We start from the raw sequence: 144,179 nt of genomic DNA, 5'->3' as shown, positions 1-144,179 counted from the left end.
GCGCAATAACGATTGCAGAACGAAGCGATAGCAGAAAAGTAATAAAATCTTTCACAAACATCGTAATATGGAATTGTGACAAATCCAAACCGGCATTGATGTGCTTTAAATAACATTCTTTAAATTATGCGTGTGGCTGGTATCTGTTTTAAATAATAAACCGTATAATTAACAGAGGCATCCTCTAAGACTCGGTACCATAATGAGATCGTTTACATTTGATTATGCCACCCATCTTCAACTTAGGAGCATGGTGGAAACCTTCGCAAATAAAGCATCTACACAGCCCCACAGCGGTGATAGCTATATGGAAATCGCGAATCAACTTGTGTGTTTCCTTTTGTTTCTTTAAATACGACTGATATGTCATCAACAGTTGTTTCTAGTGAATGTAGTAAGGAATTTTGCGTCTTTCAGAATAATCCACTCAAGAAATTGACGTTGAATACTACTATAAATTCCGGGGTTTTTCATCTGCATGTTACGTAGGTTAAATGGAGAAAGTTAACAATAAGTATTTCTACAGATTTCCAAGACAAACTAAAGAGTTGCATCTGATGTGGAGTAGTCCTTGTAAGCTGTGAAGGCAGAGGGAGTTTTGGCTAGTGGAGTTTCAAAAGCACACTTAAGACTCAGATAATCGAAAAAGTCCAAGATTCATAGGAATGCTTTAACAGGGCTACCAGAACTTAAAACAAAGCTACATCATGGGAAAAATGAATGAAAACCGCTTAAAGCTTTGTACGATAGCAGCAACAAGAGCTAGGTAATGGACATACGAAGACAAGGTATTTGCTCTGTCCTTATACAAGCAAAACCCTTGCCCATACAGGTATTTGTTAGTTCATTTTTGCCTTCCTTCTGTGACTCATATGAAACCTATGTTGTGTGTTGCACCTTCCAAGCCAGGATTGAGTCCTGCAGTGATGAATGTAATAAAAGCAGAAGCCAAGGCCGTGCACAACAATGTTAAATATTTTGCTTTGTTCCTTGATGAAGTGTCTTTGGAGACAATTTTTTATTATGATGTGAATAAGCAGCAAATCAGTGGGTTTCACGATATAAGAAGGGCAAATATATGTGCAGACCATGATGTGTTGGTAGTCTGGTCAGAGGCATATGCAAAATTTGGAGGCAGGTAGCCGCATCTCTCTTCACTCAGAGCTCAGTTTCAGGTACTACTTTAAAAGTTCTTATTATCTATGTTATAAGCAACTGCAAATAGAGCTGATGGCAGTTAATACAATTTGTCATCAGAGTGCAGCCAACCGGGGAGCACTGAAGGGACTCTGCAGTCAGTAAACAAGTGAATCCAGTCCATTTCATTTTTTACCTATTGCAGTCATTTATGATGTCCCACACCTATTAAAGTATACTAGAAATACTCAACTAGAAATAAAATTCAGTTTGGGTTTAAAAAGGAGGCCAGTTTTGAATTTATTCAGAGGACTTTTCTTCTGCATCAGGATAAAATGTTTAAGACTTGCCAAAATTGCAGAGGAGTCATTTTGACTTTAAGGATTCTTTTACTAAAATGGAAGTTACGACACATGCAACCCAGCTTAGTTAGAATTGCTGCTGTTATTGAGACCTATGTAGCATTTAATATTTTACCTGCAGATGTTAATATACACTGCACAATTTGTTGAAAAGATAGATTGCCTGTTCAATTCACTAGACAGCTCCCATTATTATCCACAAGGTATTAAATTTTGTAAGCGTGCCCTCTCTCCAGGGGCACCACATACTGAAATGTGGTACAGTGTATTAAAGGAATTGGATAAATAGAAAGTGTTGCAGTTAGGAACAGGGAGAGGCAAGACAAAATGTCCAGTTTCATAAGTGGGTGGCAAACTACAATAATCACTGATGTTCATTTAGTGCAGATTTTTTTTTTAATGGCTTCAATTTTTTAAGCATGAGGACCTTTAATCAAGACCCACTGGAGAATGTTTTCTGTAGTATGAGGCAACACGGTGTTTCAAACACCAACCCAACCTGCCTTCAGTCCGTAGCAACACTGAAAACAGTTACAAACAATTACTTATCCTTACCTATAAATTCATTACATAATTGTGAATATGTTAGTTGTATGCCATTATGCAATTTAAGGCAATTACATGACAGCTTTCTTGACTCCACAAAAGATGTTTTCATAACTGATGAAAATGTTTTATATAGTGTCCTTGCTGATAATGCAGCAGTGGTGTCAGTGATGGTGAAGAGGCTGATGTAAGCAATGACAGACAAGCATTAACGTATGTAGCTGATTACATTTTGCAAAACATGGGAGGAATACCTGAAATCAACTGTGATGACTGTAAAACAACTGTTTTCATCAACAATCACAGAGGATCACGTATTTAAAAGTTTCTGGGCATCTGATACCTTAAACATAAAATTATTGTATGGAAGTGGCAGCCCGATATCCTTTTTAACAGATGTCCACAGTCACTTGTATGCATTTTTAGTGGACAACCAGAAAAATTGGAATACAAATTCTATTCACTGTCTTGATTTCCAGAAGGGATAACAATTTGTAAAGCCCACTTTTCTGAACAGTATATATTAAGTAAATTTGCACCAATTTTGATTTACATGTATCTCAAAAATTGAAAACAGACTATCTGTACTGAAAGAATAAATGTGGTTAAGGAGAAATTGAAGAACAAGTTTAAAGCTGTTTGACAGTTCAGAGATCAATTTTGCTGTGTACTTCGAAAACAAAAAATGTAGAAGTCAATGTTTGTCTTTATTAATTGCTGTTATCCCCATTTACTATCTGTGATACTTCTCTCTCAATCTTGATGTTGTATCTGCTATTGTGTTGAAGCATTTACTCTCCTTTTATGTAGGAACATTTTAGAGGAAGTCAGTGATTAAATAATGCAAGTTACCTGAAATAGGCCTACAGTTGTGAAAAATATTTGATAACACGTAGGTCTATATGCTTTGCCCACTTCTACTGGAAAGCTATAATAATCCTTGTGATTTTCCAGATGCAGTTCCCTCCGTGTCTAAGTATCTACATTACCTGGGAGAGAACATCCTGCAGACGTAGATTGTAGGGAATGCCTGAGTAGGCATACTCTGTTTAAAACAGCGATAACTTGAAGCATAAGTATTCAAAGTGATTGTGAGTATCTGAACTCGAGTTGCCAGTGTGATCTGAGAGGGATTATAGATAATGTTTTGCGTTACTTGTTCTGGTAATGAAAATTCTATTTGTCTTGTGAAACACATACAATCCCACAAAATCTTATGCCTTGTAGTAATTAGTAATGATTTCCTTATATGTGGTTGTAGATGTAGTAGATGCATTAAGACTGATTACATCCAGTCAGATGTATATCTAGATGTATTGAGGTTGATTAGGTGCAAGGAAGAGAGTGGGATTTACAGATATTCCAGTTAAAAATTTGACAATTTGTATATTATGTTAGCTGAAGTGTAGGCCTAATACTTGAGGATATATTTAAAAAGTTTAGCTGTACAACTGGTTGTAATATTGAAGAAAATATCTTTCTTGGAAGTACTTTAGTGCAATAAATTTCATTGCAACTGCAGGTAAATAAGTTTGGGTAAAACTTCTTGCAGGTAAGACTGGCGCACTGAACTGCTGCAAAAACAAAGCGATGTATAGATGTCAGATGATAATCTTGTGTTCATCATCAAAATGAAAGTTGTAACACACTCAGGAAATGAGCACAGAAGAGCAGATGTAGGAATCAAGTGTCACTGCACTCGGTGAGGTTGTAATGGAGTTGGTTTGCGGTAGGATGAAACCCAGTGCTGGTCCATGGGCCTACTGTTCTCAAAAAGTACGTTGCGGCTGCTGAGCTTAACTCTAAATCTGAAGAACAGAAAGTGTCACATGCCTTCACATCATGAGACAGTGAAAGAAGGTACAAATGTAATCCAGGACATTAGCGCAAAATGTGATCACGAACTTTACGCCATCACCTCTCATCCCTTTGTCACCCAAATACTGGCATTGAAAATTTTCCACCACCAGGATGACTTGCATCCAAGTTGAGAGCCACCACACAGAACTTTGTTAGCAACCTTGGTTATGGAGCTGGGGCCATCTCACCACAATCGTAGAAATTTCAAAGCAATAGGCCTACTGCTGTGTTAACATTGCCAAGTTCTGTAAACATTCTCCTGTTTGTTTTTACCCCAAATGTCATATAAGAGTGGGATCCAACACACTCTCTACATCATTTGTCCACTAAATTCAAATGGTCGGTAGAGGAAAGATGTTTGTTTATGTTCATCCATAAATAAACATTTATTTGCACTCAATGTCACCAAGATTAAAGCTGATAACTGAAGATCTAGCTGAAGCCTCTTCAGGCTTCTTATACTTAAATGCCAATACATATATTCCCTAACGGTATTTGTGGACAACAGAAACTTTAATGAACTCGGCAATTCACAACCACAGTACTACAGGTAGAAATAATTTACTTCTCCTGGTTTAAAAGGGAGTTTTATATTCTGGTGCAAAAGATTGTAACAGGTGGACTGTAGAAAAGAAACTAAACATTCTCACCCATCCATATAAACGGCAAGTTGACATATCCTGAGCATGTGAATTTGTTGAAAACAAGTGACCAGTCAGTGTGTAAAAAAGAGTCGAGCTAAGACACTAAAAGTAAGTTGTCAGTCAGTGTGTGAAAATAATCAAGCTGTATACGGAAAAAAAAAGAGGAAGTGTCCAGTCAATGTGTGAAAGCAAACAAGCTACTGCATGTTTGTTTTGCTTCACAATTGCTAAATATGTATGGGAATTGGACATACATCCTAATCTCCTTCTCCCCTACATCTCTGTTTCCTCCTGTCGCCTACCATCTCCTTCCCCCTCTCTCTGTCCATCTCCTCCTCTGCCCTCTCTATATCCATTTCTTCCCTCCCTGCCAATGGCCACCTCTTCTTTCCCCCTTCTCTCTCTGAGCTTGAGCCTTGCTTGTTATTACAATTTTAGTTTCCATAGTAGTATTCTAATCATAAACCATAAATACAATGTTCCTGTTTCCTGTGAAAACAGATTGCAAGGAATAAAACAAACAGTATAGTTTTGTGTTTACAGTTTGCATTTAAAATATATATAATGAGGTAGAACATATATGGAAGAAATAATTTGTCTAGCAGTTTAAGTGCCCAGCTATCATAATTGAAACTGATTGTGAGAAAGAAAACAAAACTATACATGTTCACAGCAGAGCATGGCAAACATTTTCGTTGGCACAGTCAGTTTTAACAGAAAACTGGTAGTTGGTCTTTAAAAGAATATATGGCCTGTGTCTCTCTGAATGTTTATAAGGGTATCATGTAAAAATTTGAAATAAATTGGTCAAGACCTTTTTGAGATTTCTGCTAACAATGTTTCCCATTACTATATACAATTAAAAAAATGTAGCCTATATCCATCTAAGCATTTATTAGGGTATTGTGCAAACATTTCAAGTAAATCAGTCAAGTACATTTCCAGATTTGTCTTTTTACAGTAATACAGATTAATGAACACTGGGCAAGCGAATATCAATTGCAGTTATAATTATGTACAACCAGTGTTTGACTTAATAATAGTTTACTGTAGATGGATACAAAACTGTGAAAATGGGGGGGGGGGGGGGGTGCTCAATGTATGTTAGTAGTGGCATAGACTTGCATTGCAGTGCCCTTGCTGTGTATGATTACTGTACAGAAAATTTACTGGAAACAGTAGTGTTGTTCTGTCAATGTAAAATCTTACAATTGTACGTGTATAACTGCACAACAGATAGTGATATTGGTATATCTGTGCAGGTTACAGAAACTGATTGTACACTTTGAGAAATGGCCTAAATATACGATTTTAATTTTTGGTGGCTTGAGTACTAATACAAGACCAAGGACACATACACATTAACCTACTCAGTATGCTATGATCACATGACCTGTTCTGTATTAACGATCACTTGACAAGACAAACTGCTTGCCTTGACAATGTAATTACTAATGTTGATACAAATCAGTTATCAAGTAGGGTTGTTCAATACACATTATGTCAGTGCATAAAGGTGTTCAGTTAAATTAAATACTAAAAAGTCTATATCTGATTCCAGTGAAATTAAGTCCAGAACCTGGCTAAAGACAACAAACTGGAATGGCATTCTGCTTGGAAGCAGGCCTACTCACATTGAAAATGCATTTACATTAACTGTCAGTGCACTGTCAGATACATTTAAAACTAATTGCCCTAAAGTAGTGAGAAAAAATAGGGAACTGACAGGATATATGGTCTCACATCTGTGCATTACCGGTTCACACACTATCTACGAAAGCTATTAACTTTGTTAATAATTTCCTATGACAAATCAAGGGATAGCGGAGCAGAAAGAGCAAGCCACATATAGTTAAAAAACAAATATAAGGCAGAAATCAGTCAGATTAAGCAAGTGCAATGTTAATGACGTTTATATTAATAAGTTGCAAAATAAATGTAAAGTAGCCTGAATTGTTGTCAGGACTTATGTGGGCAGAAGTAAAGATATTAGCAAAAATAATTCCTGTGATGCTGGTATCACACCAGATGATTTCAACACATTCTTTGTTCATGCTGGCAGTATGAATAACACTGCTGCAGCTGAACACAATCGTAAATATGACAACATCCATGACTCAAAACATGAAAACTCTTTTCCTACAAAATATTGAAGATTTACTTCCTGGCACTAAAAGATAAGAGGTAAAAGTAACCAATAATAAAAGTGCAATAGCAAAACTAAGTTACTCAAAATCAGAAGACATTTATGGACTCTCTATTTTCGAGAGAAAAAAACTGAGGATATAATAGCACATTCATTAAATTCTCTTATAAACTGGATGTTTGTTAGTGGTTGCTTCCCTATATCCTTAAAAATAACAGTCATTACTTTTCTGCTAAAAAATTTATCGTGTTTTGTTCTAATACTTACCGCCCAACCTGTGTTGCACCCATCCTTTTTTCCTTACTGCATGACCGTGTGTGTAAGCGTACTAATTACCAGATTTGCAGAAAACTATGACTTTTAATTTAAACCTTGTGTGTGTGTGAAACATTGTAATAAGATGAAATGTGATGTCAAGTTATGTTTGTGGTCCCAAAATTGGATCTATTGCAAATGTTTAAATACCTTAGAAGAGAGAAACATAATCCGTGACTGTGGAAATGTGCACTGCAATTTTCATGATATTCTATGTTTGCAACAGGAATACCGAGAGGAAAGTGTGACTGCCTTATTAAAATATGGTATATTAGTTATGCTGTATATAGAGAAGTCTGATAAAGTAACAGAAGACTATTCAAAGTGTAGTGAAATTGTCATAACCGAACAAAATGATAACTTCATTAGGCCCAAAAAGTTCCATCATGCTAATCGTAATGATAACAACACTAGTCTGCCAATAGCAAATAATTTTGCACTTTTAACGTGTTATGAATCAAAAGATGTGAAAATAGTCATATCAACTAAGTACTCTCGCCATACTTGCACTGTACATTCTTGAGCACTGTCCTGCAAAATGATGGTCAGGTCCTGCAGAAAGTGTCAATACTTCTGTCTGTAAGCTGGTCAAAGGTTGTGTTCCAAAAACGAACAGCACAGAGACAGAAGTGATGACACTTGATGCAGGACCTGACCATCATTTTGCAGGACAATGCTCAAGCACATACAGTTCAAGCTGTTATTGATTTCTTTGACTGATGGGGCTGCTAAGTGCTATACCACCTACTGCCCTCATAAGTTCAACTCAATTTCTAAACTGAAAACACTTCACAGCATTTGCTTCAGAACTGCTACAAATTCGTTGGGCAATAGACCGTGCCGCTCGAACGGTCAACACAACTGGCACTGCTAAGAGTATCCTACAACTTCCACATCATTGGCAATGGGTTATGCACAATGCTGTTGACGACTTTGAAGGCCAGTAAAACTTTGAAACACGTATCTATTTTGTACGAGCTGTAAATAAATAGTTGCCAGCATTAAAGTTCCAACCCTTGTATGTAGTTCTATAATGGAAAACGTTATAAGCCCATTCAACAATCTCTGGTGGCTTCTGATGTTTACCTGCTTAAGAGCTCTCGAAATCCCTAAATATATTTAAAACAGTTACTATACAGGACAAGATACCGAGCAGAAAGCTGGGCAGTTATAGGTGAGCTGGTGCATTACCAAACTCTTCCCTCTTGGGACTGAACTGTATCCCCCTGTTGACATTGCTGGACAGGAATTGTAATGTAGACACAATTGCCACATATGAAGACACATACTGGATGTGGGCACAGGAAACACAAGAGAAAAGCTGGAGGCAAAAACAACAAATGTTATTTTGCTGATTAATGCAGATTCTTAGGTATTCTTGTGGATAATGAACTGAAATGGAAAAAAAACATATTAATAATGTCTGTAAGAAACTGAGCTCTGTCATATTCTTAATGATGCAGCTATCACAGTATTCAGACAAGAACCTTCTGTGTACAGTGTATCATGGACTTTTCGAACCATACTTACAGTATGGAGTGACTGTGTGGGGAAACTCAAACAAACAAGAGACAAAGCGAGTGTTCACATTACAAAAAAAAGCAATTAGGACCACTTTAAGAAGAAAGACCTCTGAAACATGCAGAAACTGTTTCAAGAATTTAGGTATCTTAACTTTTTCATCGTTGTATATATACAAAACAATAATGTACATCACAAAAGGTAGTGAGGACTGGATTACAAATGCTAGTGTACACACCCACAATACAAGAAGGAAGAATGACGTACGGAGCATACCCCACTGACTGGCAATGCTAGAAAAAGGACCCCAGTACTCTGGTATCAGACTACTAAGAAGTCTGCCCAAAGACCTGCAAGATAGTGTACTTTATAATGACTGTCCAAAAAAATTTAAAGGCTATCTCATTGAAAAAGAGTTTTACAGTGTTGCAGAATACTTATGCCATTAAATTTGTATATATTGTTACTCATTATCAGTGATGTAAAAATGTAAGCTAAAGGTGTAGAAAAATAAGTGATAAAGAATGTTAATACTTTGACATGTCCTATACTACACGTACATTTACTGTACACAATGTAATCTTACAGGATCAAATAAAATTCAATTCAATTCAATTCAATTCAACAGAAGCTGTGCACAATATAACCTACTTACTACTGCTGGAGAGCTAGTCCCAAACAATAAATCCTACCACTAAAGTAGGAGGAATTTCAATTTGCTGGTGCCATGTGTGTTAATATTTTGGTCTTTCCTTTAACAAGAAAATTATTGTTTTATTATTCAAGTAAAGTAACTAAGAAAGCTTGCAAAACTGTGTATGAGGTAGCTCAGGCTGAAATTGACATGAACTATCAATTCCAGTGAAAAGATTATATAGTAGCGCCATTGCTGCATTTGCAGCAAACATGCGGGCCAAACAGTTGCACAGTGATCATGCAAAAGGACACCTTGGACATATGCAGAGAGATGTGCTTCTAAAACTAACTGTAGCATTGGAACTACATCAGCAAAAGCATTATTAGTAACTTATTGTTGTTTTCTTTATATGATAACTTTAGACAACAGAAATATACTACATTACTGGAACATCAAATATGAGGAAATTGAAGAGGTGGCATTTCACATGGACATCGTACTTTAATTCTATCAAATTCCACAAAAACAATGCATCATACAGATGATAAAACAAAAAAGAAAAGCAAGTTATGAACCACAAAGTATGTGCCAAGACTGTAGTTTTTCTGAGGCCAGCATAAAACCACAGGACACTAGTATTCAAGTTCATAGATGATGAAGGCTTGTACAAGGTGATTAGAAACAGTCTGAAAAGCTTGTAATGGTGTTTTAGTGCAGGTTGTGCTGAAAAATAATTGTTAAGAAAAAAATTCAATATGTTGTGCCACTTCAAAGTTAAATAGCACTGAGGTTAGCCAATCAAGGCATCATGCATGAAAATTCAAGCAGTCCACCAGTTACAATTAGTGTCAGTTGTTCCCAGAGTGCAGCTGATAGTGAATGTGACTGCTCAGCCTTTGGTTTGGGTTCGATCCTTACTACCATCCCATTTCCAATTTTTGTAAAGCTCTCTAGTTTGGTTTGGGGAAACCAAATGAAGAACATATTTTGTGACACCATCTCTGGTGGGCCACTTGAATTTGCACATGCAACAGCCTGATTGGCTAACTTCAATACTAATTAACTAGGAAGCAGTGCAACACACTGAATTTTTTCCTTAATAATTATTTCTCAGCACAACCTATCCTGGGACACCTGCAAGCTTTTCAGACTGTTTCTGACCATCCTCTGTATATTATATTTGAACATGTTTTTGTATTTTTAGAAATGTATTTACATTTTTATACTTTTATATTATGCTGAAAAAATTAGAAAAATTGTCAATGTAATATGGCGACTGTTATACAGAGTGATTATAATTAAACTTCCAAGTACAAAAAGTTGTAGAAAAAAAAGGACCAGTGCTTGGAAAGATGTCAAATTTGAACAGAATATTATTAAAGGAGGATGAAATGTTACGGAAAAAAAATCTCAACGAAAATTTTACCACTATGTGTCACAGTAAACAGCAGAATATGCAAAATAAAAGATGGGAGGTATACAGCTGTTCCCCAGTTCGTATCTGAGATGCTCTGCATGACTCTCAATGCAGGATCGTTTGCTGCTGGTAAAGCTCTTTTGTGACTGACCGTACACCAGTAGTTCTGCAGAACCTTCAGGCACTCAAGGGTATGAAAAAAAGGTGCAGGTCCAATGTCTGGCAAGGATGTGGAGAATATGATTGCCAAATTCATAAAGATAGGTTTGCTTGAACTGCAGTTTGCAACAGGGAGGAAAACAATTGATCCAACATCAGTAGAAGGTGTGGCCACAACATTGCAGGAGGGGTCGAGAAGTGGTGTGAAAATATGCAGTGCACAGGGAATTGCCCAAACTCTGGACATGCCTTTGAGCATGTTGTTGTTGTGGTGGTCTTCAGTCCTGAGACTGGTTTGATGCAGCTCTCCATGCTACTCTATCCTGTGCAAGCTTTTTCATCTCCCAGTACCTACTGCAACCTACATCCTTCTGAATCTGCTTAGTGTATTCATCTCTTGGTCTCCCTCTACGATTTTTACCCTCCACGCTGCCCTCCAATACTAAATTGGTGATCCCTTGATGCCTCAGAACATGTCCTACCAACCGATCCCTTCTTCTGGTCAAGTTGTGCCACAAACTTCTCTTCTCCCCAATCCTATTCAATACTTCCTCATTAGTTATGTGATCTACCCATCTAATCTTCAGCATTCTTCTGTAGCACCACATTTCGAAAGCTTCTATTCTCTTCTTGTCCAAACTATTTATCGTCCATGTTTCACTTCCATACATGGCTACACTCCATACGAATACTTTCAGAAATGACTTCCTGACACTTAAATCTATACTGGATGTTAAAAAATTTCTCTTCTTCAGAAACGCTTTCCTTGCCATTGCCAGTCTACATTTTATATCCTCTCTACTTCGACCATCATCAGTTATTTTGCTCCCCAAATAGCAAAACTCCTTTACTACTTTAAGTGCCTCATTTCCTAATCTAATTCCCTCAGCATCACCCGACTTAATTAGACTACATTCCATTATCCTTGTTTTGCTTTTGTTGATGTTCATCTTATATCCTCCTTTCAAGACACTGTCCATTCCATTCAACTGCTCTTCCAAGCCCTTTGCTGTCTCTGACAGAATTACAATGTCATCGGCGAACCTCAAAGTTTTTATTTCTTCTCCATGAATTTTAATACCTACTCCGAATTTTTCTTTTGTTTCCTTTACTGCTTGCTCAATATACAGATTGAACAACATCGGGGAGAGGCTACAACCCTGTCTTACTCCCTTCCCAACCACTGCTTCCCTTTCATGTCCCTCGACTCTTATAACTGCCATCTGGTTTCTGTACAAATTGTAAATAGCCTTTCGCTCCCTGTATTTTACACCTGCCACCTTTAGAATTTGAAAGAGAGTATTCCAGTCAACATTGTCAAAAGCTTTCTCTAAGTCTACAAATGCTAGAAACGTAGGTTTGCCTTTCCTTAATCTTTCTTCTAAGATAAGTCGTAAGGTCAGTATTGCCTCACGTGTTCCAGTGTTTCTACGGAATCCAAACTGATCTTCCCCGAGGTTGGCTTCTACTAGTTTTTCCATTCGTCTGTAAAGAATTCGTGTTAGTATTTTGCAGCTGTGACTTATTAAGCTGATAGTTCGGTAATTTTCACATCTGTCAACACCTGCTTTCTTTGGGATTGGAATTATTATATTCTTCTTGAAGTCTGAGGGTATTTCACCTGTTTCATACATCTTGCTCACCAGATGGTAGAGTTTTGTCAGGACTGGCTCTCCCACGGCCGTCAGTAGTTCCAATGGAATATTGTCTACTCCGGGGGCCTTGTTTCGACTTAGGTCTTTCAGTGCTCTGTCAAACTCTTCACGCAGTATCATATCTCCCATTTCATCTTCATCTACATCCTCTTCCATTTCCATAATATTGTCCTCAAGTACATCGCCCTTGTATAGACCCTCTATATACTCCTTCCACCTTTCTGCTTTCCCTTCTTTGCTTAGAACTGGGTTTCCATCTGAGCTCTTGATATTCATACAAGTCGTTCTCTTATCTCCAAAGGTCTCTTTAATTTTCCTGTAGGCGGTATCTATCTTACCCCTAGTGAGATAGGCCTCTACATCCTTACATTTGTCCTCTAGCCATCCCTGCTTAGCCATTTTGCACTTCCTGTCGATCTCATTTTTGAGACGTTTGTATTCCTTTTTGCCTGTTTCACTTACTGCATTTTTATATTTTCTCCTTTCATCAATTAAATTCAATATTTCTTCTGTTACCCAAGGATTTCTACTAGCCCTCGTCTTTTTACCTACTTGATCCTCTGCTGCCTTCACTACTTCATCCCTCAAAGCTACCCATTCTTCTTCTACTGTATTTATTTCCCCCATTCCTGTCAATTGCTCCCTTATGCTCTCCCTGAATCTCTGTACAACCTCTGCTTCTTTTAGTTTATCCAGGTCCCATCTCCTTAAATTCCCACCTTTTTGCAGTTTCTTCAGTTTTAATCTACAGGTCATAACCAATAGATTGTGGTCAGAGTCCACATCTGCCCCTGGAAATGTCTTACAATTTAAAACCTGGTTCCTAAATCTCTGTCTTACCATTATATAATCTATCTGATACCTTTTAGTATCGCCAGGGTTCTTCCATGTATACAACCTTCTTTATGATTCTTAAACCTTCCTCTTTCATTTCTGTCCCCCAATCCATATTCACCTACTATGTTTCCTTCTCTCCCTTTTCCTACACTCGAATTCCAGTCACCCATGACTATTAAATTTTCGTCTCCCTTCACAATCTGAATAATTGCTTTTATTTCATCATACATTTCTTAAATTTCTTCGTCATCTGCAGAGCTAGTTGGCATATAAACTTGTACTACTGTAGTAGGCGTGGGCTTCGTATCTATCTTGGCCACAATAATGCGTTCACTTTGCTGTTTGTAGTAGCTTACCCGCATTCCTATTTTCCTATTCATTATTAAACCTACTCCTGCATTACCCCTATTTGATTTTGTGTTTATAACCCTGTAGTCACCTGACCAGAAGTCTTGTTCCTCCTGCCACCGAACTTCACTAATTCCCACTATATCTAACTTCAACCTATCCATTTCCCTTTTTAAATTTTCTAACCTACCTGCCCGATTAAGGGATCTGACATTCCACGCTCCGATCCGTAGAACGCCAGTTTTCTTTCTCCTGATAACGACATCCTCTTGAGCATTCTGTGGACAGATGAAGCCCATTTCCACTTCTAAGGACGTGTCAGTACACAGAACTGCAGAATATGGTCAGTGGAAAATCTGCTCCCCTTTGAGCATGGTGCATGAAATTCTTCGATACTTCCTGCATTGCTATACAAAATTACTCATGTTCAGGAGTTGTTTCATACTGACCTGGCAGTAAGACAAATGTTTGTTCTAGAATTTCTTACTTGCATGGAAGTGGACAATGAATGACTATGGAACATTCTGTGGACAGATGAAGCCCATTTCCGCTTCTAAGGATGTGTCAGTACACAGAACTGCAGAATATGGTCAGTGGAAAATCTGCTCCCACATCAGCTGTCATCTCTTTATTCTGCAAAGTGAACAGTATGGTGCAGGTTGACAGCATTGTTTACATAGGACTGTATTTTTCTGAGGAGATGGGTTGTGGAGGTCCTGTTACCTCTACCATCACTGGCAAATTTCATTATGTCTCTAAGTTTGTCATCAAATGTGTGAAGTCCAGGAATCCTACTCAGTTCACTAGAAAAACAATTCAAACAAATCATATTAATGAGTTTTATTACAAAAAATTAAAAGACAATACTTAAATCTGACAATTACACAGATGTGTCACAAGCAAAGAGTGACATACAAAATAAGCAATTTCTTCAGTATAACAGTTCCCATGTCTGTGTTACATAGAGTGTACAAGCAAAGTAATGAGCACTGACGCTTTTATCCAGCCGCTGGTTGTGAAGTGGCTATTCAACTGGAGCATCACCAGTCAGTCATGGCACTTATGTCCTCTTGACATAGGGGCTGCTGTTGTCGTGTAGTCATCCTGGAGAGGGGTCAGTCAGCGTGCGACTGGCTGACGTCTTCTCACAGCCACCTCTTTTCTATCATTCCCAAATAGCATGCTGGTGCTTGACTTTATGCCGTTACATTGCTCCCCACCAAGGTGATGGACTGTCATTGTATATGGAGCACGAAAACAGTGGGGGAGGCAGCAGGGTGGACACACTAATGGACTGGAAGCTGTGGCTGCAGGGGACATGAGACTTCCAGTCATACCCCACTATCTGGCCTGTGCACTGGTGGAAATGTCCCCCGGAAGACATCCAGAAGGGTACGTGTCCACCTCCTGAGGCCCATACCACAACGTAGAAGGCGTTGGTTACTGCGGCATTTGTGGGTCCAGCTCCATTGGTAGGACGAGAGCAGGCAGAGGAGGCAAAGGCTCCATCTGGATGGGGTTGTCCTGTGGTGTTGTGATGACACCCTCTGGCAGCTGCTGTGGCCACACTGTCCTCGGGATCTGTGAATCTGGGGGAAGAGATACAGAAGGATAACCATGCACATGGCAGTGGTGAATTTTATTGTAATGTCGGTGCTGCAATCCATCTGGGCCTGAAATGAGATACATGCATAGGCCAATTCGACAAAGGATCTTGCCTTGCACCCACCATCTGCTGCTGCTAAAAACCCCATAAAACACAAAACCATGCAGTTCGAAGCGATACTTCCAGCCTTCTTTTGATTCTGATAAAATGTTCCACTTAACAGTTCGACTGTGGATGGAATGGTGCACTAGTTAGGTGCTGTATGCCATTGTGTTCACAGAATGATTCAAATTCATTTGATGTGAACTGAGAACCATTGTCCAACACTATGAATTTAGGCAAACCTTCAAAGGAAACAATTGAGGACAACACCTAAAAAGTGCTATGTGACGTTGTTGAGTTCACTGGCACAGCAAAAGGAAACTTGCTATAAAAGTCTACCCAATCAACCAACGAGTGTTCCAAAAAGATCCCGCAAAGTCTATGTGCACACATTGCCATGATGATTGTGACTTAGGCCAAGCAGAAAACATTTGTGGCTGAGCAAAATGATTTTCCACACATGCATGGCACTGTGACATAATCTGTTCTATTTGGGTGTCCATACCCAGCCAAGTGCAGTGTTGACATACTAACTGTTTCATACAAACAATCCCCCAGTGTCCTTGGTGAAGTAATTGCAATACTTCTTTTTGCAAAGCTTTGGGGATCAGCACATGTGACTGTCCACTGTCATTTTGGACAAGAATCACTCCTTTCTGTATAGCGAGGCTATGCCGACATGCAAAGTATCAGCGCGCTACTGCAATGAGTCAGGCAAAGATGTGCGAATATATTTTAGCAAAATGTTCAAATTTGAATGAGCTTCCATGGCCTGAGGAATTTTCCTATAATTCAGAGGAAAGGACTGAAGCAATTCAGAATTGTGAGCATTGATGTGACAACAAGATGCAGCAGAAGCATCAAAGTCTGTATCAGGGTCAATCGGAAGACGTGAAATTGCATTTGCATTACCATGTCGAGCTGTTGGACGATACACTCTCTCATATTGTTATTGAGACAACAACAAAGGCCATCTTTACAATTTTTGGACAGTTTGTACAGGAACCAGCTTCATAGGATAAAACGAGGACTGCAGTGGCTTGTGATCCATTTACTAAGTAGAATTTTCTGCCATACAAATAGTGGTGGAATTTGGTGACACCATACACAATAGCCAATCTTTCTCTATTTGTGAATAGTTACACTGAGATCTGGACAGCACTTTTGATGCAAAAGCAATATGCCTGTCTTTATCACCAAATCTGTGCAAAAGCACTGCACCGTTTCCATAGCACTGCACCATTTCCATAAGCGGAAGTGTCAACTTGCAACACAACAGGTAGGTCAAGATAAAAGTGTACCAAGCAGTGATCACTGAGAAATACATCTTTATATTTTTTAAAAGTTTCTTGGCGCTCATCTATCCAAACAAAGGGGATGTTCTTACGATGAAATTGATGCAATGGAGCTGCGATTTGCGTAGCATTTGATATGGACTGAACATAATAGTTCATTTTCCCTAAGACTGACTGCAATTCTGTGACATTGTGAGGAACTGGCAGGTCCTGTATGGCTAACAAATGTGACTAAAGAGGATGTACACCTTGACTGTTTATGACATGACCAAGATACTCCAACTCAGGTTTAAAACTGTCACACTTGTCCAGTGTACACTCTAGTCCTGCATCAGATAACACACGAAACAAACTACACAAATTTTCAGTGTGTTCTTCAGGTGTATGACCTGCTACAACAGTATCATCCAAATAGTTTGAACAGTTTGGTACTTGAGCAGTCAGCTGTTCGAAATACTGTTGGAAAATGGTGGGTGCAGAAGCACTGCCAAAAGGCAAATGCAAATATTTAAACAAGCCCAAATGAATGTTCACGACACATGTTTTGAGATGCTTCGTCTACTAGTATTTGAAGATAGGCATCGCGCAAATCAATTTTTGAAAAGTAATGACCAGTGCCTAATCCATTCGTGAGATCCTCTGGGGTGGCAATGGATAATTATCAATCATAGTTTGTAGGATGACTGTAGATTTAAAGTCAACACAGAGGCGAATGTGAGCTGAAGGTTTGGGGAGCAAAACCAGTGGACTTGCCCATTGACTAGCTTGTATGGGCGCAATAGCTCCACTATCTTGCAATTCTTTAAGTTCAGTGGACACTTTGTCCCATAATGCAATGGGAACAGTTCTGCCCAGCAAAATTTCGGCTGAGCATTGTCTTTCATAGCAATATGTGCAATAAAATAACAAAATTGTTAGCCTTGAATAAAGCTTCAGAAAAAGTTCAGGGAATTTTTTCAGCAAGCTACCTACACTGTCTTTGGCACTGAATGCAGTCATTGACAACAGTGTTTCCTGAATGTTAACACCAAAAAAATAAAATAAATCAAGGCCAAATATGTTCTCACAATCGCATGATTGTAGCACATGAAAGTCATAGTTCGCGTACACAAGTGATACATGGCAGGCAAAGTACATTTTCTGAGAACAGGGATGTCTTGTCTATTATAAGCTGTGAGGTGTGTGCTACTTTTAGAAAGGTGTGGGGAGTCTAACAGTTCATATGTGTCACGATTCAGCAATGTAACAGAGGCACTCATGTCCAACTGAAATTTCACGTGCTTCCCACTTATATGCAATTGAACAAAAAGTTTGTTGGACTGGCACAGCACTGAAGAAAGTGTTTGCTTGCTAGTTTTGCTAATGACTGCAGCAGGCTTTGAATACACTGCATTGATTACGTGAGTGGGCAGAATTCTTTTGTTTGTTCCATTGCAAACATACGGATTGTACGTGACCTTTCTCGCTCCAAGTGCAACACTGTGCTTGTCTGGGTGGGCAGTCTTGGCATTTGTGCCACGAATAGCACCGAAGGTATGACTTAATTCTATTTGCCAGGTTGGTTGGTTCGTTTAAAAGAGAGGGGAAGGACGAAACTGCTAGGTCATTGATCCCTTGTTCCAAATAAAACAATGCCACAGGAATGAGAATAAAACAAGCGAGACTGACAACACAAAACGAAGAGAAAGGAAAAACCACAAGGATGAACAAAGGGCGACAAACACTTAAATGGACAAAAGGGGACAAGAAAACCACAGAAACACAATAAATAGCTAGAAGATATTAAAACGACAAAGCAGATTATGAGATGCCAGCCACTCTGCAGCACATTAAAACCTCCACCCTAAGAGCACTAGGGTGGAGGACACGGAGGGACAAAGGACATGCGCTAAAACTTAGATCAAATGATAAAACCCACCCTCAGGTATAAAAAGTATAATTAAACCACCCGATAAGGCACTGTCAGATAAAATAAGTGGCAACGAGTCCAGTAACCGAAGATTTCGTCACAGGGCAGTCAAAGTGGAACAGTGCACCAGAATATGGGCCACTGTCAACCGGTTGCCGCACTGACACTGAGGCAGGTCTTCACGGTGCAGGAGGTAGTTGTGCCCAAGCATGGCCCATGTGGAGCCAGCATAGAACCACAGAGTCCCTGTGAGAGGCCCGCATGGAGGACTGCCACACATTCGTAGTCTCCTTAATGACACACAGTTTGATGTGGTTACTAAGACTATGCCATTCCGTCTCCCAAAGCCGGAAAACCTGGTGGCACAAAAACAAACGCAGGTCAGTAATTGGAATGCCAATCTCCATAAGTGGTTTCCGTGTAGCCTGTTTGGCCAGCCTGTTAGCAAGTTCATTGCCTGCGATTCCGACATGTCCTAGGGTCCACACAAACACCACTGAATGACCGGACTGTTCCAGGGCATAGATGGACTCCTGCATGGTTGCTGCCAGAGGATGATGAGGTTAGCACTGGTCGATAGCTTGTAGGCTGCTCAAGGGGTCAGTACACAGAAGAAATGACTCCCCAGGGCCTGAACAGATGTGCTCAGGAACACGAGATATAGCCATCAGCTCTGTAGTGAAAACACTGCAGCCATTGGGCAAGGAATGCTGTTGAATATGTCCTCCATGGACATATGCAAAGCCGACGTGACCATCAGCCATCAAGCCATCGGTGTAAACCCCTTCATGGCCTCGGTACATGTCAAGAATCGAGAGGAAGTGACAGCGGAGATATGCGGGGTGATCTGAGTCCTATGGGCCATGCGAAAGGTCCAGGCAAAGCTGCGGCCTGGGTGTAAACCATGGAGATGTATGTGAATGGACCTTGGGTATAGGTGGTAAAGGCAAGGACTCCAGTTCAGACAGAAGGGATTGGACGCGAACTGCAATTGTAAGCCCTAACCTGGGCTGCCGATGTGGGAGATGAAGCACCATTTGTGGGAAAAGGAGATGGTAATTTGGTTGAGCAGGAGAACTACAAACGTGTGCAACGTAACTGGTGAGCAGTTGCGCATGCCTGACGTGCAATAGAGGGACACCAGCCTCTGCCAGGACGCTGGTCACCAGACTCGTCCTAAAAGCTCCCACCACTAGTCGAACGCCACAGTGGTGCACTGGCTCGAGTATACACAATGCTGAGGGCGCCGCCAAACCATAAACCAGACTCCCATAGTCAAGGCAGAATTGAACAAGGGCTCTCAGAGCTGCAGCAGCATACAGTGATCTGCACCCCAGTTGGTGTTCCTCAGGCAGTGGAGGTGCTGCCAGCACTTCCGCTTAAGCTGGCGAAGGAGAGGAATCCAAGTTAATTAGGCGTCGAAAACCAGTCCTAAAAATTGATATGTCTCCACTACAGTGAGGGAATCATCAGTAAGGTAGAGTTCTGGTTCCGGATGAAAGGTACAACGTCGACAGAAGTGCATAAAACATGACTTTGTGGCTGAAAACTGGAAGCCATGGGCTAGAGTCCATGACTGTGCCTTGTAGATGGGTCCCTGTAGGCGCCTCTCAGCAACACCAGTACCGGATGGAGCAGTACGAAATGCAGAAGTCGTCTGCATACAGAGAGGGTGAGACAGACAGCCCTACAGCTGCTGCTAGACTGTTAATGGCCACTAAAAATAGAGATATACTCAATATAGAGACCTGCAGGACACCATTCTCCAGGATATGGGGGGAACTATGGGAGGCGCCAACTTGGACACGGGAAGTACGAAGCGACAGGAAATTCTGGATAAAAAACGGAAGCAGGCACCGGAGACACCACTCGCATAATGTGGCAAGGATATGATGTCGCCAGGTGGTGTCATATGCTTTTCGTAAATCAAAAAAGACGGTAACAAGGTACTGGCGTCTGGGGAAGGCTGTTCGGATGGCGGACTTGAGGGACACAAGATTATCAGTGGTACAGCGACCCAGGCGGAAACAGCCCTGGCACGAAGCCAGTAGGTCACGTGACTCCAGGACCCAAACCAAACATCGACACACCATACATTCCAACAGCTTACAAAGAACATTGGTGAGGCTGATGGGCTGATAGCAGTCCAAATCAAGCAGGTCTTGGCCGGGTTCGGGGACTGGTATTATGGTGCTCTCCCGTCAGTGCAAGGGAAAGATGCCATCGCACCAGATCCAGTTGAAGATCACAAGATGTCGCTTGTAGTCAGATGAGAGATGTTTAGTCATCTGACTGTGGATCTGATCTCGCCCAGGAACTGTGTCGGGGGAATGTGCAAGGGCACTGAGGAGCTCCCACTCTGTAAATGGGGCATTATTGGGTTCACTGTGGCGTGTAGTGAACAAGAGGACTTTCCCTTCCATCCATAGTTTGAGAGTGCAAAAGGCTGTGGAGGGGGGAGGGTGTCATTCTCCAACACAGAGGCACGAGCACAGCGCTCAGCAAAGTGCTCAGCAATCGCGTGTATGTTGGTAGATAACACGCCATTTATGTTGACACCGGGAACACCTGTTTGGGTCTGGTACCCAAAAACTCGTTTGATCTTTTCCCAGACTTGGGAAGGTGACACTCCTGTTTCCGTCTTTTGATAAGCTGGCAAATGTGGGAACGAAGCCGTTTAAAGTCTATGATGTGCTCCAGGCAATGGTGTCGCTTATGCCTCTGTAGAGCTCTCTGACGCTCCTTAATTGCCTCAGCGACTTCCGGTGACCACCAATGGACTGTCTTTCGCCGGGGGCACCCTGAAGAACGAGGGATCACGTTTTCCGCCGCAGAAATGATCATTGTAGTTACCTGCTCAACCACCACATTGATGTTACCATGTGGGGGAGATTCAGCGGTGACAGCACAGGTGAAAGCATCCCAGTCTGCCTTGTTTAAAGGTCATCTGTGCAGGCATCTGTGGGCCTGACGTTGGAGCAGTGACAGGAAGATTGGGAAGTGGTCACTACAACACAGCTCGTCATGTGCTCTCCAGTGGATAGATGGGAGAAGGCCAGGACTGCAAACTGAGAGATCAATGGCCGAATATGTGCCATGTGCCACACTGAAATGTGTGAGGGCACCTGTATTTAAAAGGCAGAGGTCGAGTTGTGACAGTAAATTTTCGACATCTCTGCCTTGACCAGCAAGCACGGTGCCACCCCACAAGGGGTTATGAGTGTTAAAATCTCCCAAAAGTAGGAAAGGCTTAGGGACTTGATGAATCAGTGCAGCCAATGCATTCAGGGGTACTGCACCATGTGGAGGAAGATATACGTCTCAGACAGTCATTTCCTGCGTCATCCTTATCCTGACAGCCACAGCTTCAGGAGGGATTTGAAGTGGCACAGGTTCACTGCATACTGAGTTCAGGACATAGACACAAACTCCACCTGACACTCTGTTATAGTCGCTATGGTTCTTGTAATGCTGGGGACCAGATTTCCTGGGGGGCATTGCAGAAAGCAGATGTAAAGCTTAAGAGTTGCTGTAGCTCAGCCAGGTGGTGGAAGAAACCGCTGCAATTCCAATGAAAGATGATTTTATAGTCAGGCTGGGAAGGCATGAAGAGCGCAAGGAGGCAGGTTATGTCTCAGGGTCACCTACTGCCACCAATTGTGTATTTGTAGCCATTGTGATGGTGGATGAGGCGTCAGTGAGATCCATGTCCACAGGGGATGGTAAGATCTCCACTGCATCCTCAGATGCAGAATTGGTAGGGAGTGGTGGTGCTGCGGCCACCAGTGAGTCCTGTTTCTTAGCAAACTTCTTCTTAGTTTGCTTGCTGTCTCGCTTCCCTTTAGGAGTTTGCTGGAAAGCTGTCTCCAAAGCAGCTTTAGGCACGGAGGAAGACCATGAAGCTCTTCATTCAGCAGCTTTTGGCTCCTTGAGCCACTGGCGAGTATCCGTCGTGGCACTATTGGAGACCTTGGGAGAGAGGGCCCCAAGGGACCCCTTCTGCACAACACAAGAGGAGCCGAAGGAGGCTGTCGCTTCTCTGGCAGGGGGGAAGAGACCGATATCCCCTGCATTCAGGGGGGTCTTGATCCCAAAGTAGGTGCTTTGGGAGCAATGGAGGAAGATTTGCCTCCTACCACAAAGGGGGCAGATGTATTCTGGTGGCTTAGCGGGCCCACTGTTCGTGGCACAGAGTGAGGAACCACTGACACTTTGGATAGCAATGGTGATGCAGCTGCAGCATATGTTGACATCAGCTGAATGGGGTGAAATCTTTCAAATTTACGTTAAGCCTCTGTGTAAGTCAACCGGTCCAGGGTCTTGTACTCCATAATTTTCCAGCCCTCTTGCAGTACTGGTCAGTCTGGCGAGCAGGGAGAGTGGTGCTCTCCACAGTTGATGAAAGTGGGAGGAGGCGCTCATGGAGTACGTGGGTGCAGTGGACATCCGCAGTCTCGACATGTGGCACTGGAAGTGCAGCGGGAAGACATGTGCCTGAACTTCCAGCACTTAAAGCACTGCACAGGGGGAGGGGCATATGGCTTAACATCACAGCAGTAAACCATCAACTTGACCTTTTCAGGCAATGAATCACCCTCAAAGGCCAAGATGAAGGCACCGGTAGCAACCCTGTTGTCTTTGGGTCCCCTGTAAATGCGCCAGGTGAAATGAACACCCCACCACTCTAAATTGATGTGGACTCATTGTCAGACTGCAAGAGGAGATCGCAATGGAAAACGATCCCGTGGACCATGTTGAGGCTTTTATGGGAAGTGATGGAAACAGGAATATCACCCAGCATGTCACAGGCGAGTAATACTCGGGATTGGGGAGGGGATGCTGTCTGATTCACAACTGCACTATTTTGAACCTTGGACAGTGCTATCACTTCTCAAAACTTATTCTCAAGGTGTTCAATGAAAAATTGAGGCTTCATAGGTAGAAAGGAGTCCCCTTCAGTTCTGCTCCAGACTAAAAACTGAGGCGAATATGGCTCTGTCCGTTCTGTAGCCCAACGTTCTTCCCATGATATAGTGAGGGAGGGAAACGGTTTAGGGTGAGACCTGTTGGCATTGTACTCAATCCTGCCCTTCTCAGAGACTGCTAGGGCCATAAGGTCACCAGCAAGAAATGACTTAGTCCACTTCACTGGGGGTCATCCACCCTGATGCCACCCACTCTGATCAGGGGCTCTCCACACAGGCACCACCCAGCCACAGCAAAGGCCAACTGGCATGATGGCCATTGCCGGGAGTCCTGATGGCCCAGGAAGGCAGGCATCTACTCCTCAGCATACATAGGGAGTTTACAGCTCAGGCATCAGCAGTGTGATCCCTCTGTTGTCAGAAGGCTACCACCAAATGGGTAAATGACAGCCCCACCACAATGGACTGGCTACCATGCTGGATATTGGGTGCAGAGAAATCCAATATTGTTACAGGGTGAAAGAGGACAGGAGACAATGGAAGAAGATGACATTCTCCGGAAAGTGTCCACACCCAAATAGTTGAATCGCTGGTGGAGATGCAAAGCCATGACAAGAGATTCAGGAGATAGAATCTAAGGGCACTATGGATAACTCATGCACCACATAAGGCATCATTCCCCATATGGCCTGCACTTCTGTAGAATTTTGAAAGTGGCTGGTCAAACTATAGAAAGGGACCTCAACTCATAGGGCCGAGAAGTGTGAGACTCCTTTTAGTCACTTCTTACGACAGGTAGAAATACCTCGAGCCTATTCTAACCCCCACACCCACAGGGGATCTATTAACCTGTTTAGAGAGCTGTTTACATGGCATGGTGCACATGAACTGTTTCTGCCTAAAGAGCCAGTCACGAGCAAGGGACGACTCAACCTGGCTGCTCAAATTTATCGGCGAACACTGTACCTGAATCATACTCATCTTGTATTTGCATGTGTTGAAAGGATGGATATGACTGTTTCAAAATCTGTTCTCTAAGTCTGACATCAGTTACATTGTACACGATCGCATCACATAACATAACATCAGAAAAATAAAGCACCACAAGCACATTTGAATGTGCATTTCTTCGTCATACTCATCAAATCTGTTACACACTGACGATAAGTTTTTTCTGCCCTGTTCTTGTAATGAAAGAATGGTACCTAGCTGCCACTACATTGACTTGTTGGTCATAATAGTTAGAGAATCTACAACCGGATCATAGGAAAGTTTACTCAGAGTGGCATTAGGGAACAATTTCTGAATGAAGCAAAAAACTGCGCTTCCTACTGTTGGTAAAAAGTATTGTAGTTTCACAGTAACTGGTACTTTCGTCTCTGTGGCAATTTCAAAGCCACTGTAAATGCTCAATGCCTTATCGACACTTACCCTATGCCTCGACCTGAAGAATTGTTCACTAAACTTGCTGGAGGCCAGTATTTTTCTAAACTTGACCTGTCAGAAGCTTATCATCAACTTCCTCTCGACGCTGCTTCCCGGCAGTTTCTGGTCCTTAACACGCCTTTCGGCCTCTATCAATACCAATGATTGCCATTCGGGGTTGCCAGCGCCCCTGCTTTCTTTCAGCGATTCTTGGAACAATTATTGCTCACTGTCCTTGGGAGTATAAATTACCAGGACGACATTGTTGTCACTGGCTCCACCACTGACGAACATCTTCAAAATCTCCGCACACTTTTTCATGTCTTACAGACAGCCGGTCTTAAGTGTAATCTTCAGAAATCAAAATTTTTTCAGGCATCTATCACGTACTGGGGGTTTCAACTCTCTCGGGATGGTATTCATCCGCTTCAGCAAACTGTCGCTGCGATCAGTGCCCTTCCTCACCCTACATCTGTTAAGGAACTGCAGGCCTTCTTGGGGAAAATAGCATACTATCACAGGTTTTCAACGTCTACTGCTTCGGTGGCTCAGCCGTTGCATTGCCTGTTGCACAAAAACATGCCTTTTCACTGGTCCTTGTCATGCGATGCGGCTTTCCAGAAATTGAAGACTATGCTGAAACAGGCCTCGTGCCTGGCTACTTATCGACCTGGCCAACGTCTTGTTCTTGCCACGGACGCCTCTCAATACAGGGTTGGTGCAGTCCTTGCGCACTGTTTTTCTGACGGTTCTGAACAACCCATGGCTTATGCCTCCAAAATGCTCACGGATGCCCAACAAAAGTATTCTCAAATTGAAAAAGAAGCTTTGGCCATTATTTATGCTCTTCATAAGTTTGGTGTTTTTCTCTATGGATCCAAATTTCATCTTGTTACGGATCACAAACCACTTGTTTCCTTGTTTCATCCATCAACATCACTTCCCGACAAGGCTGCACACCGCCTCCAGCGTTAGGCTCTTTACTTGTCTCGTTGTAATTATGAGATTCATTTCCGGTCGACGGCTCAACATGCGAATGCTGATGCACTGTCTCGCCTTCCCATGGGTCCTGATCTGGCATTTGATAGGGACGAACTTTTGTTTTTCCACCTGGATGTTGCCAAGCAGCGGGTTGTGGACGGATTCCCCATCACTGGGGACCGGCTGGCGGCTGCTACGGGTTCTGACCTTACCCTCTCCTGGGTTTTACGCTGTATTCAGAAGGGTTGGCCAGATCGTCCATCCGCTAAGACTTCTGATCTTGCGGAACTACTACACTTTGCGTTACCGCCTCACGGCTAGGGATGGTGTTATCCTCCTTTCCACCGAAAATGCTTCTCTGTGTGTTGTGGTACCTGCGTCTTTGCGTGCTTCGGTCTTGCGCCTCCTTCACCAAGGGCACTGGGGTGTCTCTCACAGAAAATTTCTGGCGCGCCGTCATGTGTACTGGCCCAGCATCGACTCTGAAATTGCACACATGGTCGCTGCCTGCGGCCCTTGTGAGTCACAGGCCGCCACCCTGAAGTCATCTTTGTCACTGTGGCCTTCGCCTGAGAAGCCCTGGGAGCGTATTCATGCTGACTTCGCGGGACCTTTTTTAGGTACACCTACTCTAACTTTCCTTTCATTGTCCGTTGCACGTCGCCTACCACCGCAGCAACCACCAATGCCCTAGCTTGCATTTTCTCTTTGGAAGGCCTTCCCTCTACTCTTGTCACTGATAATGGTCCACAATTTGCCTCTTCCGATTTTTCGGATTTTTGTGCCCGTCATGGCGTCATGCATGTCACGGCCCCTCCGTTCCATCCACAGTCAAACAGTGAGGCTGAACGACTGTTCGCACACTTAAAGCTCAGATGAGGAAACTCCTGACTTCTTCTGCTGCTGACGATGCCCTTCTCCAATTTCTGGCTTCTTACCGTTTCACCCCCATGGGCGACCACAGCCTGGCTGAGCTCTTACACGGCTGACAGCCCTGCACGCTACTTCATCTTCTGCGGTCTTCCACTTCACGTCCGCAGGTGCCTTTGCTTGACCGGTTCACCGCCAGCTACCTTGTATGGATACGGGGATATGGCAAGCGGCCAAAATGGAGTCCTGGCCGCATCTTACGACACCATGGCCGACGCCTGTATGAAATCCAGACAGACACGGGTGTTGCAGTGCGTCATTCGGACCAGCTTCAGCCTCGTGTGCCGACGACACCTGTTCCGGATGCCACTACACCACCTTCGGCTCTACCTGACGCTCGGGATCCTGGAATCTCTCATTGCTCACAACGCAGTCCTCTCACCATCATATCGGTGCCAGCACAAGAACTGACGCCAACAGGAGACATGCCCATGCAGGAACCAGATGACCATCATCTGTCGGAGCAACGCTACTCACCTCCTCCTTCCACGGACGCGGACACATCACCCATGTCTCCTGTTATAACAACCGAACTTGCCGCAATGGGCAGATTGGTGCACAGCGCCCCAGCAGATTCGACCCCCACGTCTCCTGTCATCTCGACCCGTTATCATCGGGGACACTTCCGTCCATACGGGAAGCCTCCTCCCCAAGAATTTACGGCCGGTCAAACAACACCTATGTATGTTAGCAATCTACAGGCCACCTCCATCAAGACCTGTGCAAAAACTTCAAAGGGGGGGAAAGTTTTGTGACTCGCCGATCTTTCAAAGTGCCACCGTGCAGTTACGCGCCTCCTCTACACACGGTGCTGTCTGCCAGCCATGCAGCAGCAGTGCCACCTAAGCGGCCAGCCAGCCAGCGGCCACTAGACTCGGACTCAGTTTATGATTTGACTGTTAAAGTGACACACGTCTTACTCTGTTTACTTGATCTGTGACTTTCATGTATTGCGTCGTCCTTGAAATATATTTGTTCAACTTGAAGTTATAACACGACCCCTCACATGGTTCCATTGCTAGCAGTTATCTTTGCAGACATGTGCAGCTGTGCCTGCTGTAATGAAAGAAGTGATGATTGACATAGATCAGCATATGAATCCTCTTCTGCTTATCACTCCTTATTCACAGTGTCTTCATCTAAACTTGTGTCATGTACATAATCATCATCTTCGTCAGTGAAGTCAATTTCCAATTCAACTTCATAATTTTCTTTGTTTTCCACTTACTGTGTCTAATGTTTGCTGTAATCTGTCATTCTAACCACATATGTGTAATGCAAACATGGAATATTACTTTAGTATGATTGACTGCTTTAATACTACCTATGTATATATTGTTTACTGACACACTCTATACCCTCATGAGTTTGTCACAGTTGGATCAATGAAGTAAGAAATAAATAAATAAGAGATGTAACACTTTTTCATCAGAAAGTCTACGCTGATGACACATGTTCGAAAACGTGCTTTGTGGACAAAAAAGATATAAACTATGGTTGACTGGAATTTCCATGTGCCAAATTGCAATACTGAGAAGCAAATGCGCTGCATGACTGCTGACTGTTGCCACTCCATTGTTGGATGATCTACATACATTAAAAAAGGAAATTACAGTGGGTTCGAATTGACCCCTTCCGCCATTCTAGGTATATCGAATGAAATGTTGAAAAAAATATAAATATTCTGCATCCTAATACATGACTGCAAAGAGGAGAAAAAATTAGGAAAATTCATTTGATTTTGTTAATGAAGTAAATAAATCAGATACGACAATGAAGGAAAAAATATGACGGATGTCTTTTGACCACTTCCACTGTTTTACTGTCAAATGTCACACTTGAGCAGTGATACACATTGCACAGTACAGTTCGTTTAATGTGGAACTCACACCATAGCTTTCATATTGCAATTCTTCTGTAATTTGTAGCTGAATCCATTTACGTTATGACATTTTCAGCACCATATAGTGGGAAAATTTTCATAAATTTTTATTGTTTCCATCACATTTCTGTAATAACTTCAAGTTGAACAAATATATTTCAAGGAAGACGCAATACATGAAAGTCACAGATCAAGTAAACAGAGTAAGACGTGCGTACACTTTAACAGTCAAATCATAACTGAGTCCAAATCTAGCGGTCGCTGGCTGGTTGGCCGCTTAGGTGGTGCTGCTGCTGCATGGCTGGCAGACAGCGCCGCATGTAGAGGACGTGCGTAACTGCGCGGCCGCACTTTGAAAGATGCAACAGGCGATGCAACGGCTGAGCCACCGAAGCAGCAGATGGTGAAAACCTGTGATAGTATGCTATTTTCCCCAAGAAGGCCTGCAGTTCTTTAACAGATGTAGGGCAAGGAAGAGCATTGATCGCATTGACAGTTTGCTGAAGCGGATGAATACCATCCCGAGAGAGTTGAAACCCCAAGTACGTGATAGATGCCCGAAAAAATTTCGATTTCTGAAGATTACACTTAAGACCGGCTGTCTGTAAGACATGAAAAAGTGTGCGGAGATTTTGAAGATGTTCGTCAGTGGTGGAGCCAGTGACAACAATGTCGTCCTGGTAATTTATACACCCAATTACAGTGAGCAATAATTGTTCCAAGAATCGCTGAAAGAAAGCAGGGGCGCTGGCAACCCCGAATGGCAATCATTGGTATTGATAGAGGCCGAAAGGCGTGTTAAGGACCAGAAACTGCCGGGAAGCAGCGTCGAGAGGAAGTTGATGATAAGCTTCTGACAGGTCAAGTTTAGAAAAATACTGGCCTCCAGCAAGTTTAGTGAACAATTCTTCAGGTCGAGGCATAGGGTAAGTGTCGATAAGGCATTGAGCATTTACAGTGGCTTTGAAATCGCCACAGAGACGAATATCACCATTTGGCTTAGCAACGAAAATGACAGGAGAGGACCACTCACTGGAAGTGACAGGAAGCAAGACCCCTGAAGCAGTGAGACAATCCAGCTCCCATTTGACCTGATCACAAAGGGCCACAGGAATGAGTCAAGCCCGAAAAAACTTAGGCCGTGCAGTGGGTTTGAGCGTGATATGAGCTTCAAAGTCGTTTGCATGGCCTAACCCAGGACAAAAAAGGGACGACAATGTCGTCAACAAGGTATCCAGTTGAGAATAAGGAATAGCATCAGAGACGAGTCATCTATGGTGAACCCAAAAACACGAAAGGCATCGAAACCAAAAAGATTCTCTGCGTTACTATGGTCAACCACAAATATGGGAACAGTGCGAACGACAGATTTGTAAGATACCTCAGCATCAAATTGTCTCAAGAGAGAAATCTTCTGTTTATTGTAAGTCCGTAATTGCCTAGTGACAGGTGACAGGATTGGAGAACCCAACTGAAGATACGTCTGAGAATTGATGATAGTGGCAGCAGAACCAGTATCCACCTGCATGCGAACATTTTGACCAAGTATTTGGACAGTGAGGAATAACTTCCCTGAAAGGGAAGAAGTACATTTGACAGACAACACAGAATCAGAATCAGTGTCATGTTCATGAACATCATATATGCGGTCGGATTTGCAAACGGATGACACATGACCGTTTTTTTTGCATTTGTGACACACGGCCTAACGTTGTGGACAATCTTCTCGTGAATGTTTTGTAAAACACCACGAACATGAAGGAAGTTGCCGTGGGTTTTGCTGTAGTTTCTTAGAGGTTTGTTTACGGTTAGGCCGAGGCTGCGCTTGGGAGCGTACTGCGGCCACGTCGGCCGGCGGGGACACGCCACACGCTTCGTCAACAGTGCACAGAGGTTGTATTCCCCCGACGTCACCCCAGGCCTCTATTTGCGCTCCAGCAATGCGAGGAATTTCAAAAGACTGAGCGATGGATAGGACTTCATCTAGAGTTGGATTTGCCAGCTGAAGGCACGTTGCCAAACTTCTATGTCGGGCGCCGATCGGATAATAGCATCCCGTACCATGGAATCGGCGTAGGACTCTTTGTGAACTTCAGTAACAAATTGACACTTTCTACTGAGGCCGTGAAGTTCAGCAACCCAAGCGCGATAGGATTGATTTGGTTGTGTTTGACAACGATAAAAGGCAACACGAGAGGCTACCACATGCGTATGCTTTTGAAAATAGGCGGACAGAAGTGAGCACATTTCAGCAAAGGACAAAGACGCAGGATCTTTCCAAGGAGCCGATTGCGACAACAACCGATACGTTTGAGGTGAAATCCATTAAAGGAACAGAGACTTACAAGTTTGTTCGTCCACGACATGAAATGCCAAGAAGTGCTGTCAAAGACGTTTTTCGTAATCAGACCAGTCTGCCGCCGTTTCGTCATAAGGAGGAAAAGTAGGTAGAGACAACGGCGAGAGACGCCCCGCATTTGATGCCGCGACGAAATCACGAATCGCATTTGTGAGAAGCGTTTGCTGTTCTATAAGACCTTGCAATAGTTGCTCTAAAGTAGCCAAGGAAACATGTGGATCAACGATGGAAAAGAAAAATCACTACCTCATCACCAACTGTAATAACTTCAAGTTGAACAAATATATTTCAAGGAAGACGCATTACATGAAAGTCACAGATCAAGTAAACAGAGTAAGACGTGTGTAAACTTTAACAGTCAAATCATAACTGAGTCCAAATCTAGCGGTCGCTGGCTGGTTGGCCGCTTAGGTGGCGCTGCTGCTGCATGGCTGGCAGACAGCACCGCATGTAAAGGACGCGCATAACTGCGTGGTGGCACTTTGAAAGATCAGTGAGTCACAACAATTTCCCATTTCTTTGATAATATTCCATTCAAATTTGACATCGGTCTGAGTAGCTATTCTTTTTTTATGGCATTTTGAACCTGGAACTTTAATTATAATCACCCTGTCGTATGAAAATAAACATAAGTCTGATATGACCTGCTGATGACAAAAAGGGAAGAGGACATATACTTTCATAGGGCCAATCCACAGAACAACTTACAGGAAGCTGCAGTGAGCATACTGTTACCTTCTCATAAACATATATAATGAGTGAAATTGTTTGCAAATCTGTGATGAGGAGAACAAGTAAGACATGATGTTCATCACTTTATTAATAAAGGTATTACCTAACCAGGTAGCTGAGCATATTAAAGCAGCCCTTCTGGGATGTGAGGTGGTGAGCTTGATCCAGATTTAATCTGACTTGTGGATTAATGATGAGGGCTGCTGAGTTGGCCAGACAGGATGTGGTTTTTAGACTGTTTCCCACACCCAACGAGGTAAATGCTGGTCTGGTATGCACATTCTGCCTCAGCTACATGCTATGCAAACTTTTAGCAAACATTCTTACACTTGAACATAAATCTAGATGCAGGTGGTAGGTGGGGTACACCAATTCTATCTTGGGGGGGGGGGGGGGGGGGCATTTGGAAGGGCATCTGGCCAACACTTACCACTAACATTGCTCAAACACTTATAAATACTGACCCTGTAGAAGAAATGGGAAAAGGGAAAAGAAGAAGAACAAGAAAAGTAAAGCTATTAACCCTTTAACAGCTCTCTTGTAAGTAAGTTAATCCTTTTTTGTGGATGGTGCAAACACTCTCCACAGGAGTGTTGCAATACATCTCTTTGAGACAAATGCAAGGAGATTTTACCTGCATTTGTATCCTCGCTCCTTCCATATGGATCTCGATCCTGTTCGTGTTCAACGGTAACACTGGAACAATCTTATTAATGTAGTCTAGGTATCATTCTCCCCTTTACTTTGTGCTTAGGAACCTGTTGCAGTTGGGGGAGGAATTTGCAGAACTCTTAAGAGATTTCTGGGAAACCTCTAAAGCCATTCAACTTGTATTTATTGAACTGTGTTCAGCATATGGTAAAACCTCAATTCTGCAATTCGACAATTTATGCCCTGGTCTCTTTGAAGTACCTTTCTACAATTTTAAGCTCTTTCATCATAGTTGACTGTTTATTTCTAGATGGGAACACACTGTTTTATATCATTCATGTGATAGTGGAGGAATTTGCACAGTTTTACTTTGCTCAACATTTTATTGGAGAAGATACAGTTCTTTCAATGGATACATTTTTTGTTAGTACATGTACATATTTTACTACTCAATCCAGAATACTCTGTATTGCTGAATTCAATGTGGAAGACTGTACCTTATAATTCCTTTTCATGTGCACTTTATATTTGATGGGTAAGTTTTGCCTCTTTTATCTTCTGCCTTACAATATAAAACAACTATCCAATTAAAACCAGTATCTCTACTTTACACTGTTAATTACTTGGACAGTTAAAACAAGTAAGCTACGTTCTCTTCTATATTTATGTAGGAATATACTATATTTACTTGACGCTGCATGTCAAGACAATATGGTCACTGAGCTAGAACAGTTTGTCGTAATACAAGCACAGAAGAAACAGGCACAAACAGATGACACACAAAATTAATATGAAGGGAAAAAGTGCAAGTACTAAGACTGGTTGCTTACAGGCAGAATAGAATAAAATGCAAAAGAATGAATGGGAGATCGAAATAGAAGTAATTGTTCCCTGTCACTCAAGGAGAAGGAAGGCTAATGCAAAACAAGGAGATGATATAAATAAGAAAAAAGAAATGAAGATTAGGTTTTAACATCCCATTGATGACCATAAAGAAGGATAATGTCTGGGAAGAAACAGAAAGTATGAAGACGAAAATATAAGAAAGAATTCTGTAAAAATTCAGATGGCAGTAATCACATCAACAAAGAGTCTAAAACACAGTATGCATCTGCAAAACATTTTAAAAATATAGGAAACCTCAAGTACGCAGCTGGGATGTTCAACAGAAAGTAAGCAATTCAGTAGACATGAGAGGAGGTCTGAAGGAAGAAGCGCAGATGGAAATATGGAAGCATCCGATCCCGCCCGTCTGCTTTGACCCATGACGTCACAAATATGGCGGAAACGACCATAAACCACGATTCCAATATGGCGCATATAAAGTAGTTACGTACACATTATGTGGACGAAAATACATCAAAAAGCAAACATACAGGTGCAGGAAATAGGGGGTTTTTGGGTGGGGACAAACTAAATACAAACAAATTTAGACATCCACCCCCATACAAAACCACGCAAAATGAGGAAAAAAACCAACATCACAAAACTCCCCAAATACCACTAAACACAATATTATCTGGAATTGGACATTTCCCTTGACCTATATAGCTCAACAGCAGCTCCCGATCTCATAAATTAGGACCTAACACTTCCCTTGACCTATCTAGCTCAAAAACATCTCCCGATACCAAAACCAACATTCCCAGCCACACATTGGGATCGAACACTTCCCTTGACCTGTTATCCTTACAACATCTCCACATACAGCCGTCCCTAGTCCGAGACGCCGGAACTTTAAGTAAGCCTCATTTCTTCACAGCATACCGAACACTTCACGACTTCATCCAAAAATCCGAATAGTTGAAGAAATTTTATTAGAGACAACGCACTGTCCCCCATCATAGCTGACAACCAAAAACTGTTGACCCTGTCAGTCATATCCATACTTACCAAAGACATAAAAAAGCAATTTACCAAAATTCACACGACGCCACACTCCCAAACTAAACCAAAAACATCACCTAACACACCACCAGAGAGCACCACCGATCGCATCAAAACGACACCTACAAACACGCCATTCTCACTAACTAAATTCCGTGCCATCGTGACGTCATACACAACAACAGCCTTACGTCACAGGTCAAAGCCGATGGGTGGGATCGGACGCTTCGGTCGACTCGCGCAGACTGGTAAATCATGATTCATGGAGTTACAAATTTCTTGATAGTAATTAAAGCACCGATTGTATGAGACAGCATGGCACATTAGTAAGAATGCATCACTTGCTGACAAGATAGAAGAGGACAAACCATTCCATACAGCTAAATGTCAAAAAACTAATTGAGACTCTTGCTGTCTCAGAGTAATGCTTGTAGTATGTGTGACTACATACTGGTGTGACTGTGCTATAAAGAGTAGTTTACAAACAAAAGTGAAATTTTATAAAGTTTATTTATTTGTGTAGTCAGACCACATTGGACTACTGCAGCATTGGAAGACCTAGTGACAGGAACAACCAAATGAAAAAACAATTGATTCAGTTGGTTACTGGAAAACAGTCATCTAATTTGGTTGTAGTTTCACGTGTCAGCAGAATTATTCATTCATTATTTTGAGCAAAACTACTTTATGTGAGAAAACAAATGAAAACAATTTAATCAGTCGGTTGTAGCTATACGAACTGATTGGACTAAACATTCAGTCTTTTGAGTGAAACCAGTATGTGGGAGCAACCAAATGAAAACCGTCAATGCAGACCAGCATATTCAGTTCTGAGCAGACACATTCAATCAATTTGCCATTGTTAAAGCATTATTGTTGTGTTGTACCCTGATGGAGGTTGCAACATACATACACGAATCCCTCAGTTAGATAGCAAGTGGTGTGGGATTTTTCAGATCCACCAATGCTTTGGCACACTAGAGGCTTCATGCAAAGGAATAAGTTGACAACAGGGTTCAGGGTTTAGCTGAGGTTTATCAGGTCTCTATGGTTGGAGACAGCATACAAACTCGGGTATAAGGCTAGGGAGGTACAAATGAAGAAATGAGCTTCTGGTTTGGTACCTTGGTCTGATTTTATTGCTTCTTCCTGAGCTTACGTGAACATGCTGAAGAGCACAGTCACTGGGTCACAATTTTAATGAGTGGAGAACAGAGATGAGGCTTACTAGACACTCAAATTACTAGAACAAATAGCCTGCCTGCCCTATCACTTAGACTAGAATCATGAAAGGGAGCCAGTTTCTTATTGCTCAAATTGAACCCTCAGGTCCTGTATACATCACACTTTAAATGACAATAGTCATAGCTACAAGTAAGCCATGATAGACGAACTACCCACAGGTATGTACAGGCAAGAATGCAAGTCTTTCTTAGGAGACAAGCTTAATTGAATACGCATATTTCCCTTGCATAATTCTCTGCTGTCAGTTGATGGTCACCCAAGACTCATCTGCTGTCAGGAACTCTTGAATCAACTCCGTCCTGCTCGTCAACTGGTGGCATCTTTATACTGTGTTGCGGTTGTTTGCTTATAGATGATACGTGATCATGTCACATTTTTACCCACAATTTGCAACCAGCCAGCTTGAAATTATTGGTTTCTTAATGCTCGTCACCTCATACTGATATCGCTAAAGTTTCAAACACTGTACATCTCTGCCTAGGTTTCCAGACTGTAATTGTTAAAATTGTTACCAAGATGACTTTTTTGCTGGCAATCCTTTCATGATTTAGTCATTACTCATTTCTTAATGCTTGTGACCTCATATTTGTCTGGTGAAAGCATTAAGCCCGATACATCTCCATCTAGGTTTCCAGGCTTTCCTTGTTAAAATTCTTACCCAGACGACTTATTATATTTTTGTTGATCATCCCTCTATGAGTCAGTTATTACAGTTGACTGAACTCTGTTATTGCCTCTCTCTCTCACTCACACACACACACACACACACACACACACACACACAGGATTTAACTTTTACAAGCTTTCGGGGCCAGTGGCTCCATTTTCTGGCAGAAGAGTTGAAGAGGAAGGAAGAGAGGTGAAGGAAAAGGACTGCAGAGATTTAGGGAAACAGGTATAGTTCAGAAAAGTCACCCAGAACCTCGGGTCAGGGTAGACTTGCAGGACGTGATGAGAAAGAAAGACTGATTGTTGGGGACTGTAACAGGCAAGATTTGAAAATCTGGGAGCTTAAAGATGGAAGGCAGGGTAATACACAAGACAGAGGTTACTACTAAAACATCATGCATGCCTTAACAAAAGTGAAAAGCTAAGTGCATTGTATGTAACAGGGGTGGCAGGCAGGACAGCAAATAATAAACAAGCCAGAAAACGGAACATGTAGAAAACTAAAATGGAGTGAAGAAAGGACAAGTTACAGGAAAGAAATGCTGAGATGGAAGGAATTAATGTAAATTAAGGCCAGGTGGATTGCGAGAACCAAGGACATGTACTGCTAGTTCCCACCTGTGGAGTTCTGAGAAACTGGTACCTGTGTGGTGCAACAGGCGCAGAGATCACGACTGTCATGATGTACAGCACACTCTGCAACAGGATATTGTTTGTTGCCTGTATACACCCTCTGCCTGTGTCTATTCATCCTGACTGATAACTGGGTAGTAGTCATGCCACTGTATAAGGCTGAAGAGTGTTTAAACAACATCTGGTATATGACATGTGTTGTTTCACAGGTGGCTCGCCCTGTGATAGTATATTTTTGCCAGTTACATGGTGGGAATAGGTGGTGGTAGGAGGGTGCATAGGGAAAATCCTGCAGCGGGGACAGTCACAGGAGTAGGAGCCCCAGGGTAGGGAGATGGGTGCAGAAGGAGCATAGGGTCTGACAAGGATATTGCGGAGACCAGGTGACGAAAAGCTATTCTAGGTGTGGCTGCCAAAACCTCACACAGAATGGATCACACTTCAGTCCATGATTTTAGGAAGTCATGGCCTTGGCGAAGAAGCTGATTGATACATTCAAGACCAGGATAATACTGGGTGACAAGTGGAGTGTTCCAAAGTGTGACATACAGTATTTGCAAGGATGATTCATATTATGAAACTATATTAACTAAAAAAATTCAAAGAAAATTAATTAATGATGACACATTTTTCTTGCTAATAAAATACTTCCAATAAGCTACAGTATATGGTTTAAAAGCAAGTGAGTAAATCACTAAACAATTAAAAAAATGTATCTTATATGCTTTGTCCTCATGTCACCTCAGCATTACCAAAATAGAATTATCGGTGGTGGGTGTAAACCAACAGGAAAAGGAGAAGAGCTTCAATAAATTTAAACAGAAAAGTAATTGTTAATTTATTTAAACATAGATTTATAATGTAGTACCAATTACTAAGCTCTTTTAAAAAGTCCCAATTGATTGAAAGTAGAATGAAAAAGTCATATCCATGTTTGGTTTGCAGCTCCTTGTATTGGCCGTGTTTGCAGTTAACATTTTTGGGATTTGAGGTCCGCCTGATACGCAAAGCACCGTTTTTCTCAGTACCCAAACATGTTTCGGCATCACTGTGCCATCATCTGTGGGTTTTCGTTTTTATTTATTCTGCAATGTGAACGTTTTTGTTACATGATTATAAAATTAAGTGCATTTTTAGTTCAAACAACAGATCGTTTCTTTTTGTAAATACTTTTACATTTGGTGAGCATGAATTTACTGGACCACTCTTGTGTTAATTATTACAGGTAGCTTGTCATCTGCAGCCAAACGATGTTGATGAAAAAGTTTTTTGCTGAGAGTTAACCTATATTCTAGAGTGTAATTTAGTTTTTCGCGCCTATTTTCGTATTTACTTTCGTTTTCGTGTGACAAGCACTTCCATTCTCCGCATCATGCTGAGATGTTGTGATGCATACGTAACTACAGCAAGTATTTCCCACAAATTACGTAGTAAAACGCTTTTCACTACACCAGAACACAGTGTGATTGTGATTTGTTGTGTGTCCCAGCCCAGTCAGTGTTCATTTGTTTACCAGAGAGTTTGGCGCCAAATTTGAATTTTATTTGCATTTTATCTTTGTGTGTGTTTCTTAGCTGTGCTTGTTGTCTTTTATATTGTATTCCTATTTGTGTGCAAATGGTGCGTCTTTTTAGTATATTTATTTTTCGTGTGTGTGTGTGTGTGTGTGTGTGTGTGTGTGTGTGTGTGTAGGCTTTATCTGTTTGTGCTGTTTTCATTTGTAAAGTTCCTTTTAATGTGTTAAATAGTGTGCCCTTGCAGAGTGTAGTGTATTCGTTTAAGACCTGTTTTCCTTCCACTATTGCCTTCTTTATATGGAAATTTTCCTCAATGGTCAGTTTGCTGTATAGGCTGTGGCTGGGTTTTAGTATTCTAAGTCTGCTTCTATTGTGGTTGGGTGGTGGTTGTTGGCTATAAGGTGGTCAGCAAATGTGCTATGGGAGCTGTTGCTTTTTAAAGCTCTGAGATGTTCTGAATATCTTGTTTTGAAGTTTCTGCATGTTTGTCCTATGTATACTGACTGGCAAGTGTTGCATGTGAGTTCATATATTCCTGACCTGTTAAATTTATCCAGGGGTGTTTCTTGTGTTCTGGTCTTTTTCTGTCTTGTGTTCTCCATCCTGTATCCTATTTGGAGTCCCTGTTTCTTTAATATGTTGCCTATTCTGTGAACAATCTTGTTATTGTAGGTGAGTATGTGCCATTTTGTTTTGTGTGTGTGTTGTTGCTCTTTTGTGGCTTGTGTGTGGTCATTGTTTGTGTTTTGTGTTGTTCTGTGCTGGGTAAGGATTTGTGTGTGTGTGTGTGTGTGTGTGTGTGTGTGTGGTGGGTTCATTTTTGTACTGTTTACATGTTTTTGGTTTAACTTGCCTACCATATGGGTAGTGTAATCATTTTCCACTGCTATTTGTTTTTTTGTGTTTAGTTCTTGTGTTCATGCAGGCGATGGCGTGATGAACCATCCCTGTTTCTTCTTCTCTTCCTAGCAAATCTATTCATCAAGAATCAGCAACATTAATGGCCATGGGTCCCTTTGAAGTAAAATATTCCGGAGGTAAACTAGGTTCCCATTCGGATCTCCGGGCAGAACCTACTTCGAAGAGATTCAGGCCGAAAGGAACTTTCAGGTTGGGAACATGGAACGTTAAAAGTTTGAACAGGCCAGGAAGATTCCAGACATTATTAGACGAATTAGATAGATATGATGTAGACATTACAGCTATTCAAGAAACTCGGTGGCAGGGGGAGGGTAGCATAAAGAGGGGTAACTATACATTTTTCTATAGAGGTGCGGAAGCTCACAGTTTTGCAACAGGTTTCGCAATACAGGGAAAAGTGCTTCACGCAATCAGAGATATAAGGTTCATTAGTGACCAACTATCAGTTATAGTGTTGTCCGGCAGGTGGAATAGACTAGTAGTAATTAATGTACACGCACCAACGGAGGACACTGAAGAGGTTGTTAAAGACAGCTTTTATGAAGAACTAGATCAACTGTGGGATGAGTTCTCCTCGTATGATACAAAATTAATCATAGGTGATTTTAATGCGAAGATAAGGAAGGAGGAAGCATTCCGGCCTACAATTGGGAAAGAAAGTTTGCATAACATTTCGAATGATAATGGCACAAGGGTGGTTAATTTTGCTGTTTCAAAAGACATAATTGTTGAGAGCACATATTTCAAGAGGAAGGACATTCATAAAGCAACTTGGGTCTCTCCTGATGGACACACCCGAAACCAAATTGATCATGTTCTTGTAGATCGGAGATGGCACACTAGTATAGAAAATGTTAGGACTTTCAGGGGAGCAGACTGCGATTCTGATCATTTTCTTGTAGTTGCCAAAGTTCACCAACGGCTATCTACAGTAACATCAAGGTGTCACAATGCAGAACTTGTTAGGTTCGACACTGACAAGCTAAATGATGAAAACTTTAGAAGAAGGTACATGATAGAAATTACAAATAGGTTTGATGCTCTCAGGACACACGAAGATCAAGACGAGGATGTAAATAAACAGTGGATCACTGTGAGGAATAATATCAAAGAGGCAGCGAAGGTCACAATAGGTGCAATTAAGAAGAGCAGGAGGAAACCGTGGTTTGATGAGGAATGCAAGAAATTGGTAGAGGAAAGGAGAAAAGCGAGATTAGATTGGGATAGAATGGGAGACAGAAAACGAGAGGAGTTCTTGAACTTGAGAAGGGAAGTTGGTCATAGGCTACGGGCAAAGAAGAGGGGTTATTTGAACAATCAAGTTACAAAAATGGAAACAAACAGTAAAACAAAAAACATTACGGAACTTTACCTGGACATAAATGGGTATAGGAAGGGCTTCAAGGCTAGGACAAATGCACTTCGAGGAGATGCTGGGGGAACACCGACAGACCCCAGTGCTATATTCAGTAAATGGAGGGCGTATTTTGAGCATCTATTAAATGTACGCCAGGAAGCAGGAAATGAGCAGGCATACGAAATACATACAGCAGAACCCCAGATACCTGAGCCAACGTTAAAGGAAGTAAGAGATGCAATCAACAAATTGAAAAACCATAAAGCACCAGGATCAGATTGCATAACTGCAGAACTAGTTAAAAATGGGGGACAGAAATTGATGGAAATAGTTCACAAAGTGCTAACTAAAGTATGGAACTCAGAGATGATACCTGAAGAGTGCCTGGAGTCGATTCTGATCCCAATTTTTCAGAAAGGTGGCAAAATGGATTGTAGTAATTATAGAGGGATATCGCTATTACCAGTATGTTCCAAAATTTTTTCGAATATTCTACTAAGCAGCCTTACACCATATGCAGATGAAATTGAGGGAGATTACCAAGCCGGCTTTCAGAGGAACAGATCAACTATAGACCAAATATTCACCCTGCGTCAAATTTTGGAAAAGAAATGGGAATGCAATAAACCAGTTCATAATCTTTTCATAGATTTTACAAAAGCATATGATTCAGTATTTCAGTCAAAATTGTACCAAATTCTTTTGTAACTTGGAATACCAAAGAAGTATGTTAGACTTATAGAAGTGAGCTTGAAAAACACAAAAGGTAGAGTACATGTGGGGAAATTGGAGTCAGAAGAATTTGTAATAAAAAACGGACTTAAGCAGGGAGATGCCCTGTCTCCGCTACTTTTTAATTTAGTCCTAGAATATATTGTACGAATGGCAGCAGATAATTCAGAGGGTGTGGAGTTAAATGGAAATATTAAGATATTAGGGTATGCAGATGATCTAAACATCATTAGCGATAGGAAAGAATCTGTAACAGCAAATGCGAATGCGTTAAACAAGGCTAGTGAAGATGTAGGTCTAAGGATAAGTAAAGACAAAACTAAATACCTGGTTACTACTAGAATGCCAACAGCAGTAGATCAGGAAATGTTAAGAGTTGGAGACATGCAGTTTGAAAAAGTGAACATATTTAAGTATCTAGGCGTGGACATCACTTCGAGAAATGAGATTGAATCCGAACTGAAGAAGAGATTACGGGCGGGAAATGCGTGCTACTTCTCACTGAATAGATCACTTTCATCACGGATATTGTCTAGGAATTTAAAGATTAGAATATACAAAACTATTATTCTACCAGTTATGCTGTATGGGTGTGAGACTTGGTCTCTCACTGTGCAAAATGAAAAGCCGTTTCGAGTATTTGAAAACAAAATTTTGAGGAAAATTTTTGGAGCAAAAAGGGATGACATTAGCGGAGAGTGGCGAAAACTGCATAACGAAGAGGTTCACGAACTCTATTCAAGCCCTGACATAATCAGTATTATTAAATCACATAGGCTGCGATGGGCGGGTCACGTAGCTCGAATGGATGAGGGCAGGGCAGCGCGCAGAGTACTGGTAGGGCAGCTAGAAGGAAAACGTCCTGTGGGGAGACCGAGGCGTAGATGGGAGGACAATGTGAAGGCTGATTTGAGGAGCCTAGGTATTGAAGGTGAATGGAAGGAAATAGCCCAAGACAGGGACAGATGGCGAAAATACGTTGCTGTGGTAATGGACTCTCGAGTCCGGTATGACCAGTGAGTAAGTAAGTAAGTAAGTAAGTAAGTAAGTAAGTAAGTTCTTGTGTGTAGTTCTGTTTGTTCATGGGTGTTCTGTTTAATCTGTGGAGCATGAATCTGAAGTTTGCATGCTTATGTGTCAATGGGTGGTTGTGAATGGTGGTGCTTGTGGTTGTCGGTTTCCTGAATATTGTGAAGTTGTGTGTGTTGTTTGTTTTTTGTATGGTGAGATCTAGAAAGTGTAGTGTGTTAGTTTCTGTTTCTAATGTGAAGTTAAAAAGTCATATTTAAGTAAATACACAAATTTTGAAAATACTTCATTTTTAGAAATATACTTTTTATTCACCTCTCCACAAAATAAAATATGTTATCTGTCTCTAAAAAAAAAGTCAGCAACATGTCATGGTTCATGTATAACTGAAAAAATTGTGTAATGATATCACTCAAACTTGAAGACTGAGTCAAAATATTCATACAACTAACGTAGCTGTCAGAGAGTTGTGTCAGTTGGCTGTCTGACACTAAGTGAAACCACTCAAACCCAGAAAGAGAGTGAAAACATTCATACAGCTTACATGGTCACAGAGGTTAGTTTCATTTGGTTGTTTGATTTGACTGAAAAAACTGACTGAATGGGGGAAAAAAAAACATTTGGCGAAACAGTTGCTAAAACAGTCTGTTGTCCCATCACTAGGTGGACCACTACTCAGTGAGCAAACCAAATAGATAGGCAAACATTGATTTCCCAGGAGCATAATATTATCTGTGTTTGTTTTGTTTTGTTAGGTATTTTACACCAAGAACCATGAAGATCTACAAGGGACACCTAGAGCATCTGTGCTTGATTATTTACTCAGAACTGCACAGTCCCACTGAACCCATGTCACCATCAGCAACAATGACAGCTGTGACATTGGCCATCTGTCTTCTCAATGACATGAGCAACTGGGCACATATAAGGGCATTTTTCTTTAGATGTGAGCTGGCATCAGAGTTTATTTTCATGCTGTTTCTTAAAATATGTCCTGATTATTCTATATGAGGTCAAAAGCAGAAAAAATAATATATTTGTGCTGTAAAAGTAAAAAAATCCATGTTTATATTATTTATACCATCAGATATAAATAACCATGTGATTCTAATCTGATCATATAAAATGTGCTTATTTGCTTCCGATTTTGCCTTTTTGTACGTTTTCAATAACTGCTATTGCTTCTTGTGTTTTGGTAGATGATAAATAACAAAATGAAAGAATTGACTGAGACTTAAGGTTATATGCTTGATGTTCTCTATTTAGCGGTAGTATTTGGTTAATGCAACTCCTTGATGATTGTGTTGTTTTAAACTATTGTTAATTACATTGCAATTGTGATCAAATTGTTCCAGTCTCCAGTTATATCAGTGACATCAAAGTAATCATACACTACGTTGCTGCAGTTCACAGAGCACAATCTGGTGTAGACACATTTACATAAACTGCTGGTATATCTGAGACTGAGAATTATATTGGGGCACAGAGTCAAATGAATGTTAAGCCTGATAGTAAAAGACAGAAGGTTTCATTTGGATGCTAATTTAAATGTGCCTTTAAATTGGCATCTCACAGTATTGAGACATGTACAGCAATTTCTGAGTGATCGACAGAAAATTCAACAAGTTACACCAGGATGTGTGAAGAGTAGAGGTCACAAGAAAGATTCACTTGAATGATCAAAAATGATGTACAACAATTTAAAGTTACTACAAAAGCTGAAAAATTTAAATCCTGATAGCCACTGTGTTACATACACATTTTAAATACCATTTGAAGGCTATTGAAATGTTTATTAACACACTGCAAAATGATCATGCTACAAGTGAAAAATCTGGATTTAATACTGAAATGGGAAATCATACATTTCTTTGATAAAAATCCATCTTCTCATTGACAGTCTCATGAACAGACACAAAATCTGCCCACTGAACTCTGCTTGGGACCTATTACTGGCTATAAAATGTTGCAAGTGCCTCTAGCAGAGGCACATCCACATGTCATGCAAGGAGGAGCCAAACTGACCACAGTGGGACTCCAGAATAATCCCTCCCTTCCCCACCTCCACCCCTCAATTCAGTCATAGCCATCCTGTGGCCTTGGGAGGGACAGATTGTCCCCTGGCAATTTCAATATAAAGACGACCCTGACACTTGTACAAATGGAATTACAGAACTTTAGAGACATTACTGGTCTCATACAGATACGATTTCATGTGTACAGACTGAACCGGTGAGTGAAAATTTGTACCAAGGCTGGGAATCGAACATGGGTCTCCTGTGTACTAGGCAGATCACTAAGCCACCTTGGCACAGCAGTTCCCTCAACTGCAAAGATTACCCTGGCATGCCTCCCTCCTCAATCCAGATTCTCAGTTCTGCTCCAGTATACTTTAAATTCCCCATTACACATGAACAGAATTGCCGAGGCTCTCCATGTTCTGGAGGTGCTATTCCAGAACATGCAGAGCCTCAGCAATACTGTTCGTGTGTAAGGCGCAATTTAAAGTATAGTGGGGTGGCAATGAGAATTTAGATTGAGGAGGGGGTGTGCCAGGGTAATCCGTGCAGTTGGGTGAACTGCTGTGCCAAAGTGGCTTAGTACCTGCCTATTAAACAAGAGACCCGGGTTTGATTCCTGGTCACACCGTTTCAACACTTCCCCAGAAGATAATGGGATTGACACACATCAAAATATCATGTCATTTCAGTGATATCACCACACTGGAAATCCAATAGCTTTAAACTGGTATCAAAGAATATTGTGCACAAGTTTCCTGATTACGTTTTGGTAGTATGGGGAGATTTCAACTTGTTAGCTACTGACCAACAGTCACCTAGCTCAAGTTTCAGAGACAAGGATTCATGTGAGATTGTTCCAAGTATCATTTCTGAAAATTCCTTTCAGCAGACTAGAGAACTGACTCATGAAGGGCACACATCTCAAATCTCCTGGTAACTAAACACACTAATAAAAAGGAATCTGCTCATAAATTTCTTCTTCTTCTTCTTCTTTCTTCAAGTGTCAGGTATTTGTTATATCCTCTTGTTCAGTGCCTTCTTCATCTGTGGTTAGTTTTATTTGAACTCTCCAGCTATTTCTTGGTCTAACTATTGATATTTTCCCTGTTGGGCAATAATTTACTATGATTTTACACATTCTGTTTTCATTCATTCTTGAGACATGTTTCTTCCACTTTTTATACTCTTTGACTTGTTTATATAAATTCTTGTCCAACTGTTGTATTCCTTACCATATCAGACACACTATAGCCAGCTGCCCTACTTAAACCTCATTACTGCAGTTTGTATCCTTTGTTCATTTCCAGCTGTTATTGCCCATGTCTGATTGCCATTAAGCAGGTGTGGGCAAATAGTGACCCGCAGGCCGCCCACTAATAGTTTTTTATTTTTTTGCCCACCAAAACAGTCAGAATTTTTATGTAACAATTTATACCATGTTTGAAGTGCAAATTTAACTAATGCATGTAATCATTTTAAAAGGTGCAGTCTTCTGCTTACCTCTGTTCATACAAAGTGGCCCCTGAGCCAAAACTATTTCACACCTCTGCCATAAAGTACAGATGATATTGCCATGAATTCATAGAACTTTATTAGAGCTTCTTTCCTCTCCTTTTTGTTCAGTAATCTGCATATGTTCCCAATAATATAACTGTGAAGGAGATGGTATTTCCTAAGTAGCTGAATTCCTTCCGCTGCTGGTCATTTACTACAATTTTTCTTGGGACCGGGTATCAGCAATCAGAAGCTATGACTTTTGGTATTTGGGGAGAGATTGTTGAGTTATAGCTCTTGTCAATTATATTTAATTAAAAAATCACTTTTTGAATTTGCTTATCAACATGGAGTGTTGTCACTAAATAATCAGGTGTTACAACTTGTTCCTTTAAGTTTCCATTTGCTTCACTCTCTTTCTAAAGCTTCTTACAGTAATCTAACAATTGTAATTTACTTATCATTTTGATGTCCATATTTTGTATCCTAATGTAAGTGCTTCATTATTTTACAGGCAAAAGCTGTTACAGCATCTACTACACACGTTAGAAGGAACAGAAATCAGATTGTAAATTATCTGACCAGTCAACATTAAACATTCAGCTCTGAAGATAAAGAATTGGAGTGTTAATGGATAAAATTCTAGAATATTTCACATTATGTTATAAACATAAATGTGCCTATACTGAGCATAATTGTGAGGGATGGGAAAGACCTGCCATTTGTCAGTAGCTCATTGAAAAAGCAAAGATTTGTTACAGGTTAAAATGAAATCAAAGCCTCATTGACAAAAAATCAGAACAAATCCAAAATAAGTTTAATAGAAGAAAGGTGAGAAGCAGTCAATGAATTTGAAAGTAAAACCCTAGGATGTACTGATCCACTAAAAGGATCAAACTCATTTATAGCCACTCAGTGACCATCATGTCACTGAACTGCAAGACGACCGAGAGAAGACCTAAATAGTGAATCCAAAACTTTTTTGTTGTGAAAGATCATAATACAACCCTTCTATTACTCATACCGTAGATACCAAAATGACACATATCAAGAAGTGATTTTGTATTAGAAAATATCTCAAGTGGGCCTGATGAGATACCTGTATGATGCTATATAGATTATGTGAAGGCACTTGTTCCTCTTCTAGCAGGAATTTATTTAAGGTTGCTGGAAAAAGTTGCAAATCATTCCAGTCTCCAAGAAAGAACATTAGACAGTTGTCTATAGTAATAGATGTATTTCACTAATGTTTATCTGTAATACAATCATAAAATGTATTATACTCATGCATTATCACATCTTCGGAGACCCAAATCCACTCAGTTTTTTTAAAAAAAAAAAAAAAAAAAAAAAAAAAAAAAAAAAAAAAAAAAAAAAAAAAAAAAAATTGGAGGAGATTCCTCCAATAGAGATATTGAGAAATGCAGCTCACTTTGTACATGAGATCTGGACAACAGTAGATAATGGCACCCAGGTTAATGCTATGTACCTCAACTTTAGGAAGGCCTGCCCGAACTAGGTTAATAATTGGCTCCTTTTACCGACCTCCCGACTCAGCAGCATTAGTGGCAGAACAACTGAGAGAAAATTTGGAATACATTTCACATAAATTTTCTCAGCATGTTATAGTCTTAGGTGGAGATTTCAATTTACCAGATATAGACTGGGACACTCAGATGTTTAGGACGGGTGGTAGGGACAGAGCATCGAGTGACATTATACTGAGTGCACTATCCGAAAATTACCTCGAGCAATTAAACAGAGAACCGACTCGTGGAGATAACATCTTGGACCTACTGATAACGAACAGACCCGAACTTTTCGACTCTGTATGTACAGAACAGGGAATCAGTGATCATAAGGCCGTTGCAGCATCCCTGAATATGGAAGTTAATAGGAATATAAAAAAAGGGAGGAAGGTTTATCTGTTTAGCAAGAGTAATAGAAGGCAGATTTCAGACTACCTAACAGATCAAAACAAAAATTTCTGTTCCGACACTGACAATGTTGAATGTTTATGGAAAAAGTTCAAGGCAATCGTAAAATGCGTTTTAGACAGGTACGTGCCGAGTCAAACTGTGAGGGACGGGAAAAACCCACCATGGTACAACAACAAAGTTAGGAAACTACTGCGAAAGCAAAGAGGGCTCCACTCCAAGTTTAAACGCAGCCAAAACCTCTCAGACAAACAGAAGCTAAATGATGTCAAAGTTAGCGTAAGGAGGGCTATGCGTGAAGCGTTCAGTGAATTCGAAAGTAAAATTCTATGTACCGACTTGACAGAAAATCCTAGGAAGTTCTGGTCTTACGTTAAATCAGTAAGTGGCTCGAAACAGCATATCCAGACACTACGGGATGATGATGGCATTGAAACAGAGGATGACACGCGTAAAGCTGAAATACTAAACACCTTTTTCCAAAGCTGTTTCACAGAGGAAGACCGCACTGCAGTTCCTTCTCTAAATCCTCGCACAAACGAAAAAATGGCTGACATCGAAATAAGTGTCCAAGGAATAGAAAAGCAACTGGAATCACTCAATAGAGGAAAGTCCACTGGACCTGACGGGATACCAATTCGATTCTACACAGAGTACGCGAAAGAACTTGCCCCCCTTCTAACAGCCATGTACCGCAAGTCTCTAGAGGAACGGAGGGTTCCAAATGATTGGAAAAGAGCACAGATAGTCCCAGTCTTCAAGAAGGGTCATCGAGCAGATGCGCAAAACTATAGACCTATATCTCTGACGTCGATCTGTTGTAGAATTTTAGAACATGTTTTTTGCTCGAGTATCATGTCGTTTTTGGAAACCCAGAATCTACTATGTAGGAATCAACATGGATTCCGGAAACAGCGATTGTGTGAGACCCAACTCGCTTTATTTGTTCATGAGACCCAGAAAATATTAGATACAGGCTCCCAGGTAGATGCTATTTTTCTTGACTTCCGGAAGGCGTTCGATACAGTTCCGCACTGTCGCCTGATAAACAAAGTAAGAGCCTACAGAATATCAGACCAGCTGTGTGGCTGGATTGAAGAGTTTTTAGCAAACAGAACATAGCATGTTGTTATCAATGGAGAGACGTCTACAGACGTTAAAGTAACCTCTGGCGTGCCACAGGGGAGTGTTATGGGACCATTACTTTTCACAATATATATAAATGACCTAGTAGATAGTGTCGGAAGTTCCATGCGGCTTTTCGCGGATGATGCTGTAGTATACAGAGAAGTTGCAGCATTAGAAAATCGTAGCGAAATGCAGGAAGATCTGCAGCGGATAGGCACTTGGTGCAGGGAGTGGCAACTGACCCTTAACATAGACAAATGTAATGTATTGCGAATACATAGAAAGAAGGATCCTTTATTGTATGATTATATGATAGCGGAACAAACACTGGTAGCAGTTACTTCTGTAAAATATCTGGGAGTATGCGTGCGGAACGATTTGAAGTGGAATGATCATATAAAATTAATTGTTGGTAAGGCGGGTACCAGGTTGAGATTCATTGGGAGAGTCCTTAGAAAATGTAGTCCATCAACAAAGGAGGTGGCTTACAAAACACTCGTTCGGCCTATACTTGAGTATTGCTCATCAGTGTGGGATCCGTACCAGATCGGGTTGACGGAGGAGATAGAGAAGATCCAAAGAAGATCGGCGCGTTTCGTCACAGGGTTATTTGGTAACCGTGATAGCGTTACGGAGATGTTTAACAAACTCAAGTGGCAGACTCTGCAAGAGAGGCGCTCTGCATCGCGGTGTAGCTGGCTCGCCGGGTTTCGAGAGGGTGCGTATCTGGATGAGGTATCGAATATATTGCTTCCCCCTACTTATACCTCCCGAGGAGATCACGAATGTAAAATTAAAGAGATTAGAGCGCGCACGGAGGCTTTCAGACAGTCGTTCTTCCCGCGAACCATACGCGACTGGAACAGGAAAGGGAGGTAATGACAGTGGCACGTAAAGTGCCCTCCGCCACACACCGTTGGGTGGCTTGCGGAGTATAAATGTAGATGTAGATGTAGAACATCTCTCTCTTAATGGGGTGAAATTATCAGGCACAAATGTTGAAATGACAGATATTGAGATAAGTGATTGTGGATCAGAAAATCAACTGAAATCACTCAACAGAGGGACCTGATGGGACACGTGTTTTTGGGGCCACTATAGTTCACGACATATATAAGCATTTGGTGGAAGTTCTGTGAGGCTGTTTGCACATGATGATGATTTATACAAGAAAGTTGCTATGTCAGAGAACTGTAGAAAAATGTAGGAAAAGCTGCTGAAGATCAATGCTCATCGCACAGACCGGTAGTCGACCTTCGACACATGTTGAGTGTAATGTAGCACACACAAACAGGTGGAAAGACCCATTACTGTTTGATTGCAAGACTTGTGAGGCATAAATGGAAACAGAAACAGTTGTAAAATACCTAGGAGTAAGCATTCAAAATGTTCTGTACTGAACACAAAACCTAGTTGTAGGAAAGGTAGATACCATGAAAGGTGCAGTTTATGAAACCCTTGTTTGATTGAATCTTGAGTATTGCTTATCTGCCTACACCCCTTCAATGAGAGATTTAATAGCAGAGAGAGAGAGAGTGCAAAGCATAGCACCACATTTAGTCATGGGTTTGATTTTTAAGCTCATCAGTTTCCAATGGCACGCACTATTAGAGAGGAACTATGCATCACAGAGATGTTTCCACGAAAATTCTGAGCAGATACATTCTGAGAAGAGACTGACAACATATTACTTCCACATACATGCATTTCACAAAATGATCTTGACAACAAAAAAATAAAAGAAGTCTGAACACATACAGAGGCCTAGTGGCAGTCATTCTTACAATACAGTATTTTTCATATTTGTGAAAACCGTCAATGTTCATTGTCCAGAACTGTTGGAATTCAAGGGATGAGAAAATCACTACATTATATTATCAAAAGATAGGAATAATAACTCTATAAATGATTAAATTTAAAATGAAATGTTTTTATGATAAAAATTCATGGTCCCTCTTTGTCTGAAGTTCTGTTGAGTCTTGGAGGGATGGAAGAAACAAGGGTGTTACAAAAATTATGGTATCACCCACCTAAAGCTCTTGAACATGACTAGAATATGGATTATGAAGGTTCATGTACACGCCTGTTTCAATTTCTAGTTACCATCACACACCGTACAGTGGTGTACAGGTTATAGATTTAGATATACAGTAATGATCAAATGTAGCTTTTGGTGTCAGCTAGCTAAAATTGCAACTGTGGACCACCCTTCTCCCTGCTCAAATTCCTCTCATTACTTCCAATACTGGAGTGAGAAAATTCCTTAAGTATTACATATGAGTTGCATCAAAGCAACATAAAAATGAAGAAATGAGTAATAGGGAGCAATACCTTTCAAATCATGCCTTACTTGACTGAGTTAACTAGGGGCTGCATTGTAAGTACATGATACTGCGGTCACCTGATTGCCCATACTGTGAAAGCAATTGGTATCTCAGAGGTAACAGCAAAAATGTGGGTGGGAAGATGTTGAGAGGAGGGCGAAGAAGGTGATTGTACTTTGTAAAGTGTATGGAGGCCAAAAACAACAACTAGGGACTTACGTTGAGAGAGTTTAGATGCCTGTGTCAAGAATACACGCACAAATGTAGATCAAAGCCATATCCGCCAGTGAGTGTGATTACTGTTTGTCAGTGGCAATATGCTGTCAGCTCATATAACCATAAATGCGCACAAAATTGAGACACTGTATGTCATCATTGAAATGTGGCCATAGCATTCTGTCCCCAGTTCCTCCCAGCTAGTAAGTACCTGTGGGACTTTTTATGCCCTAAAGACAAAGATTTTTTTCTTTGGACAAGGATGGAAGATTTTCTTCACAGAGATAACACTCACTGCTGTCCAAAGTGCATTGTTGCCCAAGGAATGATAAGTTTGGTTGTTTGGGAGTGGGTGATTGCATCTGAGGTGAGAGAACAGGATTACTTCATCCACAATGGACTCCAAAGAATACATTCAGATACCAACTGCTCAAAATATTTAGCCAGCATATGAGATGCCTAACCAATCACTTTGTGCACGACAGCAACATGCATAGTCTAAAAAACAATTAGGCTGAATAGGTACTTAGATGCATTAGCATTTGAAACTGGCTGTAAAGTCTCCAGAGGTAAATCCATTCAAGCGTGTATGGGCAGTGATGGTTCAAGGCTAAGTATTGAAACAGGGTTGTACTTTAACCTTCACAATCTTATTTCAGCCATGTAGGAGAGCATTAGGTGATTTTTGTAACTCCCTTGTCTCTTCCATCCCTTGAAAACATTGGACAATGAATTTTATACTAAAACCTTATTTCATTTTAATCACATACACAATTACTTCTTAGCTTTTGATAAAATAATGTAATTATTTCCACAGTCTTCCAACTACAACAGTTCTAGACAGCAAGGTTTCATTGTTTTCTCTCAGACTAGAAAAAGATGTAACTTCTAGTTTCTCATAACTAATTTTTGTTATTGTTATAGTTCCATAATGACATCTCATTAAATCTCAGACAAAAAGGTTATTTTACTCATTGATTTTATGACTGTATTTTGACATATCTTTCAAGAATGAAGAAAAAGTTGCTCAATGGATGCCCATTTTTACTTTATGATTACATATTTCACATCAGTATAACTGAGCTCAAAATTGAAAAGCTTATTGATTCAACCCACATACAGCAAATTTATAAAATATATAAAACAGGCATTCTAGAGAAAAACTTTGCAACCAGTTGCTGTTGATAATTATTTATGTAAAACCATTATCAGCTTTAATGACATAAGTATAAAATCCTTCCATGTACAGAAGGCATCAAAAATTAATTTAAAAAAAGTTGTTCACATAAGAAAAATATGAGTCTTCTGCATATTTCAATCTTGATATGTCATTTTTTGACAAGTATCTATAAATGTAAAACAATACTATATTAAATTCTGTGTCTGTCATTTTCTACGTATTATATGAAATTAAAATTTGGAACATTAGAAATTCTGATTGTTAATTATTGGTATGACTCTTCCATGTAAAAATCAGCTTAGTGTTTATTATTGATATGTGTGTATAGGTTAGGTATTTTATTAACGAGCTACCACACAAAGTGGTGCAGTGGTTAAGATACAGGATTTGTATTCAGGGTGGCAGTAACTGAAATTTCTGTTCAGTAATTCAAGTTTCCATATTTTTTGTGGTTTTCCTTAAGATGATTTAGGCAGTGCAGGGAAGGTTCACCTGAAACGGGGGGGGGGGGGGGAGGGAGGGGCGGAGGGAGGGGGGGAGGGAGGGGGGAGGGAGGGGGGGGGGAGAGAGAGAGAGAGAGAGAGAGAGAGAGAGAGAGAGAGAGAGAGAACAAACCCACCAATTAATTCCCCAATCCTAGTTTGCACTCCATCTCTAACCTCTAACCACTTTGTTGGAGATTGAATGTTAAATGCTAAACTTGCTTTTATTCTTCCTTATTCATAACCTCTTTCTGATAGATGCAATTGGAAATTCTGTCACTAAGTGTCAGATCTAGGGGTTCACTAGAGTAAAAATAAACAGAAAAAAATCATTGATGTAATTTAATATTAAGATGTGATCACTTTGAACAAAGATTTTCTTTTTGTTTTGAAATTTCAGTTCAGTAAACTTATGTTGTCATCATAATGTTTTCGATGAAAGAGTATCCCAATATCAACAATGGTGAGTTCAAAGTCTTCTAGAAAATTTCACAAGATTTATGAGACTTTTTAGTAAATAATATGGCAATAGCAGATCTCACTCTTGTATATGCCACATAAAAAAATGCCTGGTGGCAATGCAGGAAGCAGACACTCATGAAGCTTGTGCTGTGACAGTGCCATCAAGTCCTAGGGGGTTTTAAACTGCTACATCAAGTGCGTCATATATTCTTTTGAACACGAGTAAAGAAATTAAACTGGAGTCGAAGAAGTGGGCAGATTCACACAAAAACAATGTGGAGTTAAGTTCAACAGCTGGAAAAGTTGTCATCAGCTTCTCATCAGCTACCTTTTCAAATAATACAACCATGACTAGTGAATATTACACCAATATGCCTGCCCAACTGGATGAAATAAAATAAACTTTTATCATCTTTCATTAGCACAATTCTTCAGCTCAGAAAAGTGCAGTGGTAGTAGGAAAACTGAGGAACAAATTTTTAGTGTATCCACCATATTATTTAGATTTTGGCACACACAATTCTACATATCCCACCATTATAGAAAGTTGTACCTGGAAAATATTTTCAGTGAAATGAAATAGTTGTGATGACGATGAATGAGTATTTTCAGACAACCTCCGAATTTGTACGTCAGGGACAGGACATACATGAACACGTGTGCCCCAGCTGTGCCACTCATCCTCCCTATCCCAAGTGCATGGCACAAATTCACAGTGGTTTTCTAGATGTAACCTCAATTTAAACCAATTGTCTCTCTACAGCTGCACTGAAGGAAATTGGCATGGGTGAGGCCCAATGCACTTGAGCAGGTTCTAACAGGAAAACTATTGACACAAATTGCTTTACATGCACTCAAAATGTTGGGTGTTATTTTACTTTGTGATACAATTATTTCCCTTCAATTTACAATTTTCAGTATATTACAATTAATTTGGTTGTCAACAGCCTCCTTGGCACTTTTAAAAATGTAATTCTGTGTAATTCTAATTACTTTTTTATAAGAAAACTCCCCCACCCCCCCCCCCCCCCCCCCCTCCCATGAACCATGGACCTTGCCGTTGGTGGGGAGGCTTGCGTGCCTCAGCGACACAGATAGCTGTACCGTAGGTGCAACCACAACGGAGCGGTATCTGTTGAGAGGCCAGACAAACGTGTGGTTCCTGAAGAGGGGCAGCAGCCTTTTCAGTAGTTGCAAGGGCAACAGTCTGGATGATTGACTGATCTGGCCTTGTAACAATAACCAAAACGGCCTTGCTGTGCTGGTACTGCGAACGGCTGAAAGCAAGGGGAAACTACAGCCATAATTTTTCCCGAGGGCATGCAGCTTTACTGTATGATTAAATGATGATGGCGTCCTCTTGGGTAAAATATTCCGGAGGTAAAGTAGTCCCCCATTCGGATCTCCGGGCGGGGACTACTCAAGAGGATGTCGTTATCAGGAGAAAGAAAACTGGCATTCTACGGATCGGAGCGTGGAATGTCAGATCCCTTAATTGGGCAGGTAGGTTAGAAAATTTAAAAAGGGAAATGGATAGGTTGAAGTTAGATATAGTGGGAATTAGTGAAGTTCGGTGGCAGGAGGAACAAGACTTCTGGTCAGGTGACTAGAGGGTTATAAACACAAAATCAAATAGGGGTAATGCAGAAGTAGGTTTAATAATGAATAGGAAAATAGGAATGCGGGTAAGCTACTACAAACAGCATAGTGAACGCATTATTGTGGCCAAGATAGATACAAAGCCCACACCTACTACAGTAGTACAAGTTTATATGCCAACTAGCTCTGCAGATGACGAAGAAATTGAAGAAATGTATGATGAAATAAAAGAAATTATTAAGATTGTGAAGGGAGACGAAAATTTAATAGTCATGGGTGACTGGAATTCGAGTGTAGGAAAAGGGAGAGAAGGAAACATAGTAGGTGAATATGGATTGCGCCTAAGAAATGAAAGAGGAAGCCGCCTGGTAGAATTTTGCAAAGAGCACAACATAATCATAACTAACACTTGGTTTAAGAATCATGAAAGAAGGTTGTATACATGGAAGAACCCTGGAGATACTAAAAGGTATCAGATAGATTATATAATGGTAAGACAGAGATTTAGGAACCAGGTTTTAAATTGTAAGACATTTCCAGGGGCAGATGTGGACTCTGACCACAATCTATTGGTTATGACCTGTAGATTAAAACTGAAGAAACTGCAAAAAGGTGGGAATTTAAGGAGATGGGACCTGGATAAACTGAAAGAACCAGAGGTTGTACAGAGTTTCAGGGAGATCATAAGGCAACAATTTACAGGAATGGGGAAAAGAAATACAGTAGAAGAAGAATGGGTAGCTTTGAGGGACGAAGTAGCGAAGGCAGCAGAGGATCAAGTAGGTAAAAAGACAAGGGCTAGTAGAAATCCTTGGGTAACAGAAGAAATATTGAATTTAATTGATGAAAGGAGAAAATACAAAAACGCAGTAAATGAAGCAGGCAAAAAGGAATACAAACATCTCAAAAATGAGATCGACAGGAAGTGCAAAATGGCTAAGCAGGGATGGCTAGAGGACAAATGTAAGGATGTAGAGGCCTATCTCACTAGGGGTAAGATAGATACTACCTACAGGAAAATTAAAGAGACCTTTGGAGATAAGAGAATGACTTGTATGAATATCAAGAGCTCAGATGGAAACCCAGTTCTAAGCAAAGAAGGGAAAGCAGAAAGGTGGAAGGAGTATATAGAGGGTCTATACAAGGGTGATGTACTTGAGGACAATATTATGGAAATGGAAGAGGATGTAGATGAAGATGAAATGGGAGATATGATACTGCATGAAGAGTTTGACAGAGCACTGAAAGACCTGAGTCGAAACAAAGCCCCCGGAGTAGACAACATTCCATTGGAACTACTGACGGCCTTGGGAGAGCCAGTCCTGACAAAACTCTACCATCTGGTGAGCAAGATGTATGAAACAGGTGAAATACCCTCAGACTTCAAGAAGAATATAATAATTCCAATCCCAAAGAAAGTAGGTGCTGACAGATGTGAAAATTACCGAACTATCAGTTTAATAAGTCACAGATGCAAAATACTAAAACGAATTCTTTACAGACGAATGGAAAAACTAGTAGAAGCCAACCTCGGGGAAGATCAGTTTGGATTCCGTAGAAACACTGGAACACGTGAGGCAATACTGAACTTACGACTTATCTTAGAAGAAAGATTAAGGAAAGGCAAACCTACGTTTCTAGCATTTGTAGACTTAGAGAAAGCTTTTGACAATGTTGACTGGAATACTCTCTTTCAAATTCTAAAGGTGGCAGGGGTAAAATACAGGGAGCGAAAGGCTATTTACAATTTGTACAGAAACCAGATGGCAGTTATAAGAGTCGAGGGACATGAAAGGGAAGCAGTGGTTGGGAAGGGAGTAAGACAGGGCTGTAGCCTCTCCCCGATGTTGTTCAATCTGTATATTGAGCAAGCAGTAAAGGAAACAAAAGAAAAATTCGGAGTAGGTATTAAAATTCATGGAGAAGAAATAAAAACTTTGAGGTTCGCCGATGACATTGTAATTCTGTCAGAGACAGCAAAGGACTTGGAAGAGCAGTTGAATGGAATGGACAGTGTCTTGAAAGGAGGATATAAGATGAACATCAACAAAAGCAAAACAAGGATAATGGAATGTAGTCTAATTAAGTCGGGTGATGCTGAGGGAATTAGATTAGGAAATGAGACACTTAAAGTAGTAAAGGAGTTTTGCTATTTGGGGAGCAAAATAACTGATGATGGTCGAAGTAGAGAGGATATAAAATGTAGGCTGGCAATGGCAAGGAAAGCGTTTCTGAAGAAGAGAAATTTGTTAACATCCAGTATTGATTTAAGTGTCAGGAAGTCATTTCTGAAAGTATTCGTATGGAGTGTAGCCATGTATGGAAGTGAAACATGGACGATAAATAGTTTGGACAAGAAGAGAATAGAAGCTTTCGAAATGTGGTGCTACAGAAGAATGCTGAAGATTAGATGGGTAGATCACATAACTAATGAGGAAGTATTGAATAGGATTGGGGAGAAGAGAAGTTTGTGGCACAACTTGACCAGAAGAAGGGATCGGTTGGTAGGACATGTTCTGAGGCATCAAGGGATCACCAATTTAGTATTGGAGGGTAGCGTGGAGGGTAAAAATCGTAGAGGGAGACCAAGAGATGAATACACTAAGCAGATTCAGAAGGATGTAGGTTGCAGTAGGTACTGGGAGATGAAAAAGCTTGCACAGGATAGAGTAGCATGGAGAGCTGCATCAAACCAGTCTCAGGACTGAAGACCACCACAACAACAACAACAACAACAACAACATCAACAAGAAAACTTTAATTTTTAGCTTCTCACTTCATAATTGTGATAAAATGTTCTCAGATTGAAAATTAGATTTGTCAACGAATCTTGAGAAAGAAGAAAATAAAGGCTACATGAAAAATACAAACAGATCTATTTAACTTCCAAATATATTCCCACTCAGATACATGTGGTGTACCTTGGTATGACTATAACAGCATTTCATTTTACAATTACTTAGTCTGCTATGAAAATTGCTTTAATAAGCAACATATATTACTGTACAGCTTAGTTACTTCCTCAACATATATGTTACATATCATTTCTCAAACATGCACATTCACAGTTACTGAGACAGTGGAAACTGAAAATATAACTCTGAGGCTCTCTTTGAGTAACTCTCTACATAGTTTAACATTCTGCAACATGTTAAAATATTGTTGCTTTCACCACTTACATCTTGAAGTTCTAACATTCTCCGCAAATCAACAGACACAATATAATTATTCTTGACTCTTCCACGAGTATTAACTGCAATGATGACAAGCTAAAACATTATTTACTTTACAATTTCATCTTATTTATGTTCTCAACCAATTACAGGGCATAAATAACATATTTAGAATGAAAGAGAGATAAGCATAAAGTACAGACAAAGTAACAAAATATTGAAAACAATACATTTTCAATAAAACATACAGAACTCTTTCAAATAAAACAGAGAAAAACTACGAAAATACATAAACACACATAAAGGACATATCATCACATCAGAAACACTGCAAAAAGAAAGTAGTGCCAGACACTGGTATAAAATAACACTTCAAAAAAAACTACTTTCATAAAAGGCTCAGTTTTTCCTTTTTGAATCATGATGTCATTCAATATGTATATATTGAATCATAATGTTACCCAGAATGTATAAATCCCACTTCGAGTTATAACATTTCAACAGCAGCACTGATTTGATTGCTGTCTTTTCACATAACAAAATAGTTAGAGAACAACATTCTTTTACTAAAAGCTGCTTTGTAAAAGACTATACAGACATTTCACATCTCCTGAAGATAATGGCACATATATGCAATACATCATACAAGAAAAACACAGTATTTGTAGGACAAAATTGATACATACTGCACACTGAATATAGTTACAACAAATGTGTGCTATGTACAGAGTCACTGAGTAATGAGAACAGCACTCCCAGTAGTAAATACTCGAAGTTCTTAAGCACAGTTACATATTTCACATGACCATGTGCATCAGGAATGGGAGCATGTGAACTTATCTGCATAGTACTTTACACAATCTGGCTTTTGTGCAGTCAGTCATCAGCCTTGTCACCATCAACAGGCGCTTTCCTTCTCAAATCATTCTCAGCACCTGACACTGTACCCTTGTCTTCGTCTTCTTGTTTCATATCTTCAATTGGTTGGTTGGAGGTGTGTTCCTGAGTTCCTGGAATTGCATGAGGCAGTTGGGGTGATGTCCTTGAGGATGTTTGAAGATTTTTTCGAGTTTTTTCACCCTTTCACCATTACGTTATTTCCTATAAAATGGAGAAAACTAGTTTTTAACTTTGATGCCAAAATTTATCTGGGTAACGCACTATACCATTATATACTGATGCCTAGTATGAAGCATTCTACGGGTGACATGGATGTGCCTTTATCTTCTTGACGAAGGGTTGTAATCCTGTCATCTGTGTTATTGGTCAAGCAGTGGAGGATATCATAGTGCCCAAAGTAGTGCTTTAATAATGTTTTCAATAGTCCTACTTTCCGTAAAGTCATAAAGAACCATACCAAGTCTCTGGGTTGTACCTCCCTTGCCGATACTTGGCCTTATTGTGTTCGTAATCTTTCTCCCGGGTGTCCGGAGTCTATATGCATCTTAGGTCCTGGTGATAAAATGTTTCATGTAGTTATCCTTAGTATTGTGTGGTTGAAACGGGAACAGTGCATACATCATCTTTTCAGCCTCATCAGTAAGGAGCATGAAGAATGTTGTGAAACCTGTAACGTCTTGCTTCACTGTGTTGAATGTGAACGTCATTACATTAAGTATTGTATACCAGTCTCTCTGTTTGATGTCAACATATGTCGAGAACATACCTGCCAATGTTTTATTAAAGCATTCTTTCAGGCTGTCACTTGACGGGCGGTAGGCAGTTGCCATCCTGTGGGTGATGCTGCACTCTGAAATTATCACTAATACTAGTCTTGACTGACAAGCTTTTCCATGGTCAGGGATTGTCACAAGTGGGTGCCCTGTGCTTCAAAATGATGTCTTCTACAAGGAATGTTGCAATTTCTGGACCTTTGGTAGTCAGCATAACTTTACAGACAGTGTAATCAGTGCAGACAATTATCCATCAATTCCCATTTGTTAACTTCTTGAACCTCCCCAAGAAATTGATTCCAGTACAGGTGGCATTGGTACTACATACCCCAGATGTAATTGAGGTATGTGCATCGGTTGTTGCCTTTCCTTACAGTGGCTCATAGTATCTAATAGATCAGCAGAGACCTGAGCATTTGATTTTGCGTAGATTTTCACAAATATCATGTGATCAGATGCTGAATCATCGTGGAAATACTTCAGGTGCTGGCCACAGATGAGCTGGAATGGCAAGCAATCATTTCCACCCCATTGGATCACAGTTCCTCTTATACAGTGTTCTATTTATTAATCAGAATTCTGTGTTCACCATTCCTCTTTCTTCAAGGCTTATGTGATTTTCAGCAATTCTGAATTTTTCCCTTTGTTTAGCAGCAGTGTCATTTAGTGTAGCAATGACTGAGATTTTGTCAGCACTGCAAAAAGGATAAAATAATAACAACACTTGAAATTTTAGGGCCTCTCACCAGTTGACTCGACGGATTCTATAGGCTAGTCATCTAACATAGAGAATGGTGATACATCACAGCAGTGAATGGTTTGCCAAATAAATATGGCTGGAACTTGTTGGTAGCCAAACAACTCAGACATATTCTTTTTCAGTTGTACAGGATATCAATTCTTGTCAGATCTAGCTCTAATGGGATCTCTTCTGCTCTTTGGCTTGCAGACTGGTTTAACCCATCACGTTCATCTCTTGTGCAGTTATTTCTCATCTTTGTCACCAATACCTCTCTCAGTGCCTCGATGTTAATGCTTCTACTTATTACTGCAATTCGATCAGACTTCGGTCTGATGTCACTAACTCCAGATGGACCATCTCATGACCTCACTGTATAGACCTGTGAACTATCTCATATATCTTGCATACTAGATGGAACAGTACTGTTGTGGTATGTTTTTTCAAGGACCTCAGTAATTCTAAGGAAGTATTGTCCACTCTGGATGCCTTGTTTTGCGATGTGGGTCTACCAGTACTACATCTGATTCTTCTCACAGTGTATCATCTCCCATCTCGTCTCCTCCTACTTCCCCTTTCTGTAATATTGTCTTCAAGTTTATTTCCTTTTATATATCCCTTACACAATTCGGCATTCCCTTCTTTGCTGAGTATTGTCTTGCCATCTGAGCTCTCTGTATTCATGCAACTGCTTCTCTTTCCTCCAATGATTTCATTAGTTTTCCTATAGATGGCATCTATCCTTCTCATGGCTTCTTCAGCTTTGTATTTCTCCTTTAGCCATTCTTTCTTTGCTGGTTGCACTATCTGTCAATGTCATGGATTCCTGCTGGACTTCGCATTTTTCCAATTTAATATTCTGCTGCATTCACTATTTCATTTCTCAAAGTTACCCATTCATCTTCCATTATATTCCTTTCCCCTGTTTCAGTCAACTGTTACTCTATTGGTTCCTTTGAAACTCTCAACAACGTCTGAGTCATTAAATTTATCCAGGTCTCATCTCCTTAATTTCCTATCCTTCTGCAATTTCTTCAGTCATTATCTGCAGTTCATAGTCGATAAATTATGATCAGACTCCTCATCTGCCCCTGGAAATGTTGCAGTTTAAAACCTGGTTTTGAATTATCTTACCATCATGTAATCTACCTGAAACTTCCTAGTGTCTCCAGGTCCCTCTCAAGTATACAACACTCTTTTACTATTCTAAAACCAAGTGTTTGTAGTGATCAAATAGTGCTCTGTGCAAAATTCTACAAAGTGACTTCACTTATTCCTTTCTCACAGCCACCGCTCTCCTGTGATTGTACAGTCACTTCCTTTTCCTCGTATCACATCCCAGTTTCCCATCACAATTAAATTTTTGTTTCCCATAACAGTCAGAATTCTTTTTTTAATTTAATAAATTATCTGGTGAGTTAATAGCCTTGATGATTGGTCTTGGCTTTCTTTCTGGTTTGTCTATGATAATGTGTTCACATTAACGTTACTTATAGTTCATGTGCATTCTTATTTCCTATTCATTATTAGTACTGTTCCAGCGTTGCCCCTATTTGATTTCATTGTGATAACCTTGTACTCACTTTCAATGCAACCAGTGTAGAATGTGGATCAGCTGCATACGAGTTAGTGATGCCATGCTGCTGCTCTTCAGTTTGCAATTTATCAAAGTTTTTAATGGTTGAGAACGGAGGGATATGTTTATTAACAGGTTAGGTTGTGAGTGAATATCAAAAAATCTCTAAAATCCATAGATTCTCATTTAATAAGAAATTTCAAAACCAACTCCAAATGCTATCATACTTGGAAGATTAAACTTTAATCGTATGAAAGTAAACTCTCAAATTTTGATGAGTAATGTCAATGCTTAACTTTGCCTTTTAACAGGCTTCTGACATAAAGTACTCAAAAGCAAATCAATTCTTAATTTGTCTAGTCTGTCCTTGTCACCTCACAATAAAAATGTACCACATCTAGCAACTAACGAACCATGGGCACCAATCACCACTGGACGCAACACACACAACACAGAACTACCAGTGCCCAGTTGTAAGATATCGTGCTCCCCCCTCGTCCCATCCCTCCCCATCCCCACCCACCTCCCTTTGTACTAAACCTACAGAAGTTTCTCAGTTAAGTTAGTGAGTGTGCAGGCAATGACGTAAGAGGTGTACATTATGACTGACTGTACTTGCCCATCAAGGACTTGCAGATATTAAGACAAGCTGCCCATGGATTATCTTTGTGAGTTGTTGCGTAGGATTTCCTCCTTTCTGTTTTCTCCAAAGCTCTCTTTGTTGATGTCCCTCACAGAAGAGGTATCAGTGCCACCGGATTTTCTGGAAAATGCAATGTTATAGCCTGTAATTTCTTAAGTGATGAAAGTGGAGAAACTATATTAGTTGACATAATGTTCCTGGGTGCCCTTATGATGCGTTTATTTATGAAAACATCGCTACTTGACAATAATGAAACATTCCATCACTTTTAACTCAAAACTAGCTATTTTCTGAGAGAATGGTCTTATGACAGAACTAAATTGAAAGGCATCTGTCGGTGACTGACGACTGCAGCGCACAGTCTAGATCTTGTACTTATAACCATGAAACATCACTGCTGTTTGTGTAATATCATTATCTTAAACATTATTCATCTATTCATTGAAATGACTGCTTTTTTGCGTTGTAATATCGTCATAAGACTGTGCTTATGACCAGAGGCTTCTCCTAATATCTGCAGTGGAAAAAGTGGCTTTTATTAGTAAATATTTATTAAACAAAATTACTTGCTTTGCACCAGAATGGCTGTGGTTTTCCTACATATTGTATGCTGTCTTCCTCGCAGCCAGCCACAGCCCATCCCACTGTCTATTGGCAGTGTCAGATGTTCCAGCGGCCACTTCTGCCAGCATGAGAAGTGAAACCTTACTCCCTGCTACGCATTCTGCAGTGCTGCCTGATCTTATTGAGTGCTTCTGATATCTACAGACCTGATAAACACTGAGATGACCCAAGTCATGGGATACCACAAAAGTCATAGGATACCTCCTAATACCATATCATACCTTCTTTTGCCTGGTGTAGTCCTGCAACTTGATGTGGCATTGCCTCATCCAAGTCATTGGAAGTCCCCTGCAGAAATATTCACCCACACTGCCTCTACAGCTGTCCATAATTGTGAAAGTGTTGCCGCTGCAGGATTTTGTGCACAAACTGACCTCTCGATTGTGTCCCATGCCGGATGCTCTGGGTGGCCAAATCATTCGCTCAAATTGTCCAGAATGTTCTCTAAAGCAATCCTGAACAATTGTGGCACAGTAAATGGTGCATTGTCATCCATATGTCCATAGGTTTTTGGGAACATGAAGTCCATGAATGGTTGCAAATGGTCTCTAAGTAACCGAACATAACCATTTCCAGTCAATGATCTATTCAGTTGGACAAGAGGACCGAGTACATGCCATGTAAATGCAGCCCACACTGTTACGGAACCACCACAGCTTGCACAATGCCTTGTTGACAGTCTGGGTAATGGCTTTGTGGGGTCTTCTCCACACTCAACCCTATCATCACCTTTTACCACCTTGAATTGGGACTCATCTGACCGTGCCAGGTTTTCCAGTCAAGGTCCAACCAATATGGTCATGAGCCCAGGACATGACCAGCAGGCAGTGTCATGCTGTTAGCGTCGGTCATCCACCACCATAGCCCATTAACGCCAAATTTCGCCACACTGTCCTAACGGATACGTTCATTGTACATCACACTGTTAAGGATACAGGGTACTTTTGCGGCTCAATATTATGTAAAAATCAACACCTATTTCTTTCAGGCACTGTTCATAATGTATGTGTTTTACAGATTTTTTGTTGATACCAGGTAATGTAGCACACTTTCTAAACAAATTAGTAGTATTTTGAATATTTTTGAACTTGCTTAGGGTTATTAAAAAATTACAAAGAAATTGTTGCAGTTTTTTTCCAAAATGCTTCCTCAAATTGCGGTACCATGTAATCCAATTTTATACATTTGAAGGACACCAAATTTTTACCATATATGCATAACATGATGGCTGAGGTACTAGACCTATTTAATTCCACCTATTATGTATATTACAAGGATAAAAAAATATCACAACCTACATTTTAATTTTTATAATTTTTTTCCTAGTGAAAATGATACTTTTTCCATAATTTAGTTGCTCTGCAATAAAGCTTAGGTCTACTACATATGTATATGGTTTATAAACTTTAGGAAATATTTGTACCTGAATTCTGAAAAATACAGCTTGCAGGAAATTGTGAATATAGATATGAGTCCAATTAAACTGTGCCTCAGAACATTCCTGAAGCATAGTCTTCATCCTACAGCATTTCTTCATCTTCAAGCTTCCTCTTGGCATCCTTTCTTGCTTCTTTGGTAACTTGAAGAGCAAATCTTTCAGCTTCGTGCACCCGTTGTCTGTCACACCCAAGCAATTGATATTCCATATTAGAGCCACATTTTATGCCTAAATTTATCAGGACTTCCAACCTTCCTCTCACTCCATCATTGAAACATATCACTGCATCTAGTACACCAACTTTTAAAGTATTTAGTCTTACTAAAAATTCTTGGGTAATCTTTTCCCATATGCAATTGTTGAAACTTTCATTTGTATTCTGAGTGTCCTATGAATACATTTACTGAGCGAAACAGGGTCACTCAGGTCTCTAAAAATTGTTTTTATTTGATTCATAGCAGACTCAGGAACAGAATGCTTATAATGGTATATTTGACCACTTTCTTTCGCTTTTTGGTAACCACACCAAGAATCTGGTCCTTTAGGGTAGGGTGGTCATCTGTGGACAACTTATGAAAGCAGATGGCTCATACAGCTTTTCTCATTGCTGTAACATCATTCAGAGGCACAGTTCATCTAATGGCTAGTCCATAATAACTCTGAAGAAAGTCTATTTTAGTTTCTGTTAATCTGCCTAGGCCAAATAGAGACTTTCCATCAGATAGTAACTTTCCTTTCATTTGTCTCCATAGCTTCCCCTATCTAGCACCCATCCTCTTTTGCATATGTCCACAACACTCCAGTTTTGTTACCAAGGTATCACCATAAACATTGAACTCATTAATTTTATTGAAAGCTTTAGATTCCCCATCGCCTAGGTATTTTGTATATCTAACATTATAAACGGGCACCAACCTCTGAAATATTTTTAGAGCTCCATCACACTCCATACCTCCACTGTAACCATTATAATTCTTAGAACACTGATGTTCAATATGTCCTTCAGTGTTACCATGGCAGGTGTGGCAGTACTTAGATAAGCACTCAACATCAACAACTTTGCCATTCTCCAGAGAAGTAAAACTTACAACACCATTCAAGGAACGATGTCCTCGACATTGCCATGTCCCTTCAAGTGCAACAGCAGTGTCCTTGGTTCCAGTAATATTTACAATTTCTCCTACTGCATGTTTCACAGATCCTTTAGATACACCCATCAAGGCACCTAAAAGTATTTTTATATACTTGCTGAACATACTGTTAGAGGGAGGAAGGTGTGCGATCTGAAATTTTCCCGGCGTATTTCCAATTTGAACAGTTCTCGGGTATCCGACCGGGTAGCGTCGTAATTTCTCCATAATATTTCGGCAGACATACACGCTGCCATCTTCAGGTGGTTCCTGAGAAATGCTGTGCTGTTCCTCTCGGCACCCTATATATACTAGCCATTACCCCCTCTACCGTTCCTCTCCTGATGTCTTTGGTGCGGTTGGTGCGGCAGCTACTGGAGGTGGTGGGGGAAGCGGCGCCTGGGTCTGAACTGGGGTCTGCAGTCTCCCTGCTGCTGCCGCCGTCGGAGGTGGTCCTCAATCTCTGGAACCGCATCTTTCTCTCCAGGCTGAGTGCAGGGTTCCAAGCCTGACTAAGTTGAAGGCCACTGTCTTTATTAATTAGATCGTCCTGTAGTCGGATTTCGATGGCCTCTTTAGTAACGCAGTAATGCATCCGATGGCTCTTTAGTAACGCGGTTACTAAAGAGGCCACCGAAATCTGACTACAGGATGATCTAATTAATAAAGACAGTGGCCTTCAACTTAGTCAGGATTGGAACCCTACACTCAGCATGGAGAGAAAGATGCGGTCTCAGAGATCAAGGACCGCTGCCGACGGCAGCAGCAGGGAGACTGCAGACCCCAGTTCAGATCCAGGCACCGCTTCCCCCACCACCTCCAGTAGCCGCTGCGCCAGCCGCGCCAAAGACACCAGGAGAGGAACGGTGGAGGGGGTAACGGCTAGTATATATAGGGTGCCGAGAGGAACAGCACAACATTCGTCAGGAACCACCTGAAGATAGCAGCGTGTACGTCTGCCAAAATATCGTGGAGAAATTACAACGCTATCTGGTCGGATACCCAAGAACTGTTCAAATAGGAGGAAGGTCGATCAAACCACTATACGTTTGAGCCGCCTTTTTTCCTTTTCCCATTGCACGCATTCCATACACTAATTTCAAATTCACATTATATGAATTATGGACAATGTTTGAAGTCATTTTCGAGGTAGATTTATTGCAGGATCTGCACAGAACAAATAATTTTGATACTAAACCCTTCCTGCTACTGTGTTGTTCTGTTATTTCCAGACAGCCTACGCCATCACATTGTTCACATTTCTCCACTTGCTTTATCAAAGAAGATAAGATGCCCACATCAACAACAACAAATCCACTGCAAACAGTGTGATTGTTAATACAAAAATTTGAATTGCTAGGCGGCGTGCCATGTGAGATTTTCTTCCCTGAAGAACTGATACATAGGTTACTTTCAACAGTGTGGCTTGCTTTGTTTGTGAACTGGTTACCACGGAATTTCCTTTAACTGGATTTCTTGATTCATGGCATAGTTCGTATCTATTGCACACTAAAGGATATACTTCCATAAATATATGTAGCACTTTGGCAACAAACATTCAGTAACACGTGAACAAACTGCTTCAGTGAAACAAAAGTAAATACTAGCAAAGATAATCATTTACAGACGCTAGAAATCTGCACTGTTACCAACATATACAATGTATCATACGTATAATTGCTGGAAACAGAAAGTTCACAGTTCTTTTCAGAATAATACTGGTTTCTGTAACAGAAATAAAGGGGGCTTGGCAGTGTGCATGACCGTAACTTTAAAAATTGGTATATATAGGTCATTATTCATTTGAAACCGTATAATGTATATATCAATGTAATCAGGAAAGACTATAGAATAGAATAAAGTCATAAAAAAATTTGATTTTTTTCCACCATTTGTAAGTTCCCTGTATCCTTAACACTGACAACTCTACACAAACGCCACTACTCTCAGTTGTTAAGTGAAGGCGGTCAGCCACTGCATTGTTTGTGGTGAGAGATAATGCGTGAAATCTGGTATTCCCCGCACACTCTTCACACTGTGGATCTCGGAATACTTAATTCCCTAATGGTTTCCGAAATGGAATGTCCAATGCATCTAGCTCCAATTACCATTCGGCATTCAAAATCTGTTGATTTCTGCCGTGCGGCCATAATCACATTGAAGATCTTTTCACATGACTCAGCTGGGCTCAGATGATAGCTCCACCTATGCACTGCCCTTTTATACATTGTGTACGCAATACCACAGGGTGACACACGAGAGACGGACAGTTTTTAATGAAATAATACTCAGCCAACTTTAAAATTAATGCATGTTTATTTACACAAAATCAAAGCTCATTATTTGCCATTTTAGTTAACAAAGTTATTTGTGAAAAATAATGTCATCAAAGTGATGTCCATCCTATCGAATGCAGGACTCAAGTCTCTTCTTAAAATCCTCCATCACACGGACTAAAATCTCTGCAGGAATGGCAGCAATTTCTTGAATGATTGCATTCTTCAACTCGTCCAAATTTCATGGTTTGTGGTTATAGACATAGTTCTTAAGGTACCCCCACAGAAAATAGTCACATACTGACAAGTCAGGAGACCTGGGAGGCCAAGGAACATTGCCAAAACGTGAGATAATCTGGCCAGGAAACATGCATCTAAGAACTGTCATTGAGGTGTTTGCGGTATGCGATGTTGCCCCATCCTGCTGGAACCTAACGTGTTGTAAAGGGATTCATTGTTTTCTTAGTTCTGGTTTCAAGAATGTTTCAAGCATATGAATGTAATGAACCAAATTAACAGTAACTGTGGTGCTGTTCTCTTCAAAAAAATAAGGTCCAATAATGCCGACAGAGCCAAGAGCATACCAGACTGTTACTTTTTCTGAGTGTAGAGGCTGCTGGTGGATAAGGTGTGGATGCTCCGGGGCCCAGTAACGTAGGTTTTGCTTATTCCTGGTCCCGTTTAAATGAAAATGAGCTTCATCGCTCATCAATAAAATTTAATTTTCATTTGATCCCAAAATCACTTGCATTCTGTAAGCGAAGTCTTCTCGTACAGCAAAATCAGTTTCCTTAAGTTGTTGGGCAATAAGCGTTTTGTGGGGATGGAATTTTAATTATTTATGCAAAATTCATCTAACCGATTCACGATTGATTCCTAACTCACTAGCACGACGTCTAGCTGACCGTCCTGGGCTTCTGACTGCTGCTTGCCTTACTCTTTCAACATTTTCTGGTGTCGTTACTCTCGGCCTCGGGCCAGGATGCTTCTTATCCAGTATGTTTCCAGTTGATCTGAAGTTTTCCACCCATCTGAGGATTGTGTTATGGTTCGGAACAGCACCATGTCGACCGACATTATACCACACACAAAACAATTGCTGCGTAGCAGTAATAGATTCACCACTTTCCATGAAACTGTCATAGACAAACATTCGACGTTGCAAGTCCCACTGCTCCGTAGTGACTTAGTAAATGAAATGGCGTCTTGTGTGGATCAGAACTATCCCCACCATGACCACCTCCCACCACCGTGCTCTCATTACTACACAGTTCAAACCGTCAGTCTCCCATGTATCACCCTGTACCTCCGTCTGTGTATCACTATTTCATGACTTTTGTCAACTTGGTGTAAAATATAAATTTGAAAAATCTGAAATAAATGTGGTTTGAAAATAATGGGTACCTTATACGATGCACTGCCTTGACTGTACAGCATTAACACACTATGCCCTCAATATGCCAAAGCATCAGGAGCCCAAGCAAGTAATTTCCCAGGCAACAGAATTTAAATAGCTTAATGTGTCTTAAGGTAGATTTATTCTAAAACAGACCAGCATAACAGCTTAAGACTTCCACAGGTATCACTTATGCTAGATAGCAAATAAGTGTACTAACTTAAGGGACCACGGAGCTCCACATCTAACATTAGAATTTTGAGGCAACCTTATTGGGCACAAAAAGAAATTCTTGTGCTAGTGCTTGTATTTAAATTAAATATAACACTGACAAGAAGTATAGCAAGGCCGTGCAGGCTGCACTTTATAACCCTTACAAAATCTTTATAGTTGATAATGAACTGGAGTTTCAAATATTGAAATTTATTCCTGAAATTCGACTTAACTGTAATGGGTACAGATATACTACCTAAAGTGACATTTGAAAGTTTGTGCTAAACTGGGACTCAAACCCGGATTTCCCACTTATCTCGAGCAGTCGCCTTGCCACTTAGACTAGCCGAGCATACTCCCCAGACCAATGCAAACTTTCACGTCACACACCTATCTATTTCTTCTCACTAATAATTAATAGATTTACGTACACTCACACATCTCATGATTCCCATCTGGTTTTAGAATCAATACCTGTTACAGAATTTCAGTAATAAATTTCAATATTTTAAAGAGTTGTGCATCATCAAAGATGGACCTAGGACGGAAATCACAATGATAGCCTATAATTTTTCATTGTCTTGATTATAAAACCTGCACAGGTATGACGATATGTGCAGATGTGGGTAAATGAATCAATAATCTATGAGATAGATAGGTGTGTGACAAGTGGCAGCTTGGGTCAGTCCGGGGAACATGCTTGGATACCATAAGTGGTAAGGTGACCACTCATGATTAGCAGGAAATCAGAGTTCGAGTCCTGGTCCAGCAAAAATTCTTATATGTAGCTTTATGAAGTACATCTTTCCCTAATAAAGTTAAATTGAATTTCAAGAATAAATTTCAACTTACAAAACTGTCAGTTTTTGCTCACACTTAATGTGGCCAACCGTAAATACACTTCCTGTTATTTTTCACCATATTTCATGAGGCTTCTAACACTCTCATGGGCACTACCAATAACAGGGAAAACCCTCTGTTTTTATTGCACATGCGGTGTCCAAAAAATGTGTGAGCGCGCGCGCGCGCGCACACACACACACACACACACACACACACACACCAGGCCGACCATTTGGGTTCCCAATGCTCCACCCCAGGGCCAGACGGTGTTCACATTCAGATGTTGCAATGTCATTTTCTTGTGGGCAAGCACTTTCTGCTTTATACGTATGACCACATTTGGGCAGAGGGCAAGTTTGCTCACAAATATGTCTGATGGACATAGGGGTCTGCTAAGTGTTCAACTGTGTTTCCATCCTGTTGGTTTGAGATGGCAAGGTTTCATGCAAAAATACACACTCAAAAAATCGGAAAGCAGTGCATCAAGTTATATAACTAACAATGGTGCACTACCTGAAGCTTGGATTCTTTACATCGTGTTCTAACCAAGTGATAAAACAAGGAGTGTGTATTTAATTGCAATTGTGCACACCTGTAGTAGTCTGAAAACAACTAACTGTCAGTAACGGTGGAAGTTTTCTGCATTGTAAGGCTAATTTTGAATTGTTAAGAGTCCAACTTCTAAAAAAAAAAAAAAAAAAAAAAAAAAAAAAATAAAAATAAAAAATAAAAATAAATAAATAAAGAAGTCCTAGGTAGACCTATGGGAGTGCTCTGACTTTGAGGGAAAGCAAAATTTGTACTGAGTATGTTGCTTGCTTAAGAGTTCTTCAGAATCCCCCAACCAACCCCATCTCCAACCGGCTGTAGCTCAGGCTTTGTCTGATGTCATTGTTGCTTTCCAAAGGCGAAAATACAGGTGAAAAGATTCTGATCCCCTATGCAGAAAAAAGAGCTGCTACAATTTTTAACATTAAAAGTGCCCTGCCAACAAAGACAGTTTGAAGACCAGTTTTCTGTGTGGTTTTGAAGGTTAGTGAGAAACTGATAGCAGCAGGTGTTGTTTACAAAGTATAACATAATTGTAACTATATTCCAAAACTTCCCTAATGCCCTTTGTAAATGTATAAGGGACAGTCAGCTGAAAACAAGACAAATGGAAAATTTAAGCTGACTATCTATTATTTCAAAAGCAATCACCAAAACTGATAATACATTTATCCCACTATGAGACAAGATGGTCATTTCCTTCATGGAAAAATGTAACCAGTTACCTACGAACCAGGATTGACATAGCATAGTTTAAACAACCCTGGCAACATGTCGGCAGTCATTATCCTGCAACAGAATGATGCTGTTCACAAACATTCTTGAGTACTTGGACTTCATGGGGCACTTCAATTTTTGTAGGGTGTCTACGTACCACTGTGCATTAATTGTGCCACTGTGTTCCAGAAAGTCAATGAGCATTTGGCCCTTGCAGTCAAAGAAAAAGTTAACCATGACTTTCTGGTAGCTGATATGCCTATTGTTTCAACTATGCTACAGAAGTTTTGCTGGGGAGCCCCTACATGTCCTCTGCACAGTCCCGATATCTCCCTGTGTGATTTCCATAACGTTGGAGGAATGAAGAAAAACATTTGTAGCCATCAATTTGCTTCTGACGAAGAGGTCCATGCATAGGTACAACAGTGGTTCTGTAGGCAACTACTAACATTTCTCCATGAAGGCACTGACCGACTTGTCTCACAGTGGGATAAATTTATTAACAGTTATTGTGATTAGTATTGAAGTAATAAACAGTTTATGTACTTTTTCCATCTATCTCATTTTCATTTGAGTTACACGTATAATTTGAATGGAATTTCAATTAAATACAAAGTTGCTGAATGTTGTTGGTTATTGTGGTCAGTGTTTCTTAACCTTCTCCAGAAGGATTTATGTTTCCATGCCTACTTTCTTCATTTCAGATGTCGCAGCACCTCAGAGAGCAGAAACTGCAGCAGTTACTGTGTCAGATGAATCTACTGGTTCCATTCCTCCATATATGACAGGAATTCCCCGTATGCAGGTGAAGTTCTTTTTTTTTATAAGGAAATAGTGCTGAAGGTTGTGTAACATGAGTTTGTTTCTAATATTTGTATTTGTTTTATTCATTTCCAGTATCGCATAGTAGTCTTGTTCTGCAACATTGGTGTGAATTGTAGTAGTTCAAATAAGAAACTTCATTGCTGTATGGTGTTTAAATATGTTTGAACAAGAACAGATAATTATGATGGCTCTCTGAGATCAAGATCCATTTCCCAATTTCTGACCTGACAGTGACAGACAATGTCATAATGGACCCTATTGCTATCTCCAACACTTTGGGCTGCCATTTTGCAGGGATTTTGAGCTCCTCCCACTATCATCCTGCCTTCCTCCATCGGAAATGAGCAGAGGACACTTGGGCAATACCCTTCTCTTCTCAGAATCATGAGTGCCACAATGTTGCCTATACTATGAGAGAGCTAGTTCGTGCTCTCGCTTCATCCCAATGCTCCACCCCAGGGCCAGACGGTGTTCACATTCAGATGTTGTGACGTCATTTTCTTGTGGGCAAGCACTTTCTGCTTTATACGTATGACCGCATTTGGGCAGAGGGCAAGTTTCCCAGATGCTGACATGAAGCCACTGTCATACTCATACCTAAGCCCGGTAAGGACAAACACCTACCTTTTAGCTATCGCCCCATTTTTCTCACCAGCTGTGTTTGCAAGGAGATGGAACATATGATTCGTGCCTGGCTGGTATGGTGGCTCGAGTGTCGCAACTTACTAACCACTGCCCAGTGTGAATTTCAAGCACTCCATTCAGCAGTTAACCATCTTATCACTTTGTCAAACCATATCATAAATGGTTTTCTGTATAAATCCCACACTGTAGCTGTGTTTTTCGATTTGGAGAGAGCCGACACCTGCTAAAGGATTGGTATCCTCAGTATTCTCTACAAATGGGACTTCCATGGCCACGTGCCCTGTTCCCTTCTGGAATTTTTAAAAGATTGAGTTTTCGAGGTACATGTGGATTCTGCCTTGTCAGACACCTTTATCCAGGAAAACGGTGTGCCTCGGTGTTCCGACCTGAGCGTCATCCTCTTTGCTCTCGCCTTTATCCCTATTATGGCCAGTCTCCTGCCTGGCATCTGCAGCTCCCTTTTCATTGACAATTTTGCCATCTATTGCAGTTCTCCATATACTTGTCTCATTGAATGGCATCTTCACCGATGTCTCGATCATCTTCACTCGTGGAGCATCAACAATGGCTTTCGTTTTTCCACTGACAAAACTTTTTGTATGAATTTCTGGTGGCACAATTGGTTTCTTCCACCGTCTTTACATCATTGCTCTTCTGTTCGTTGAAACTACGAAATTTCTGTGGCTCATGCTCGATAGGAAACTTTCTTGGCCCTCCCAATGTGTCTTGTCTGACAGCCCCCTGTATGGATCCCTCAATATCCTACGTGTCCTCAGTGGTACTTCCTGGGGAGCAGATTGAGCCACCCTCCTCCATTTGTACCTGTCCATTGTTGATTTGAAACTAGACTGTGGTTGTTTTGTTTATGCATCTGAACATCCATCCCTCTTATGCCATCTCAATTCTGTCCTCCATCGTGGCATCTGTTTGGCCACTGGTGCCTTTTACACTAGCTCAGTTGACAGTCTGTATGCAGTAGCTGCCGAACTACCGTGGTCCTACTGATATGACTTCTCCTCAGTAGATATGCACGACATTCATCTGCCATGCGTGGCCGCCCATCCTATGCCTCCTGGAGTTGGCTTTCAGCTCTTACTCCAGCAGCTTAACTTCACACTACCTGCAACGTTCACGGTTGGTGTGAACCCTTCACCATCTTGGCTTCATGTGGTGGCCTGTGTTCGCCTTGGCCTTCATTTGCGTCCTAAGAACACTACTCCAGCTTCACTCTATCGCCTTCAGTTTCAAGACCTTCGCATGGAACTTCGCGATAGTACCTTTGTGTACACAGATGTTTCTCAGACAGACCTTGGTGTTGGGTGTGCCTTTGTCATTGTCGCTGACATTTTTCGGTCTCAGCTTCCAGAACACTGCTCAGTATTTACAGCAGAGCTCTTCACCCTGTATCAGGCCATGCAGTACATCTGGTGACACAGGCTTTTCATTTGCATCAGCTGCTCCGACTTTCTCAGTTCCCTTCAAAGCCTCTCTCTGCTGTACATCGTCCATCTCTAAGTGCAATGGGTCCAGGATAGCTGTCACTTGCTCACTCTTGGTGGAACCACTGTGATGTTTATGTGGGTTCCTGGTCACGTCAATCTGACAGGAAACAAGGCTGCTGACGCTGCTGCCAAGGCTGCAGTCCTTGTACCTCAGCCCGCTAGTTCTTCCATTCCCTCCAACGATCTCTTTGTTGCCATCTATCAGCAGGTGGTATCAATTTGGCATCACCACTGGTCCTCCCTTCATGAGAACAAGCTCTGGGTTATTAAGCCTCGTCCTGTAGCTTGGACGACCACCTCTTGGCCCTCTCGCTGTTATGAGATCATTTTAGCTAGGTTGTGTATTGGGCTCTGTCTTTTTAGCCACCACCATTTCTTAAGTGGTGCTCTCCCACCACTTTGTGCTCATTGCATTCAACCTTTGATGTTCCGCCATTTCCTGGCGGAATGCCCTTTTTTTTAACCACTTGCACTCTCATTTGTGTTGACCGTCTGTGATCTCGGCCATTTTAGTGAATGACGCGCGGCCAGTCAATGGCATTTTACTTTTTATCCATCACATCAACATGGCGAAGACCATTTAATTATTAGTTCAGGACCTCCATTTCTCTATGGCGTATGTTATAGACCTTTCTCCTCATCCCTGTTTTTAGCTGTCCTCTCTTCCGTCAATTGGGATTAACATTTAGTCAATTTTAACTCCTCGCTTTGTCTTCGTGTTCTACAGTTCTGACATGGGCACGTATGACCCTAGATATTTTTGCGCTCTAAAACGAAAAAAAGAAACAAGAACAGATAATTAACTCAATGACAATGAGGAAATATTAATATTTCAAATAAGTTAAACAGCATTTTTTTTTTAAATTGTTCCACCAATGTATCAGATATCCTCTACATGCTATCATACATATATGGTGTTTCTTTCATAAAGTCCTTAGCTTTCATTGTTTGTCCCATTTTTGTAGTGATTTGTCTTCCTGTTCCTTGTAGAGTTACTGTTTACATATGCAATATTCTGTACACAAAAAAGGTATTAAAATATTGTACAACATGAAGTGTTCGATTCCAAGTAAGATTTGTTTTGATCTTATTGTCATATTCAACTCGTCAATTTTCTGCTTTCGTCATATCAGTGTCCATGTTCAGGTGATCATTACTGGTAATCACAGGTAGTAGTCCCTTGATGCTGTACCGACTGACAATGAAAGCACAAACATTACTAAGGAAGACTGAACAATTTGCTTTCAAGCAAGGGACGAAATCTCAAGCTGTTTCGTCACCTGAAATCAACTTGAATAACAGAACTTTTGTTATGAAGTGATGAAATATGATGAGATCTTCAGCAGAAAAATAAGTTGTTAACCTGTGTAGAAAAAGCTCTGAAAACTGCTGTAACAGTTCAAAACAGTCTAGTAACAAATACAAGCAATCACAATTTGCAGAGCACTATGGTGACAAACAGAATGGAACTGCAGCTCAGCTGGTGTGTTACTAGTTTTCACCGGTGGTTCAGGTTGTTAACAACTCACCTAAACGTCATATCGGCAATGCTATGTGAACTCATTTATAATGAACAGTATACAGTTGAGTAAACCTATGTTGCTGCTGTTACTTCTGTTTCTTGATACGGAGCTACAAAGATGCGGAATTTATTAATCCCACTGAGCAACATACATCTGTATCTACATCTATGTGTTTACTCTGCTACTCACAATGAAGTGCCAGGCAGAGGGTTCAGTGAATGACCTTCAAGCTGTCTCTCTACCGTTTCACTCTCGAATGGCATGCGGGAAAAACGAGCACTTAAATTTTTCTGTGCGAGACCTGATTTCTCTTATTTTATCATGATGATCGTTTCTCCCTATGTAGGTAGTTGCCAACATAACGTTTTCGCAATTGGAGGAGAAAACTGGTGATTGAAATTTCATGAGAAGATCCCATCACAACAAAAAATGCCTTTGTTTTAATGATTGCCACTCCAATTCACGTGTCTTGTCTGTGGCACTATCTCCCCTACTTCATGATAATACAAAACAAGCTGCCCTTCTTTGTACTTTTTTGATGTCGTCTGTCAGTTCCACGTGATGCGGATCGCACACCGCACAGCAATACTTCAGAAAAGGGCGGACAAGTGTGGTGTAAGCAGTCTTTTTAGTAGACCTGTTGCACTTTCTAGGTGTACTGCCAATGAATCGCAGTCTTTGGTTGGCTCTAGCCACAACATTATCTATGTGATCATTCCAATTTAGGGTGTGACTTCTGAATTTAGGGTATTTGTAATTGTAATTCCTAAGTATTTAGTTGAATTTACAGCCTTCAGATTTGTGTGACTTATCGAGTAATCGAAATTTAGCGGATTTGTTTAGTACTCATGTGAATAACTTCACAATTTTCTTTATTCAGGGTCAATTGCCACTTTTCACACCTTACAGATATATTATCTAAATCATTTTGCAATTTGTTTTGGTCATCTGATGACTTTACAAGATGGTAAAGGACGGCATCATCTGCAAACAAACTAAGGCGGCTCCTGAGATTGTCTCCTATGTCATTAATATAGATCAGGAACAATAGAGAGCCTATAACACTGTCTTGGGGAACGCCGGATATTATTTCCATTTTACTCACTGACTTTCCGTCTATTACTACGACTTTCCGTCTATTACTACGACTTGTGACCTTTCTGACTGGAAATCAGGAATCCGGTTGCACAACTGAGGCGATATTCCATAGGCACACAGTTTGGTTAGAAGACACTTGTGAGGTGTCAAAAGCCTTCTGGAAATCTAAAAATATGGAATCAATTTCTCATCCCTTGTCGATAGCACTCATTACTTCATAAGTATGTAGAGCTAGTTGTGTTTCGCAAAAACAATATTTTCTGAATGCGTGCTGACTATGTGTCAATAAATCGTTTTCTTCGAAATACTTCATAATTTTCGAATACAGTACATGTTCCAAAACCGTACCACAAACCGACGTTAGTGATATGAGCCTGTAATTCAATGGATTACTCCTACTTCCCTGTTTGAGTATTGGTGTGACTTCAGCAATTTTCCAGTCTTTAGGTACATATCTCTCTGTGAGTGAGTGGTTGTATGTAATTGCCAGATATGGAGCTATTGCATCAGCATACTCTGGGAGGAACCTGACTGCTATACAATCTGGACTGGAAGTCTTGCTTTTATTAAGTGATTTAAGCTGCTTTGTGACACCGAGGGTATCTATTTCTATGTTTCTCACCTTGGCAGTTGTTCTCGATTGAAGTTCAGGAATATTTACTTTGTCTTCTTTGGTGAAAGAGTTTCGGAAAATCATGTTTAATAGCTCTTTTTTAGTGGCACTGTCATCAGTGACTTCACCATTGTTATTGCGCAGTGAAGGTATTGATTGCGTCTTGCCACTGGTGTGCTTTATGTATGACCAGACTCTCTTTGGATTTTCTGCCACATTTCGAGACAGAGTTTCATTGCAGAAATTACTGAAAGCATCTCACATTGAAGCACGCTCTATATTTCGAACTTCTACAAAAGTTTGCCAATCTTGGTGATTTTGCGTTCTTTTAAATTTGGCATGCTTTTTTTCGCTGCTTCTGCAACAGCGATCTGACCCATTTTGTGTACCATGGGGGATCAGTACCATCACTTATTAATTTATGTGGTATATATCTCTCAATTGCTGTCGATACTGTCTCTTTGAAATCATTCCACAACTTTTCTATGCTTACATCATCAGATCTGAAGGAGTGCAAACTGTTTCTTAAAAAGGTGTTAAGAGATTTTTTTATCAGCTTTCTTAACTAGATATGCATTGTTTTTCTTTTTGATGGTTGTAGGAGCTATGGTATTCACCCTAGCAGCTACTGCTTTGTGGTTACTAATCCCTGTATTCATCATGATACTCACTATTTGTCCAGGATTATTTGTTGCTAACAGGTCAAGTACGCTTTCGCAACCATTTATGCTTTGAGTGGGCTCATGAACTAATTGTTCAAAAAACTTTTCTGAGAAAGCATGCAATACAATTTCGGATGACGTTTTATGCCTGCTGCTGGCTTTAAACGTATAATTTCTCCAGCATATTGAGGGTAGATTAAAGTCACCACTGACTATAATTGTATGTGTGGGGTACCTATTTGAAATGAGACTCAAGTTTTCTTTGAACCATTCAGCAACTGTATCTTCTGAGTCAGGGGGTCTGTAAAATGACACAATTAATAATTTAGTCCAATTATCAAGTATAGCCTCTACCCATACTACTTCACAGGAACTATATACTTCAGTTTCACTACAAGGCAAATTACGAGGGTGAGTCAAATGAAAACCTTAAATTTTTTAAAAATATTATTTATTGTGCAGAAGTGGTACAAAGCTGTATCACTTTTCAACATAATCCCCCCCACACTCAGTGCAAGTCCTCCAGCACTTACAAAGTGCATAAATTCCTTTAGAAAAAAATTCTTTTGGTAGTCCACACAACCATTCATGCACCGCGTGGCTTACCTCTTCATCAGAACAGAACTTCTTTCCTCCCATTACGTCTTTGAGTGGTCCAAACATGTGGAAATCACTTGGGGCAAGGTCTGTTAAGTATGGTGGATGAAGAAGACACTCAAAATGCAGGTCTGTGATTGTTGCAACTGTTGTACGGGCAATGTGGGGCCTTGCATTGTCATGTTGCAAAAGGACGCCTGCTGACAGCAATCTACGTCACTTTGATTTGATTGCACGCCGCAGATGATTTTTTAGGAGATCTGTGTACGATGCACTGGTGACTGTGGTCCCTCTAGGCATGTAATGCTCCAAAATGACCCCTTTTTTGTCCCAAAAGAATGTCCCTGCTGATGGTTCTGTTCGAAACTACTTTGGTTTTGCTGATGAGGAATGGCACCATTCCTTGCTTCCTCTCTTCATTTCCGGTTTGTGGAAGTGAACCCAGGTTTCGTCCCCAGTAATGATTCTTTCAAGGAAGCCATCAAACCTTCTCGTTCAAAGCACTGAAGAAGTTCTTCACAAGCATCAACACGTCATTCTCTCATTTCAGGAGTCAGCTGCCGTAGCACCCATCTTGCAGACACTTTGTGAAACTGGAGCACATCATGCACAGTGTGGTGTGCTGACCCATGACTAATCTGTAAACATGCTGCAATGTCATTCAGTGTCACTTGACGGTTTTCCTTCACTGTGGCTTCAACTGCTGCAATGTTTTGTGGAGTCACAACTCATTGTGCCTGACCTGCACGAGGAGCATCTTCCACTGAAGTCACACCATTTGCGAACTTCTTACTCCATTCGTAGACTTGCTGCTGTGACTAACATGCATCGCCGTACTGAACCTTCATTCATTGATGAATTTCAATAGGTTTCACACCTTCACTACACAAAAACCAAATAACAGAACACTGTTCTTCCCTGGTGCAAGTCGCAAATGGGACAGCCATCTTTATACTGATACTGCGATGGTATGTGTGCATCTGCACTATGTTGCCACCTACGGGCCATTCTGCACGTTGTTCGTAGCACACTTACCGACTTACAGGGTAACGGCGCGAAATTCCGATTTGTTATTACAAATTTAAGGTTTTCATTTGACTCACCCTCATACTTCTGACAGCAATAAATATTCCACCACCATTTGTATTTAATCTGTCCTTCCTGAACACTGTTAGATCATTAGAAAAAATTTCTGCTGAACTTATTTCCGGCTTTAGCCAGCTCTCTAAACCTATAACTATTTGAGTTTCAGTGCTTTCTATTAGGGTTTGGAGCTCTGGTTCTTTCCCAACACAGCTATGACAATTTACAACTATAATACTGATCGTTTCTACAACTAACTTGCTGTGTTTTACCTACCCCCTTTTAGGCGGACGCCCTTCCTGTGGTTCCCTGGTGCTCTCCAACCTAAAAAACTGACCAGTCCGTTGCACACAGCCCCCGCTACCCGTGTAGCCGATTCCTGTGTGTAGTGAACTCCTGACCTATTAAGCAGAATCCGGAATCCAACCACCTCGATGGCGCAAGTCAAGGAATCTGCAGCCTACATAGTCACAGAACTGCCTGAGCCTCTGATTCAGACCCTCCACTCAGCTCTGCACTAAAGGAACACAGTTGGTTCTGTCGACAATGCTGTGGGTGGTGAGCTCCACCTTAATATCTCGAGCAAAACTGGCAGTCTTTACCATTTCCGCTAGCCGCCCAAAACCGGAAAGAATCTCCTCTGATCTAAAGCGACATGTTCCATTGGTACTGACATGAGCCACCACCACCAGCAGCTGGCTGCACCCTGTACTCTTCACGGCATTCGGAAGCAGCTTTTCCACATCCGGACTGAAACCGCCTGGTATGCACAAGGAGTGCACACTGGCTTCCTTCCCCTCCTTGGTAGCCATGTTCCTAAGGGGACCTATTACCTGCCTAACGTTGGAGCTCCAAACTGCCAGCAAACCCACCCTCTGTGAACGCCCAGACCTTGCGAGTCGAGAAGCTTCCTCTGGAACAGGGTGAACGACTGCATCCAGCTCAGAGATATTGTCAGCCTCAGATAACGCGCGAAACCTGTTCGTCAAACGAACCGGGGAGACCATGCGATTGGCCCCTCAGAAAGTTTTTTGGTGCCTGCCAGACTTTGGAATAATATTCCACTCGACCACAGGTGAGGGGTCAACCTCAGTGCAGGCAGTACCTGGGGCGGCCACAGCAGTGAACTGATCGGGTGACACATGGGACGTGCTCGACGTCTCTCACATCCCCGCATCTGACCGCCCACAATGATCCCCTTGGCAGCAGCCTCAAGCTGTGAGCGAAGGGTCACCAACTCAGCTCGCATCTGTACACAGCAATCACAGTGTTTATCCATTACTGCAGGTGCTCTCGTTTGAAGCTTGTAAAAATATACAACAAATGAACGATGTACTCGGCTTATTAGCAGCAGGAATTCGAAGTGCTCTCTCACTAATGGTCTAAATGACACAGAGATACCCTAACCAAAACAAACAAAAGCCTGTTCGATCTGAGGGTCAATATAAGGGTCAGTAGCAACGGTGGCACGGTACGCTACACTGTTATTAAAATAAAAGCTTGTGCCTAGTAGGCACTCGAACGCGCAAGAAATTACAAAAATAATCTAGTAACTACACAGGTACCTGTAAATAAATAAGTCACTCCTGCTGGAAGCTCGTAAAAAATATACAACAAACACATGGTGTACTTGCCTTCTTAGCTTCAGGAACACGGGGTGCTCTGTCACTGACGGTCTATCTAGAGCAGTGATTAAGACAATGCACTAGCATTTGGAATGAGTGGGTTTAATGCCCCTTGTTTGACCATCCAGATTTACATTTTCTGTGAGTCTCCTTAATCCTTTAAAACAAATGTCTGGATTTCAGGAAATAATATTGCCACAGTACTCTTTAATATCTTAATCACAATTAGTTTAAAGGCTTAAATGTCATTATGAAGTGTTCATGCTTGTTGAAACAAGATGTAAGTTGTTGTATTATGTGGCATATATCAGAGTACAATCACATCTAACACATATTTCATCATTGGTCAGAAAATATATGGATGGATACTTTGAAAATGTCATGACATTTTTCCTTCTCTATCTTTGTGCAATTTGAGCTTGTGGTCAGTATCAGATGACCTTTGGTTTTGGTGTTTCATCGAACTCTAATCTTCCCTCTGTTATTTATCCACTAGGAATGTGAGTCACCATATTTTTAAGTTATACATTTAAATCAGCTGATTTATTAATCACAAATTGTTATTGAAATTGTGTTGGTGGTGTTTTTATAGGGTCCAGCAGCCAGTGAACCTCAAATTCTAAGAGAAGATGATAATATTGCCCTACAACGATTGCTTGAAAGGTGAGTTTAAAAGCTGCAACGCAAATTGTGCTCATTGGTTTGTTAGTAGAGTGAACTGCCCCTCTCTCTCTCTCTCTCTCTCTCTCTCTCTCTCTCTCTCTCTCTCTCTCCCCCTCTCCCTCTCCCTCTCCCTCTCCCTCTCCCTCTCCCTCTCCCTCTCCCTCTCCCTCTCTCTCTCCACCCCCATCTCCCTCCCCCTCTGCCCTGTGGGGGGTGGGGTGGGGGGGGGGGGGCATGTTTCAATTTTCTGCTTCTTATAAAGTAGAGCTCAGAAGTCGTGAAATTCGGTTTTGAAAAATGCCATCAATAACTTTAGTTCTTTCTATGATCACGTGTCTCCACATACGTCAGTGGAATGTGTTACATTAGATTTTTATTATCTGGGGGTGACTAATAGAAACATCTAATGGAGTGTTAATGTAAGCAAATGAGAGAAATTGGGGTCACACATTGTGAAAGTCACAGAAGACGTGTCAGCAATTTTTGTGAGTTTTCTGTTATGAGTAACAGTCAAACAAGCATCATTGGTAGCTTATTGAAAATTATGCCTACATTGGTATAAAAATTTTAACTTGCAAAAAACACCAAATTTCTGGTTGAAATATGCTATTAAATAGGAAAATGGTGTTCATTTAGTCTTGAAATTACAATTATTGAAGCTATCGTGATACATAATCATGTTCTTTAGCAAAATCTGTGGTAAGGAGAGAACCACTTCCTTCACTCAGTACAATTTAACAAGTGTTTTAATGCCTCCTTAGTGATATTAGAAAAGACAAAAAACTATAAAGAAATGGTAGAAGTATAATGAAGCGTAAGTGCAATAAAGTTGGACCGGTGACCTTGCTGGTTGGTCCCCACCTCAAATAAACCAAGCTATAAAGAAGATACTGCCATAAAAAAAATTTGCATCCTCAAGATAAATCACTTTGTGGCTGATCAGCTCTGACTGATCATTTGTGCCTGCTGGGGACTTAGATTTGCCTATTGTTCCACGTAAGATTCCATAATTATGACATACTGTTTCTGTGTGAATTAATTTCCCATTATGTAATTCATATATCTCTGGTATTTAACTATTATTCTGGACCATTCTACTGAAAATTCCTTCAAATAAAATTGGAGTGGGTACACTTATATCACTTCCTCAAACTTCTGATTTTGACAACAGGTGTTTGCAATGTGGACTCTGCTGTCCGTGCAAACATTTAATTTTAAAAATGTTTGTAACCTGTGAAGAGTTCTTCAGTAATTGCAGTGCAGTTAGGCCAGAAACAGGTAAATTAATTGTGCAACTGTAAGATGGGAGGTTATTTTGCTGTTATGCAATTCTGAATTTAATATTTCTGTCATAGAACACAAGTTGTGTGTTGTAAGCTGTCTATTTTAATAAAAAAAAAAGCAGTCTGAAAACTATTTGAGTGACACTCAGTTTATAAATACATTACACTTTCAAATCAGTAAAGCAACTGTGTGTTAAGGCACACATTGCTTAAACATATATTTCTGTCTTTTCCGTACAAAAAGTGAAATATGCACTCACTATACAGCTATGCAGTATTGTGACCTTCAGTAATGGTGTTCATGTGGAACAGCTTTCTGGGACAGGAAATTTACAAAAAGTTTGGGGAAACAAAGATGAGTGTCATGTGAACATAACCTAACATAACCTAACCTAACCTATCCTATCCTAACCTACCAGCTTCATACGTGTTAAACAGATTAATCTGACAGTATATGTTCCCAAATTAAATGTTAACCAGGGTAAGGGTGTATATGCTTGTGTAGATACTTTACTGTGGTTGTGTAGCTACTTTACTATGGTTGTGTAGCTACTTTACTATGGTGTAGCTACTTTACTATGCTTCTGTAGCACTTTACTGTCACAGTAAAAAGCTGTATTAGAAAGCCCATTGAGTGGAAAACCCCTTGGGTGTACAGCCATACTGTGCATTGTTTAAGTTTATTGGATCAGAATGCCTCTAAGTTGCTGCCACTGTAATTTAGTAGATATCTACCACTACTCCTTCCCACATAGGAAGTGTGATAAAAAAGAAATGGAAATTCTTTACAGGCTTTATACATCTGATTTTCAAAACATTTTTATATATAGTTTGTACACATGTTTCTTATGTGTGCTTGCATTTTCAGCTGTTTGGAATGTTTGGTTTATTGTTGACAGTCGAAAAGGTTATACATCTTTTAGAGTGCTCAGTGAATTTTATGTACTAAAAAGATGGACCAAAGAATTTGCTTTAAATTTTGCTTGGAAAATGGAATAAAGTGCAGCACTGTATTTGAAGTGTTGACGGTGGTGTTTGGCTAATTTACTATTAGTAAGATGAGAGTTTACAAGTGATACAAACATTTCAAAGAGGGGGAGAAGATGTTGAAGACACATCCTGGATGCTCTAGCACACCAGTTACTGATGAAAATGTGGAAGTAGTAAAGAAAACTGTTCTGGAAAATAACTGAATCACCATCAGAGATATTGCTGATGATGTGAGCATATTTTTTGGCTCATGCCAAGCAGTATTTTTGGATGTTTTGGGCATGAAACGTGTGGCAGTGAAGTTTTTTTCGAAATTGTTGAACTTTGACCAAAAACAACATTGTGGAGACATTGCTTGGGAATTGCTAAATGAAGTCATTGGTGATCCAGAAATTCTAAAGGCGGTTATAACAGGTGACAAAACATGGGTATATGGGTATGACGTTGAAACCAAGGCCCAGCCGTCCCAATGGAAACTGCCTGAAGAACCAATACCAAAAAATTTGACCACTTCGATCACATTTGAAGATTCTTCTCACTGTTTCCTTTGATTACAATGGGATAGTGCATCATGATCATGAGTTCCTGCATATAGTCATAAAAAAATACTACTTAGAAGTTATGTGCCATTTGCGTGAAGCAATCCAAAGAAAAACCAGAATTGTGGCAAAACCACTAAGGGAAATTGCATCACAATAATGCTCCCACTGACACCTCAATGCTTGTTCGTGATTTTTTGGGTAGCTCAGTTGGTAGAGCACTTGGCCACAAAAGGCAAAGGCCCATGGTTCAGGACCTGGTGTGGCACACAGCTTTAATCAGCTGGGAAATTATAATTTTGTAATAAAAAGAAAAGTTGATGAACTTTGATAATATAAAACTGTTATGTTGGTCCGGCCACTGTATTTGCTGAACATGGCCCCCTGCAATTTCTTTCTATTCCTAACGCTGAAGAGAACTATGAAAAGACATTGTTTTGCCACCACTGATGAAATGAAAACAGAATTCCTAAAGGAGCTGAACACCGTAATGAAAAGTAAGTTCCAGAAGTGCTTCCAAGATTGGAAAAAAGCTGGCACATGTGTATTATATATGAAGGGGACAAAGTTGATGTTGATAAATAAATAAAGATGCTTCAAGAAAAACAAAAATTCCCATTACTTTTTGGTCATACCTCATATAAGCAGCTGTACAGTAGGGCTTTCCGTGTAGACATCACTTATTGAACATTGTTTTTGACCCTATGAAAGTGCAAAAAACTACCAGAAGATATAATATTTGGAGACACCTTGGTATTGGGATTTTCCGTCGTCATTGTTAGGTTCTTCTTTCCACTTGATTTTAGTTACCAGCTTGATTATGTAGTTGCAGAATGTTTACAAACAAATTAATCCCTCATGATTCTGTTTTAAAAGTACTTGCCTTTGGTGAAACAATTTACTTGCTAGTGTGTCATGCATTTCTCTTTACTCATAAAAAATTTTCAGGTTCTTGCACTTTTTTAGATTCTCTCCAGAGGATACTATTTTGTTGAGGTTTAACTCTGCTTACAATGTTTCTACATCTACACTACATGAATACTCTGCAATTCACATTTAAGTGCTTGGCAGAGGGTTCATCGAACCACAATCATACTATCTCTCTACCGTTCCACTCTCGAACAGCGCGCGGGAAGAACGAACACCTAAACCTTTCTGTTCGAGCTCTGATTTCTCTTATTTTATTTTGATGATCATTCCTACCTATGTAGGTTGGGCTCAACAAAATATTTTCTAATTTGTTTGAACTAACTGCGTAACAGAAACACTGTCAAAATATTAGTGAATTTTCTGTGCTAATTCTTTGAAAAGAAACTAAATTGCTTGCAACACATGAGAGATCCGAAGGCAAGACATTTCTACATTTTGACATCTTAAAATATCTGTACACAATTCTGCAAGGCCACTGAGGTTTCTCAACTGGTCAGTGCACGCATGATGGTGTTTCTCATGAGGAGACATTGTGGTGGGCACAACTTCTTTTTCACTTCAATTTTAGGAGTAAGTGTTACACTGATTCCTTAATTAACAAATATTGTATTCACAGTGAATTTTCATTCCTCAGCAGTGTGTGTGCTGATATGAACCTTCCTGACAGATAAAAATGTGTGCCAAACAATGACTTTAACCTGGGTTCCTTGCCTTTTGTGGACAAGTGTTCTGCCAGGAAGTAAGTGAAAGTCTCAGGTTTGAGTCCCAGTCCAGCGCACTGTTTTAGTTCGCCAGGTCGTTTCATATTGGTGCACACTCTGCTGCAGCATAAAAATTCATTCTGGAAACCACCCCCAGGCTGTTGCTAATGCATGTCTCAACAATATCCTTTCTACCAGGAGTGCTAGTCCTGCGAGTTTCATAGGAGAACTTCTGTGAAGTTTGGAGGGTAGGAGTTGAGGTACTGATGGAAGTTAAGCTGTGAGGATGGATCATGAGTTGTTTTCGGGTAGCTCAGTTGGTAGAGCACTTGGCCACGAAAGCAAATGCCCATGGTTCAGGTCCTGGTGTGGCACACAGTTTCAATCTGCTGGGGATTATTGTATAACAATTTTGTAATAAAAAGAAAAGTTGATGAACTTTAATAATATAACATTCAAAGAAAAGTTAAAAAAGATATTGCATCTACTGACAATCAGCCCAACCACCTCACGATAACATGGCCAGAATGCAATGCACATAGCTATGGATGGCTCTGTTAAAAATCTCAACACGTTTTATATTTAACAGTGTGTGGAATTTTCCAGAGTAAATTTTTTGAAGCGTTTTTGACAATTGCGATGTATTGCTTTAAGAAATTGATGTCCGCACACTGACTACCAAATCCTTGGAGTATGAAGACTTTGGAAGAGTGCCAGTCCATAAGACCAACTTGTCAGTGAGGATTTCAGACTGTAGATCAAGCTGCTTCATCTTTGCCCCATGGGGGCACAAGCACCTGCAAATGCCTGTCAGCTCGCCTGTGATGAGATGTAGGTATTATGGCCTAGGTTGCCCTATCATGCTCATCCAGCATAGTACTGCATGTAAGGTGTGGCCTGGCCATCTGTGCAATGGCTGTTTGCAAACTGCTGTCTGTGAGCTAGAAAAGTCTGCCATGATGCTGCTCACTCTGAGGATATTAGGCTGACAACACTCGTATAGGGCCAGTGCTATACTCAGCCTCTGGTTGAGGCTGTTGAACTGCCACTTGCCTTCATGATATGTTGTTCATAATGACATTTTATCTGTCCTACAACCACCAGTGTGTTACACTGTTGGTTGTTGGATGCCTTGCATGGCACTATGGCTGAGTAATTTTATATTAATTAAAATAAAAAATAATATCGTACTCCAACAGGTAGTTTTGAATTTGTCTTTTTAATTTGTATTAACCTTTGCAATTATATAGTCTATACCTATGGATAAAAGCAGAAGACTGCTGTTTTTATTTTCTGTCAAGGTACACACATGAAATGCACGCACCGTCTTTGGTGGAGAACTAAATTTGCTTAGAAGACAGCACTGTACACAAGAAGTAGTCCTTCATAAGGGTTCTTTATTTTCTCTGAGTCATTGCAGTCTCAAACTATTCTATGCAGTGTTCCCTTAAATTTCAGGCAAGCTGCTTGATGTCAGTAACTTGCTGCCACAATAGTTCAGCACACATTCTTCTGGTCATCTTCAGGTACATACATGTGGCAGCAGGTTATTGACACCCGGCAGTTCACCCGAAATTTTATGGAATACCGGAGAAGTTTAAAATTTTATGTTCCATACATGTACATAGGAGTGAAGCAGATCCTAGATATTCACAGTGACTTTCTCCTTCTACAAAGACAGAAGACAGAGGGGGAGGGGGGGGGGGGGTTGTATTGTGCTGGGTAGTGTGGTGGATGGAAATTCAGGAAAATGTGTTAGCAGATGCACCACCTGTCTAAGCTTTTAATCAGGATATGACAGTGAGCTCTACCCATGCAATTCATGATTTCACAGTCAAGGTAGTGTACCATATGTATATAGGAGGGAAAGTGACTTAGATTGCAGGATAAAAGGATGCATGGTGATATCTACCAATTGGCTCCTCCCAACTTCATTCTAATCACTCAGATGGCGTGATGTAAGTCGAACCACATTTAAATATGATGATGATGATGATGATGATGATGATGATGATGACATATGCATTCTCTCTCCAAGAAGAGAATTCACCAGTTAGCAGTAGGGCTGTGGTATGCAAACTACAGTGTGCAACATTTTTTCAGTTTATTTACAGTAGTTCTATAAATTTGTGATCTGTATACAATCTTTTTTTTAAAAGTTGGTTTTTGTTATAGACACATTGCACTATACATTGTGAGCTTTTGTCCATCATCTGGTGCTCCATTATATCTACACTACTGCCCATTAAAATTGCTACACCACGAAGATGACGTGCTACAGACGCAAAATTTAACCGACAGGAAGAAGATGCTGTGATATGCAAATGATTAGCTTTTCAGAGCATTCACACAAGGTTGGCATCGGTGGTGACACCTAAAACGTGCTGACATGAGGAAAGTTTCCAACCAATTTCTCATACACAAACAGCAGTTGACCGGCGTTGCCAGGTGAAATGTTGTTGTGATGCCTCGTGTAAGGAGGAGAAATGTGTACCATCATGTTTCCTACTTTGATAAAGGTCGTGTTGTAGCCTATTGCGATTGCAGTTTATCGTATCGCGACATTGCTGCTCGCGTTGGTCGAGATCCAATGACTGTTAGCAGAATATGGAATCGGTGTGGTCAGAAGGGTAATATGGAACATCGTGCTGGATCCCAATGGCCTCGTATCACTAGCAGTTGAGATGACAGGCATCTTATCTGCATGGCTGTAACGGATCGTGCAGCCAAGTCTCGATCCCTGAGTCAACAGATGGGCACGTTTGCAGGACAACAACCATCAGCACGAACAGTTCGACGACGTTTGCAGCAGCATGGACTATCAGCTCGGAGACGTTGGCTGCGGTTACCCTTGACGCTGCATCGCAGACAGGAGCGCTTGCAATGGTGTACTCAACGATTAATGTAGGTGCACGAATGGCAAAACGTCATTTTTCTCGGATGAATCAAAGTTCTATTTACAGCATCGTGATGGTCACATCTGTGTTTGGTGACATCACGGTGAACGCACATTGGAAGTGTGTATTCAACATCACCATACTGGCATATTGCCCGGCGTGATGGTATGGGGTGCCATTGGTTACACCTCTTGTTTGCATTGACAGCACTTTGAACAGTGGACGTTACATTTCAGATGTGTTACGACCTGTGGCTCTATCCTTCATTTGATCCCTGCGAAACCCTACATTTCAGCAGGATAATGCACGACCACATGTTGCAGGTCCTGTACGGGCCTTTCTGGGTACAGAAAACGTTCGATGGTGCCCTGGCCAGCACATTCTCCAGATTTCTCACCAATTGAAAACATCTGGTCAATGGTGGCCAAGCAACTGTCTCATCACAGTACGCCAGTCACTACTCTTGATGAACTGTGGTATCATGTTGAAGCTGTATAGGCAGCAAGTACTGGTACACACCATCCAAACTCTGTTTGACTCAATGCCCAGGCGCATCAAGGCCATTATTACGGCCAAAGGTGGTTGTTCTGGGTACTGATTTCTCAGGATCTATGCACCCAAATTGTGTGAAAATGTAATCTCATGTCAGTTCTAGTATAATATATTCGTCCAATGAATGCCTATTTATCATCTGCATTTCTTCGTGGTGTAGCAATTTTAATGGCCAGTAGTGTAGATATGTCTTGACAACTGGCACAAGACTGGCAAAAAAGAAAAGTGGTGGCTGCCATTCGGGCAAGTCTGAATGGCGTGGCAGCTAGAGAAACGAAGTCCTCAGCACCACAGTACCAGGAAGAGAGGATGATGTTCACAGTCACCAGGCACGCGGCAGAGAAAGCATTTTTGGCCGACGGGTGACAGGGTACCTCTAGCACAGCCACAAGATTTCCTCTGCCCTGATTGGCCTGGAGCCGAGAAAACCATGGGGGTTGCATGGAAAGTTCCGAAGCGTGGCCTGATCAGCTTTGTCTAAGCGGCGTTACTTCGTCAGCACACGTGGGAGGCGTGTGATTGAGATTGCCCACCTCGGTGCTGACTTGCTGCCGCCAGACCATGGGACGAGAAAATTACAGGCGGCTGGAGCTACTGGCTAATACTTGACCATTACAAGAAAATGAAATAAACCTTTTGAAAGAAAATAAAGATAGACTCCCCTACTATCTGGCTCAACCTTACACTCCTCCCCCTTCTGTGGGTGCGGAAAAGTATGTGATTTCGCTCTACGCGATTGTTATTTAAATGTTGGAAATTTTAGTTTGCAAAAAGAAAATGACATTCTTTGATTGTTAAAGGTTCCCACGAAAGACGGCAGGGGTATTAAACTACGGATGGGTGTAGAGACTTTGAAGACCTCTTAGGGGGTCACAAAGGGTGTTACACACTTCAAGAATATTGTGTTTACACAAGTACAAGGAATAAATATTGTAAAACATCAGAACAAAATTACATCAGTTAACAAGTGTGAATAAAACACATTGAAAGGTAATAGTCTGAATCAGGAGCCTTTGTTTCTTAAATGAATTTAAAAGCATATACGTATCACCACTGAAGTTACAGGCAAGGCTGAGTGTGTGACACAGCGCGCTGCGTTATCCTCGGCACACCAGTTTTCACATTAGTTAATAACACAGTTGAACTCTTAAAACTAAAGGATGGCACATGCCTTGATAGGCTTCTCTTTCGAATTGTGGGCAATATTCGCCAGAAGGCTGGGGCTCTGGAACTATTGGAGGGGACGGTCATAACCATTTGCAAGATCCCTTTTTATACAATAGCCATATCAGTACAATAATAAAAATAGCAGTGACCGGGGTTACTGTAACACTTGGTATAATAGTTGTATGTAGATTAGTGGCTGACTGCCATTCACTTAAATGTGCTAAAAGGTAATCGTAAGAAATTTATCCTCTCTCTCATTTTAAAAGGACATCGATTAACGTTAAAAGGTGATCATTCGATATATTAGATAGAACAGGTAATTTAGTTGACAAAGGAACCATGAATGAACTTTCAGGTGGAAAATTGCAGAGGGTGCCTTCATTATTCAATGAACATCAAGAGGGGAACATAGTAACTTGACACAAGAGCCGGAGGGGATTGATTGCCCGCTGGTTTATCTAACGAACAAGATGTACGGCCTAAACCTTTTGACCTGTGGGAGTTATTTATTCTGTTTACATTACCTACAGTAGGGAGGCATGTGTCATGTCCCTCCAAATAAGCATTCAAACATAAATTAAATAAAGCATGATTAAATCTTAAGTTACTCTTCCAAAATAGTTTCTTATCTAGAACATTATTAGTAAACACTTAAATAATGGGCAATACTTGGGAACCTACTCTGGCATAATTGAAATCACACAAAATAAATAGCTATCTTCATAACTCTGGCAACAAATTAACACATGGAAACATTAGGCTCATTGACACAAACACTAAATTACTGGTGCTGGCAAAACTAGGGGATTGCCTTGGTAAATAATTGATAATAAAACATAGACAAAATGAATACTTAAAATAGTATATAGACGTAAGTAATTGGCAACCCATCACAGTGACACATGTAGTGGCAAAACCGCGATAGAAGCAAAAGTACAAAATACAATCTCCCTTACACAAAACTCCCATATTCTCCAGTTATATTTTGTAGCAAAATAAGTATTCTCTAGTATTCTCTTTATGCTATTGTTTATATCTCCATACTGATTGATATGTCTTTGGTATGTCTACCTACATGAATGCTGTGTGCCAATGTTATTAGTAATGCTGTATAATAGTACAGTGTCAAGTTAATTCCTCCTTTAGCAATGTTTTAGTTTAAAGTGTTTTCACGTCTCCTTCAGTTTTCAGATCGATAATTGCCGTTACCCTCCTTGATATTATTAAACGTTAACCTCTTTTTTATGATATCTCCTGCTTTAATTTGTACTCCTTGTCTCGTAACTACATAATGTTGGTTGTTGGCAGCCTCCTAACCAATTGAGCTGAGTTATAATTGTCGTTTCTTATGTTGACTCTCTCACCTGCCTGCTCCCTAATACTCGTTGACGACGGTTCATCGATACTGGTTGCCTCTCGATGACATCTACATAACTTGCCTGTCAGCGTTTTTGTTTTTGAATAAAATCAGAGTCCATTTGCCATTTGTAGAGTGTGTAGGAGGGAAGGTAATTTCCTTAGTGTTGAAAATGAGCGTAAAGTTATACAAAATATTCGTCTTATAGTGGTTAATAATTCTATGTTGAGAATCAGTGCTGCTTGAGGCTCTAGGGTGCAGCAGGTGTCGCACTCGCAAGATTGCAGAGTGCTGACATTGTGGATGTGGCTGGATCTAACTGGTGCGGGAGCAACGCTGGCATGCGCGGCGTAGGGGCCCGTCCTATGGGCAGGACGTCGAGCGCTAAATAACTCCAGAATAATTCTCTGTGAAAGGCGGGTTCAGTGATTGTGACTACCAATGTAACTTGTATACCTAATCTTGTAGATAGAGGCATAAATGACTTCTCAAGTAACTCTTTGCAGGTCATGTGTTCGATGCTAGTAGGAACTGTCTCTTTCCCAACTGAAGTGTGTGACAGTTTTATATTTTAGTTTGACTATTACTCTGTTGAAAGTTACTTGTATGGTGTTCAATTGGAGCTTTTATCGCTCCCTTCTTTACAACTCCTGATTAGTACATACATAAAACACTCTCAGTGATACTTTTGCAACAGATTAAAGATTTACTTCAGCAGCAGCAGCAGCAGCAGCAGTAGTAGTAATAGTAGTATTAGCGAAGGTTAAAATGGTCTCATATAAGGTGTAGATGTTTCGTGTACTTCTTGCTTTTGCTAGCGTTTATCATAGCGATCGTTGTATACTGCACTAGGTGACACAGCTTAGATGCTTCGGGAATGCAGGAGTGTGTGCTTTCTTAGCAGTTGTTTCTCTTGCCTGTGCTGGATACAAAACAGATGGCTGGGCTTCATCCCAACAGGGGGTGGGGCGGGGGCGGTGATGGAGAGCAGAAAAGGGCCTCTGTATGTGGAGGCAGGGTAGCTTTCCTTGCTACACGCTGAGTTACATTCCTCTGGGCAGTTACTAAATTTCTTCCAGGCTTACTTTGTCATTCACGACATTTATTAATGGAGGGTCTTCTTTTTAAGGGACGCAGACAACTCAATCGTTAAAATTCACAGAACTGTCACGATTAATTTACTCACTTGGACACTCTGTTCTTCTAAAATGTACGTAGTTGATAGATTTTATATTTCTGCATGAACTGTGATGACGACTTGACTCTCTTAAATATCGTTTACTTGAAACTCGGAGCTAATCACTTCTGGAATTAGCAGTGGGGTATGTAGTTAGGACTCTTATTCTGGATTGGTATTAACTTGGTTTTTACTGTACTTTATTTTACGATGGCATTTCAAACTCGATCCTTTTGGCTGACATGTTTCCCACACAGCGGTCACTTTACGGAATAAATACCACGGCAAGGGTCAGCTTCCTTGACGCCATATAGCTCTGTTTATTAGCCATGAGAGTGGCAATACAACATAGCTAGAGACCAATTTGAGACCCCAACGTCTCCTATTTTAGTGGATTAAGTGATGTTTACAAAAACAAAAAAAACTTTTTTCCCATACTGAAAATTCAAATAAGTGACATGAATAGATTTCTGGCCTAGAGTAAAACTAGTAGAATCTGTAAGGCAATATTAGGCTGGTGAGTTTATTTTTATAACTATCTTCTTCGGGTCTGTTGGTTACATTGCAACCATATGGTGGAAGGTGCGGAAGTGTAACATGGGGGCTTACTCCACCACGGCAGACACACGTGGCCTGTGGGGAGGAGGGAGCGCATCACAAGGCAGTGGGGAGGGGTGGAATCCTAATGTCCGCTTGCTTGGCGGGGAGGGCAAGACTTGCAGTTTGTAAACAAACTGCGTGCATCTATCTTGCCTGGCATTATGAAAACTTACCTTGTCGTCTCTCCAGCGGCATATTAAGAAACGATATAATAGCACTTAGGGAGGGCTCCTTTTACTTTTAAAGTAACATATTTGATGTTTAACTTGAACATATGTATTCTTGTTAATTGAAGACACTGACCCTCAAGCCTGATATTCGAATTGTTTTTTTTTTCCCCTTTTTAACATTGTTATTATGTGTGTCTGAGCTCTTGGCATAAACATACACGTAATGTGGTGTATCCCAAACTGTAATTAGAGGGCGGCAGGTTGTCAATGATCTTGTGCTAATGGCAGTTACAAATACATGCTAATAACATGCTTTTATGGCAAAGCTTTAACAGCTGTTCCTGTTCACCGTTCACTAAACCAACATGTGAAGTGTCATTCCATTTGACATATAAAAGATTAATTGATTCTTACTTTGTGTATTCTACTGACAAGACCAACTTTTCCCCTTAATTCCATTACTAATGAGTGATTGTGTTTCCATCTCTTTACCGCTACAATGGCGTTACTGGAGACTCCAATCCCTTCCCATTAACATATGACTCCTAACTTCTATTACAAATGGTTGCCAATACTTATGAATACTTACAAATAACATGCACAACTTAAATGAATACATTGCAATTACTGCAGTTTCCCATCAGTTAATTTTTTTTGCTTCACTAAAGACTCTTCAAATTAAATACATGGCATGCTGGACCTAGTACCTGGATCAGAATACATAGGGGAGTTTTGACCTTAGAGCATATCTGGGTCACGCTATAGGCGGTTGCACTACTTTCTTTCATGTCCTCTTGGCTGGAGCTACTTGTGTAACAGGCTCTGCTTCACTGTCAAGTGGAGGTGGCTCAGAACCCTTATGCAACTTTAACTTGTCAAAATGAACGATCACTTTCCATGCTGCTAACTGAATTTCAGCATTTATCGGTGAAGTAAGCTGCATGATGGGTTATGGACCTTCATACATAGGAGTAAACTTATTTGTCCTTCCCTTCTTAACTACTGGATTGCCCAACATCACTAAATCTCCTACCTTGTACTCGGGCATTATTGCTCTCTCATTACTCCTTGTTAAGTGACAAACTGCAGCTTTTGCATTGTTTCCTCTTACTTACTTCCAAATAGCTTTTAAACGTCGCACCAAAGCTTTCACGTCCGTGAATATAATACCTGGGAGCAGTTTGTCAATTTCAGAAGGTGAATTCATGGGTCAGCCATATGCTGCCTCATCGGGGGAGTACCCAGTGGCCTCATGGACATGGCTATTATATGTTGACGTGATGTATTGGACGTACTTGTCCCAATCAGAATGGTTTTTATTGACATAATAAGAAAGCATAAGCGTAACTGTGTGGTGGACTCGCTCTAATTGTCTGTTAGCCTTAGAGTGAAACGGGGTCGTTCTCCACTTTTTGATTTGCAGTAGTCGATAAACTTCTGTAAATAATGCTGAAATAAAGTTCATGCCTTGATCTGTAGGTACAGCTTCAGGACTTCCGTATGGTAACACCAAGTGGGTGACAAATGCTTGAGCTATGGTTTCTGCTGACATGTCCAGTATGGGGACAAGAATTAGGAATCTGGAAAAATGATCTATAATTGACAATATGTATCTGTTATCCTGAGGACTCAAAGGGAAAGGACCGACAATATCTGCTGCTATTAAGACGCGGGAGCAAGTGGCTTCTGGCACTTATTGTAAAGGTACCTACGTTCGAGGTGGCAATGACCTTCTAACACAGGGCAAACAATTTTGCCTATACTTTTGCACATCGCACCATCTGCCTTTCCAGAAATAATGGGTGGCTATTTGACAATTGGTGGCACAAAGACCATTATGACACGCTTGCAGGCTATCATGACATTGTGCTATTACCTTAGGACGTAATTCTTTCGGGATTAATACTCGTTTACCCAGTGGGGTTTTTCGATACAAAATTCCGGGCAAAGTTTCATATGTCTGGCATTCAACATCTCTTTGCTGCGCTTCCCTCAATTCTTCAATAGAAATATCATTGGCAATGATTACTCTAACCTTCTGGCTTAACTCATTGGCGTTTTGATGCAACTTGTCTGGCTTATGTTTTACCTCGTATTCAAATTCGTTCAGTTTTAAAGCCCAATGAGCTAACCTGCTGCTGGGATCTTTCAAACTTAACATCCACTGTAATGCGACGTGACCCGTGATGACAATAAACTTCCTCCCATACAAATAGCGTTGAAAGTAGGTTACATCAAAATGAGTGCTAAAAGTTCCTTCTCAGTTGTACTGTAATTCAATTCCGCGTTGTTAAGCTGTAAAGATGCATAACCAATTGGTTGTTCCTCTCCATCGATTTCTTGTGACAAAATGACTCCTACGGCATAATATTAGGCATCTACCGACAGAATAAATGCTTTTTCAAAATCTGGGTAGGCTAGTACAGGGGCTCTAGTCAAAACAAGTTGAATTTGTTGCATCGCTTCATCACATTCCTTGGTCTAGGTGACACTAACTCCCTTCTTCAATAGTTTAGTTAGGGGCTTAAAAATGGTAGCATAATTGTTCACAAAACGTCTATAATAATTTGCAAGGCGTAAGAATGACTGTAATTATTTGGTACTTGTTGGTGTTGGAAAGTCCTTTACTGCTGTGGTCAAATGGGGATCCGGTTTGACATCTTCGTCACTTATTATATGTCCTAAATATTGTACCTGCGATTGGGCAAAGTTTCTCCAGTTTCACACTCAGGTGGGCTCCTTTCAAACTTTCCATTACATCCCTCAATCTCTCTGCCGGTTCCTTTGTGGTCTTAAAAAAAATGATAATGTTGTCTAAATATACTAAACATGTCGTGGGTTTCAGTCCATGCAACAAGAAGTCTACAAATCTTTGAAAAGTGGTGGATGCATTCCTCAAACCAAATGGCATTCTTACAAATTCATATAGTCCCATAGGTACAACGAAACAAGTTTTATGGCAATCCTGAGATGCAACAGGGATCTGATAATATCCAGAGCGCAAATAAAGGGTGGTGAAAAACTTACAGTTGCCTAGTCAGTCCAAGGTTTCATAGATACACGGTAGGGGATATGTGTCCGGAGTACTTACTTGGTTCACAGCCCTCATATCGAAACACAGACAATAGGCTTTCTCACCATTTACTGACTTCTTTGGCACGACAACCACAGGAGACACCCACGAGCTTGAGGAAGGCTGAATAATTTCTGCTGCTAACTGCTGCTGAATCATATTTTCGACTACTGATTGCAAATGATACGCTAAATGATATGGCTTTTGCGCAATTGGCCAAGCTTCACCGGTTGGAATTTCATGCTGAACCAAATGCGTAGCTGGTAGAAACTGCCTCTCTTCAAACAACCAAGAAAACTCATCTAACACTGGCTGTAACATCTTTTTCACCTTGATACATAAATGACTTAACTTCTCTGACAACTGATTTCGTAATGGTGATGCTACATAACGCACTTCTCTAACTAGAAATTTCTTTTTCTTCCGTCCCTTCTCGTCTTTACTTTGTTGAATCTCAACTCATCCTACTTCTTCCAAAATCTCCTGTCCACTAGCGACAATAGTACCTTTCGGTATTATAACATCTTTCACGCAAAATTATCTATACTCACAGGTATTGCAAAACCTTTGTGTTTTCTTTACAGTCGACAAATACTTCTCTTAACATGAACTTGATGATCTAACACATCATTCTGGGTGAGCGGATCCCCCAGAATGTCTGTCTTTGGCTGGCCCCGCTTCTTGACATCTATCCAAAGAATTTTTACACTTCCGCCTCTTATCCTTACGGGGTCAGTGGTTCTTATCGCCCACATTCGTGGTTTTATGGGAGACTGTGAACGGTGCCTTTCACAGCTTCCTCACGTCTTATGGGTTGGTGCACTGCTAAAATGATGAATTGCTTCACCTAACTGCACAGTTCGCTTTTGATAATTCACTATCCCCTGATAATGGTGCATGAAGTCATTCCCTAATATGATGTCAAAATCGCGTTTCCTTAGCCTCACTACTTCTATCTCCTGACTGTAACTATTCTCATCCATTTGCAGGTTCACCACACACGTACCTGCAACGACAATTGTTTCTTCTCCAAGACCACTAATATGAAATAGGGGTGGCTACAGCACCCTTTGATTATTTTTATCTACATATAACACACTAACTTGTGCACCAGCATCAATTAGAATCTTAACTAATTTGTTCCTGAATATGCCACTTACACTAATATGTTCCACCTCTTCACTCTCTCTGGTCCTCACTGGGTGAATTATTCTAGTCGGGGGTGAGTGTGGGTGGCAGAGCCTGCCCCTGCTCGTTTACCTGATTAGACCTTGCATTGGGGCGTTGACCGCGCATCTGATAAGAAAATAGCGACTTTGATGGGCAAATGTTATTGAGATGACCTACAGTCTGGCAAATAGTGCAGAGAGATGCGCAACAGCGCATTGCCGTGTGGTTAGGTCTCCCACAATGCTGACAAATTACTTCCCTTGCTAATACTGGTAATGGTTCCGGCAGATGTGGTGCGGCAACGCAGAAGCGCAATACATCTTTACGTACTATTGCCAAACGAATATCATAAAACAGAGAGGTGGGGGAGGCCACTTTAACTTCTCCACCAATTCGGGGGTCAATACCACGAATAAACACAACAATAGCATGGGCTTCTGCTTTCGAGTGCAAAATCCCATTCTCACTGGCGTTTTTCCCGAGCTTGTAGGTACGGCAAGATATGGCCCATATGTGATCTGCAAAAGCATCAAAATCCTCGTTAGGCTTCTGCCTAAGAGTTGATAACTGATCTCGGTAGTATCTGATACCTCTGGTGTTGGAATAACGCGTAATTAATCCGCAGGCCAAAACTTCAAAATCACGCATATCATGCAATTCCTCCACTGTCTCTATGGACATTCTTGCTTTCCCTGTCAACTTCAATCTGGCTACATTAACCAATAGATCATACGGCCAGGCACAAGTATGACCCACATCACGAATATTCTGTACGAACATAACCACATTTTCATGGGACTTTCCAGAAAGGTGGAAATGAAAGAAGCCGCAGGAAAATTGCTTGCACTTGCCATGTTAGCTGAGGTTGTGGTAGTTGTATTAGTGACAAAATTAGTATTAGCTGTCATGGGTTGTTACGGGTGTGGAGCTAACCATAGGTACAGAAGTTTGCATGCTGACTTTCAGCGTCTGTTTCAAGATGCAGTTTTGCTTGATCACCTCTTGATTTTGTATGAACAATTGGTTCATTCTAGCATCGATAGCCTCTTGCGGGTCTTGTAAGGCAGCTGCCTCTCTGAGAGTATCCCGTTCTGTTGCTCAAGTCCCTGTTGGCATGTTTACAAAATTAGGGGGCTCTAGTGACCATGAAATGAATGTTACAAAAAAAAAAGAGGGGCCACAAAATAACCTAGTCCAGCGGTGGATGGCCCGCGATGTTAAGGTTTGAAGTAATGCTGTGACTTGCGTTAAAGTTGAGTCGGCGTGATGTGCTGACGGCGGCGACAGCGTGGTGAAGTGGTAGATGGCAGGATCGTCAGCAGCTGTCATAGATGCAGGCTGGCTTCTGCTGGACCCTCAGGTGGCGGTGGATGTGTTGGTGGCCAATGACGGTGGCTCGCCTGGAACTTGGCTGCATGCCCCTCACATCAGCGGCAGATGGCGTGATGACGACTCTCTCACATCACTGGTTTTCTCTGGCTCAGATCTCTGGCTCAGGTGGCTGCAGCACTGCAGCACACGCCCTGTGTGTGTCTACTGACACAGCCACATCCCGTGCGGTGCGGACATGGCGGCCGGCTGGCGCATTTTATACAAGTGAAATGCTCGGTGCTAAAATCATAATGAAATGGAAGTGTCCCGCCACAGCTTACCACTCATTGCCAATAGAAAAGTGCTAATGATGTTATGGCATGGGGCTACTGGTAATATACCCTCGCCAGAAGAATTTAAATTAGCGACAAAGTTGCTATGGGAACAAACCCCGATTCTGACGCCAGTTAGTGCAGAAACGACTGTTATGAGCAGCTAAGGAAATGGGCAAATGTGTTGAAAGAAATTGTTGTGACACCTTTGCTTGAGATGAGGCCATTTATTGGCAGAGAAAGCAACAGATGTGAATTCAAATGGACAGCATGAGTCAGGCCTGGGGAGGCGAGGGTGAGCCAAGACGTGGGTGAAACATAGTTCGCAGCAAACTTAGGCGAAGTTAAAGAAAAGTGGTGGCTGCCATTCAGGCAAGTCTGAATGGCATGGCAGCTACAGAAACAAAGTCCTCGGTGCCACAGCACTGGGAAAAGATGATGATGTTCACAGCCACCGAGCGCATAGCAGAGAGAGTGTTTTCGGCCAACGGGTGGCAGGGAACCTCCAGCACAGCCATGCGATTTCCTCCTCCCTGATTGGCCAGGAGCCGAGAAAACAGGGGGGGGGGGGGGGCGGGCATGGAAAGTTCTGAAGCATGGCCTGGCCAGCTTCACGTAAGCAGTGTTACCTCATCAGCACACGCGGGAGGAGCATGATCGAGATTGCCCACCTCGGTGCTGACTTGCTGCTGCCAGACCATGGGACGAGAAAATTACAGGCAGCTGAAGCTGTCGGCTAATGCTTGACTGTAACAAGAAAATGAAATAAACCTTTTTAAAGAAAATAAAGATAGAATCCCCTACTATATGGCTCAACCTTACACCTTACACACATTTTATGTGATATGTGGTTGCCTCCTCTTTTAGAGGAGTTTGTTTAGTTATGTATGTAATGTGACTACCACATCCATCATCCAGTTTTTAGTTTCCTTTTTCTGAATCATTGTTTTAAACATTTAATTTTTTACTTGCCTTTTAAAGAAAATGTTTATATGCAGACTATTAAAAGATTTCAGTTTCTGATGGTTATATGTGGATAAATGTGACTGTGTGGCAGAGAGTGAACTAGATTTTAGAAAATAATATTTAGTCTCTTTGTTGAGTGCCTAAACCACAAGCTCAAAGGCTGTAAAGTTGTCAATAACAGCAGTGAATAACACTTGAACATTGTATAGTATTAAACAGATCAGTAGAGTCCTCATTTTGTAATTCCTTGTGGAATCATTCCAAAAAATAAAATATGAGCTTCTTCTCTTTCTTAATTTTTAGGCAACAACGAGAAATTAAGGCCTTACAGCTACACCACATGGCAGAACTAGAGTACTTCAAACGTGTGCGGTGTTCTCGTGTGGATGATTACCCACAAGCAAGAGATCCAATGGTGTTCTATCAGCTACACCCAGGTCAGTAACACTTATGTAGCTCAGTATTACTCAAATGACTATTTTGCCTGTTGATCCTGATTGATAATTAAACAAGACTGCATGATCTAAATTAATAGCCACTTCCCCATATGCCATGTGGTCGTCATGTTGGATTTTCATCATTATCCAGTGTCTAGAACTTGATGTAAAATAGTGTTAAGATAAATAGATTAAAACATAGCTACTTATTTTATTTACTAAATTAAATACTGAAAGCAAGATGAATTAAAGCTCTCCCCATTGAACAGTGTATTAGCATCAGCCCCTAGAACAGCATTTTTCAAGAAGAGGATAAATTTTACCATAATGGATAAATGAATCCAAAGCAGCCAACCAGCTGCAACAAAAGATGGTATTAATAAACCTTTGACCATGGTTTTGGTGCATGTAAACCTGTCTTCAGAAATTCATGTAACCTGGAGACAGTCTAACAGTAATAACGAAGACAGTGTAACAGCAATAACTAAAATGTCATCAGGTTACATGTCCAGTGAGACTCCACTCTCCGACTTTTCAAGGATCTTTACAAAAATGCTGTAAAATGTGGGAAATAACATTTCAAGCAGAGAAAGTTATGTATAGGATCTCCTCTTTCATTTTTGCACTTGATGTATGATATATGTACATAATAGGCATCAAAATAATTGTCAGGGACTTTTTTTAAAATAATAAAGGTTATGTGAATTTTCTAATATGTTCCGCCATTGATGTAACTGGACCTTGTAACTGTCAGGGAAGTACAAACATGTGACAATTTTACACATCATAATCAATGTTTTTGGAAGACCTTTGACATCTGTTATTTAAATAATGAACCACTGCCCCAGTTACATATTTTTTCATGCTTAGCACGAGTTTCAAGAATTTATTCTCATTGTACAAATATTTACGTATTTTGTATGGTGTATGTGTATATGTTGTTCTCCGTCTCTTGTACTGTAGTCATCATTTTGAGGTTACAAAGTACTGTGTCTCCTCCATTAGGCTGCAAACAACAACAACAGACAAACAAACAAACACTAACACTGTTTGTTAAACATAAAAATAATACTTACATAAATATTTGCACTTGAAAACAAGAATAAATTCTCCAAATGAGTCTTGCAAAACATGAAAAAATACAAATTGTGCTGTTTAAACAAAAAACATTTCAACAGTGCAAAGGTGTCAACACATGAAATAGCCTCACATTTGCGTTCGAGTTAATGCAAAGGTTTTGCAATGATGACGATGATCACAAAGATGCACATGTGCAGTAGGGACAGTTTTATGGTACCTTTATTTGAGAAAACTTACTCACAGCCACTATCCCAAGTAGAGCGTGACAGTGGCAGGAGATAAAATCATGAATTGTTCCAACTTTTACAAATGCAGATCTGCTGAGTAGTAAATTGCGGGAAAGTAATAAATATGTTAATGCAAAATTAGTTAAGAATTAACATTGTGAACATAGGAAATTTGATGGGAGCAATGAAAAAAAAGTCTTAAATGGCAGGAACATAAAACGAGGGCTATACACTATTTCCCCCCCATGAACCATGGAGCTTGCCGTTGGTGGGAAGCTTGCGTGCCTCAATGATACAGATAGCGTACCGTAAGTGCAATCAAAACGGAGGGGTATCTGTTGAGAGGCCAGACAAACGTGTGGTTCCTGAAGAGGGGCAGCAGCCTTTTCAGTAGTTGCAGGGGCAACAGTCTGGATGATTGACTGACTGATCTGGCCTTGTTACACTAACCAAAACGGCCTTGCTGTTGTGGTACTGTGAACAGCTGAAAGCAAGGGGAAACTACAGCCGTCATTTTTCCCTAGGGCATGCAGCTTTACTGTATGATTAAATGATGGGGCGTCCTTTTGGGTAAAATATTCCGGAGGTAAAATAGTCCCCCATTCGGATCTCCGGGCAGGGCTACTCAAGAGGATGTCATTATCAGGAGAAAGAAAACTGGCGTTCTACGGATCGGAGCGTGGAATGTCAGCTCCCTCAATTGGGCAGGTAGGTTAGAAAATTTAAAAAGGGAAATGGATAGGTTAAAGTTAGATATAGTGGGAATTAGTGAAGTTCGGTGGCAGGAGGAACAAGACTTTTGGTCAGGTGAATACATGGTTATAAATACAAAATCAAATAGGGGTAATGCAGGAGTAGGTTTAATAATGAATAAAAAAAATAGGAGTGCGGGTAAGCTACTACAAACAGCATAGTGAACGCACTATTGTGGCCAAGATAGACACGAAGCCCACGCCTACTACAGTAGTACAAGTTTATATGCCAACTAGCTCTGCAGATGATGAAGAAATGTATGAGGAGGTAAAAGAAATTATTCAGGTAGTGAAGGGAGATGAGAATTTAATAGTCATGGGTGACTGGAATTCGACAGTAGGAAAAGGAAGAGAAGGAAACGTAGTAGGCGAATATGGATTGGAGCTAAGAAATGATAGAGGAAGCCGCCTGGTAGAATTTTGCACAGAGCATGACTTAATCATAGCTAACACTTGGTTCAAGAAATATGAAAGAAGGTTGTATACATGGAAGAACCCTGGAGATACTAGAAGGCTTCAGATGGTAAGCCAGAGATTTAGGAACCAGGTTTTAAATTGTGAGACATTTCCAGGGGCAGATGTGGACTCTGACCACAATCTATTGGTTATGAACTGTAGATTAAAACTGAAGAAACTGCAAAAAGGTAGGAATTTATGGAGATGGGACCTGGATAAACTGACTAAACCAGAGGTTGTACAGAGTTTCAGGGAGAGCATAAGGGAACAATTGACAGGAATGGGGGAAAGAAATACAGTAGAAGAAGAATGGGTAGTTTTGATGGATGAAATAATGAATGCAGCAGAGGATCAAGCAGGTAAAAAGACGAGGGCTAGTAAAAGTCCATGGGTAACAGAAGAGATACTGAATTTAATTGATGAAAGGAGAGAATACAAAAATGCAGTAAATGAAGCAGGCAAAAAGGAATACAAACGTCTCAAAAATGAGGTCGACTGGAAGTGCAAAATGGCTAACCAGGGATGGCTAGAGGACAAATGTAAGGATGTAGAGGCTTATCTCACTAGGGGTAAGATAGATACTGCCTACAGGAAAATTAAAGAGAACTTTGGAGAAAAGAGAACCACTTGTATGAATATCAAGAGCTCAGATGGAAACCCAGTTCTCAGCAAAGAAGGGAAAGCAGAAAGGTGGAAGGAGTATATAGAGGGACTATACAAGGGCGATGTACTTGAGGACAATATTATGGAAATGGAAGAGGATGTAGATGAAGATGAAATGGGAGATACGATAGTGCGTGAAGAGTTTGACAGAGCACTGAAAGACCTAAGTTGAAACAAAGCCCCGGGAGTAGACAACATTCCATTACAACTACTGACGGCCTTGGGAGAGCCAGTCCTGACAAAACTCTACCATCTGGTGAGCAAGATGTATGAGACAGGCGAAATACCCTTAGACTTCAAGAAGAATATAATAGTTCCAATCCCAAAGAAAGCAGGTGTTGACAGATGTGAAAATTACCGAACTATCAGTTTAACAAGTCACAGCTGCAAACTACTAACACGAATTCTTTACAGACGAATGGAAAAACTGGTAGAAGCCGAGCTGGGGGAAGATCAGTTTGGATTCCGTAGAAATGTTGGAACACGTGAAGCAATACTGACCCTACGACTTATCTTAGAAGATAGATTAAGAAAAGGCAAACCTATGTTTCTAGCATTTGTAAACTTAGAGAAAGCTTTTGACAATGTTGACTCGAATACTCTCTTTCAACTTCTCAAGGTGGAAAGGGTAAAATACAGGGAACGAAAGGCTATTTACAATTTGTACAGAAAGCAGATGGCAGTTATAAGAGTCAAGGGACATGAAAGGGAAGCAATGGTTGGGAAGGGAGTGAGACAGGGTTGTAGCCTCTCCCCAATGCTATTCAATCTGTATATTGAGCAAGCAGTAAAGGAAACAAAAGAAAAATTTGGAGTAGGTATTAAAATCCATGGAGAAGAAATAAAAACTTTGAGGCTCGCCGATGACATTGTAATTCTGTCAGAGACAGCAAAGGACTTGGAAGAGCAGTTGAACGGAATGGACAGTGTCTTGAAAGGCGGGTATAAGATGAACATCAACAAAAGCAAAACGAGGATAATGGAATGTAGTCGAATTAAGTCGGGTGATGCTGAGGGAATTAGATTAGGAAATGAAACACTTAATGTAGTAAAGGAGTTTTGCTATTTGGGGAGCAAAATAACTGATGATGGTCGAAGTAGAGAGGATATAAAATGTAGACTGCCAACGCCAAGGAAAGCGTTTCTGAAGAAGAGAAATTTTTTAACATCGAGTATTGATTTAAGTGTCAGGAAGTCGTTTCTGAAAGTATTTGTATGGAGTGTAGCCATGTATGGAAGTGAAACATGGACGATAAATAGTTTGGACAAGAAGAGAATAGAAGCTTTCAAAATGTGGTGCTACAGAAGAATGCTGAAGATTAGATGGATAGATCACATAACTAATGAGGAGGTATTGAATAGAATTGGGGAGAAGAGGAGTTTGTGGCACAACTTGACTAGAAGAAGTGATCGGTTGGTAGGACATGTTCTGAGGCATCAAGGGATCACCAATTTAGTACTGGAGGGCAGTGTGGAGGGTAAAAATTGTAGAGGGTGACCAAGAGATGAATACCCTAGGCAGATTCAGAAGGATGTAGGTTGCAGTAGGTACTGGGAGATGAAGAAGCGTGTACAGGATAGAGTATCATGGAGAGCTGCATGAAACCAGTCTCGGGACTGAAGACCACAACAACAACAATTTTATTTCTGAAGAAGACAGGGTTTCATCCACCAAAACCATTGTTAAAAGTTGAATAAAACAATCTTTTGTTGCATCTGGCTGGCTGCTTAAGATTCATTTACTGATCTCTAATTATTACTTAATATGTTGCTACAAAATCTGTAAGAAAGTTCTCTTTGCCAGATTTTTGTAAATCATCTTTCTTTTGACTGGTTTTACTTGCGAAGAAAATACCTTTTGTCCGAAATCAGTGCCAGTATTTTCTAATTTAGACTTCTCACTGCAGATTTTCCCCTTATCACTCTTATTTATTTGTGCAACCACCAGAATTCAGATTCAAAAGTTGACAACACATCTGAGACCACACTCAAGAATATTCCCTGTTGCTTTATTTTTCCTTTCATTGTCAAGTTAAATAATCCAGACTCTCTTATTGGAAAGGCTTTTATTTCACTTTGAAATGCTGCTGGAAAACATTCTTAGCTTCAGATACTTCATCCGTAGTTAAAGGTTAGTGATAGACAATGGTTACTTTTTTGTTTAAAAACTTCAGTATACCTTGATCTGCATTCTTTTTTATCATTACTCTTACTCACTCCATACCTTTTACTTCCTAGAAAACATCAAGATGAAAGGGAGACTGATATAAACATGGTGTGAAATGTCCTATAGAAGTGTTTGGTGGTGGTGGTAGTGGTGGTGGTGGAGTGCATAAAATGGCATTGGTATTGAATCTAAAATGCCCTGAATTCCTGAGTATGTATTAGTTGGAATCGGGTGCTTTATTAAGTTTGGCCCAGAATACCAGACTCGTGGAGGTGTCTAAAGTGCTTTCGTTTCTGCACTGTTCTGGCAACTTCACTGCCTTGCATTCTGATTGTAATGTGTGTACTTTGGAGAAATGGTTTCATGGAATGAAAATTACTTTGTGAGTACTATACAACAAAGTAAAAAAATCACAATAGCTGCAAATTTTCTGTATCATGTGTGAGGACACTTCTGTAGCTTGGTAGGTCAGTAAATACCCATACATTTAGCACTGGCACCTACACTCTACTTCAAAAAAGTACACCAGTTGTTTAACTTATGAACGCCACTAAACGTAATGTGTGTTCTAGAAAATATATTATCCAGCATACAAACAGTAACAAGAAGCTATGGCTAAAAGAGTGTGGTATTTACCACCCATTTCACCTAAAGGCAAAAAATTCATTTAGAAACCTCAAATACAATGGAGCAGGTTTCTAACCATTAGAGTTGACAACACCAATCATGTCTGATTTGGATGATGATGATGATGATGATGATGATGATGCTCCTGGATATATGTTCTGGTGGATACACAGAGTGATTATTATAAACATTTAAAAACTCCTGAAACGATGTAGATGATGCTGAGACAAGTAATTTAATGTAAGACACATGAGGCCGTGAATGTCGGGAAATACCCAAGAAGTGGACAACAGTTGTTGAACATGTGACATCACCAGATGATGTCCTTTGCCACATGTGCATTGCAGTGCAGTGCAGTGGTTGGACTTGTTGATCCTACCCTCTGGTACGGAGCAGTAGACTGATGACCTCAGATGTTAAGTCCTATAGTGCTCAGAGCCATTTGAACCATTAAGGAGCAGTGCTGCACATTGCTCCTCTAGGCTACAAATATTTTTTTAATACACCTTTTCTATATGCGACCTGTTGTAAATGTAGAAGTTAAAAAGCTATTGTCCTCGCTGTAACAAAGCAGAAGCTGTTCTTATTTTGTGTTTCTGTCCTTTTCTTCCTTCTGGTTTTGTTTATGTACTTCATTTAGTAAAGAAAACGTAGATTATTTTCTGGTTATGATGAAATTTAAAAGCTTATACTCATTTACTAGTGAAGCAATACGCCAGGTTTTTGTTGTACTATACTTTGGTATAAACCGTTGGTAACAGTGAGATTGGTAAATAAAGTATTAAATCTTTGCGCTGTTTAAACACACAATTTTCTAACACAATGGGGAAAAAAACTGCTTGCACGTAGGTGCAGAGCCACACCAATGTGTGTGTCAGGGTGTTGATAACCTCAGTGTTGAGCACCCATAAGCCCCAACACACACACACACACACACACACACACACACACACACACACCATCATGAATACTTGGCTATGGTTGGGATGATCATGTGTGACAGACCAATAGGCTAAACTCCTGCACTTGTGACAAGGTGTGTCATCTGGTGACATCACATGATGTTCAACATCTGCCATTTCACATCATTTGCAGCCCTGTGTGTCTTATATTAAATTACTTTTCCCAGCATCATCTGCATCGCTTCGAGGTTTTTAAAATCTAATAAGAATCATCCTTTATGTATTTTAATGGGCTTAGTAGCAACTCCTGTTTCCTCAACAAATATGGAAAGATAAAGAGAATATACAAATGCATAGTTTCTCTGTGAAATATACTGATAAAATTTTCTCAGGTTTCCAGTGGTGTCAAGTGGTTTAAACCAATTGACATTGCTGGAAGCCTGAGAGAATTTTATCGCTAGAGAGGGAAGATCTGCATTAAAATGGCTCTCATGGTGTGCCGGGACCTGACCAGGAGTAAGACTCAAATGAAGAAACTGAAAATCCTGGCACAGTGCATGTAAGTTTCTTGCAGCTACTGTAACAGCAAATTGGAGCACTGTCTATCTGACATTTCTACTACAGTCCACCCCCAATCTCTGTTGTTAGCATGTGATAGCTATTTATAGTCAAAACCTAACTCTCCCTGATGTAAACTCACCATACAGTATCAGATTCACAAGTCCACACAATAGTAACCATCCTTAATTATATCACACAAAAATGAATAGGTGTGCACAAAAACAGCAAGCTATAATTATATGAGTTGATTGAAATAAAAAAATAATTTGTGTAACATATTTGTTGAAACAATAGTAGATTCAGTAAAACAAAAACTTGCAGACTTGACATTTTGAATAAGCCCAAACAACCTGCTTGATAATTTTATGATCAAAAGTCGATAATTCGGCCTGTATGAGAATTTTAAACTTGGTAGGTGGAAATTTCTTTAAATATTCACCATTATCACACATTCTTGAAATATTACATAATTCATTCTTGATGATCTGTCCAACAAAGAACATAAATAAGTACAGTTTGATTCAACAATCTGGAGATGTCGTGGAAATTCATGAGCTGGACATTAAACATATCCTCAGTGCTTACACGAAGCTTAGGCACAGGAAAATTATAGGATCATCTGTTGCAGATATTGTTGTGCACATTAGATTCAGGATGATGAATGCATTTTCACATTCCAGTTCAAGTAAACTCTTAAGAAAAACAGCAGTAGCAAAAAAACAGTAATTCTTGGAAAATCACCAACTAGCAGTTATCCTAAAATAATTTCTCAAATGTAGGAAATTGAAAGTTTCTCATTTATTCTGGAATCAAAATTAAACTTTATTGAATAGTTAGTATTCTCCTCAAAAGCAACTTAAATCATCAAAATACTTACATTGATTGCTGTTTCCAGCACTTAATCTGAACCAGTCATTATTGTACTCATCCTTCAGTTTCAATTAGTTGCTTCACAGTTCCTCTCCAAAGTATGTGGTTCATCAGCAATAAACCATCAGGAAAAGTGTCACTGCAGTTGGATCTCCTGCTGTATTTATTTTTCTTAATAACTGCTTTTTTACTCAGGCTAATACAAATGTTCTAAGTCAGACATGCACCAAATACTCCAGCCTTTCTTTATCTAATATCAATTCCTCATCATTATCCAGCTGTTGGGGTAAACTAAAAAGAAATTTCGGATGAAAGCAGCCAAGTTTGAGACTGTGAGTAAACTTGCCTCATATTTGGTGCCTGAAGGGTGGATTGCATCACTCTTTCACTAAGCTTTGCTATATTTGTTTGTATCCAGATGATTCATCAGAGGCAGTTTGCTTTAAAAAAATCAGTGAAAGAAAGATAACCCAAATTGAATCAAATGTTTTTTATTCAGTGAACAAGAGCAATTAATTACTGGTGCCCATTCCAAAATCACAAGCATGGGAGAGAACTACACCACAAATTCCCATATTCAAATCAGCATGCAATAAAGTTTAATAGGATACAAACTGAATCTCTATTCTCATTTCACATAAGTGCATAAATACAAAGCCTGAATGCATTCTAGTTGACAAGTCCTGCAACCACATAGCCAGATGGAATAAGAGTTCAAATTGCAAACTATCAAAAATATTAAAAGTCTGAATCATTGTAAAGGGTACAAATGTTAGACTAAGTCTTCACAGATATGCTTTCATAATACTTGTTGATCGCTATATATGTTTTTAGTGTCTTGAGTAATTGATTTCATGTTAATTAAAATGGCTTTCTAACCAAAACTATATATGTAGTACAAATCTGAGTTGTGATGTCTAGCAACCTCAGCTACCACAGTCTGCTACCATTATTTGTTTGGATGTAGTTCAGAGCTCTGTGCCTTTACATACACCAGTCCTTTAACTAATTTTGAATAATTGCAGCAATCACAAAACTTAGTCCAGTTTCTACAATTTTGGTCCTGCAGGTGAATACAAAGGTGCAATGAATTTGTCTTGTTGACACAGAGTTTGATGTAGGCTACTTAATTTTAATGTTGGTTGTGGAGAACATGTAGATCAATTTTACAGTCAATATCTTGTTTCCTGTATCCCACTCCACTGTTATGGGCTGGACTTCCGTAGCCACATATGAATTTGCCTGTGGGAGTTCGCAACCTCTTACAGAGCCACTCCTGTTCCTTTTATGTGGCAACAAATGTGCACCACTTTCAGCTTGCTACCTGGCCATTAACATGGCTCACTGTGTGCTCTTCCGTCAGCCAGCAATTTGTACAATGCCAAATGGGTGTAATCTCACCAGGCCCTGGCATCACATCGGCACTTAACTGGTAATTGTCACGTTAAGTAGCATCAGCACTCTCAACATTGAAATTCAACATGTTATATCAGGTCACTGTCAGAAAAGTATATACATCGTGGCAAAATGAAGCAGTCTGACTTTTAAAGGAACAAACAAATAAGTATCCAATTCCTTAACTAAACGCGTAATCAACCATAACTAAATAGCACAACAGTTAGCACATTGGAATGCTTACAGGCCCTGAATTCAACATTGAGATTGTGGAGACGCTCTTCGCATTTCTCCTTTTACTCTCACCTATTAAACAATTAAAAATAAGAGTTTACGTATGTTTATTAGTTAAACCTTAAAACAGATTACTCAATCGAAAATTAAGGATTGTTCAGCATGTACATTTTGCACTTGTACTCGCTCACAATTCACTGTTTGTCATCATCTCAGCAATAACTGCTGACATCCATCTTAGAATTCCTTTAACACAAGCCCTTGTCTCTCTGCATTACCAGTTTGCACACTTTTTCACCAAATTTGTGCTTCTCTCCAGCCATTCCTCAAGGTGGATTGTCACGATCTGTTAAAATACCATCATACCATGATTCCCTATTACCTTTGTGCAATCCATCCACAAAATTCCAGTGGTGACATCTTCCAAAGTGCAAATCTATAACAATATGCAAATGTAAATTTGTAGACAAGTGAAGTAAACCTTGGGGCTATTGATTTGAAAAAAAAAATATCGTAGCATCTTTTCCTTTTAAGTGTTAGATTATGTTGCCAAAGGAAATTTAAACTAATCTACCTCGTGTACTTCAATCTATATCAGAGAGAATTTTTGAACCTTTTTGAGCACACAGAATCATTGATGTACAGCAATACTGTAGGCACAAATTGAGATGACAGTTTGCATCCCACAACAGCTTACTATTTAATTAGTCTAGTTACAGGTGCTAATTAAATGCAGTTCTACAGAAATTAAACAAATAAATAACACTGGCTGTATTGTAACCCACACAGAACAAATAATTAATCCAACCTTTCTCAAGCAATACCAACTCGTCAACTTCTACATGATAATATATCCTCAAAAGTAATTCTCCAACACCAAAATGACAAATCACTCATAGTGAATCAACAAAAAAAACAGAAATACAGCACGCTGCTTGACACAAACATGTCACCCAGCTGACCCTCTGTTACACAAGACAATTCCTCTCCTCTCATTTCAACGCACATGCGTCAAATCTACGTGATTTTACATATATTACATAAACAAATAATACAACCTAGCAATCACAGTGAAATAAAACCACACACGATTAAATAAATATAAATATCTGGAAGAAAACCGTACACTTAAAAGGAAGTCACGCTTGATCGAGGTCCGCGTCACTTTCCATTTTTAACCAGACATAACGTCTGAGACAGGAAAGAGAATAATAATAATAATAATACTGGAACAAAATAATGTGCAATCAGAAGAAGAAGAAAATATAGTAATGGACTCAAACATCCCAGAGCAAACAAACAAAGAACAACACGCATCAATTAAACAATCAGAGGAAAACGAAATCTTAAGACAGCCACCAGAACAAGCACAAATAGAACTTGAAGTAACACACATGTTACATATAGAAGAAAAATTTCAGCTGACATATATAGAATACAAAAACACAAATACAGACATTAGACCATTCTTGCATAGACTGCCAAATAACCCACAAGTCAAAACAACAATAAAAACTATCAACACAATCATACACAACAAAATAAATGAAAACACAACTATGAAAGAGTTACAAATACTGGTTTGTATAGGAGCACTCACTACACTAAATATACACACTAGGCAGAGATCAGAACCAACCAACACACAGAAGAAACCCACAAAACCAGCATGGCAACACAGGCTACAGATCAGAATAGAAAAACTGAGAAAAGACATCGGACAGCTAACACAATTTATAGAAAATGAAATGTTAGAAAAAAAACGAAAAAGGTTAGGTAAAATCTCACAACAAGAAGCGATAGAGCAATTAGATGAAAAGAAGCAGAAATTACAACCATTGGCCAAACGACGTAGAAGATACAAAAAATGTGAAAATAGAAGGAAACAAAACCAAACATTCAACACAAACCAAAAGAGATTTTACCAGACAATAGATAACACACACATTAAAATAGACAATCCACCAAACATAACAGACATGGAACACTTCTGGAGCAACATATGGTCAAACCCGGTACAACATAACAGGCATGCACGGTGGATACAAGCAGAAACAGATACATACAAGATGATACCACAAATGCCTGAAGTGATAATTTTGCAACATGAAGTCACCCAAGCAATTAATTCTACTCACAATTGGAAAGCCCCTGGAAAAGATAAAATAGCAAATTTCTGGCTGAAGTAGTTCACCTCAACACATTCACATCTAACTAAATTATTTAACAGTTACATTGCAGACCCATACACATTCCCTGATACACATGGAATCACTTATCTGAAACCTAAAGATCAAGCAGACACAGCAAACCCAGCTAAATATCGCCCTATAACATGCCTACCAACAATATACAAAATATTAACTTCAGTCATTACACAGAAATTAATGACACATACAACACAGAACAAAATTATAAATGAAGAACAAAAAGGCTGTTGCAAAGGAGCATGAGGATGTAAAGAGCAACTGATAATAGATGCAGAGGTGATATATCAAGCTAAAACTAAACAAAGGTCGCTACACTACGCATACATTGATTACCAAAAAGCTTTTGATAGTGTACCCCACTCATGGTTACTACAAATATTGGAAATATACAAAGTAGATCCTAAATTGACACAGTTCCTAAACATAGTAATGAAAAATTGGAAAACCACACTTAATATCCAAACAAATTCAAATAATATCACATCACAGCCAATACAGATTAAGCGTGGAATATACCAAGGAGACTCATTAAGTCCTTTCTGGTTCTGCCTTGCTGTGAACCCACTATCCAACATGCTAAATAATACAAATTATGGATATAATATTACTGGAACATACCAACACAAAATCACACATTTGCTGTATATGGATGTTCTAAAACTACTGGCAGCAACAATTCAACAACTCAACCAATTACTAAAGATAACAGAAGTATTCAGCAATGATATAAATATGGCTTTTGGAACAGACAAATGTAAGAAAAATAGCATAGTCAAGGGAAAACACACTAAAGAGGAAGATTACGTATTGGATAACCACAGCGACTGCATAGAAGCGTTGGAAAAAACAGATGCCTATAAATATCTAGGATACAGACAAAAAATAGGAATAGATAATACAAATATTAAAGAAGAACTAAAAGAAAAATATAGACAAAGACTATCAAAAATACCGAAAACAGAATTGACAGCAAGAAACAAGACAAAAGCTATAAATACTTATGCTATACAAATATTGACCTACTCGTTTGGAGTAGTGAAATGGAGTAACACAGACCTAGAAGCACTCAATACACTTACACGATCACAATGCCACAAATATAGAATACATCACATACATTCAGCAACTGAAAGATTCACATTAAGCAGAAAGGAAGGCGGAAGGGGATTTATTGACATAAAAAACCTACATTATGGACAGGTAGACAATTTAAGAAAATTCTTTCTAGAACGAGCAGAAACTAGCAAAATACACAAAGCAATCACTCATATAAATACATCGGCTACACCACTGCAATTTCATAACCACTTCTACAACCCTTTAGATCACATAACATCAACAGATACGAAGAAAGTTAATTGGAAAAAGAAAACACTACATGGCAAGCACCCATATCATCTAACACAGCCACACATCGATCAAGACGCATCCAATACATGGCTAAGAAAAGGCAATATATACAGTGAGACGGAAGGATTCATGATTGCAATACAGGATCAAATAATATACACCAGATATTACAGTAAGCATATTATTAAAGATCCCAATACCACAACAGATAAATGCAGACTTTGCATACAACAAATAGAAACAGTAGATCACATCACGAGCGGGTGTACAATACTAGCAAATACAGAATACCCCAGAAGACATGACAATGTAGCAAAAATAATACATCAACAGCTTGCCTTACAACATAAACTTATAAAACAACACATTCCCACATACAAGTATGCACCACAAAATGTACTGGAGAATGATGAATACAAATTATACTGTAACAGAACCATTATAACAGATAAAACAACACCACATAACACACCTGACATCATATTCACCAATAAAAAGAAGAAATTAACACAACTAATCGAAATATCCATACCCAATACAACAAATATACAAAAGAAAACAGGAGAAAAAATTGAAAAATACATCCAACTGGCTGAGGAAGTCAAGGACATTGGGCATCAGGATAAAGTTGACATTATACCAATTATACTATCAACTACAGGAGTCATACCACACAATATCCACCAGTACATCAATGCAATACAGCTACATCCAAACTTATATATACAACTACAGAAATCTGTAATTATTGATACATGTTCAATTACCTGAAAGTTCCTAAATGCAATATAACATATACCGTACAGTTAAAAGGAAGTCATGCTTGATCAAGGTCCGCGTCACTTTCCATTTTTGAGCAGACATAACGTCTGAGAAAAGAAAGAAAGAATAATAATAGTAATAATAATGCTCTAAACTAAACTTTTGTCTGACATAAAAGTGTCATATACCACATATGAATAGTTCACTTGTGGACATATCACTGTAATTCGGATACATTCTTTAGTCCCAATGGCTTCCTAGATACAGAATAGTTAAATCTATATGCATTAAGATGTGGACACTCTAAGACTGCAAGCAATCCGTGATGTAGCTCAAAGAGCTTTATTATTTCTCAATACATATTGCTTGAAATAACCTTCATCAGCAAGTGGGCTTGCTATGAGCCATTACTTTGTGGTGGTGGTGGTGGTGGTGGTGGTGGTGGTGGTGGGGACCATGGCATTGCTTTTCACGCTATGCAGTATGCATCCAAATGTGTGTATTCCACCCAGTTGGAGTGCTTTGCACTTAACATATGTCCTGAAAATGTGTATAAAACTCACCGAGCAGACTTATTGATGTGCACATCTGCCAAAATTTCTGTGCATTTTTGTGCTCCTTAATGACCATAGAACAAATGAGTGTACTCAATCAGTGCCTTGGCGTAGTCCTCTGGGAAGCACAGTCTTAAATACAGAGCAGTATTGTCCATTCTACAAAATAATATGTGTTTGTTTGTTTTGTAGTAGCAGGCTATCTTCTTTAAACCTTTGCTACCAAATTTAAGTTTTATTCATTTAGTTCTGAATTAGCATTCTGTGCTCTACACACATCTTTGCACATCCCATGAATTTCCTTCTCTCTTTCATGGAGAGTAGCTGATGTTCCTGCTCTTCTGTTTCTCCCTGTATGTATTATTCCTGCCGGCCAGAGTGGCCGAGAGATTATAGGCGCTACAGTCTGGAACCGCGAGACCGCTACAGTCACAGGTTCGAATCCTGCCTCGGGCATGGATGTGTGTAATGTCCTTAGGTTAGTTAGGTTTAAGTAGTTCTAGGTTCTAAGGGACTGATGACCTCAGATGTTAAGTCCCATAGTGCTCAGAGCCATTTGAAACTCTCTTTTTTTCGAACTGGAGTCAAGATAATGTGTCTGAAACACTGTTGTCACTCGCTTCTATACATTAAATATAATAACTGAATTGCTGTAGGTACATAGCCCACTACATGAGCCATCCATTTAGCAGTTTATATTCATGGTTCAAATGGCTCTGAGCACTATGGGACTTAACATCTGAGGTCATCAGTCCCCTAGAACTTAGACCTACTTAAACCTAACCAACCTAAGAACATCACACACATCCATGCCCGAGTCAGGATTCGAACCTGCGACTGTAGCGGTCACATGGTTCCAAACTGAAGCGCCTAGAACTGCTCGGCCACTCCGGCCGGCCTTATATTCATGCAAGTATCCAAGAGCTTTGTGATCAGAGAGTACCATTATCTTTCATCTCTGAATATACATGTGGAACTTTTGATATCCAAACATAATCACAACCTGTTTTTTCTTCAAAATACCATGCTTGCACTCATGCTTGGATATAATGTGGCTTGCAAGAGTCATGTTCTAATGCTCCTTTATATCTTCCACAACTTCCTCTAGGAATAGTTAAGTTGCAGCCATGTAACATGAACTATCAGTGGCAAGGCAGAATAGTGGTGACATCTCAGAGTAATGTAACAACCAGTTTCTGCACAGACAATTCTTTGTTGTCCTTAAATCATACTTACATTAATCATTCCACAACCATGCTGTATTGTTCTTAAGCAGCATGCAGAGAGTAGCAAAGTTATGCTTCATTCATTTATGAATTTTCAGTAAAAATCACAGAACACCCCCCCCCTCCCCTCCCCTCCCCCTGTGGGTCCAGGGGTTAGAATAGGCCTGAGTTACTCCTGCCTGTCGTAAGAGATGATTAAAAAGAGTCTCGAATGTTTTGGCCTCCTGTGATCGTCCCCTGTAAGGTATGACCTCCATTCTCCAAAATTCTTCCGAAGAACGAGCCAGTTGGGGAAGGGCACCTTACATGATGCATTGTGTCCATTGTGCACTGAGACCTTCAGCATTCTTTATCGTCATAGCTTTGCAGTTCCGCTCATTCTCCAGCTGTTCGGTGAAGACACCTTCGTGGACGCGTTTTCCTCCTCCCACTGAGCAGTGTCGTTTTCTGCACCAACAATGATCATGGACTTCTTTGCACCTCATATCCAGCATGGTAGCCCATCTCCCTGGGGCATCGGGACTCCAAGCAATGGCCATCCTGCCAGGTGGCCTTTGCTGAGGCTGGGTATCGCCCGTGGGGAGGGCCCCTGGTCGGAGTGGGTATCATCAGGTGGATGACAAGCCATGAAACATACTTCATCTCTTGCTGGTGGTCCAACACCATCAGTCTCTAAGTGGTCAAAGTATAACTTTAATGTGAAGAAGTGTGACCCCAAATCATTCCCCTCCCTGGCCACACCATGGGAGGAATGCCAGGTTAAGGATGGCAGCGAATCTTATTTGCCCCTGTACCTCATATGTTCGAGAGCTGATGGGAAATCCTTCAGGTTGATGAAGCCTCAGTTTTTTGTGGAGCATTTAGAGGATGAGATTGGGGAGGTAAAAGGGATTGTCCAAAATGCGATATGGGTCAGTTTTGATAAAAACAGCATCCTCTGCCCAGTCATGGGCATTACTCACCTGTAACTAGCTGCGAGATGTTTCTGTTTCCATCATGCCCCATAAAAGCTTAAATGTGGTCCAGAGTATTATATTCCACAGGGACCTTGTTTTGTAGTCAGATGAAAAGCTGCACGCCAACTTAGAGCAACGAGGTGTGTGGCCGCCAGTGCCTTCATCTCGGCCTTTGAGGGTGATACATTACCCGAGAACATCAAGGAGATGGTATACCACTGTGATGTAAAGCCATATATCCCTCACCCAATGTGGTGCATTAAACTCAGGAAGTTCGGGTATATGTCTTCCCGCAGTACTTCCAGCATTTTATGTCACGACTGTTGAAGTCCATCACATCCCAATACTTCGTGTGCCCCGCCTCCCATCCGTGTCAACTGTGGCGAGCAACATTCCCCTTGCTCGCCATACTGCAGGATTCTACAGAAAGAATGGAAAATCATGGAATACAATACTCCGGACCGACTGATCTACACCGAGGCTAAGAGGAAATTTGAACGGCTCCATCCTGTGTGCATGACATCATCTTACGCTGCCACTACAACAACGGTTCCAATTCCCATCCGTTCAGCTATTGACGGTTAGCCCTCAGAGTTGCAAGACTACACCCACTCTTTTGTTGTTGGGGGCACTCCTGTCCCTGTTGCTCCCGCACCACCTACTTCGGGAGTAATGCCCCCCAACCATCGGGAACATCAGTCCCCACTTCTCAGCCGGAGAAGTGCCAGTCTGTTTTGGCTCCTCTCGCTAGGAAGGGGTCCCTTGAGTCCCACCCTTTCCAGGATCCTACCAGTGGGAAGGAGGACACCCGCCAGTGGCTGAAGCTCCCAAAGGCACCTGGTCATAGGGCTTCAAGATCCTCCTAAGTCCTGGAGACTGAATCAGGGAAGCCCTCTCAGCCAGAGAAACCCAAGGAGCAGTGAGAGAAATCTAAAAAGAAGACCCCCCCCCCCCCCCAAGAACAAGGAAATTGTGGTGGCACCCACACCATACCTACTAGCTCTGCATCTGAGGATGAGGTGGAGATTCTAGCATCTGCTGAGGACCTATATCTCTCTGGAGCCTCAGACACAATGGATACATAATGCTCCAGTAATCAGTCTGTGGCAGTAGGTGACCATGAGGTGTAAACTGCCTATTTTATCACTTCATGCCTCCCAGCCTGACGATGATGTCATCCTCCTGTGGAATTGTGGCGGTTTTTTCCACCACCTGAATGAGCCACAACAACTGTTAAGCTTTACACCTGCTTTCTGCATTGCCCTTCAGGAAACGTGGTTCCCGGCAATGCAGACCCCTGCCCTCTGTGGCTATAAGGTAATCGAGTGTCAGGTGGAGTTTGTGTTTATGTCCTCAACTCAGTCTGTAGTGAACCTGAGCCCCTTCAAATCCCTCTTGAAGCTGTGGCTGTCAGAAAAAGGATGACACAGGAAATAACCATCTACAAAGTATATCTTCCTCCAGATGGTGCAGTACACCTGAACATATTGGCTGCACTGATTCATCAACTCCCTAAACCTTTCCTGCTTTTGGGAGATTTTAGTGCTCATAACCCCTTGTGGGGTGGCACCATGCTTACTGGTCACGGTAGAGATGTCGAAAATTTACTGTCTGAACTCGACTTCTGTCTCTTAAATACTGGGGCCCCCACACATTTCAGTTTGTCTCATTATACTTACTCGGCCATTGATTTACCACTTTGCAGCCCAGGACGTCTCCCATCTGTCCACTGGAGAGCCCACGATAACTTGGGTGGTTGTGATCACTTTCCCATCTTCCTGTCACTCCCCGGGCATCATTCACCCAGATGCCTACCCAGATAGGCTTTAAACAAGGCAGACTGGGAAGCTTGTACCTCTGTCATCACTGTTGAATCCCTCCCACATGGTAACATTGATGTAGTAGTTGAACGGCTCACCACAACGATCGTTTCTGTGGCGGAAAACGCGATCCCTTGTGCCTTGGGGTGCCCCCGGCGAAAGGCAGTGCATTAAGGGTTGCTGAAAATCGCTGAGGCCATTAAAGAGCGTAGGCAGACTCTACAGCGACATAAGCACACTTAACAGCTTTTAAACAGCTCCGTGCTTGTGGTTGCCACCTTATAAAAAGACAGAAACAGGAGTGTTGTGAGGGTTATGTCACAACCATTGGGTACAGTGCGTCGCCTTCACAGGTCTGGATGAAGATCAAATGTGTTTTTGGGTACCAGACCCCAACAGGTGTCCCTGACATTAGCATCAGTGGCATGTTATCTTCCGATGTGGACGCAGTTGCCGAGCACTGTGCTCGAGCCTCTGAGTCGAAGAATTACACCACAGCCTTTCGCACCCTCAAATGGTGGATATAAAAGAAACTCCTCTCATTCACTGTACACCACAGTGAACCACTCCATTTACTGAGTGGGAGCTCATCAGCGCCATTGCACATTGCCCCGACACAGCTTCTGGGCCAGATCGGATCCACACTCAGATGCTCAAGCATCTATCGTCGCACTACTAACGAAATATCATTGCCATCTTCAGTGGCATCTGGTGTGATCGCGTATTCCCATCACAATGGTGGGGAAGCACCATCATTCCAGTGCTTAAACCTGGTAAAAACCCGCTTGATGTGGGTAGCTATCGGCCCATCAGCCTCACCAATGTTCTTTGTAAGCTGGTAGAACGTGTAGTGAGTTGGAGGTTATGTTGGCTCCTGGAGCCGTGAGGCCTACTGGCTCTATGCCAGGGCAGTTGGTGCCAGGGCCGCTCTACCACTGAGAATCTAGTGTCCCTCGAGTCTGCCATGTGAACAGCTTTTTCCAGATACCAACACCTGATTGCCATGTTTTTCGATTTAAGAAAAGCTTATGACACGACCTGGCAACATCATATCCTTGCTACATTATATGAGTGGGGTGTCCAGGGCCCATTTCCGATTTTTATTCAAAACTTCCTGTTACTCCTTACTCTCCATGTCCAAGGTGGTGCCTCCCATAGTTCCCTCCGTATCTAGTAGAATGGAGTCCCACAGGGCTCTGTATTGAGTGTCGCTCTATTTTTGGTAGCTGTTAATGGTCTAGCAGCAGCTGTAGGGCTGTCTGTCTCACCTTCTCTGTATGCAGACGACTTTTGCATTTCCTACTGTTCCTGCAGTACTGGTGTTGCTGAGCGGCGCCTACAGGGAACCATCCACAAGGCGCAGTCATGGGCTCTAGCCCACAGCTTCCAGTTTTCAGCCGCAAACTCTTGTGTTGTGTACTTCTGTCAGCATCGTACCATTCACCCGAAACCAGAACTTCACCTTAATGATGATCCACTCACTGTAGTAGAGACATATCGATTCTTAGGATTGGTTTTCAACCCCGATTGACTTGGCTTCCTCTCCATCATCAGCTTGAGCGGAAGTGCTGGCATCACCTCAAGGCCCTCCGCTGCCTGAGCAATATCAACTGGGGTGCAGATCGGTCTACACTGCTGCAGCTCTACAGAGCCCCTTTTCAATCCCGCCTTGACTATGGGAGTCTGGTTTATGGTTCTGTGCCACCCTCAGCATTGCGGTTACTAGACCCAGTGCACCGCTGTAGTGTTAGACTAGTGACAGGAGCTTTTAGGACGAGTCCGTTGACCAGCATACTGGTGGAGGCTTTAATACCTCCTTTGCAAATCAGGCCTGCACAACTGCTCACCAGTTACATTGCGCACATTCATAGCTCTCCTGAGCATCCAGATTACTGTCTCCTTTTCCCAAACGCGGTGGTTCATGTCCAATCCCTTCTGTCTGAACTGGAGTCCTTCCCTTTACACATCTACTTGAGGTCCTTCCACATACACCTCCATGGTGTAAACCTAGGCTGCAGCTTTGTCTGGATCTTTTACATGGCCCTAAGGGCTCAGTTAATCCTGTGGCTCTCCACTGTCACTTCCTCTCGATTCTTGGTGTGTCCCAGAACGCTGAAGTAGTTTACACAGACAGCTTGATGCCTGATGGTCACGTTGGCTTTACCTATGTTCACGGAGGACATACTGAACAGCACTCCTTGCCAGATGGCTGCAGTGTTTCATTGCAGAGCTGGTGGCCATATCTCATGCTCTTGAACACATCCGTTCATGCTCGGGCAAGTTGTTTATTCTCTGTAGTGACTCCTTGAGCAGCCTACAAGCTATTGACCAGTGCTATCCTTGCCATCCTTTGGTAGCGACCATACAGGAGTCCATTTATGTTCTGGAATGGTCCAGACATTCAGTGATGTTTTTCTGGACCCCAGAAGACATCAAAATCCCAGGTAATGAACTTGTTGACAGGCTGGCCAAACAGGCTACACGGAAATCATTTCTGGAGATCGGCATCCCTGTAACTGACCTTTGTTCAGTATTACGACGCAAGATTTTTTGGCTTTGGGAGACGGAATGGCATAACCTTGATATGGTTGACAGTTAGTCTTCGTGAGCCCATGTGTGAATTCGCTTGCAGAAGCTTGCCACCTCTTACAGAGCCACTCTTGTTCCTTATCTTGAGAACTGTTCACTGTCTGGTTTTACCCTCAAATCGGCCAGGTGCCTTCCTGTCAAATTCACTTCAGCCCGCAACTGATAAGCAGTTGAATTTACACAGTGTCACAGGCAGGAATTCTGTATTTGTTTTTTGGAAACTCCTCGTTTTTCCCCCTAAAGATTTCAGTGACACCATGGTGCACAAGAACATGCAACAGGTAATTAGTAATTCATTTCACTCATGTACTGCAGCCATTAGATAATGAAAATTTTATCAAAAATTTGTAATCCACTGCTGATCTTGAGTAATTTCTTGTCACAATAGGCAATTGATGTAATCAGTTAAAAAGTGTGGATGTCTTTAAGGAGCATCTCTTGACAGTTTCTATATCATTTATAACTACAATACGAATGCATGTGTATTTAGTAGTAACCTCTAAAGACAACTCAGACTATAGAATGAGCCAGCATTTCTATAGGAGCAGCTAATGTGAGAGATTTGGCTCGCAAGACAATTCCCCAAATCATAGAGGATACAATTTTAATCCCACTTTTAGTGCCAGGGGAAAACATCACATATCCTACAAACTATCATGAAGTCACACTAAAAACTGGGAAGGTCCACGGAGCCCACAGGGAACCATAACCTTTACTTTGCGTCTTTGTGTTTTCACAGCATGTTGAATGATCCATTAGATTCTCAACATGCAACCACAGGACCTCAATTTCTTCAACTGATATTTTGGCCTTATACCTTTCCAGCCATCTTGAGAGTGAGACTACAGCACTCATATCCATCCTTTTATAGCCAAGCCACTGCGCACGTGATCCCAGATATGCTAGAGCCAGAGATGATGATTGGTGACAAATTATATGAACTGAATTGTGGATAGATGCTTAGTCCATGGGATATCAATGCATCAGTATGAACTGCACCATGGTGGTGTATTTGCAAGTTGATTAAAGAAAGTGCCAGATTCCCTGATTTGTTCACACTGAGACCACTGTCTGTTAATTAAATCCTTCACCACATGCATTTCCTCTGCTTTCTTTAGATCTGTGCAAGAATCATGAAATGAACAATAGAAGTTCAACATTATCAGTTACCATAGAGTGGCCAGTATCGATACAGTGCTCCGCCACAGCCAATTTATTACTCTTTAAGAGCTGTATGTACCTTTGATGTCCAACAAGTCTCTTGGACTGTAAGAAATTGGAAAGGAGAGCTGCCTTGCATACAGGAAGTTTTGGTTCATCACAAAAATGATGCCACCTGGGACATGCAGCTTGTTGCGAGCCGACTCATACAGACCTGTATCTACATGCAAATAGCTGCCACCATTCTTCCCAAGTGGTGACTGTTTCTTGAACTTTGGTTCATAGGGCATATAACATTGTTGATGATGGCGGTCTGCAGGAATAGCTTTTTCATTTAAAAGTTGTTTTTGGAGCAAATGGGTAATCCCCACAACAAATACACTATGTGCTATAGATAAAACTTAAGGTGAACTTATGGAATAAGAAGTTGAAGTAGAGAGATTTAAATCCACAGCTTTCCTGCTGTATGTGGGAAGTATATTGCGATAAATTGGGGAGATACTCACCAAGCTTTAAGTTAATGCCATCTTCAACTGTTCTGTGAAGACACCAGCACATTTTGTTCTTGTCACAGATGAGTTTACGCCCCACAAGGCTAGGATTTACAAGATAATCTTTGACTGAGGCATTTCATACATAGGTCACCTAACAAGTATAGTTCATGAGAGAGATGCACAGAACATTGTAAGTACACCAGGCTCTTGCAGAGCAATGAATCAGCTGTGGCAGAGAACTTCAGTGGCAGTGGCCACTCTGTGTTGTGTGAATGTCAAAATTCTTGATGCAGTTTCATCAATCTAGGACTCGGTAGAAAGGAAGCAGTGTAAATTCATTTGGCAAATGAGGTAATTAATATACGAGGGCCGTTCAGAAAGTAACCTCTGGTTCATTTAAAAAAATACACCAAGTTAAATAAAAATATTTTAATATATACATCTTACAACTACATCTTTGCACTATTTTTCTACATAGTCTCCATAGCGATTGAGGCACTTATCGTATCTCTTCACAAGCTTTGAAATTCCTTCTGCATAAAAATCACCCGCTTGTGCCTGGAGCCCGCCTGTGACCGCATCTTTGAGCTCTTCGTCGTCATCAAACCGCTGTGACCCGAGCCATTTCTTCAAATGCATGAAGAGGTGATAATCACTTGGCGCCAGGTCTGGGCTGTAAGGTGGATGGTTGATAACGTCCCACTTGAAGGACTCAAGAAGGGCCGTTGTTCTGCGAGCAGAGTGAGGACGGGCGTTATCGTGCAAAAAAACGATACCGGAAGTCAGCATACCACGGCGTTTGTTCTGTATAGCCCGTCGTAACTTTTTTATTGTTTCACAGTACACGTCTTGATTAATGGTCGTACCACGTTCCATGAATTCAACCAACAACACCCCTTTGGCATCCCAAAACACCGTTGCCATCAGTTTTCTGGCAGAAAATTCTTGCGAGGCTTTTCTTGGTTTGGTAGGCGAATTTGAATGTGCCCACATCTTTGATTGTTCTTTTGTCTCAGGGTTCACGTACTTAATCCAGGTTTCGTCACCGGTCACAATTCTGTTTAACAATGGTTCTCCTTCGTCCTCATAACGTGACAGAAAGTCTAATGCAGAGGCCATTCTTTGAGTTTTGTGGTGGTCGGTAAGAATTTTTGGCACCCATCGTGCACAGAACTTACGGTAACCCAATCTTGCTGTCACTATCTCGTACAAGAGAGTCTTAGAAATCTGTGGAAAACCAGTAGACAACTCCGACATTGAGAAACGTCGATTTTCACGAACTTTTGCATCAACTGTCTGAACGAGTTCGTCAGTCACCAATGATGGTCTACCACTCCTCTCTTCATCATGAACGTTTTATCGTCCATTCACGGACAACTCCTTCACTCATAACTCTTGGTCCGTACACGGCACAAAGCTCACGATGAATAGCTGCTGCAGAATATCCTTTGGCTGTAAAAAACCTTATGACAGCACGCACTTCACATTTGGCGGGGTTTTCTATTGCAGCACACATTTCAAACTGCCACAAAAACTAAACTAGCGCAGGTACGACGTTCACTCGACCACGGCTTGATGCCGACTGACCTGTTGAGTGCGTGAACGCACAGATGGCGTCGCTACTCCCCCCACAACCCGCACTGTGACCAATCGGAGGTTACTTTCTGAACCGCCCTCGTATATATCATAGTTTCATTGTAGCCATAGCATGGAATCCAGTATTTTCTCTGATCAACTGATGTTGCTGCAGTGTAGATCCTATTGATGCATCAATATCCTCACATGTATTGACCACACAGTCAATTCATACAAAGTTCTTTGCCACTGAACATCATTTCTGGCCATTGTTCATCTGTGGTTGCTTGCACAGTAGCACAGCCCTCACATTTCAAAGGATACACACAAGCACTATAGCCTTTGTTTGTTCAATTGAAGATGGCCAAAAAGTATACAGCTGAAATATTAGTTGAAGAAATGGATTTTCTGCATATGCATGCATGAAATGTAATGGATGAACCAGTGCTTTGTCTAGGTCAGCTCCTTAGCTGTTTTCAATAAGATCTTCACCCAATAATCTTACCCAACTGGAAATGACTACACAGCAGGCATTCTTATGCAGGCAACATTTGATAGTTTTTATTGTTTTAGTCTATTTCGGGAGGAATAATAATACTATCTGGAGATATAATAGTCTGAAATAACTTCACAGCTGGGCATTTAGTGGATACTTCCAGAGTTTTACATTGTTGTTCCCTCAAGTCCTTTTTCGTAGTATGTATCGGCTCTGTCTTGTCATACCTATTGGAACAAGAGAATAGTATCCCTCAAGGCCCCCTCTTAAGTGTGTATTTGTTTCCTGTTGTTATAAGTGCTATACTGTCCATATTAGTGTGCCCCATACAAAACAAGGCTTGTCCAATCTTGGAACAGTATTAGCAGCCATAAGACTAAAAATTCATGATGGTTAGGAGGCTGAAGGATTGAAAAGCAACTACTAGATAGTAGTTGCTTTCCATGTAAGATGCTTTATGTTGGTTTCACACATTTTTCTATGCTTTTAACCTATGATAACCAGCCACAGGTCTTGGTGAGCAGACAGATCTTATCTTAAGACCATTCATGGTTAAGAAACAGTGTATAGGTTTACAATGGCTGCTACTAATTCCAGCCAAATACTTAGACTCTGCACTGTGGCTCCTGAGCTGCAACTTGTCACATATTTATTTAAATGTAATAACACTGTAAAGTATGTTACCTTTACAAAATTCATCCATATACTGTAAATTTGCTCACCTGTTCATGAAATGAAATTTTGCTAATTGTACATAAGCACCAAAGCCTTTTCAGATTCACGCACAGTACGATGGAGCAGCCAAATGTGTGCTTCTAGTTAATTTTCTTAATAAATGTGTAGTTCCAACCCTAGGTTGCTTCAGATGCCCAAAGTAATTTTGAATGTCAAAAAGATTATAGTGACTAAAGAATATGGTGAAGACTGGTATTAGGCAATTTCTGTCTCAGATTAGATATTTGGCTCGCTATTGACATAGAGGATGAGCCCTAAATGTCATCTGTAATGCCCTGTATTAGCTTGATTGCATAATATACATCAGTTGCCAGTGATCTTACAGCCTAATTTATCAGAAATTGGCTAGTCATTATGAATAATAAATAATGTAAAGTGCAACTGGTTGCATTAAATAAAATAAATGATATCTGGTGATATCACAATTAAATGATGTAGTTGAGTAAGAAAATTTTAACTGAAGCGATTGGTTTATTCATTCAGTAGCTCTTTCAGATAATTAAATATGGTGGTCATACATAAATTATTTAAATAATTAATATAAAATAAATCTCACAGTGCATCTTGCTATAGTGCATTTATATGAAAATGTATCATATTCTCCAATACTAACTTCGTAAAGCTCAGCTCAACAACACATCTCAAGTACTGGAGTTCCACATCACATGAACATTTTCAAAGTCACAACAATTGTTAAAGTATTTAATGAGACCGCATGCTGAACACGTTAAACCATCACTTGAAAACTGTTCTTACAACTCCCCAAACGTACTGTTTCTTCACTCATCCAACTTGAATTCGCCTTTTCACACCATACACTTTCAGATGGTTTCTAGACGTATGCGACCGCTTATAGGTCCATGCCAGTGGGCAACAGTCTGTCTCCCTTCCAATTACAGTTTTTCTTAAATCTAACACGTAATAAAATGGAATGTTTAACAATATGGACCTCTACATTTGCCCTATAGTATTAAAATAAAAGTATTTAAATAATATAAAAGTTCATTTCTTTCAGTTTCAAACATGTTATAGCAAGAACAAACACGATTCATGGAACATAGTACTTTATAGACCAACATGTAAGATGCAGGTTGTGAGTATAAGTGAACACATTGACTGGACAACAATAATACAGCGTAAAGAATAGTCCAAGCACTCGTACCAAGGGCCAACCCAGGTGGCCTATATAAGTGGGCCTGTGAACTGTATGGACACACGCTCTCAGAAATCAAGTGCGTCATTAATGAAGGTGCATTACTCATCCCATCTAGTGGATGGGAAAACCACATACATAAAAAGCACTGGCAGAGATTACAAGCCACAGAAAACACCAATGACAGCACTGAAATCCTTCATAGCCCAACAACGGGAGTTGATGTACTCTGTGGCAGGCAGGCATTGGCAAGTAGGGGCGGAAGTCGTGAGTGGGTTGCTCTGCACGCCATCCCCCACTCATGAGATCATGAGAGGCAATAAGGTGGGACTGGGGACAGCATCTCCATAGCAACGCCCTCTTTGAGGTTGGCATCGTTGAGGACGTCTAAGACAACAACCTCACAAGATCCAGCAATGAAGACTGCAGTGGGGGCTGCCGCGGTGACAGCAGTCAGAGTGTGGGCTAAGTCAAGAACCCCAGACAGTGACCCCATCTGCTGTGTGAACCAGACCGTCAGACACACAGAAACAAGCGTTGGCAATGATGGGGATGAGGGAGGCGGTGGATCATCTGGAACAGGCTCTGCCATCCACAACCCCAGCCAGTCAAAGTGATGGGACGTACACCCGTCAGGGCTGCCAACGACACGCAGACACCAGCTCCAGCGATGCTCAATGATGGCTGGAACACAGTTCGGCCGACAGCCGAAACCACAAGCCCAAACAGCTGCACCCGGATGAAACCGTTGCGGAGGTAGCAACACAAGCGGATGTGGTGGCGGATGCAGCAGGTGAAGGAGTGTCCATGGTTGGCATCCACGGGCTTTTGTCCCCCACTGGAATGAAACTTTATGAACTAAAAAAGGGTTAAAGCAGCTTCAGGGGACTTGTCAGATACATACTTCCGCATCTGAGTTTTAAATGTCCGAACCATGCATATTGCCCCACCATTAGACTGAGGATGAAACAGGTGAGCTGCGAGATGGTAAACACCAGTAACCTGACAAAAAGATGCAAATTCTCAAGAAACAAACTGGGGTCCGTTGTCAACAACCCCTGGTACACGGAAGTCCCTAATTTACAGAAAGCTTAGACAGGGCCAAAATAGTGACCACCATGGATGTGGCCGGGCAACGTGCCACATAGGGAAACATGGAATAGGCATCCAGTAAAATGAGCCAATACCGATTTAGGAAGGGCCCAGCAAAATCAACATGTAGATGCTCCCACGGGCACTGTGATGTTGGTCAGGGGGAAAAAAGACACCGACGGGGCCACCTGTTGCTGAACACAGTGAGTGCAAGCACTGTAAAACAGTGATGTAATGATCTGTGCTCTGCCAATACACACGTCAGCAGGCCGAACCTTTGGTGTGAGAGGTCTCCCAATGACCGACATGCAGAAGCAGCAGTAATTACGGTACAAGGAAGTGAGAGTCACAACCTGGGGAGCAGTATCCTTCGTAGCTAAAATAAAACCCCATCAAATCCAGAAAGGCAGTGTTGGAGGGAGAAAGAGTTATGCAAGGGATCTGCGGCACAGCCCGGGCGTTTTTCTTGTCAACCGTGCTGCACGAAAGAGGACCCGATTAAGTACAGGATCCAAGGTGACGGCCAATGCTGTTGTGGCACTAGTGATGGGAAAACTATTGATTGCATTTTAGTTCTCAGTATATACATGGAAACAAATTAACTCATCCTGATCAAACACCAGGTCCAGCTGATCGGAAGGCAAGAAAAGGTATTGATGTTTGTGTCTTTCGCTGTCAACCAGTAATGGATCTGATAATGATAACGGGTGAGGAAGAGATCCCACCACTGCAAACAACGTGCTGCCTTGTCTGGCACAGAAGCTGAAGGGTTAAAAAGAGCAACCAGTGGCTTGTGATCCATGATTCAATGGAACTTAGAACCATACAAGAAGATGTGAAATTTCTTGAGGGCAAACACAATCAACAAAGTCCCTTTTTTCAATATGAAAATATCACTGCTGAGTGGGAGTTAAAGTCTTAGAAGCGTAAGCAGTTGGTCGTTCAGACCCAGTAGCATATTTGTTTGCCAGCACTGCACCAGGACCATGCTGAGAGGCATCTGTAGCCAACATGAGATGCTAAACTGGCTGAAAAGTACCCAGACATGGGGCAGATTGAAGCAAAGTGAACACTTGGTCACAAGCTGGGGATATTTTTACACTAAGGCTCTTACGGTGGCTGAGCAACAGTGGATGCATCCAGTAAAAACTTATGGTAGTATGCAACTTTACGTAGAAATGCCTGCAGTGCCTTAACAGAACTCAGTCTTGCAACAGCTCTACCCCTGTGTGAGAAACCTCAAAACCTAGGAACTCAGTTGACAGCTGAAAAAATTTAGATTTGGCAAGATTACACTTGAGGCCCGCAGACTGCAAAACCAGAAACGACGATTGGAGATTGCTAAGGTGGTCTTCGGTGGAAGAACCTGAAATGACGATATCACTGGGTATAGCTGCTGTCAGCTGTTCTAAAAAATGCTGAAAAATTGCAGGTGCACTAGTGCTGCCAAAAGACAAGGGTTGATATTGGTATAGGCCAAAAGGTGTATTGACACCAAGAAGGTGTCCAGTGGCCTCATACAAGGGGAGCTAGAGGTATGCTTCTGGCAAATCAGTTATGAAAAAGTAGTGGCTGCCTGACAGTTTCGTTAGATAGTCATCATGGCGGGCAAAGAGTATGTATCTATCACCGACCATGCATTAATCTTGACACTAAATTCGCTGCAGAGACAAAGCTTACCCATCTCCTTCTTAACGAAGAGGGGAAGAAATAGGCTGAATGATGGTGATCAATGTCAAATGGTCTAATACAACCTTGACAGAGACATGCAGTTTGACAGGCACCTGTTGCACCCAAAAAAAAAAGAAAGCAGACTGACTCTTTCATGGTAATTTGGGCCTGAAACTCACTACCACAACCTAGTCCTGAAGAAAATGGCGATGAAAACTATGAGCAGAGGGGCTTCAGTTGCTGATACAGAACTTGATCTGACACTAAATTTACCTCTTTGGCAATGGAGAAACCAAAAGTATTAAACACATCTAACCTGAACAGGTCTGTGTTACAGGAATGATCCACAACAAGGAAGCTGCAAGGGCAAACAACAGGTTTGTGAGAGACAGGATCGGGGAACTGACCTAGGCTCAAAATCTGCTGTTTATTGTAGCTAACAAACTTCCATGAAACCTATGTGAGGGGAGGGGGCCCAAGTCCATGTATGTTTGCGCGTTTACTAAAGTCACTGCAGCTCCTGTGTCCATTTGCATTTTTTGGGGTTTATTAAACATACACAAGTCAATAAATAATTTGTTTGGGGGAACAGTCATTGTATAGATACAGTTAATGCCCATTGGTACTACTGTGTCCACCACGTTTTATGAGGAACCATGCACCGATGCAGCGCGGCCTTTCTTCAACACTTGTTGCAAACTGCCCAATGTGTAGGGCATGCAACACACTCATGTTGGACAAAGCAATACGAGCAAGACAGAAGGGAGGCCACGTGGCCGCTGATGTGATGTGGCCTGTTGCCGCTGTGGTCTTTAACGACGCTGCCCCATGCAATGGTGAGTTGAAAGTTGTACTGTGGAATGGCTTCCCTGTCATCCTGAACACCTGCAGTGTGCCTAACGGGTTGACTGAGCAACTTCTGATACCTCCCCCCCACACAGCAATCTGATTGCCTGCAGCCCATGATACTTTGAAGGACAGTGCTACATTGAGCACATCCGTAAGGGTCAGATTCTCACATTGAAGTGCATTTTCAAAGACTTCCTCATCTGGAGCTAGACGAATAACAACAGTATTACTTTTAACAGTGTAGGATTCGTGGTGGGTACTAGTGACAAATTCACAATGACGGCCCAGCTTGTGTTATTCTGCAACCCATGATTTGTTAGGTTGATTTGGGAATTTTTGACAACGGTAAAATTCTACGCCTATCACAATTTTGCATTGTGAGTGAAGGTACATCAGAATGGTACCAGACAACATGAATATTACATCCAATAATTTATTATAAATAATTAATAGTGTACATCTGCACAGTGTGGTATTAAAGAAATAATTAATAACTAGAATGCATGGATGGTTGATGATGAAAGTATCATGCTGGATTCACTGATTGTGTTCATGCGGAGAACGTGATTATCTGACACTGCTGTGCACTACGTCTATGCTATAACTTAATAATGGATTGATTCTGGCTGTTTAGCATTCACAGCCGATAACTGAAATGCAATGCTACAGTTTGCTACAACATCTGTTGAGATGGTGTTAACATAACAGAAGTTTCAGTTTTTAATGCTGGCCAAGCATCTTGTCTGTCACTGTTCCCTTAACGAGCATGGAATTGCCTACTTTGTGCCAATCTCACAGTGTATCTTTTTCAGCCCACTGCTTTAAAATGGAAATTTCCTGATGCATAAATTCTTTCTGTGGGTAGAGCACCCACCAGTATGTGATACTTGTGTACTAATTACAGCATGCCACATTTGCTGTTAATTGAGATGCTGTCTGTTTTGGCCGAGTGTGGTATAGGCTTTAAGATTTTATGTTATGTTTCATCTCTGTACTAAAGTTCTCAAGTGTTTACTCATGGTGACTGGCTCACCGAGCAACTGTATAGGGATTAGTCAGCCACTATTTCAGATTCATTATTTTAATTAATCACAATTAATTTTCCTTGATATTCTTCAGGCATATTTCATATGTTGGAACCCCTGCCCCTGTGAACAAAGGACCTTACCGAGGTGGTGTGGCTTCCATGTCTCAACGATACTGAGAGCAATCACAGTGAGGGGGTATCTGTGCAGAGTCCTGACTAACTTATGGTTTCTTTAAAGGGGCAGCAGCCTTTTCAGTAGTTGCAGAGACCATGGCGTGGGTAATTCAATGATTTTGCCTTGAAACATTAGCCAGCATGGTCTTTCTACGTTGATACGGCAAATTTCTGAAAGAAATGGGAAAACTACAGTCATTATACACTGACTGACAAAAATGGCAAATCATCCAGAAGATTTGTACAAGTGCACACCACCAGTGGGTATGAAATGATTAGAGTTGCTATTCTCTGTGACAGTTGGAATGGCGACCAGAGTGCGTTAATAGTGCTTGCATTTAGTAGTGTTGGGACTAGGCCTTGTAAGGTATACAAGGGGTGTGAACTAGAGATTAGAAAGGAGCTGTGTATGCCACATTTGAACTCGCCAGTGGGTCCTGTGACGTCATCTCCAAACTCACCGTCTCTTTACGCCCGGAGGCTCAACTCACCATTTCCGTGGCTGCCTGTGTAACTGAAAATGCGCCACTTGAATCTGCTGTCAGATTCAAGTGGACTATTGCAGTGTAGCAAGGAGAGAGGGACATCATGAGTTCACTAATATAAAAGAGGACTTGCAGTGTCATTGCTGCTATTTACACTAATGCTGGGCGTGATGATTATTAATATACTGCTCAGTCAACTGTAAATATTATTCTGTCTATGTATTCATTTATATAATTTGAGTGTGTGTGTGTGTGTGTGTGTGTGTGTGTGTGTGTGTGTGTGAATTTTAATATGTTACAGCTATTGTCCTATATTATGAATATTTTCTGGTAATTGATTGTCTTCTTCATTTTTTTTTCAGTGTATCCCCCAAGGCGAGCTGCTAGAAATTTGGATGATTTCTACTACAGCACAGCTCCACAATCTCCGGTTGACTCTGATTATCATGAACATCAACTTTCTTCTCCAGTTACGATGAGCCCTCCTATTTTAGAATTTCCAAGTCATCGAAGGCATGATTTACATGCTCATCATGGCCCCCTTTATAAACCTGTTGGTGTAAGAGCAGACACAGCCCAAAGCTCATCACGTATTACACCCCAAGGTAGCCCAGTCTCACATACAAATCCACTTCTTGTTACTGGTCGTAATTTCCACCCTGTTAATTTATCAGAGGCTGGTGGTGTTTATTTTACAATTGGTGATCATGTTAGTGATAGTACTCAAACTGAAGGTGCTTCAGGGTTTACACATGAACATGGTGAACTGCAACAGTGTTATGTGGACTCTGGACATTATTGGGTTCCTGTGGATAATACACAGTCATCTTCAGGCCAGGCTTTCCAAATCCAGACAGGATTGGGAATAGGGCTTCCAGGATTCAGGAGAGTGTCTTCTGCTTCTGGAAATCTTCTTCACTTGGCACATGGCCCACCTCAGCTAATTTCTGCAGTAGGTCCTACTGGTTACTATTTCCAGCCTGCCCCAACACCTTTACTCAGAGCAGGGATGAGTATTTCACAAGGAACTCAGCGACGGGGATCTCTTGAAGAGTCTTTACAATCTGGATCACCAACTTTCCTCCATTCCACACCATCAAGCTCTGTCAGTTCAAGTCCAAAGTTTTTTCACACCCATGTAACTGAAGATAAGCACGACCCTCACCTAAGGTTTGATGATACCTTTTAGCATACAGATTAAGCCATATTTTCGATATTAATTGGCTGACACAAATGACTGCTCATTTACTGAAGTTGACTGAATTTAGAAATAATATTCAGTGTGAGTTAGTCATAAATTCCTAAAGTAAATTACTTTATATTAAATTTTCAGTAGCTCTACTGCGCATGGGTAGAGTGTGTACACATTGCAGATAAAAATGAATAAAATAAAATTTGTTATTCTGTTGAATTTAGTTTTGCTTTTCTTACAACCACTCCTGTTTACTCTCCTGTTATAAAACCATAGCATTCTGTGAAACTGTTGTCTCCAAATTATAAATTTATGTAAAAAGAGTAGGAATAACACTATCATATTACATTATATCAGTCTTTCTGTCGTGTCCGTTTGGATGGCTTTCGTTGAATTCAGTTCTTCATGACCTACTCATTCTTCCATACTGCCTTGAATCCTTTCTCACCCCAAACATATTCCTTCATTTTGACCCCCCCCCCCAGTTTTCCTTCTGTTGTCAGTTTATGAATGTTCGTAGTTGCTGTGCTTAAATTTCCATTCTTGACTTGTGATTAAAGTTGTAGTGTCTGTTTATCATTCATTTTGTAGACTTTTAGCAACTATTATTGTTTGCATTATACTGATATGCCAGGATAGTACATTATATCAGACTGTTTGCTAACATATTTCTTCCTTCCTGTCGTAAAATCCAGGCTTCCACATCTGATGTTTCATCCTTGGTGACTTTAGTAATATGGGCATTTGGCTGTGATCTAAGTCATATCATTGTGCTTAACATATCAGTGCAGAATATGTTTATAAATGCATGGATTTAACCGAAAATAAAAGCACAGGAAAAAAATTTATTCAGAGTTAATTATAAATTCCAAGCAAAAGCTATACTCACTGTTTTGGCATAAATTTTGCAATATACAGTGATGATCAGCCAAAGAACCTATAATGTTAATTAAATAACAGTGCTTCAAATTATGCAGTTTAATTTATTAGTTTGTTTATTTCATAACTTTTTTGCATGTGTTTCTTTTACTAACTTTGATAAACCCTATACATTAAATCAAAGTGAACTCTAAGTGATGTTCCTGGTTTTGGACAAAAAATTAAGGAACCACATAAAGAAATTGTCTGTTTACTATGTTTCACCACATTTTATCATATGGAATCTTTATTATTTTCTTATTTTCTACAGTTGAATGCACTATACGCTTCTCTCAAAGAGTTGAATTTCAAGCTTTGGATTTCTCCTGTAGAGCATGATTTTGGCCTTAGATAAGGGTGTCCATTTCATTTTTATTATAAAATCGAACATTTAAAAAATTTAGAAAAAACCTTGGACAATTAAGGAGAAAATGGGATGCAAATTGCCTTTGCAGAAATTAATGAACACCTTTGCATCATGCACTCAGATGATTCCAAAAAACTTTACAGTCATTGTTCTGTACCCAAAAAACTTTACAGTCATTGTTCTGTACCCTTTTCACGTTTTAAGTATTTTACCAAGAAGTGTATATTGTTTTGACATTTTTTCATAAAAGTGAGCACATGATATGCCATCAAAGAGCCATCATTTTGAGAAAGAGCCATGCCTTTATTGTTTCAACTTTCATTCCTTTTTGCCCATCTGATCACAGTGAGTTCACTAAGGAAAACACTCAGACATTCCATAATTTCTCCATTACTGATGGTAAAAACAAGTTCACTTTTTAGATTATTGTTAAAATTACACTTTCGTTTTGGCATAATCAAACAGTGATAGCATAGATTTAAAAGTCTCATATCCAAAATAATGTCTTAAGAGTGCTTACCACAATGGAAATGGGAGTTCTTACTATCTAAACCAATCAAAAATGCAACTTAACATGAAATGGTATGATCAACAGTGCAAAACATTAACAGTAAATAAAGAATGTAGAGCAAGTTGTACAAGTGTCACTTCCTAGTGTATATACTTGTGTAGTAAATTGTTATTATAAAACACTTTAGCCATGCAGAATCACAAAAAAGTGGGACATTTGATTGCCCTCAATAAAACTTTTGGGACTGTGGGACATCATGGGGGGAAAAAACTGGACTGTCCCAGGAAAAATGGAACAGATGGACACCCTACCTTACAGCAATCATTTCTTCTGCTGATACTACGAGGGCATGCTGAAAAGTAATTCCTCCAATTTTTTTATGTGAAAACTATTAAAGGTTTTTAAATAAAACAAACATTATTAACATTCTACATCTTTATTGTACATGTCCACATGTTTGCAGCCCCCTGCTGATGGAGGGCTCCAAATTGTAGCATGTAACATGGGCGGGGTGTAACTTAACTATGTCAGTGCATGAGAAACAGCTTGTTGTAATCAAGTTTTGAATTCGAAGAGTCTGTCCACACACACAGAGCATCCTCTCTGTCATGACAATGCCAGAACACACTCAAGCACAGCAACATTTGCAACAATGTGATGCCTTGGATTCACTGTAATTGATCATTCTCCATTGAATCCTTACTTAGCCCCTTCCAATTTTCGTCTGTTTCCAGAACTTGAAGAACACATTGGAAGACTTCATTTTGATAGTGATGAAGCAGTTTAGGTACAGGAGACATTACGGTTCCATCAACAAAGTGAAACATTCTACAGTGATGGTATCAACAAACTGGTCTCTCTTTGGGAGAAATGTGTGTCTCCAGGCTGACTATGTTGAGAATTAAATATTTGACATTAAGCAGGAAAGCTGTAGTATGCTAATGAAGCTTGTTTTATTTAAAAATCTTTAAGAGTTTTCATGTAAATTTGTAGGCATTACTTTTCAGCCTGCCCTCATATTCTGTAGATTTTCAATGGCCTTTGCCATTAGCCAGCACAAAATTCTATTTTTCCCCCCTTCTCGGTGTTCTTTACAATCTTAGCATAGCATATTTTTTGGATTGTTGCTGTGCACACATTTTTCTATGAGTAAGATTCTGCTCTAGAAATACTGTAGTGGAATATTTTGTCAAATACGTTAACTCACACATGGATTCATTATGGAATTAATTAGAAATTGGATCTCAAAGACCAGCAAGCAAACAATTAGATGACCATCACTATGTTTCACATACTTTATAATCCAGTTGTAGTTGTTGTCTTGATTCAGTCTTGCTGCACATATAAGTGTTCATCAGAAGGAAACCTATTGGACTTAGATTCTGCAAACCATACCTTACATTACAACTATCAGAGTTCTTTACCTTGACAGCTGTTATCAAATGCTATTTTTATTATGGGTGTTTTATCTATATACAGAGGCAATTTCACCTTACTACTTCAATCAGCCAGCTACATTTCATGCAATCTCTTAATAGTCAATGTCAACAGTTCTGTTTTGCCTGGCATGGAAACTTACTTTAAGCATGTTTGTCAAGAAAGGATCCTTACAACTTCTCTGGAAATTTGTGAATTAAATTTACCAGAGTTTTACAAGATCTTTCACATTTCACAAGTGTTAGCTTTGTTTTTTTCAGTTTCTTAATTGCATTTTGAACATGTTTTCACAAAACATGAAAATCTAATATGATCTCGATCCAATCACTGAAACATCATTATTTCCACATTCAAAACATATGCTTGCATCCATCTTCATTAATGTGTTTTTCTCTGACTGTAAAGAATAAATATAAAGGGACTAATGTACTTTCCATGCTCACACAATGCTTCAGTTTCGATCAGTTTCCTGTGATTCTCTTTCTTTCATTTCATATGGTTACTGGAGTTAGTATTTTATTTGAAACTGCTAATGTTTATTGTCCATTGTGTCAGAAGCAAGATCATCAAATGTAATGAGTGAGAAAGTTCAATGTCACTCTCTTGGCCAAGGTGCTGCTTTACAGTGAGAAATTGTTTGTGTGTCAGGATAGCTATTTCAAGGAAGAAGAGTTGCTGCAGTTTTGAATGAAGATAGAAACATGTAAAACATGCCAAGAGAATGTTAGAGAAAGATGAAGAAGCTACAAAATTGTGAAAGTTGGTAACTCCGATGAAAAAAAAAAAAAAAAAAGAAATGTTGTATGGATAAGCAGATTACCAAATACATTCATTTACTGAGAATATGATGTGGTGTCAATTCTATAATTATCGTCGCAGAAGGGAATATCTGAGACTTGGCAGATTGTTGGCCACCCTTACAGAAGTATAGCACATTGTTATATGCAGTTTTTCACAACCTGGAATTTCGTTATGAACATTTCTGTGGATGTAAGCTGTCAATGAAGAAAGATGATGTGGCTGCATGGTATATTTTTCTCGATGTCAATTTTTAAGACAGATCCAGATGATGAATAACAGAAGTGTTCCTCCTTGATGAAACATGGATCTGTTCCACCCACATTCTCAAGCAAAGTTAGACAGATGCCATAACAAGAGGAATAATGGTAATGCCTTCCAGAAAGGGAGGCAGATGTAATGTTCTGCTTGCAGACAGCTTGCTAGGTTTTCTCCCAAACTGTCTCCTATTTTTTAAAGAAGAAAACAGAGACACTCTTGAAGGAATGAATTGTGATAAGTTCACTAATTCGCTAATCCCAAATAAGGAAAAAGAAACATTAACAGGTATTATTGAAAATGCTCTTTACCATTGTTTTGGTGTTGTTAAGCTACCTACTGTGGTAAAGCAAGAGGAGGAGGTCTTTGTTTTGGCTTCAACATTGGAATGTCAAAGTAAGTGAGAATTTTAAAAATGTGCTTCTCGTAGATGTAATATCACCCTATAAACCACTGTTCCCCAAATATAAAATAGATGAAGTGGCAAAAACATACAGGCGTACAGTCACTAGGCTTATCACTTCCATTTTATTCAGTTATAATTGATCTGTATCTAAATTAAAGGTTACATTATGCGCAATAATAATAGTTTATCCTGTCTATAATTTGAGCACTTTCCAATGAAACAGTTAGGAAAGTCACATCTAAAGACTTGTCAACTATCATTCCTATTTGGTGCATTCTGGAAAAATGTCTCAAAGTAAAGCAATTGTAGAAAAGTTAGCGAAAAAAAATAATAAACAAAAAAAGTGATCATTTCATTAAATGACGACTGTGAATGTGACACTCCCAGCATTTATAATAGCGACGAAAGTCATGTTTATGGAGTTTTTCCATTGTCGTCACAGAAATGTTGCACAGGCAGATTCAGCTGAATGTTTGCAGTATATGGTCAACAATGGTAAGTAGTTGTGTAGCAAAAATATATCTTTGCAAATGTTAAAATTGCAATAAGATGACAGTTATTGACAACTGAGGCGAAATGATGTTATCTCAGTATTCAGTGTTATTAAGGAAATCTCTCACTGCTTATAATATAATTGCTGCAACACTTAGTCAGTGTTCTGGTGTCACTGTTCTTCTTTCTTCCTATACCAGTAGACTTATTTAAGATACATTTTTGCATCTTGATTAACATGCAAAAATTTTAATTTGTAGGTAGTTTTATAAATGAATAGGCTGATCAGAAGATGTAGTAAAGGTCAACTGTAAACCTAACTATCACTTTCTCATAAGAAAATCAAACTGGTGACCCTGTGCTCTTGATGCACCAGAAAAACCGTATTTGTCATGAGTAGCTCAAATTATCTCATGTTAGAACTCTCTTAAAGAATTTCAATTTAGAATAGATGAAAATTTGGTTTATTCTTCAACATCATAAAAAATGCATGTTTGTAAACTTACTGTATGCCATCTTAACCCTTTCATGGGCCATGGGGGATATACTTCCCTCTAAATATATTTCTGTACAGTGTTTATGGGAATATGTGTTACCACTTCTGTTTGCTCCTGGCATCTAGTGGCAGTGTGCTGCACCAGCCTTCAGGACTGTGAGAAGTATATATCCCGCAAAATAACAGTGTTTTAATGGTTACTGGGAAGTATGGGTACCACCAGTGTAGTTTCTGGAAGAGGCCTGGGAAGAATATTTACCAAAAAATTATGCTGTCATTTGTGGTCCTTGAGAAGCATAGTTGCCACCAACTTAGGGGTATTCCAAAGCTTTTGGGAATGTGTCTTACCACCTCTGTCTATGTCTGACATTTTGTGGTAGTATACTGCACCAGGTCTATAAAAACTTCCACAACAACCAGTGTCTGTTTGTCACGGAATCACTACTGTTGTTGTAACACATTGCTTCACTTCTGCAATATACATTATTATGACCTGCATCAGCTCATACCATTACTGTGAAATAAAGTTTCAAGAATAGTTTTCACATTGTGGTAAGTAAACTTTAATATCGGTAACAAATATTTTTTAAACAAAGTAAAAGAAAACATTAAATAAAAACAGAAAATATTGTTCATTAATTTTTTTACATGTAATGGCAACACTTAACAGCTCACAAAAGGTCAGTGGGATATCCATTTACTCCCACAGTTTTAATACCCCCAAAGGTGCCATGGTGGTATATGTACCACCTCAGTTTTTTGCCGTAAACCACAGAATAAAATTATCAAAAAATAAATATTATTAGTTGATCAAAATTCTAATAGGATACCAAAAAAATTATCTTCGCTGAGTTGCTACAAAAAAAGCGCCTGCGAAAGAGTGAAACATTTTTGCCAAAAATAAACTAAAATGGAAACACAGTGCATCTCTTTCAGAACACACTGATATCAGTTCCATCTTTGTACATTTAATAGGTCACAAGTTTAAATGAAATGCAAGGTTACTTGCGTGTTTCATGTGGGATCTGGGAACTCTGTCTCCACATGCTCCTGCTGAAGTACCAATCCTAAAATAATTTTTGAAGTGAATCTATTTACAGTACTTTTCCAGACAAAATGAAATTAAATTATAAAGCAATTCTTTATTTTCTCTGCTACCAGTATCTCTATTTGGAGTAACACATTACAGCACATACTTCACACCACAATGTTCACCACTCACACTTTACACTTAAAAAGTCATTGCAGCTACTGCCATCTGCACATAATAATCCTTCACCATTCTGGTTGCATCTAAGCTGCTCTAAATGGTTTTGTTGTAAGTATATCACAATATTGTACAAGTCAGTGATCAACACACATGATAATGTATTCACCTTAACACTCACAACACCAGGAATTCACTTTACCTAGTAATTGCATCATACTTACATACCAAACCAATTATGAGTTATTGAATGAACAACATTTTGGATTCAGAAATTTGATACAACCATAAGGAAAAAATTTCATGTAATTTGTATTTCTGTGATTGGAAACATGTCCATGAAGCATCTTGAAAATTAGAAAACTATTTCATCTGTATGAAAATCCTTTTTATTGGACTCACGACTGCTTTTGTGGCACTACAACCAAATCTTCAGGAGAACACCTAGATCCAAACACACAACCATTATACACTGCTCAACAGAATTATGGAAACATTGCTTTGCTCAACTGCTGTTCTTCATTGAGCAATAATTGAGGTGTGGTTATGTTACCAAATTATACCTTTATCTTTCACAAATTAAGTACACAACCAGACATCATTATTACATCCCTGGTCGTTTACATAAAAATAAAAAAAAAAAAACACAAAGTGGAGACAGTCTTTCTTCCCATCACCCTGGGTGCATTTCATTGGGCTTTGAGAGCTTAAATAACATTTATGCCCTGCATGAGCATTCGTCACTGCCTGACACACATGTGGCATGCTCCATATAAGTTTACGGAGGTCGTTGTGTGGTATCAGTTTTCATCCTTCTATGATGGCCCTTGGTAAGTCTTTGGTGGAACAGGACCACCACGAACACATCTGTTAAGCATGTCCCACATAGGCTTGCTGGGGTTTAGATTGAAACTAGCCACCAGCCATTCCATTACTTCAATGTCTAAGGCTTCTCAAGACTTCCCTGCTAATGCCCATGACATAAGCTCTGGCATTTGAAGGAATTCAGGCCGCTGCCATATACATTAGCCACCACATGGTCCAACAGGATCTATTTGATGTACTGCCTGGCAGTAAGGCAACCATGGATGA

The 144,179-nt window shown here is 40.5% G+C and overlaps 1 protein-coding gene and 1 long non-coding RNA gene across 2 annotated transcripts; one reads left to right on the top strand and one right to left on the bottom strand.

Moving 5' to 3' along the window:
• Positions 1-14,409: 14,409 nt before the first annotated feature.
• Positions 14,410-37,856, bottom strand: LOC124723202. The gene is made up of 2 exons (XR_007006535.1): positions 37,684-37,856; positions 14,410-15,173 (listed from the first exon to the last, which is right to left on the bottom strand). It is a non-coding gene; the product is annotated as an uncharacterized LOC124723202 (long non-coding RNA).
• Positions 37,857-72,970: 35,114 nt separating this feature from the next.
• LOC124723201 lies at positions 72,971-136,420 on the top strand. Its single transcript, XM_047248394.1, has 4 exons — positions 72,971-73,009; positions 82,970-83,040; positions 102,559-102,692; positions 135,368-136,420. Exons 1-4 carry the CDS (start codon positions 72,986-72,988, stop codon positions 136,192-136,194), a joined length of 1,056 nt encoding a protein of 351 aa, XP_047104350.1. The 5' UTR covers positions 72,971-72,985; the 3' UTR covers positions 136,195-136,420.
• The last annotated feature ends 7,759 nt before the right edge of the window (positions 136,421-144,179 follow it).

The sequence above is a fragment of the Schistocerca piceifrons genome, chromosome X (genome assembly GCF_021461385.2).
Source record: "Schistocerca piceifrons isolate TAMUIC-IGC-003096 chromosome X, iqSchPice1.1, whole genome shotgun sequence".
In the NCBI taxonomy this organism is placed as follows: Eukaryota; Metazoa; Arthropoda; class Insecta; order Orthoptera; family Acrididae; genus Schistocerca; species Schistocerca piceifrons.
Note: the sequence above shows the minus strand (reverse complement) of the source record. Positions and strands in the feature narration are given on the sequence as shown.

Excerpts from the sequence above, each read along its gene's own strand:
- LOC124723201 (XM_047248394.1), top strand. The coding sequence starts at position 72,986 with ATGACAGGAATTCCCCGTATGCAG. Across the intron at positions 83,041-102,558 it reads CTACAACGATTGCTTGAAAG|GCAACAACGAGAAATTAAGG; the intron begins GTGAGTTTAAAA and ends CTTAATTTTTAG. Across the intron at positions 102,693-135,367 it reads GTTCTATCAGCTACACCCAG|TGTATCCCCCAAGGCGAGCT; the intron begins GTCAGTAACACT and ends TTTTTTTTTCAG.